Source organism: Heterodontus francisci, chromosome 3, assembly GCF_036365525.1.
Source record: "Heterodontus francisci isolate sHetFra1 chromosome 3, sHetFra1.hap1, whole genome shotgun sequence".
NCBI classification, from domain to species: domain Eukaryota; kingdom Metazoa; phylum Chordata; class Chondrichthyes; order Heterodontiformes; family Heterodontidae; genus Heterodontus; species Heterodontus francisci.
Genome location: NC_090373.1, coordinates 1,161,418 through 1,295,614, shown reverse-complemented (window position 1 = coordinate 1,295,614; position 134,197 = coordinate 1,161,418).

Below are 134,197 nucleotides of genomic sequence, written 5' to 3'. Positions count from 1 at the left end.
GTGTCAGTGAGTGTCAGAGAGTGATAGAGAGTGATAGAGAGTGTCAGAGTGTGTCAGAGAGTGTCAGAGAGTGACACTGAGTGTCAAAGAGTGTCTGAGAGTGATAGTGAGTGTCAGAGAGTGTCTGAGAGTGAGAGGAAGTGTCAGAGAGTATCTGATAGTGATGGTGAGTGCCTGAGAGTGTCAGAGAATGTCAACGAGTGTCAGGGAGTGATAGTGAGTGTCAGAGAGCGTCAGAGAGTGTCAGAGAGTGTCTGAGAGTGTCAGAGATTGATAGAGAGTGATAGAGAGTGTCAGAGAGAGTCAGAGAGTGACACTGAGTGTCAAAGAGTGTCAGAGAGTGATAGTGAGTGTCAGAGAGTGATAGAGAGTGTCAGAGAGTGTCAGAGAGTGATAGAGAGTGTCAGAGAGTGTCAGAGAGTGACACTGAGTGTCAAAGAGTGTCAGAGAGTGACACTGAGTGTCTGAGAGTGATAGTGAGTGTCAGAGAGTGTCTGAGAGTGATAGTGAGTGTCAAAGAGTGTCGGAGAGAGATAGTGAGTGTCTGAGAGAGTCAGAGTGTGTCAGAGAGTGATTGAGAGTGTCAGAGAGCGTCAGAGAGTGATAGTGTGTGTCAGAGAGCGTCAGAGAGTGATAGTGAGTGTCAGAGAGTGTCAGAGAGTGATAGTGAGTGTCTGAGAGTGTCTGAGAGTGATAGTGAGTGTCAAAGAGTGTCAGAGAGTGATAGTGAGTGTCTGAGAGTGTCAGAGTGTGTCAGAGAGTGATTGAGAGTGTCAGAGAGCGTCAGAGAGTGATAGTGAGTGTCAGAGTGTGTCAGAGAGTGATAGTGAGTGTCTGAGAGTGTCAGAGTGTGTCAGAGAGTGATAGTGAATGTCTGAGAGTGTCAGAGTGTGTCAGAGAGTGATAGAGAGTGTCAGAGAGTGTCAGAGAGTGTCAGAGAGTGATAGAGAGTGATAGAGAGTGTCAGAGAGAGTGAGAGAGTGATAGAGAGTGACAGAGAGTGTCGGAGAGTGTCAGAGAGTGATAGTGAGTGTCAGAGAATGTCAGAGAGTGATAGTGAGTGTCAGCGAGTGTCAGAGAGTGATAGTGAGTGTCAGAGAGTGTCAGAGTGTGATAGTGAGTGTCTGTGAGTGTCTGAGAGTGATAGTGAGTGTCTGTGAGTGCCAGAGAGTGATAGAGAGTGTCAGAGAGTGACACTGAGTGTCAGAGAGTGATAGAGAGTGTCAGAGAGTGATTGAGAGTGACAGAGAGTGTCAGAGAGTGATAGAGAGTGTCAGAGAGTGATAGAGAGTGTCAGAGAGTGTCAGAGCGTGATAGTGAGTGTCAGAGAGTGTCTGAGAGTCATAGTGAGTGTCAGAGAGTGTCTGAGAGTGATAGTGAGTCTCTGTGAGTGCCAGAGAGTGATAGAGAGTGTCAGAGAGTGTCAGAGAGTGACACTGAGTGTCAGAGAGTGATAGAGAGTGTCAGAGAGTGATAGAGAGTCAAAGAGAGTGTCAGAGAGTGATAGAGAGTGTCAGAGAGTGATAGTGTCAGAGAGTGTCAGAGAGTGACACTGAGTGTCAGAGAGTGATAGAGAGTGTCAGAGAGTGTCAGAGAGTGTCAGAGAGTGACACTGATTGTCAAAGAGTGTCAGAGAGTGATAGTGAGTGTCTGAGAGTGTCAGAGTGTGTCAGAGAGTGATTGAGAGTGTCAGAGAGCGTCAGAGATTGTCAGAGAGTGTCAGAGAGTGTCAGAGAGCGTCAGAGAGTGATAGTGTGTGTCAGAGAGCGTCAGAGAGTGATAGTGAGTGTCTGAGAGTGTCAGAGTGTGTCAGAGAGTGATAGTGAATGTCTGAGAGTGTCAGAGTGTGTCAGAGAGTGATAGAGAGCGTCAGAGAGTGTCAGAGAGTGCAAAGAGTGATACAGAGTGATAGAGAGTGTCAGAGAGAGTCAGAGAGTGTCTGAGAGTGTCAGAGAGTGATAGAGAGAGATAGAGAGTGATAGAGAGAGTCAGAGAGTGTCAGAGAATGTCAGAGAGTGTCAGAGATTGTCAGAGATTGTCAGAGAGTGATAGTGAGTGTCAGAGAGTGTCTGAGAGTGATAGTGAGTGTCAGAGAGTGTCTGAGAGTGATGGTGAGTGTCTGAGAGTGTCAGAGAATGTCAGAGTGTGTCTGAGAGTGTCAGAGTGTGTCAGAGAGTGATAGTGTGTGTCAGAGAGCGTCAGAGAGTGATAGTGAGTGTCAGAGAGTGTCAGAGAGTGATAGTGAGTGTCTGAGAGTGTCAGAGTGTGTCAGAGAGTGATAGTGAATGTCAGAGAATGTCAAAGAGTGTCAGGGAGTGATAGTGAGTGTCAGAGAGTGTCTGAGAGTGTCAGAGAGTGTCAGAGAGTGTCAGAGAGTGTCAGAGAGTGACACTGAGTGTCAAAGAGTGTCAGAGAGTGATAGTGAGTGTCAGAGAGTGTCTGATAGTGATAGAGAGTGTCAGAGAGTGTCAGAGAGTGACACTGAGTGTCAAAGAGTGTCAAAGAGTGTCAGAGAGTGATTGTGAGTGTCTGAGAGTGTCAGAGTGTGTCAGAGAGTGATTGAGAATGTCAGAGAGCTTCAGAGAGTGTGAGTGTGTGTCAGAGAGCGTCAGAGAGTGATAGTGAGTGTCAGAGAGTGTCAGAGAGTGATAGTGAGTGTCTGAGAGTGTCAGAGTGTGTCAGAGAGTGATAGTGAATGTCTGAGAGTGTCAGAGTGTGTCAGAGAGTGATAGAGAGTGTCAGAGAGTGTCAGAGAGTGTCAGAGAGTGTCAGAGAGTGATAGAGAGTGATAGAGAGTGTCAGAGAGAGTCAGAGAGTGATAGAGAGGGTAAGAGAGTGTCAGAGAGTGATGGTGAATGTCAGAGAGTGATAGTGAATGTCAGAGAGTGTCAGAGAGTGTCAGAGAGTGATAGTGAGTGTCAGAGAGTGTCAGAGAGTGTCAGAGAGTGTCTGAGAGTGTCAGAGAGTGATTTAGAGTGTCAGAGAGTGTCAGAGAGTGACACTGAGTGTCAGAGAGTGTCCGAGAGTGATAGTGATTGTCAGAGAGTGTCTGAGAGTGATAGTGAGTGTCAGAGAGTGTCTGAGAATGATGGTGAGTGTCAGAGAATGTCAAAGAGTGTCAGGGCGTGATAGTGAGTGTCAGAGAGTGTCAGAGAGTGATAGTGTGGGTCAGAGAGCGTCAGAGAGTGATAGTGAGTGTCAGAGAGTGTCAGAGAGTGATAGTGAGTGTCTGAGAGTGTCTGAGAGTGATAGTGAGTGTCAAAGAGTGTCAGAGAGTGATAGTGAGTGTCTGAGAGTGTCAGAGTGTGTCAGAGAGTGAATGAGAGTGTCAGAGAGCGTCAGAGAGTGATAGTGAGTGTCAGAGAGTGTCAGAGAGTGATAGTGAGTGTCTGAGAGTGTCAGAGTGTGTCAGAGAGTGATAGTGAATGTCTGAGAGTGTCAGAGTGTGTCAGAGAGTGATAGAGAGTGTCAGAGAGTGTCAGAGAGTGTCAGAGAGTGATAGAGAGTGATAGAGAGTGTCAGAGAGAGTCAGAGAGTGATAGAGAGTGACAGAGAGTGTCAGAGAGTGTCAGAGAGTGATAGTGAGTGTCAGAGAATGTCAGAGAGTGATAGTGAGTGTCAGCGAGTGTCAGAGAGTGATAGTGAGTGTCAGAGAGTGTCAGAGTGTGATAGTGAGTGTCTGTGAGTGTCTGAGAGTGATAGTGAGTGTCTGTGAGTGCCAGAGAGTGATAGAGAGTGTCAGAGAGTGTCAGAGAGTGACACTGAGTGTCAGAGAGTGATAGAGAGTGTCAGAGAGTGATTGAGAGTGACAGAGAGTGTCAGAGAGTGATAGAGAGTGTCAGAGAGTGATAGAGAGTGTCAGAGAGTGTCAGAGCGTGACAGTGAGTGTCAGAGAGTGTCTGAGAGTCATAGTGAGTGTCAGAGAGTGTCTGAGAGTGATAGTGAGTCTCTGTGAGTGCCAGAGAGTGATAGAGAGTGTCAGAGAGTGTCAGAGAGTGTCAGAGAGTGACACTGAGTGTCAGAGAGTGATAGAGATTGTCAGAGAGTGATAGAGAGTCAAAGAGAGTGTCAGAGAGTGATAGAGAGTGTCAGAGAGTGATAGTGTCAGAGAGTGTCAGAGAGTGTCAGAGAGTGACACTGAGTGTCAGAGAGTGATAGAGAGTGTCAGAGAGTGTCAGAGAGTGTCAGAGAGTGACACTGATTGTCAAAGAGTGTCAGAGAGTGATAGTGAGTGTCTGAGAGTGTCAGAGTGTGTCAGAGAGTGATTGAGAGTGTCAGAGAGCGTCAGAGATTGTCAGAGAGTGTCAGAGAGTGTCAGAGAGCGTCAGAGAGTGATAGTGTGTGTCAGAGAGCGTCAGAGATTGATAGTGAGTGTCTGAGAGTGTCAGAGTGTGTCAGAGAGTGATAGTGAATGTCTGAGAGTGTCAGAGTGTGTCAGAGAGTGATAGAGAGCGTCAGAGAGTGTCAGAGAGTGCAAAGAGTGATAGAGAGTGATAGAGAGTGTCAGAGAGAGTCAGAGAGTGTCTGAGAGTGTCAGAGAGTGATAGAGAGAGATAGAGAGTGATAGAGAGAGTCAGAGAGTGTCAGAGAATGTCAGAGAGTGTCAGAGATTGTCAGAGATTGTCAGAGAGTGATAGTGAGTGTCAGAGAGTGTCTGAGAGTGATAGTGAGTGTCAGAGAGTGTCTGAGAGTGATGGTGAGTGTCTGAGAGTGTCAGAGAATGTCAGAGTGTGTCTGAGAGTGTCAGAGTGTGTCAGAGAGTGACAGTGTGTGTCAGAGAGCGTCAGAGAGTGATAGTGAGTGTCAGAGAGTGATAGTGAGTGTCTGAGAGTGTCAGAGTGTGTCAGAGAGTGATAGTGAATGTCAGAGAATGTCAAAGAGTGTCAGGGAGTGATAGTGAGTGTCAGAGAGTGTCTGAGAGTGTCAGAGAGTGTCAGAGAGTGTCAGAGAGTGACACTGAGTGTCAAAGAGTGTCAGAGAGTGATAGTGAGTGTCAGAGAGTGTCAGAGAGTGATAGTGAGTGTCTGAGAGTGTCTGAGAGTGATAGTGAGTGTCAAAGAGTGTCAGAGAGTGATAGTGAGTGTCTGAGAGTGTCAGAGTGTGTCAGAGAGTGAATGAGAGTGTCAGAGAGCGTCAGAGAGTGATAGTGAGTGTCAGAGAGTGTCAGAGAGTGATAGTGAGTGTCTGAGAGTGTCAGAGTGTGTCAGAGAGTGATAGTGAATGTCTGAGAGTGTCAGAGTGTGTCAGAGAGTGATAGAGAGTGTCAGAGAGTGTCAGAGAGTGTCAGAGAGTGATAGAGAGTGATAGAGAGTGTCAGAGAGAGTCAGAGAGTGATAGAGAGTGACAGAGAGTGTCAGAGAGTGTCAGAGAGTGATAGTGAGTGTCAGAGAATGTCAGAGAGTGATAGTGAGTGTCAGCGAGTGTCAGAGAGTGATAGTGAGTGTCAGAGAGTGTCAGAGTGTGATAGTGAGTGTCTGTGAGTGTCTGAGAGTGATAGTGAGTGTCTGTGAGTGCCAGAGAGTGATAGAGAGTGTCAGAGAGTGTCAGAGAGTGACACTGAGTGTCAGAGAGTGATAGAGAGTGTCAGAGAGTGATTGAGAGTGACAGAGAGTGTCAGAGAGTGATAGAGAGTGTCAGAGAGTGATAGAGAGTGTCAGAGAGTGTCAGAGCGTGATAGTGAGTGTCAGAGAGTGTCTGAGAGTCATAGTGAGTGTCAGAGAGTGTCTGAGAGTGATAGTGAGTCTCTGTGAGTGCCAGAGAGTGATAGAGAGTGTCAGAGAGTGTCAGAGAGTGTCAGAGAGTGACACTGAGTGTCAGAGAGTGATAGAGATTGTCAGAGAGTGATAGAGAGTCAAAGAGAGTGTCAGAGAGTGATAGAGAGTGTCAGAGAGTGATAGTGTCAGAGAGTGTCAGAGAGTGTCAGAGAGTGACACTGAGTGTCAGAGAGTGATAGAGAGTGTCAGAGAGTGTCAGAGAGTGTCAGAGAGTGACACTGATTGTCAAAGAGTGTCAGAGAGTGATAGTGAGTGTCTGAGAGTGTCAGAGTGTGTCAGAGAGTGATTGAGAGTGTCAGAGAGCGTCAGAGATTGTCAGAGAGTGTCAGAGAGTGTCAGAGAGCGTCAGAGAGTGATAGTGTGTGTCAGAGAGCGTCAGAGAGTGATAGTGAGTGTCTGAGAGTGTCAGAGTGTGTCAGAGAGTGATAGTGAATGTCTGAGAGTGTCAGAGTGTGTCAGAGAGTGATAGAGAGCGTCAGAGAGTGTCAGAGAGTGCAAAGAGTGATAGAGAGTGATAGAGAGTGTCAGAGAGAGTCAGAGAGTGTCTGAGAGTGTCAGAGAGTGATAGAGAGAGATAGAGAGTGATAGAGAGAGTCAGAGAGTGTCAGAGAATGTCAGAGAGTGTCAGAGATTGTCAGAGATTGTCAGAGAGTGATAGTGAGTGTCAGAGAGTGTCTGAGAGTGATAGTGAGTGTCAGAGAGTGTCTGAGAGTGATGGTGAGTGTCTGAGAGTGTCAGAGAATGTCAGAGTGTGTCTGAGAGTGTCAGAGTGTGTCAGAGAGTGACAGTGTGTGTCAGAGAGCGTCAGAGAGTGATAGTGAGTGTCAGAGAGTGATAGTGAGTGTCTGAGAGTGTCAGAGTGTGTCAGAGAGTGATAGTGAATGTCAGAGAATGTCAAAGAGTGTCAGGGAGTGATAGTGAGTGTCAGAGAGTGTCTGAGAGTGTCAGAGAGTGTCAGAGAGTGTCAGAGAGTGACACTGAGTGTCAAAGAGTGTCAGAGAGTGATAGTGAGTGTCAGAGAGTGTCTGATAGTGATAGAGAGTGTCAGAGAGTGTCAGAGAGTGTCAGAGAGTGACACTGAATGTCAAAGAGTGTCAAAGAGTGTCAGAGAGTGATAGTGAGTGTCTGAGAGTGTCAGAGTGTGTCAGAGAGTGATTGAGAATGTCAGAGAGCGTCAGAGAGTGATAGTGTGTGTCAGAGAGCGTCAGAGAGTGATAGTGAGTGTCAGAGAGTGTCAGAGAGTGATAGTGAGTGTCTGAGAGTGTCAGAGTGTGTCAGAGAGTGATAGTGAATGTCTGAGAGTGTCAGAGTGTGTCAGAGAGTGATAGAGAGTGTCAGAGAGTGTCAGAGAGTGTCAGAGAGTGATAGAGAGTGATAGAGAGTGTCAGAGAGAGTCAGAGAGTGATAGAGAGTGTCAGAGAGTGATGGTGAATGTCAGAGAGTGATAGTGAATGTCTGAGAGTGTCAGAGTGTGTCAGAGAGTGATAGAGAGTGTCAGAGAGTGTCAGAGAGTGTCAGAGAGTGATAGAGAGTGATAGAGAGTGTCAGAGAGAGTCAGAGAGTGATAGAGAGTGTCAGAGAGTGATGGTGAAAGTCAGAGAGTGATAGTAAATGTCTGAGTGTGTCAGAGTGTGTCAGAGAGTGATAGAGAGTGTCAGAGAGTGTCAGAGAGTGATAGAGAGTGATAGAGAGTGTCAGAGAGAGTCAGAGTGTGATAGAGAGTGTCAGAGAGTGTCAGATAGTGATGGTGAATGTCAGAGAGTGATAGTGAATGTCAGAGAGTGTCAGAGAGTGTCAGAGAGTGTCAGAGAGTGATAGTGAGTGTCAGAGAGTGTCAGAGACTGTCAGAGAGTGTATGAGAGTGTCAGAGAGTGATTTAGAGTGTCAGAGAGTGTCAGAGAGTGACACTGAGTGTCAGAGAGTGTCCGAGAGTGATAGTGATTGTCAGAGAGTGTCTGAGAGTGATAGTGAGTGTCAGAGAGTGTCTGAGAATGATGGTGAGTGTCAGAGAATGTCAAAGAGTGTCAGGGAGTGATAGTGAGTGTCAGAGAGTGTCAGAGAGTGTCTGAGAGTGATAGAGAGTGTCAGAGAGTGACAGAGAGTGATAGTGAGTGTCTGAGAGTGTCTGAGAGTGTTAGTGAGTGTCAGAGAGTATCTGATAGTGATGTTGAGTGTCTGAGAGTGGCAGAGAATGTCAAAGAGTGTCAGGGAGAGATAGTGAGTGTCAGAGAGTGTCAGAGAGTGTCAGAGAGTGTCTGAGAGTGTCAGAGAGTGATATAGAGTGTCAGAGAGTGTCTGAGAGTGATGGTGAGTGTCTGAGAGTGTCAGGTTGTGTCAGAGAGTGATAGTGAATGTCAGAGAATGTCAAAGAGTGTCAGGGAGTGATAGTGAGTGTCAGAGAATGTCAAAGAGTGTCAGAGAGTGTCTGAGAGTGATAGTGAGTCTCTGTGAGTGCCAGAGAGTGATAGAGAGTGTCAGAGAGTGTCAGAGAGTGTCAGAGAGTGACACTGAGTGTCAGAGAGTGATAGAGATTGTCAGAGAGTGATAGAGAGTCAAAGAGAGTGTCAGAGAGTGATAGAGAGTGTCAGAGAGTGATAGTGTCAGAGAGTGTCAGAGAGTGTCAGAGAGTGACACTGAGTGTCAGAGAGTGATAGAGAGTGTCAGAGAGTGTCAGAGAGTGTCAGAGAGTGACACTGATTGTCAAAGAGTGTCAGAGAGTGATAGTGAGTGTCTGAGAGTGTCAGAGTGTGTCAGAGAGTGATTGAGAGTGTCAGAGAGCGTCAGAGATTGTCAGAGAGTGTCAGAGAGTGTCAGAGAGCGTCAGAGAGTGATAGTGTGTGTCAGAGAGCGTCAGAGAGTGATAGTGAGTGTCTGAGAGTGTCAGAGTGTGTCAGAGAGTGATAGTGAATGTCTGAGAGTGTCAGAGTGTGTCAGAGAGTGATAGAGAGCGTCAGAGAGTGTCAGAGAGTGCAAAGAGTGATAGAGAGTGATAGAGAGTGTCAGAGAGAGTCAGAGAGTGTCTGAGAGTGTCAGAGAGTGATAGAGAGAGATAGAGAGTGATAGAGAGAGTCAGAGAGTGTCAGAGAATGTCAGAGAGTGTCAGAGATTGTCAGAGATTGTCAGAGAGTGATAGTGAGTGTCAGAGAGTGTCTGAGAGTGATAGTGAGTGTCAGAGAGTGTCTGAGAGTGATGGTGAGTGTCTGAGAGTGTCAGAGAATGTCAGAGTGTGTCTGAGAGTGTCAGAGTGTGTCAGAGAGTGACAGTGTGTGTCAGAGAGCGTCAGAGAGTGATAGTGAGTGTCAGAGAGTGATAGTGAGTGTCTGAGAGTGTCAGAGTGTGTCAGAGAGTGATAGTGAATGTCAGAGAATGTCAAAGAGTGTCAGGGAGTGATAGTGAGTGTCAGAGAGTGTCTGAGAGTGTCAGAGAGTGTCAGAGAGTGTCAGAGAGTGACACTGAGTGTCAAAGAGTGTCAGAGAGTGATAGTGAGTGTCAGAGAGTGTCTGATAGTGATAGAGAGTGTCAGAGAGTGTCAGAGAGTGTCAGAGAGTGACACTGAATGTCAAAGAGTGTCAAAGAGTGTCAGAGAGTGATAGTGAGTGTCTGAGAGTGTCAGAGTGTGTCAGAGAGTGATTGAGAATGTCAGAGAGCGTCAGAGAGTGATAGTGTGTGTCAGAGAGCGTCAGAGAGTGATAGTGAGTGTCAGAGAGTGTCAGAGAGTGATAGTGAGTGTCTGAGAGTGTCAGAGTGTGTCAGAGAGTGATAGTGAATGTCTGAGAGTGTCAGAGTGTGTCAGAGAGTGATAGAGAGTGTCAGAGAGTGTCAGAGAGTGTCAGAGAGTGATAGAGAGTGATAGAGAGTGTCAGAGAGAGTCAGAGAGTGATAGAGAGTGTCAGAGAGTGATGGTGAATGTCAGAGAGTGATAGTGAATGTCTGAGAGTGTCAGAGTGTGTCAGAGAGTGATAGAGAGTGTCAGAGAGTGTCAGAGAGTGTCAGAGAGTGATAGAGAGTGATAGAGAGTGTCAGAGAGAGTCAGAGAGTGATAGAGAGTGTCAGAGAGTGATGGTGAATGTCAGAGAGTGATAGTGAATGTCTGAGTGTGTCAGAGTGTGTCAGAGAGTGATAGAGAGTGTCAGAGAGTGTCAGAGAGTGATAGAGAGTGATAGAGAGTGTCAGAGAGAGTCAGAGTGTGATAGAGAGTGTCAGAGAGTGTCAGAGAGTGATGGTGAATGTCAGAGAGTGATAGTGAATGTCAGAGAGTGTCAGAGAGTGTCAGAGAGTGTCAGAGAGTGATAGTGAGTGTCAGAGAGTGTCAGAGACTGTCAGAGAGTGTATGAGAGTGTCAGAGAGTGATTTAGAGTGTCAGAGAGTGTCAGAGAGTGACACTGAGTGTCAGAGAGTGTCCGAGAGTGATAGTGATTGTCAGAGAGTGTCTGAGAGTGATAGTGAGTGTCAGAGAGTGTCTGAGAATGATGGTGAGTGTCAGAGAATGTCAAAGAGTGTCAGGGAGTGATAGTGAGTGTCAGAGAGTGTCAGAGAGTGTCTGAGAGTGATAGAGAGTGTCAGAGAGTGACAGAGAGTGATAGTGAGTGTCTGAGAGTGTCTGAGAGTGTTAGTGAGTGTCAGAGAGTATCTGATAGTGATGTTGAGTGTCTGAGAGTGGCAGAGAATGTCAAAGAGTGTCAGGGAGAGATAGTGAGTGTCAGAGAGTGTCAGAGAGTGTCAGAGAGTGTCTGAGAGTGTCAGAGAGTGATATAGAGTGTCAGAGAGTGTCTGAGAGTGATGGTGAGTGTCTGAGAGTGTCAGGTTGTGTCAGAGAGTGATAGTGAATGTCAGAGAATGTCAAAGAGTGTCAGGGAGTGATAGTGAGTGTCAGAGAATGTCAAAGAGTGTCAGGGAGTGATAGTGAGTGTCAGAGAATGTCAAAGTGTGTCTGAGAGTGTCAGAGTGTGTCAGAGAGTGATAGTGTGTGTCAGAGAGCGTCAGAGAGTGATAGTGAGTGTCAGAGAGTGTCAGAGAGTGATAGTGAGTGTCTGAGAGTGTCAGAGTGTGTCAGAGAGTGATAGTGAATGTCAGAGAATGTCAAAGAGTGTCAGGGAGTGATAGTGAGTGTCAGAGAGTGTCTGAGAGTGTCAGAGAGTGTCAGAGAGTGTCAGAGAATGTCAGAGAGTGACACTGAGTGTCAAAGAGTGTCAGAGAGTGATAGAGGGTGTCAGAGAGTGTCTGATAGTGATAGAGAGTGTCAGAGAGTGTCAGAGAGTGTCAGAGAGTGACACTGAGTGTCAAAGAGTGTCAGAGAGTGATAGTGAGTGTCTGAGAGTGTCAGAGTGTGTCAGAGAGTGATTGAGAATGTCAGTGAGCGTCAGAGAGTGATAGTGTGTGTCAGAGAGCGTCAGAGAGTGATAGTGAGTGTCAGAGAGTGTCAGAGAGTGATAGTGAGTGTCTGAGAGTGTCAGAGTGTGTCAGAGAGTGATAGTGAATGTCTGAGAGTGTCAGAGTGTGTCAGAGAGTGATAGAGAGTGTCAGAGAGTGTCAGAGAGTGTCAGAGAGTGATAGAGAGTGATAGAGAGTGTCAGAGAGAGTCAGAGAGTGATAGAGAGTGACAGAGAGTGTCAGAGAGTGATAGTGAGTGTCAGAGAATGTCAGAGAGTGGTAGTGAGTGTCAGTGAGTGTCAGAGAGTGATAGTGAGCGTCAGAGAGTGTCAGAGTGTGATAGTGAGTGTCTGTGAGTGTCTGTGAGTGCCAGAGAGTGATAGAGAGTGTCAGAGAGTGTCAGAGAGTGTCAGAGAGTGACACTGAGTGTCAGAGAGTGATAGAGAGTGTCAGAGAGTGATTGAGAGTGACAGAGAGTGTCAGAGAGTGATAGAGAGTGTCAGAGAGTGTCAGAGCGTGATAGTGAGTGTCAGAGAGTGTCTGAGAGTCATAGTGAGTGTCAGAGAGTGTCTGAGAGTGATAGTGAGTCTCTGTGAGTGCCAGAGAGTGATAGAGAGTGTCAGAGAGTGTCAGAGAGTGACACTGAGTGTCAGAGAGTGATAGAGAGTGTCAGAGAGTGATAGAGAGTCACAGAGAGTGTCAGAGAGTGATAGAGAGTGTCAGAGAGTGATAGTGTCAGAGAGTGTCAGAGAATGTCAGAGAGTGATAGTGAGTGTCAGAGAGCGTCTGAGAGTGATAGTGAGTGTCAGAGAGTGTCTGAGAGTGATGGTGAGTGTCTGAGAGTGTCAGAGAATGTCAAAGAGTGTCAGAGAGTGATAGTGAGTGTCAGAGAGTGTCAGAGAGTGTCTGAGAGTGTCAGAGAGTGGTAGAGAGTGTCAGAGAGTGTCAGAGAGTGTCAGAGAGTGACACTGAGTGTCAGAGAGTGATAGAGAGTGTCAGAGAGTGTCAGAGAGTGTCAGAGAGTGACACTGATTGTCAAAGAGTGTCAGAGAGTGATAGTGAGTGTCTGAGAGTGTTAGAGTGTGTCAGAGAGTGATTGAGAGTGTCAGAGAGCGTCAGAGATTGTCAGAGAGTGTCAGAGAGTGTCAGAGAGCGTCAGAGAGTGATAGTGTGTGTCAGAGAGCGTCAGAGAGTGATAGTGAGTGTCTGAGAGTGTCAGAGTGTGTCAGAGAGTGATAGTGAATGTCTGAGAGTGTCAGAGTGTGTCAGAGAGTGATAGAGAGCGTCAGAGAGTGTCAGAGAGTGCAAAGAGTGATACAGAGTGATAGAGAGTGTCAGAGAGAGTCAGAGAGTGTCTGACAGTGTCAGAGAGTGATAGAGAGAGATAGAGAGTGATAGAGAGAGTCAGAGAGTGTCAGAGAATGTCAGAGAGTGTCAGAGATTGTCAGAGATTGTCAGAGAGTGATAGTGAGTGTCAGAGAGTGTCTGAGAGTGATAGTGAGTGTCAGAGAGTGTCTGAGAGTGATGGTGAGTGTCTGAGAGTGTCAGAGAATGTCAAAGTGTGTCTGAGAGTGTCAGATTGTGTCAGAGAGTGATAGTGTGTGTCAGAGAGCGTCAGAGAGTGATAGTGAGTGTCAGAGAGTGTCAGAGAGTGATAGTGAGTGTCTGAGAGTGTCAGAGTGTGTCAGAGAGTGATAGTGAATGTCAGAGAATGTCAAAGAGTGTCAGGGAGTGACAGTGACTGTCAGAGAGTGTCAGAGAGTGTCAGAGAATGTCAGAGAGTGACACTGAGTGTCAAAGAGTGTCAGAGAGTGATAGTGTCAGAGAGTGTCAGAGAGTGTCAGAGAGTGACACTGAGTGTCAGAGAGTGATAGAGAGTGTCAGAGAGTGTCAGAGAGTGTCAGAGAGTGACACTGATTGTCAAAGAGTGTCAGAGAGTGATAGTGAGTGTCTGAGAGTGTCAGAGTGTGTCAGAGAGTGATTGAGAGTGTCAGAGAGCGTCAGAGATTGTCAGAGAGTGTCAGAGAGTGTCAGAGAGCGTCAGAGAGTGATAGTGTGTGTCAGAGAGCGTCAGAGAGTGATAGTGAGTGTCTGAGAGTGTCAGAGTGTGTCAGAGAGTGATAGTGAATGTCTGAGAGTGTCAGAGTGTGTCAGAGAGTGATAGAGAGCGTCAGAGAGTGTCAGAGAGTGCAAAGAGTGATAGAGAGTGATAGAGAGTGTCAGAGAGAGTCAGAGAGTGTCTGAGAGTGTCAGAGAGTGATAGAGAGAGATAGAGAGTGATAGAGAGAGTCAGAGAGTGTCAGAGAATGTCAGAGAGTGTCAGAGATTGTCAGAGATTGTCAGAGAGTGATAGTGAGTGTCAGAGAGTGTCTGAGAGTGATAGTGAGTGTCAGAGAGTGTCTGAGAGTGATGGTGAGTGTCTGAGAGTGTCAGAGAATGTCAGAGTGTGTCTGAGAGTGTCAGAGTGTGCCAGAGAGTGACAGTGTGTGTCAGAGAGCGTCAGAGAGTGATAGTGAGTGTCAGAGAGTGATAGTGAGTGTCTGAGAGTGTCAGAGTGTGTCAGAGAGTGATAGTGAATGTCAGAGAATGTCAAAGAGTGTCAGGGAGTGATCGTGAGTGTCAGAGAGTGTCTGAGAGTGTCAGAGAGTGTCAGAGAGTGACACTGAGTGTCAAAGAGTGTCAGAGAGTGATAGTGAGTGTCAGAGAGTGTCTGATAGTGATAGAGAGTGTCAGAGAGTGTCAGAGAGTGTCAGAGAGTGACACTGAATGTCAAAGAGTGTCAAAGAGTGTCAGAGAGTGATAGTGAGTGTCTGAGAGTGTCAGAGTGTGTCAGAGAGTGATTGAGAATGTCAGAGAGCGTCAGAGAGTGATAGTGTGTGTCAGAGAGCGTCAGAGAGTGATAGTGAGTGTCAGAGAGTGTCAGAGAGTGATAGTGAGTGTCTGAGAGTGTCAGAGTGTGTCAGAGAGTGATAGTGAATGTCTGAGTGTGTCAGAGTGTGTCAGAGAGTGATAGAGAGTGTCAGAGAGTGTCAGAGAGTGTCAGAGAGTGATAGAGAGTGATAGAGAGTGTCAGAGAGAGTCAGAGTGTGATAGAGAGTGTCAGAGAGTGTCAGAGAGTGATGGTGAATGTCAGAGAGTGATAGTGAATGTCAGAGAGTGTCAGAGAGTGTCAGAGAGTGTCAGAGAGTGATAGTGAGTGTCAGAGAGTGTCAGAGACTGTCAGAGAGTGTATGAGAGTGTCAGAGAGTGATTTAGAGTGTCAGAGAGTGTCAGAGAGTGACACTGAGTGTCAGAGAGTGTCCGAGAGTGATAGTGATTGTCAGAGAGTGTCTGAGAGTGATAGTGAGTGTCAGAGAGTGTCTGAGAATGATGGTGAGTGTCAGAGAATGTCAAAGAGTGTCAGGGAGTGATAGTGAGTGTCAGAGAGTGTCAGAGAGTGTCTGAGAGTGATAGAGAGTGTCAGAGAGTGACAGAGAGTGATAGTGAGTGTCAGAGAGTGTCTGAGAGTGTTAGTGAGTGTCAGAGAGTATCTGATAGTGATGTTGAGTGTCTGAGAGTGGCAGAGAATGTCAAAGAGTGTCAGGGAGTGATAGTGAGTGTCAGAGAGTGTCAGAGAGTGTCAGAGAGTGTCTGAGAGTGTCAGAGATTGATATAGAGTGTCAGAGAGTGTCTGAGAGTGATGGTGAGTGTCTGAGAGTGTCAGAGAATGTCAAAGTGTGTCTGAGAGTGTCAGAGTGTGTCAGAGAGTGATAGTGTGTGTCAGAGAGCGTCAGAGAGTGATAGTGAGTGTCAGAGAGTGTCAGAGAGTGATAGTGAGTGTCTGAGAGTGTCAGAGTGTGTCAGAGAGTGATAGTGAATGTCAGAGAATGTCAAAGAGTGTCAGGGAGTGATAGTGAGTGTCAGAGAGTGTCTGAGAGTGTCAGAGAGTGTCAGAGAGTGTCAGAGAATGTCAGAGAGTGACACTGAGTGTCAAAGAGTGTCAGAGAGTGATAGAGGGTGTCAGAGAGTGTCTGATAGTGATAGAGAGTGTCAGAGAGTGTCAGAGAGTGTCAGAGAGTGACACTGAGTGTCAAAGAGTGTCAGAGAGTGATAGTGAGTGTCTGAGAGTGTCAGAGTGTGTCAGAGAGTGATTGAGAATGTCAGTGAGCGTCAGAGAGTGATAGTGTGTGTCAGAGAGCGTCAGAGAGTGATAGTGAGTGTCAGAGAGTGTCAGAGAGTGATAGTGAGTGTCTGAGAGTGTCAGAGTGTGTCAGAGAGTGATAGTGAATGTCTGAGAGTGTCAGAGTGTGTCAGAGAGTGATAGAGAGTGTCAGAGAGTGTCAGAGAGTGTCAGAGAGTGATAGAGAGTGATAGAGAGTGTCAGAGAGAGTCAGAGAGTGATAGAGAGTGACAGAGAGTGTCAGAGAGTGTCAGAGAGTGATAGTGAGTGTCAGAGAATGTCAGAGAGTGGTAGTGAGTGTCAGTGAGTGTCAGAGAGTGATAGTGAGCGTCAGAGAGTGTCAGAGTGTGATAGTGAGTGTCTGTGAGTGTCTGTGAGTGCCAGAGAGTGATAGAGAGTGTCAGAGAGTGTCAGAGAGTGTCAGAGAGTGACACTGAGTGTCAGAGAGTGATAGAGAGTGTCAGAGAGTGATTGAGAGTGACAGAGAGTGTCAGAGAGTGATAGAGAGTGTCAGAGAGTGTCAGAGCGTGATAGTGAGTGTCAGAGAGTGTCTGAGAGTCATAGTGAGTGTCAGAGAGTGTCTGAGAGTGATAGTGAGTCTCTGTGAGTGCCAGAGAGTGATAGAGAGTGTCAGAGAGTGTCAGAGAGTGACACTGAGTGTCAGAGAGTGATAGAGAGTGTCAGAGAGTGATAGAGAGTCACAGAGAGTGTCAGAGAGTGATAGAGAGTGTCAGTGAGTGATAGTGTCACAGAGTGTCAGAGAATGTCAGAGAGTGATAGTGAGTGTCAGAGAGTGTCTGAGAGTGATAGTGAGTGTCAGAGAGTGTCTGAGAGTGATGGTGAGTGTCTGAGAGTGTCAGAGAATGTCAAAGAGTGTCAGAGAGTGATAGTGAGTGTCAGAGAGTGTCAGAGAGTGTCTGAGAGTGTCAGAGAGTGGTAGAGAGTGTCAGAGAGTGTCAGAGAGTGTCAGAGAGTGACACTGAGTGTCAGAGAGTGATAGAGAGTGTCAGAGAGTGTCAGAGAGTGTCAGAGAGTGACACTGATTGTCAAAGAGTGTCAGAGAGTGATAGTGAGTGTCTGAGAGTGTTAGTGTGTGTCAGAGAGTGATTGAGAGTGTCAGAGAGCGTCAGAGATTGTCAGAGAGTGTCAGAGAGTGTCAGAGAGCGTCAGAGAGTGATAGTGTTTGTCAGAGAGCGTCAGAGAGTGATAGTGAGTGTCTGAGAGTGTCAGAGTGTGTCAGAGAGTGATAGTGAATGTCTGAGAGTGTCAGAGTGTGTCAGAGAGTGATAGAGAGCGTCAGAGAGTGTCAGAGAGTGCAAAGAGTGATACAGAGTGATAGAGAGTGTCAGAGAGAGTCAGAGAGTGTCTGAGAGTGTCAGAGAGTGATAGAGAGAGATAGAGAGTGATAGAGAGAGTCAGAGAGTGTCAGAGAATGTCAGAGAGTGTCAGAGATTGTCAGAGATTGTCAGAGAGTGATAGTGAGTGTCAGAGAGTGTCTGAGAGTGATAGTGAGTGTCAGAGAGTGTCTGAGAGTGATGGTGAGTGTCTGAGAGTGTCAGAGAATGTCAAAGTGTGTCTGAGAGTGTCAGATTGTGTCAGAGAGTGATAGTGTGTGTCAGAGAGCGTCAGAGAGTGATAGTGAGTGTCAGAGAGTGTCAGAGAGTGATAGTGAGTGTCTGAGAGTGTCAGAGTGTGTCAGAGAGTGATAGTGAATGTCAGAGAATGTCAAAGAGTGTCAGGGAGTGACAGTGACTGTCAGAGAGTGTCAGAGAGTGTCAGAGAATGTCAGAGAGTGACACTAGGTGTCAAAGAGTGTCAGAGAGTGATAGTGAGTGTCAGAGAGTGTCTGATAGTGATAGAGAGTGTCAGAGAGTGTCAGAGAGTGTCAGAGAGTGACACTGAGTGTCAAAGAGTGTCAGAGAGTGATAGTGAGTGTCTGAGAGTGTCAGAGTGTGTCAGAGAGTGATTGAGAATGTCAGAGAGCGTCAGAGAGTGATAGTGTGTGTCAGAGAGCGTCAGAGAGTGATAGTGAGTGTCAGAGAGTGTCAGAGAGTGATAGTGAGTGTCTGAGAGTGTCAGAGTGTGTCAGAGAGTGATAGTGAATGTCTGAGAGTGTCAGAGTGTGTCAGAGAGTGATAGAGAGTGTCAGAGAGTGTCAGAGAGTGTCAGAGAGTGATAGAGAGTGACAGAGAGTGTCAGAGAGAGTCAGAGAGTGATAGAGAGTATCAGAGAGTGTCAGAGAGTGATGGTGAATGTCAGAGAGTGATAGTGAGTGTCAGAGAGTGTCAGAGAGTGTCAGAGAGTGTCAGAGAGTGATAGTGAGTGTCAGAGAGTGTCAGAGAGTGTCAGAGAGTGTCTGAGAGTGTCAGAGAGTGATATAGAGTGTCAGAGAGTGTCAGAGAGTGACACTGAGTGTCAGAGAGTGTCCGAGAGTGATAGTGATTGTCAGAGAGTGTCTGAGAGTGATAGTGAGTGTCAGAGAGTGTCTGAGAGTGATGGTGAGTGTCTGAGAGTAATAGTGTGTGTCAGAGAGTGTCTGAGAATGATGGTGAGTGTCAGAGATTGTCAAAGAGTGTCAGGGAGTGATAGTGAGTGTCAGAGAGTGTCAGAGAGTGTCTGAGAGTGATAGAGAGTGTCAGAGAGTGACAGAGAGTGATAGTGAGTGTCAGAGAGTGTCTGAGAGTGATAGTGAGTGTCAGAGAGTATCTGATAGTGATGGTGAGTGTCTGAGAGTGGCAGAGAATGTCAAAGAGTGTCAGGGAGTGATAGTGAGTGTCAGAGAGTGTCAGAGAGTGTCAGAGAGTGTCTGAGAGTGTCAGAGAGTGATATAGAGTGTCAGAGAGTGTCAGAGAGTGACACTGAGTGTCAAAGAGTGTCAGAGAGTGATAGTGAGTGTCAGAGAGTGATAGAGAGTGTCAGAGAGTGTCAGAGAGTGTCAGAGAGTGATTGAGAGTGTCAGAGAGCGTCAGAGAGTGATAGTGTGTGTCAAAGAGCGTCAGAGAGTGATATTGAGTGTCAGAGCGTGTCAGAGAGTGATAGTGAGTGTCTGAGAGTGTCAAAGAGTGTCAGAGAGTGATAGTGAGTGTTTGAGAGTGTCAGAGTGTGTCAGAGAGTGATTGAGAGTGTCAGAGAGCGTCAGAGAGTGATAGTGTGTGTCAGAGAGCGTCAGAGAGTGATATTGAGTGTCAGAGCGTGTCAGAGAGTGATAGTGGGTGTCTGAGAGTGTCAGAGTGTGTCAGAGAGTGATAGTGAATGTCTGAGAGTGTCAGAGTGTGTCAGAGAGTGATAGAGAGTGAGAGAGAGTGAGAGAGAGAGTCAGAGAGTGTCAGAGAGTGACACTGAGTGTCTGAGAGTGTCAGAGTGTGTCAGAGAGTGATTGAGAGTGTCAGAGAGCGTCAGAGAGTGTCAGAGAGTGATAGTGTGTGTCAGAGAGCGTCAGAGAGTGATAGTGAGTGTCAGAGAGTCTCAGAGAGTGATAGTGAGTGTCTGAGAGTGTCAGAGTGTGTCAGAGAGTGATAGTGAGTGTCTGTGAGTGTCTGAGAGTGTCAGAGAGTGTCAGAGAGTGTCAAAGAGTGATAGAGAGTGTCAGAGTGTGTCAGAGAGTTTCAGAGAGTGAATGAGTGGTAGAGAGTGTCAGAGAGTGATAGTGAGTGTCAGAGAGTGATAGTGAGTGTCAGAGAGTGATAGTGAGTGTCTGTGAGAGTCTGAGAGTGATAGAGAGTGTCAGAGTGTGTCAGAGAGTTTCAGAGTGAGATAGAGTGATAGAGAGTGTCAGACAGTGTCAGAGAGTGATAGAGAGTGTCAGAGAGTGATAGAGAGTGTCAGAGAGTGTCAGAGAGTGATAGTGAGTGTCAGAGAGTGTCTGAGAGTGATAGTGAGTGTCAGAGAGTGTCTAAGAGTGATAGTGAGTGTCAGAGAGTGTCTGATAGTGATGGTGAGTGTCTGAGAGTGTCAGAGAATGTCAAAGAGTGTCAGGGAGTGATAGTGAGTGTCAGAGAGTGTCTGAGAGTGTCAGAGAGTGTCAGAGAGTGACAGAGAGTGTCAGAGAGTGACACTGAGTGTCAAAGAGTGTCAGAGAGTGATAGCGAGTGTCAGAGAGTGTCTGATAGTGATAGAGAGTGTCAGAGAGTGTCAGAGAGTGTCAGAGAGTGACACTGAGTGTCAAAGAGTGTCAGAGTGTGATAGTGAGTGTCTAAGAGTGTCAGAGTGTGTCAGAGAGTGATTGAGAATGTCAGAGAGCGTCAGAGAGTGATAGTGTGTGTCAGAGAGCGTCAGAGAGTGATAGTGAGTGTCAGAGAGTGTCAGAGAGTGATAGTGAGTGTCAGAGAGTGTCAGAGAGTGATAGTGAGTGTCTGAGAGTGTCAGAGTGTGTCAGAGAGTGATAGTGAATGTCTGAGAGTGTCAGAGTGTGTCAGAGAGTGATAGAGAGTGATAGAGAGTGTCAGAGAGTGTCAGAGAGTGTCAGAGAGTGATAGAGAGTGATCGAGAGTGTCTGAGAGTGTCAGAGAGTGATAGAGAGTGTCAGAGAGTGATAGCGAGTGATAGAGAGAGTCAGAGAGTGTCAGAGAATGTCAGAGAGTGACACTGTGTGTCAGAGAGTGACACTGATTGTCAGAGAGTGTCAGAGAGTGATCGTGAGTGTCTGAGAGTGTCAGAGAGTGTCAGAGAGTGATTGAGAGTGTCAGAGAGTGTCAGAGAGTGTCAGAGAGTGATAGAGAGTGACAGAGAGTGTCAGAGAGAGTCAGAGAGTGATAGAGAGTGTCAGAGAGTGTCAGAGAGTGATGGTGAATGTCAGAGAGTGATAGTGAGTGTCAGAGAGTGTCAGAGAGTGTCAGAGAGTGATAGTGAGTGTCAGAGAGTGTCAGAGATTGTCAGAGAGTGTCTGAGAGTGTCAGAGAGTGATATAGAGTGTCAGAGAGTGTCAGAGAGTGACACTGAGTGTCAGAGAGTGTCCGAGAGTGATAGTGATTGTCAGAGAGTGTCTGAGAGTGATAGTGAGTGTCAGAGAGTGTCTGAGAGTGATGGTGAGTGTCTGAGAGTAATAGTGTGTGTCAGAGAGTGTCTGAGAATGATGGTGAGTGTCAGAGAATGTCAAAGAGTGTCAGGGAGTGATAGTGAGTGTCAGAGAGTGTCAGAGAGTGTCTGAGAGTGATAGAGAGTGTCAGAGAGTGACAGAGAGATATAGTGAGTGTCAGAGAGTGTCTGAGAGTGATAGTGAGTGTCAGAGAGTATCTGATAGTGATGGTGAGTGTCTGAGAGTGGCAGAGAATGTCAAAGAGTGTCAGGGAGTGATAGTGAGTGTCAGAGAGTGTCAGAGAGTGTCAGAGAGTGTCTGAGAGTGTCAGAGAGTGATATAGAGTGTCAGAGAGTGTCAGAGAGTGACACTGAGTGTCAAAGAGTGTCAGAGAGTGATAGTGAGTGTCAGAGAGTGATAGAGAGTGTCAGAGAGTGTCAGAGAGTGTCAGAGAGTGATATAGAGTGTCAGAGAGTGTCAGAGAGTATCAGAGAGTGACACTGAGTGTCAGAGTGTGTCAGAGAGTGATTGAGAGTGTCAGAGAGCGTCAGAGAGTGATAGTGTGTGTCAAAGAGCGTCAGAGAGTGATATTGAGTGTCAGAGCTTGTCAGAGAGTGATAGTGAGTGTCTGAGAGTGTCAAAGAGTGTCAGAGAGTGATAGTGAGTGTTTGAGAGTGTCAGAGTGTGTCAGAGTGTGATTGAGAGTGTCAGAGAGCGTCAGAGAGTGATAGTGTGTGTCAGAGAGCGTCAGAGAGTGATATTGAGTGTCAGAGCGTGTCAGAGAGTGATAGTGGGTGTCTGAGAGTGTCAGAGTGTGTCAGAGAGTGATAGTGAATGTCTGAGAGTGTCAGAGTGTGTCAGAGAGTGATAGAGAGTGAGAGAGAGTGAGAGAGAGAGTCAGAGAGTGTCAGAGAGTGACACTGAGTGTCAGAGAGTGTCAGCGAGTGACACTGATTGTCAGAGAGTGTCCGAGAGTGATAGTGAGTGTCTGAGAGTGTCAGAGTGTGTCAGAGAGTGATTGAGAGTGTCAGAGAGCGTCAGAGAGTGTCAGAGAGTGATAGTGTGTGTCAGAGAGCGTCAGAGAGTGATTGTGAGTGTCAGAGAGTCTCAGAGAGTGATAGTGAGTGTCTGAGAGTGTCAGAGTGTGTCAGAGAGTGATAGTGAATGTCTGAGTGTGTCAGAGTGTGTCAGAGAGTGATAGTGAGTGTCTGTGAGTGTCTGAGAGTGTCAGAGAGTGTCAGAGAGTGTCAAAGAGTGATAGAGAGTGTCAGAGTGTGTCAGAGAGTTTCAGAGAGTGAAAGTGTGATAGAGAGTGTCAGAGAGTGATAGTGAGTGTCAGAGAGTGATAGTGAGTGTCAGAGAGTGATAGTGAGTGTCAGAGAGTGTCAAAGAGTGATAGAGAGTGTCAGAGTGTGTCAGACAGTGTCAGAGAGTGATAGAGAGTGTCAGAGAGTGATAGAGAGTGTCAGAGAGTGTCAGAGAGTGATAGTGAGTGTCAGAGAGTGTCTGAGAGTGATAGTGAGTGTCAGAGAGTGTCTAAGAGTGATAGTGAGTGTCAGAGAGTGTCTGATAGTGATGGTGAGTGTCTGAGAGTGTCAGAGAATGTCAAAGAGTGTCAGGGAGTGATAGTGAGTGTCAGAGAGTGTCTGAGAGTGTCAGAGAGTGTCAGAGAGTGACACTGAGTGTCAAAGAGTGTCAGAGAGTGATAGCGAGTGTCAGAGAGTGTCTGATAGTGATAGAGAGTGTCAGAGAGTGTCAGAGAGTGTCAGAGAGTGACACTGAGTGTCAAAGAGTGTCAGAGAGTGATAGTGAGTGTCTGAGAGTGTCAGAGTGTGTTAGAGAGTGATTGAGAATGTCAGAGAGCGTCAGAGAGTGATAGTGTGTGTCAGAGAGCGTCAGAGAGTGATAGTGAGTGTCAGAGAGTGTCAGAGAGTGATAGTGAGTGTCAGAGAGTGTCAGAGAGTGATAGTGAGTGTCTGAGAGTGTCAGAGTGTGTCAGAGAGTGATAGTGAATGTCTGAGAGTGTCAGAGTGTGTCAGAGAGTGATAGAGAGTGTCAGAGAGTGTCAGAGAGTGTCAGAGAGTGATAGAGAGTGATCGAGAGTGTCAGAGAGAGTCAGAGAGTGTCTGAGAGTGTCAGAGAGTGATAGAGAGTGTCAGAGAGTGATAGAGAGTGATAGAGAGAGTCAGAGAGTGTCAGAGAGTGTCAGAGAGTGATAGAGAGTGATCGTGAGTGTCTGAGAGTGTCAGAGAGTGTCAGAGAGTGATTGAGAGTGTCTGAGAGTGTCAGAGTGTGTCAGAGGGTGATAGAGAGTGTCTGTGAGTGTCTGTGAGTGTCTGAGAGTGTCAGAGAGTGTCCGAGAGTGTCAAAGAGTGACAGAGAGTGTCAGAGTGTGTCAGAGAGTTTCAGAGAGTGAAAGAGTGATAGAGAGTGTCAGAGAGTGATAGTGAGTGTCAGAGAGTGATAGTGAGTGTCTGTGAGTGTCTGAGAGTGTCAGTGAGTGTCAGAGAGTGATAGAGAGTGATAGAGAGTGTCAGAGTGTGTCAGAGAGTTTCCGAGAGAGATAGAGTGGTAGAGTGTATCAGAGAATGTCTGAGAGTGATAGTGAGTGTCAGAGAGTGTCTGAGAGTGATAGTAAGTGTCAGAGAGTATTTGATCGTGATGGTGAGTGTCTGAGAGTGTCAGAGACTGTCAACGAGTGTCAGGGAGTGTCAGGGAGTGATAGTGAGTGTCAGAGAGTGTCTGAGAGTGTCAGACAGTGTCAGAGAGTGACAGAGAGTGTCAGAGAGTGTCAGAGAGTGTCAGAGAGTGACACAGAGTGTCAAAGAGTGTCAGAGAGTGATAGTGAGTGTCTGAGAGTGTCAGAGTGTGTCAGAGAGTGATTGAGAATGTAAGAGAGCGTCAGAGAGTGATAGTGTGTGTCAGAGAGCGTCAGAGAGTGATAGTGAGTGTCAGAGAGTGTCAGAGAGTGATAGTGAGTGTCTGAGAGTGTCAGAGTGTGTCAGAGAGTGATAGTGAATGTCTGAGAGTGTCAGAGTGTGTCAGAGAGTGATAGAGAGTGTCAGAGAGTGTCAGAGAGTGTCAGAGAGTGTCAGAGAGTGATAGAGAATGATAGAGAGTGTCAGAGAGAGTCAGAGAGTGTCTGTGAGTGTCAGAGAGTGATAGAGAGTTTCAGAGAGTGATAGAGAGAGTCAGAGAGTGTCAGAGAATGTCAGAGAGTGACACTGTGTGTCAGAGAGTGACACTGATTGTCAGAGAGTGTCAGAGAGTGATAGTGAGTGTCTGAGAGTGTCAGAGAGTGTCAGAGAGTGATTGAGAGTGTCTGAGAGTGTCAGAGTGTGTCAGAGAGTGATAGTGAGTGTCTGTGAGTGTCTGAGAGTGTCAGAGAGTGTCCGAGAGTGTCAAAGAGTGACAGAGAGTGTCAGAGTGTGTCAGAGAGTTTCAGAGAGTGAAAGAGTGATAGAGAGTGTCAGAGAGTGATAGTGAGTGTCAGAGAGTGATAGTGAGTGTCTGTGAGTGTCTGAGAGTGTCAGAGAGTGATAGAGAGTGATAGAGAGTGATAGAGAGAGTCAGAGAGTGTCAGAGAATGTCAGAGAGTGACACTGAGCGTCAGAGAGTGTCAGAGAGTGACACTGATTGTCAGAGAGTGTCAGAGAGTGATAGTGAGTGTCTGAGAGTGTCAGAGTGTGTCAGAGAGTGATTGAGAGTGTCAGAGAGCGTCAGAGAGTGTCAGAGAGTGATAGTGTGTGTCAGAGAGTGATGGTGAGTATCAGAGAGTCTCAGAGAGTGATAGAGAGTGTCAGAGAGTGTCAGAGAGTGATAGTGAGTGTCTGTGAGTGTCTGAGAGTGTCAGAGAGTGTAAGAGAGTGTCAAAGAGTGATAGAGAGTGTCAGAGTGTGTCAGAGAGTTTCAGAGAGTGATCGAGTGTTAGAGAGTGTCAGTGAGTGATAGTGAGTGTCAGAGAGTGATAGTGAGTGTCTGTGAGTGTCTGAGAGTGTCAGAGAGTGTCAGAGAGTGTCAGAGAGTGATGGAGAGTGTCAGAGTGTGTCAGAGAGTGATAGAGAGTGTCAGAGAGTGTCAGAGAGTGATGGTGAATGTCAGAGAGTGATAGTGAGTGTCAGAGAGTGTCAGAGAGTGTCAGAGAGTGTCAGAGAGTGATAGAGAGTGTCAGAGTGTGTCAGAGATTTTCAGAGAGTGATAGAGAGTGTCAGAGAGTGTCAGAGAGTGACACTGAGTGTCAAAGATTGTCAGAGAGTGATAGTGAGTGTCTGAGAGTGTCAGAGTGTGTCAGAGAGTGATTGAGAGTGTCAGAGAGCGTCAGAGAGTGATAGTGAGTGTCTGAGAGTGTCAGAGAGTGATAGTGAGTGTCAGAGACTGTCTGAGAGTGATAGTGAGTGTCAGAGAGTGTCTGAGAGTGATAGTGAGTGTCAGAGAGTGTCTGAGAGTGTCTGAGAGTGATGGTGAGTGTCTGAGAGTGTCAGAGAATGTCAAAGAGTGTCAGAGAGTGATATTGAGTGTCAGAGAGTGTCTGAGAGTGTCAGAGAGTGATAGAGAGTGTCAGAGATTGTCAGAGAGTGACACTGAGTGTCAAAGATTGTCAGAGAGTGATAGTGAGTGTCTGAGAGTGTCAGAGTGTGTCAGAGAGTGATTGAGAGTGTCAGAGAGCGTCAGAGAGTGATAGTGTGTGTCAGAGAGTGTCAGAGAGTGATAGTGAGTGTCAGAGAGTGTCTGAGAGTGATAGTGAATGTCAGAGAGTATCTGAGAGTGATAGTGAGTGTCAGAGAGTGTCTGAGAGTGTCTGAGAGTGATGGTGAGTGTCTGAGAGTGTCAGAGAATGTCAAAGAGTGTCAGAGAGTGATAGTGAGTGTCAGAGAGTGTCTGAGAGTGTCAGAGAGTGATAGAGAGTGTCAGAGATTGTCAGAGAGTGACACTGAGTGTCAAAGATTGTCAGAGAGTGATAGTGAGTGTCTGAGAGTGTCAGAGTGTGTCAGAGAGCGATTGAGAGTGTCAGAGAGCGTCAGAGAGTGATAGTGTGTGTCAGAGAGCGTCAGAGAGTGATAGTGAGTGTCAGAGAGTGTCAGAGATTGATAGTGAGTGTCTGAGAGTGTCAGAGTGTTTCAGAGAGTGATAGTGAATGTCTGAGAGTGTCAGAGTGTGTCAGAGAGTGACAGAGAGTGTCAGAGAATGTCAGAGAGTGATAGAGAGTGATAGAGAGTGTCAGAGAGAGTCAGAGAGTGTCCAGGACTGTCAGAGAGTGATAGAGAGTGTCAGAGAGTGTCAGAGAGTGATCGAGAGTGATGGAGAGTGGTAGAGAAAGTCAGAGAGTGTCAGAGAATGTCAGAGAGTGACATTGTGTGTCAGAGAGTGTCAGAGAGTGACACTGATTGTCAGAGAGTGTCAGAGAGTGACACTGATTGTCAGAGAGTGTCAGAGGGTGATAGTGAGTGTCTGAGAGTGTCAGATTGTGTCAGAGAGTGATTGAGAGTGTCAGAGAGTGTCAGAGTGTGATAGCGAGTTTCAGGCAGTGTCAGAGATTGATAGTGTGTGTCAGAGAGTGTCAGAGAGTGATAGTGAGTGTCAGAGAGTGTCAGAGAGTGATAGTGAATGTCAGAGTGTCAGAATGTGTCAAAGAGTGATAGAAAGTGTCTGAGAGTGTCAGAGTGTGTCAGATAGTGATGGTGAGAGTCTGAGAGTGTCAGAGTGTGTCAGAGAGTGATAGTGTGTGTCAGACAGTGTCAGAGAGTGATAGTGAGTGTCAGAGAGTGTCAGAGAGTGCTAGAAAGTGTCTGAGAGTGCCAGAGTTTGTCAGAGAGTGATAGTTAGTGTCTGAGAGTGTCAGAGACTGATAGAGAGTGATAGAGAGCGACTGAGAGTGTCAGAGTGTGTCAGAGAGTGATAGAGAGTGATAGTGAGTGTCAGAGAGTGCCAGAGAGTGATAGTGAGTGTCTGTGAGTGTCTGAGAGTGATAGTGAGTGTCTGTGAGTGTCTGAGAGTGTGAGAGAGTGTCAGAGAGTGTCAGAGAATGATAGTGATTGTCTGAGAGTGTCAGAGAGTGTCAGAGAGTGTCAGAGAGGGTCAGAGAGTGATAGTGATTGTCAGAGAGTGTCAGAGAGTGATAGAGAGTGATAGAGAGTGCCAGAGAGTGATAGTGAGTGTGTGTGAGTGTCTGAGAGTGATAGTGAGTGTCTGTGAGTGTCTGAGAGTGTGAGAGAGTGTCAGAGAGTGTCAGACAATGATAGTGATTGTCTGAGAGTGTCAGAGAGTGTCAGAGAGTATCAGAGAGTGTCAGACAGCGTGAGAGAGCGTCAGAGAGTGATAGTGAGTGTCAGAGAGTGTCAGAGAGTGATAGAGAGTCATAGAGAGTGTCAGAGAGAGTCAGAGAGTGTCAGAGAGTGATAGTGTGTGTCAGAGAGTGATGGTGAGTATCAGAGAGTCTCAGAGAGTGATAGAGAGTGTCAGAGAGTGTCAGAGAGTGATAGTGAGTGTCTGTGAGTGTCTGAGAGTGTCAGAGAGTGTAAGAGAGTGTCAAAGAGTGATAGAGAGTGTCAGAGTGTGTCAGAGAGTTTCAGAGAGTGATCGAGTGTTAGAGAGTGTCAGTGAGTGATAGTGAGTGTCAGAGAGTGATAGTGAGTGTCTGTGAGTGTCTGAGAGTGTCAGAGAGTGTCAGAGAGTGTCAGAGAGTGATGGAGAGTGTCAGAGTGTGTCAGAGAGTGATAGAGAGTGTCAGAGAGTGTCAGAGAGTGATGGTGAATGTCAGAGAGTGATAGTGAGTGTCAGAGAGTGTCAGAGAGTGTCAGAGAGTGTCAGAGAGTGATAGAGAGTGTCAGAGTGTGTCAGAGATTTTCAGAGAGTGATAGAGAGTGTCAGAGAGTGTCAGAGAGTGACACTGAGTGTCAAAGATTGTCAGAGAGTGATAGTGAGTGTCTGAGAGTGTCAGAGTGTGTCAGAGAGTGATTGAGAGTGTCAGAGAGCGTCAGAGAGTGATAGTGAGTGTCTGAGAGTGTCAGAGAGTGATAGTGAGTGTCAGAGACTGTCTGAGAGTGATAGTGAGTGTCAGAGAGTGTCTGAGAGTGATAGTGAGTGTCAGAGAGTGTCTGAGAGTGTCTGAGAGTGATGGTGAGTGTCTGAGAGTGTCAGAGAATGTCAAAGAGTGTCAGAGAGTGATAGTGAGTGTCAGAGAGTGTCTGAGAGTGTCAGAGAGTGATAGAGAGTGTCAGAGATTGTCAGAGAGTGACACTGAGTGTCAAAGATTGTCAGAGAGTGATAGTGAGTGTCTGAGAGTGTCAGAGTGTGTCAGAGAGTGATTGAGAGTGTCAGAGAGCGTCAGAGAGTGATAGTGTGTGTCAGAGAGTGTCAGAGAGTGATAGTGAGTGTCAGAGAGTGTCTGAGAGTGATAGTGAATGTCAGAGAGTATCTGAGAGTGATAGTGAGTGTCAGAGAGTGTCTGAGAGTGTCTGAGAGTGATGGTGAGTGTCTGAGAGTGTCAGAGAATGTCAAAGAGTGTCAGAGAGTGATAGTGAGTGTCAGAGAGTGTCTGAGAGTGTCAGAGAGTGATAGAGAGTGTCAGAGATTGTCAGAGAGTGACACTGAGTGTCAAAGATTGTCAGAGAGTGATAGTGAGTGTCTGAGAGTGTCAGAGTGTGTCAGAGAGCGATTGAGAGTGTCAGAGAGCGTCAGAGAGTGATAGTGTGTGTCAGAGAGCGTCAGAGAGTGATAGTGAGTGTCAGAGAGTGTCAGAGATTGATAGTGAGTGTCTGAGAGTGTCAGAGTGTTTCAGAGAGTGATAGTGAATGTCTGAGAGTGTCAGAGTGTGTCAGAGAGTGACAGAGAGTGTCAGAGAATGTCAGAGAGTGATAGAGAGTGATAGAGAGTGTCAGAGAGAGTCAGAGAGTGTCCAGGACTGTCAGAGAGTGATAGAGAGTGTCAGAGAGTGTCAGAGAGTGATCGAGAGTGATGGAGAGTGGTAGAGAAAGTCAGAGAGTGTCAGAGAATGTCAGAGAGTGACATTGTGTGTCAGAGAGTGTCAGAGAGTGACACTGATTGTCAGAGAGTGTCAGAGAGTGACACTGATTGTCAGAGAGTGTCAGAGGGTGATAGTGAGTGTCTGAGAGTGTCAGATTGTGTCAGAGAGTGATTGAGAGTGTCAGAGAGTGTCAGAGTGTGATAGCGAGTTTCAGGCAGTGTCAGAGATTGATAGTGTGTGTCAGAGAGTGTCAGAGAGTGATAGTGAGTGTCAGAGAGTGTCAGAGAGTGATAGTGAATGTCAGAGTGTCAGAATGTGTCAAAGAGTGATAGAAAGTGTCTGAGAGTGTCAGAGTGTGTCAGATAGTGATGGTGAGAGTCTGAGAGTGTCAGAGTGTGTCAGAGAGTGATAGTGTGTGTCAGACAGTGTCAGAGAGTGATAGTGAGTGTCAGAGAGTGTCAGAGAGTGCTAGAAAGTGTCTGAGAGTGCCAGTGTTTGTCAGAGAGTGATAGTTAGTGTCTGAGAGTGTCAGAGACTGATAGAGAGTGATAGAGAGCGACTGAGAGTGTCAGAGTGTGTCAGAGAGTGATAGAGAGTGATAGTGAGTGTCAGAGAGTGCCAGAGAGTGATAGTGAGTGTCTGTGAGTGTCTGAGAGTGATAGTGAGTGTCTGTGAGTGTCTGAGAGTGTGAGAGAGTGTCAGAGAGTGTCAGAGAATGATAGTGATTGTCTGAGAGTGTCAGAGAGTGTCAGAGAGTGTCAGAGAGGGTCAGAGAGTGATAGTGATTGTCAGAGAGTGTCAGAGAGTGATAGAGAGTGATAGAGAGTGCCAGAGAGTGATAGTGAGTGTGTGTGAGTGTCTGAGAGTGATAGTGAGTGTCTGTGAGTGTCTGAGAGTGTGAGAGAGTGTCAGAGAGTGTCAGACAATGATAGTGATTGTCTGAGAGTGTCAGAGAGTGTCAGAGAGTATCAGAGAGTGTCAGACAGCGTGAGAGAGCGTCAGAGAGTGATAGTGAGTGTCAGAGAGTGTCAGAGAGTGATAGAGAGTCATAGAGAGTGTCAGAGAGAGTCAGAGAGTGTCAGAGAGTGATAGTGTGTGTCAGAGAGTGATGGTGAGTATCAGAGAGTCTCAGAGAGTGATAGAGAGTGTCAGAGAGTGTCAGAGAGTGATAGTGAGTGTCTGTGAGTGTCTGAGAGTGTCAGAGAGTGTAAGAGAGTGTCAAAGAGTGATAGAGAGTGTCAGAGTGTGTCAGAGAGTTTCAGAGAGTGATCGAGTGTTAGAGAGTGTCAGTGAGTGATAGTGAGTGTCAGAGAGTGATAGTGAGTGTCTGTGAGTGTCTGAGAGTGTCAGAGAGTGTCAGAGAGTGATAGAGAGTGTCAGAGAGTGATAGAGAGTGATAGAGAGAGTCAGAGAGTGTCAGAGAATGTCAGAGAGTGACACTGTGTGTCAGAGAGTGTCAGAGAGTGACACTGATTGTCAGAGAGTGTCAGAGGGTGATAGTGAGTGTCTGAGAGTGTCAGACAGTGTCAGAGAGTGATAGTGTGTTTCAGAGAGTGTCAGAGAGTGATAGTGAGTGTCAGAGAGTGTCAGAGAGTGATAGTGAATGTCAGAGTGTCAGAATGTGTCAAAGAGTGATAGAAAGTGTCTGAGAGTGTCAGAGTGTGTCAGAGAGTGATGGTGAGAGTCTGAGAGTGTCAGAGTGTGTCAGAGAGTGATAGTGTGTGTCAGACAGTGTCAGAGAGTGATAGTGAGTGTCAGAGAGTGTCAGAGTTTGTCAGAGAGTGATAGTTAGCGTCTGAGAGTGTCAGAGAGTGATAGAGAGTGATAGTGAGTGTCAGAGAGTGCCAGAGAGTGATAGTGAGTGTCTGTGAGTGTCTGAGAGTGATAGTGAGTGTCTGTGAGTGTCTGAGAGTGTGAGAGAGTGTCAGGGAGTGTCAGAGAATGATAGTGATTGTCTGAGAGTGTCAGAGAGTGTCACACAGCGTGAGAGAGCGTCAGAGAGTGATAGTGAGTGTCAGAGAGTATCAGAGAGTGATAGAGAGTGATAGAGAGTGTCAGAGAGAGTCAGAGAGAGTCAGAGAGTGTCTGAGAGTGTCAGAGAGTGATAGAGAGTGTCAGAGAGTGATAGAGAGTGAGAGAGAGTGATAGAGAGAGTCAGAGAGTGTCAGAGAATGTTAGAGAGTGACACTGTGTGTCAGAGAGTGTCAGAGAGTGACACTGATTGTCAGAGAGTGTCAGAGAGTGATGGTGAGAGTCTGAGAGTGTCAGAGCGTGTCAGAGAGTGATCGTGTGTGTCAGAGAGTGTCAGAGAGTGATAGTGAGTGTCAGAGTGTCAGAGAGTGATAGAAAGTGTCTGAGAGTGCCAGAGTGTGTCAGAGAGTGATAGTTAGTGTCTGAGAGTGTCAGAGAGTGTCAGAGAGTGATAGAGAGTGATAGAGAGCGACTGAGAGTGTCAGAGAGTGTCAGAGAGTGATAGAGAGTGATAGTGAGTGTCAGAGAGTGCCAGAGAGTGATAGTGAGTGTCTGTGTGTGTCTGAGAGTGATAGTGAGTGTCTGTGAGTGTCTGAGTGTGTGAGAGAGTGTCAGAGAGTGTCAGAGAATGATAGTGATTGTCTGAGAGTGTCAGAGAGAGTCAGAGAGTGTCAGAGAGTGTCAGAGAGTTTCAGAGAGTGATAGTGAGTGTCAGAGAGTGTCAGAGAGTGTCAGACAGCGTGAGAGAGCGTCAGAGAGTGATAGTGAGTGTCAGAGAGTGTCAGAGAGAGTCAGAGAGCGTCAGAGAGCGGCAGAGAGTGATAGTGAGTGTCAGAGAGTGTCAGAGAGTGATAGTGGTTGTCTGAGAGTGTCAGAGAGTGTCAGAGAGTGTCAGAGAGAGTCAGAGAGTGTCAGAGAGAGTCAGACAGTGTCAGAGAGTGTCAGAGAGAGTCAGAGAGTGTCAGAGAGTGATAGTGAGTGTCAGAGAGTGTCAGAGAGTGTCAGAGAGCGTCAGAGAGCGGCAGAGAGTGATAGTGTGTGTCAGAGAGTGTCAGAGAGTGATAGTGAGTGTCAGAGAGTGCAGAGAGTGTCAGAGAGTGTCAGAGAGAGTCAGAGAGTGTCAGAGAGAGTCAGAGAGTGTCAGAGAGTGATAGTGAGTGTCAGAGAGTGATAGTGAGTGTCAGAGAGTGTTAGTGAGTGTCAGAGAGTGATAGTGAGTGTCAGAGAGTGTCAGAGAGTGTCAGAGAGCGTCAGAGAGCGTCAGAGAGTGATAGTGAGTGTCAGAGAGTGTCAGAGAGTGTCAGAGAGAGTCAGAGAGTGTCAGAGAGAGTCAGAGAGAGTCAGAGAGTGTCAGAGAGTGATAGTGAGTGTCAGAGAGTGTCAGAGAGTGATAGTGAGTGTCAGAGAGTGTCAGAGAGTGATAGTGAGTGTCAGAGAGTGTCAGAGAGTGTCAGAGAGCGTCAGAGAGCGTCAGAGAGTGATAGTGAGTGTCAGAGAGTGATAGTGAGTGTCAGAGAGTGTCAGAGAGTGATAGTGAGTGTCAGAGAGTGTCAGAGAGTGTCAGAGAGCGTCAGAGAGCGTCAGAGAGTGATAGTGAGTGTCAGAGAGTGTCAGAGAGTGATAGTGAGTGTCAGAGAGTGTCAGAGAGTGTCAGAGAGCGTCAGAGAGCGTCAGAGAGTGATAGTGAGTGTCAGAGAGTGTCAGAAAGTGATAGTGTGTGTCAGAGAGCGTCAGAGAGCGTCAGAGAGTGATAGTGAGTGTCAGAGAGTGTCAGAGAGTGATAGTGAGTGTCAGAGAGTGTCAGAGAGTGTCAGAGAGTGTCAGAGAGCGTCAGAGAGCGTCAGAGAGTGATAGTGAGTGTCAGAGAGTGTCAGAGAGTGATAGTGAGTGTCAGAGAGTGTCAGAGAGTGTCAGAGAGCGTCAGAGAGCGTCAGAGAGTGATAGTGAGTGTCAGAGAGTGTCAGAGAGTGATAGTGAGTGTCTGAGAGTGTCAGAGAGTGATAGTGAGTGTCAGAGATTGATAGTGAGTGTCAGAGAGTGTCAGAGAGTGTCAGAGAGCGTCAGAGAGCGTCAGAGAGTGATAGTGAGTGTCAGAGAGTGTCAGAGATTGATAGTGAGTGTCAGAGAGTGTCAGAGAGTGTCAGAGAGTGTCAGAGAGAGTCAGAGAGAGTCAGAGAGTGTCAGAGAGTGTCAGAGAGTGATAGTGAGTGTCAGAGAGTGTCAGAGAGCGTCAGAGAGCGTCAGAGAGTGATAGTGAGTATCAGAGAGTGTCAGAGAGTGATAGTGAGTGTCAGAGAGTGTCTGAGAGAGTCAGAGAGTGATAGAGATGTCAGAAAGTGATAGTGAGCGTCAGAGAGAGATAGAGAGTGATACAGAGTATCAGAGAGTGTCAGAGAGTGTCAGAGATTGATAGAGAGTGTCAGAGAGTGTCAGAGAGTGATAGAGAGTGTCAGAGAGTGTCAGAGAGTGTCAGAGAGTGATAGAGTGTCAGAGAGTGTCAGAGAGAGTAAGCGAGTGATAGAGAGTGTCAGAGAGTGTCAGAGAGTGTCCGAGAGTGATAATGTGTGTCTGAGAGCGTCTGAGAGTGTCTGAGAGTGCCAGAGAGAGTCAGAGAGTGTCAGAGAGTGTCAGAGAGAGTCAGAGAGTGTCAGAGAGAGTCAGAGAGTGTCAGAGAGTGATAGTGAGTGTCAGAGATTGTCAGAGAGTGTCAGAGAGCGTCAGCGAGCGTCAGAGAGTGATAGTGAGTGTCAGAGAGTGTCAGAGAGTGATAGTGAGTGTCAGAGAGTGTCAGAGAGTGTCAGAGAGCGTCAGAGAGCGTCAGAGAGTGATAGTGAGTGTCAGAGAGTGTCAGAGAGTGATAGTGAGTGTCAGAGAGTGTCAGAGAGTGATAGTGAGTGTCAGAGAGTGTCAGAGAGTGTCAGAGAGCGTCAGAGAGCGTCAGAGAGTGATAGTGAGTGTCAGAGAGTGTCAGAGAGTGATAGTGAGTGTCAGAGAGTGTCAGAGAGTGATAGTGAGTGTCAGAGAGTGATAGTGAGTGTCAGAGAGTGTCAGAGAGTGTCAGAGAGCGTCAGAGAGCGTCAGAGAGTGATAGTGAGTGTCAGAGAGTGTCAGAGAGTGATAGTGAGTGTCAGAGAGTGTCAGAGAGTGTCAGAGAGTGTCAGAGAGAGTCAGAGAGAGTCAGAGAGTGTCAGAAAGTGTCAGAGAGTGATAGTGAGTGTCAGAGAGTGTCAGAGAGTGTCAGAGAGCGTCAGAGAGCGTCAGAGAGTGATAGTGAGTGTCAGAGAGTGTCAGAGAGTGATAGTGAGTGTCAGAGAGTGTCAGAGAGTGTCAGAGAGTGTCAGAGAGAGTCAGAGAGAGTCAGAGAGTGTCAGAGAGTGTCAGAGAGTGATAGTGAGTGTCAGAGAGTGTCAGAGAGCGTCAGAGAGCGTCAGAGAGTGATAGTGAGTGTCAGAGAGTGTCAGAGAGTGATAGTGAGTGTCAGAGAGTGTCTGAGAGAGTCAGAGAGTGATAGAGATGTGAGAAAGTGATAGTGAGCGTCAGAGAGAGATAGAGAGTGATACAGAGTATCAGAGAGTGTCAGAGAGTGTCAGAGATTGATAGAGAGTGTCAGAGAGTGTCAGAGAGTTTCAGAGAGTGTCAGAGAGTGATAGAGAGTGTCAGAGAGTGTCAGAGAGTGTCAGAGAGTGTCAGAGAGTGATAGAGTGTCAGAGAGTGTCAGAGAGAGTAAGCGAGTGATAGAGAGTGTCAGAGAGTGTCAGAGAGTGTCCGAGAGTGATAGTGTGTGTCTGAGAGTGTCTGAGAATGTCTGAGAGTGCCAGAGAGAGTCAGAGAGTGTCAGAGAGTGTCAGAGAGTGATAGAGAGTGATAGAGAGTGACAGAGAGTGACAGAGAGTGATAGAGAGTGACAGAGAGTGACAGAGAGTGACAGAGAGTGTTGGGAGTGTCAGAGAGTGTCAGAGAATGTCAGAGAGTGATCGTGAGTGTCTGAGAGTGTCAGAGAGTGTCAGAGAGTGATTGAGAGTGTCAGAGAGTGTCAGAGAGTGATAGTGAGTGTCAGAGAGTGTCAGAGCGTGTCAGAGAGCGTCAGAGAGTGATAGTGAGTGTCAGAGAGTGATAGTGTGTGTCTGAGAGTGTCTGAGAGTGTCTGAGAGTGCCAAGAGAGTCAGAGTGTGTCAGAGAATGTCAGAGAGTGATGGAGAGTGATAAAGAGTGTCAGAAGGTGTCTGAGAGTGTCAGAGAGTGATAGAGAGTGTCAGAGAGTGTCAGAGAGTGTCAGAGAGTGATAGTGTGTGTCTGAGAGTGTCTGAGAGTGTCTGAGAGTGCCAGCGAGAGTCAGAGAGTGTCAGAGAGTGTCAGAGATTGATAGAGAGTGATAGAGAGTGTCAGAAGGTGTCAGAGAGTGTCAGAGAGTGATAGAGAGTGACAGAGAGTGATAGAGAGTGTCAGAAGGTGTCAGAGTGTCAGAGAGTGATAGAGAGTGACAGAGAGTGATAGAGAGTGTCAGAGACTGTCAGAGAGAGTCAGAGAGTGTCAGAGAGTGATAGTGTGTGTCTGAGAGTGTCTGAGAGTGTCTGAGAGTGCCAGAGAGAGTCAGAGAGTGTCAGAGAGTGTCAGAGATTGACAGAGAGTGATAGAGAGTGTCAGAAGGTGTCAGAGAGTGTCAGAGAGTGATAGAGAGTGACAGAGAGTGATAGAGAGTGTCAGAGAGTGTCTGAGAGTGTCAGAGAGTGATAGAGAATGTCAGAGAGTGATTGAGAGTGTCAGAGAGTGTCAGAGAGTGATAGAGAGTGTCAGAGAGTGTCAGAGAGTGATAGTGAGTGTCAGAGAGTGTCAGAGCGCGTCAGAGAGCGTCAGAGAGCGTCAGAGAGTGATAGTGTGTGTCAGAGAGCGTCAGAGAGTAATAGTGAGTGTCAGAGAGTGTCAGAGAGTGATAGTGAGTGTCTGAGAGTGTCAGATTGTGTCAGAGAGTGATTGAGAGTGTCAGAGAGTGTCAGAGTGTGATAGCGAGTTTCAGGCTGTGTCAGAGAGTGTCAGAGAGTGATAGTGAGTGTCAGAGAGTGTCAGAGAGTGATAGTGAATGTTAGAGTGTCAGAATGTGTCAAAGAGTGATAGAAAGTGTCTGAGAGTGTCAGAGTGTGTCAGATAGTGATGGTGAGAGTCTGAGAGTGTCAGAGTGTGTCAGAGAATGATAGTGTGTGTCAGACAGTGTCAGAGAGTGATAGTGAGTGTCAGAGAGTGTCAGAGAGTGATAGAAAGTGTCTGAGAGTGCCAGAGTTTGTCAGAGAGTGAAAGTTAGTGTCTGAGAGTGTCAGAGAGTGATAGAGAGTGATAGAGAGCGACTGAGAGTGTCAGAGTGTGTCAGAGAGTGATAGAGAGTGATAGTGAGTGTCAGAGAGTGCCAGAGAGTGATAGTGAGTGTCTGTGAGAGTCTGGGACTGATAGTGAGTGTCTGTGAGTGTCTGAGAGTGTGAGAGAGTGTCAGAGAGTGTCAGAGAATGATAGTGATTGTCTGAGAGTGTCAGAGAGTGTCAGAGAGTGTCAGAGAGTGTCAGAGAGGGTCAGAGAGTGATAGTGAGTGTCAGAGAGTGTCAGAGAGTGATAGAGAGTGATAGAGAGTGCCAGAGAGTGATAGTGAGTGTCTGTGAGTGTCTGAGAGTGATAGTGAGTGTCTGTGAGTGTCTGAGAGTGTGAGAGAGTGTCAGAGAGTGTCAGAGAATGATAGTGATTGTCTGAGAGTGTCAGAGAGTGTGAGAGAGTGTCAGAGAGTGTCAGACAGCGTGAGAGAGCGTCAGAGAGTGATAGTGAGTGTCAGAGAGTGTCGGAGAGTGATAGAGAGTGATAGAGAGTGTCAGAGAGAGTCAGAGAGTGTCTGAGAGTGTCAGAGAGTGATAGAGAGTGTCAGAGAGTGATAGAGAGTGATAGAGAGTGATAGAGAGAGCAGAGAGTGTCAGAGAATGTCAGAGAGTGACACTGTGTGTCAGAGAGTGTCAGAGAGTGACACTGATTGTCAGAGAGTGTCAGAGGGTGATAGTGAGTGTCTGAGAGTGTCAGACAGTGTCAGAGAGTGATAGTGTGTTTCAGAGAGTGTCAGAGAGTGATAGTGAGTGTCAGAGAGTGTCAGAGAGTGATAGTGAATGTCAGAGTGTCAGAATGTGTCAAAGAGTGATAGAAAGTGTCTGAGAGTGTCAGAGTGTGTCAGAGAGTGATGGTGAGAGTCTGAGAGTGTCAGAGTGTGTCAGAGAGTGATAGTGTGTGTCAGACAGTGTCAGAGAGTGATAGTGAGTGTCAGAGAGTGTCAGAGTGTGTCAGAGAGTGATAGTTAGCGTCTGAGAGTGTCAGAGAGTGATAGAGAGTGATAGTGAGTGTCAGAGAGTGCCAGAGAGTGATAGTGAGTGTCTGTGAGTGTCTGAGAGTGATAGCGAGTGTCTGTGAGTGTCTGAGAGTGTGAGAGAGTGTGAGAGAGTGTCAGAGAATGATAGTGATTGTCTGAGAGTGTCAGAGAGTGTCACACAGCGTGAGAGAGCGTCAGAGAGTGATAGTGAGTGTCAGAGAGTATCAGAGAGTGATAGAGAGTGATAGAGAGTGTCAGAGAGAGTCAGAGAGAGTCAGAGAGTGTCTGAGAGTGTCAGAGAGTGATAGAGAGTGTCAGAGAGTGATAGAGAGTGATAGAGAGAGTCAGAGAGTGTCAGAGAATGTCAGAGAGTGACACTGTGTGTCAGAGAGTGTCAGAGAGTGACACTGATTGTCAGAGAGTGTCAGAGAGTGATGGTGAGAGTCTGAGAGTGTCAGAGCGTGTCAGAGAGTGATCGTGTGTGTCAGAGAGTGTCAGAGATTGATAGTGAGTGTCAGAGAGTGTCAGAGAGTGATAGAAAGTGTCTGAGAGTGCCAGAGTGTGTCAGAGAGTGATAGTTAGTGTCTGAGAGTGTCAGAGAGTGTCAGAGAGTGATAGAGAGTGATAGAGAGCGACTGAGAGGGTCAGAGAGTGTCAGAGAGTGATAGAGAGTGATAGTGAGTGTCAGAGAGTGCCAGAGAGTGATAGTGAGTGTCTGTGTGTGTCTGAGAGTGATAGTGAGTGTCTGTGAGTGTCTGAGTGTGTGATAGAGTGTCAGAGAGTGTCAGAGAATGATAGTGATTGTCTGAGAGTGTCAGAGAGAGTCAGAGAGTGTCAGAGAGTGTCAGAGAGATTCAGAGAGTGATAGTGAATGTCAGAGAGTGTCAGAGAGTGTCAGACAGCGTGAGCGAGCGTCAGAGAGTGATAGTGAGTGTCAGAGAGTGTCAGAGAGTGATAGTGGTTGTCTGAGAGTGTCAGAGAGTGTCAGAGAGTGTCAGAGAGAGTCAGAGAGTGTCAGAGAGAGTCAGACAGTGTCAGAGAGTGTCAGAGAGAGTCAGAGAGCGTCAGAGAGCGACAGAGAGTGATAGTGAGTGTCAGAAAGTGTCAGAGAGTGATAGTGAGTGTCAGAGAGTGCAGAGAGTGTCAGAGAGTGTCAGAGAGAGTCAGAGAGTGTCAGAGAGAGTCAGAGAGTGTCAGAGAGTGATAGTGAGTGTCAGAGAGTGATAGTGAGTGTCAGAGAGTGTTAGTGAGTGTCAGAGAGTGATAGTGAGTGTCAGAGAGTGTCAGAGAGTGTCAGAGAGCGTCAGAGAGCGTCAGAGAGTGATAGTGAGTGTCAGAGAGTGTCAGAGAGTGTCAGAGAGTGTCAGAGAGAGTCAGAGAGTGTCAGAGAGAGTCAGAGAGTGTCAGAGAGTGATAGTGAGTGTCAGAGAGTGTCAGAGAGTGTCAGAGAGCGTCAGAGAGCGTCATAGAGTGATAGTGAGTGTCAGAGAGTGTCAGAGAGTGATAGTGAGTGTCAGAGAGTGTCAGAGAGTCTCAGAGAGCGTCAGAGAGCGTCAGAGAGTGATAGTGAGTGTCAGAGAGTGTCAGAGAGTGATAGTGAGTGTCAGAGAGTGTCAGAGAGTCTCAGAGAGTGTCAGAGAGCGTCAGAGAGCGTCAGAGAGTGATAGTGAGTGTCAGAGAGTGTCAGAGAGTGATAGTGAGTGTCTGAGAGTGTCAGAGAGTGATAGTGAGTGTCTGTGAGTGTCTGAGAGTGTGAGAGAGTGTCAGAGAGTGTCAGAGAATGATAGTGATTGTCTGAGAGTGTCAGAGAGTGTCAGAGAGTGTCAGAGAGTGTCAGAGAGGGTCAGAGAGTGATAGTGAGTGTCAGAGAGTGTCAGAGAGTGATAGAGAGTGATAGAGAGTGCCAGAGAGTGATAGTGAGTGTCTGTGAGTGTCTGAGAGTGATAGTGAGTGTCTGTGAGTGTCTGAGAGTGTGAGAGAGTGTCAGAGAGTGTCAGAGAATGATAGTGATTGTCTGAGAGTGTCAGAGAGTGTGAGAGAGTGTCAGAGAGTGTCAGACAGCGTGAGAGAGCGTCAGAGAGTGATAGTGAGTGTCAGAGAGTGTCAGAGAGTGATAGAGAGTGATAGAGAGTGTCAGAGAGAGTCAGAGAGTGTCTGAGAGTGTCAGAGAGTGATAGAGAGTGTCAGAGAGTGATAGAGAGTGATAGAGAGTGATAGAGAGAGTCAGAGAGTGTCAGAGAATGTCAGAGAGTGACACTGTGTGTCAGAGAGTGTCAGAGAGTGACACTGATTGTCAGAGAGTGTCAGAGGGTGATAGTGAGTGTCTGAGAGTGTCAGACAGTGTCAGAGAGTGATAGTGTGTTTCAGAGAGTGTCAGAGAGTGATAGTGAGTGTCAGAGAGTGTCAGAGAGTGATAGTGAATGTCAGAGTGTCAGAATGTGTCAAAGAGTGATAGAAAGTGTCTGAGAGTGTCAGAGTGTGTCAGAGAGTGATGGTGAGAGTCTGAGAGTGTCAGAGAGTGATAGAGAGTGATAGTGAGTGTCAGAGAGTGCCAGAGAGTGATAGTGAGTGTCTGTGAGTGTCTGAGAGTGATAGCGAGTGTCTGTGAGTGTCTGAGAGTGTGAGAGAGTGTGAGAGAGTGTCAGAGAATGATAGTGATTGCCTGAGAGTGTCAGAGAGTGTCACACAGCGTGAGAGAGCGTCAGAGAGTGATAGTGAGTGTCAGAGAGTATCAGAGAGTGATAGAGAGTGATAGAGAGTGTCAGAGAGAGTCAGAGAGTGTCTGAGAGTGTCAGAGAGTGATAGAGAGTGTCAGAGAGTGATAGAGAGTGATAGAGAGTGATAGAGAGAGTCAGAGAGTGTCAGAGAATGTCAGAGAGTGACACTGTGTGTCAGAGAGTGTCAGAGAGTGACACTGATTGTCAGAGAGTGTCAGAGAGTGATGGTGAGAGTCTGAGAGTGTCAGAACGTGTCAGAGAGTGATCGTGTGTGTCAGAGAGTGTCAGAGAGTGATAGTGAGTGTCAGAGAGTGTCAGAGAGTGTCAGAGAGATTCAGAGAGTGATAGTGAATGTCAGAGAGTGTCAGAGAGTGTCAGACAGCGTGAGAGAGCGTCAGAGAGTGATAGTGAGTGATAGTGAGTGTCAGAGAGTGTCAGAGAGTGTCAGAGAGTGTCAGAGAGAGTCAGAGAGTGTCAGAGAGAGACAGAGAGTGTCAGAGAGTGATAGTGAGTGTCAGAGAGTGTCAGAGAGTGTCAGAGAGCGTCAGAGAGCGTCAGAGAGTGATAGTGAGTGTCAGAGAGTGTCAGAGAGTGATACTGAGTGTCAGAGAGTGTCAGAGAGTCTCAGAGAGCGTCAGAGAGCGTCAGAGAGTGATAGTGAGTGTCAGAGAGTGTCAGACAGTGATAGTGAGTGTCAGAGAGTGTCAGAGAGTCTCAGAGAGTGTCAGAGAGCGTCAGAGAGCGTCAGAGAGTGATAGTGAGTGTCAGAGAGTGTCAGAGAGTGATAGTGAGTGTCAGAGAGTGCAGAGAGTGTCAGAGAGTGTCAGAGAGAGTCAGAGAGTGTCAGAGAGAGTCAGAGAGTGTCAGAGAGTGATAGTGAGTGTCAGAGAGTGATAGTGAGTGTCAGAGAGTGTTAGTGAGTGTCAGAGATTGATAGTGAGTGTCAGAGAGTGTCAGAGAGTGTCAGAGAGCGTCAGAGAGCGTCAGAGAGTGATAGTGAGTGTCAGAGAGTGTCAGAGAGTGTCAGAGAGTGTCAGAGAGAGTCAGAGAGTGTCAGAGAGAGTCAGAGAGTGTCAGAGAGTGATAGTGAGTGTCAGAGAGTGTCAGAGAGCGTCAGAGAGCGTCAGAGAGTGATAGTGAGTGTCAGAGAGTGTCAGAGAGTGATAGTGAGTGTCAGAGAGTGTCAGAGAGTCTCAGAGAGCGTCAGAGAGCGTCAGAGAGTGATAGTGAGTGTCAGAGAGTGTCAGAGAGTGATAGTGAGTGTCAGAGAGTGTCAGAGAGTCTCAGAGAGTGTCAGAGAGCGTCAGAGAGCGTCAGAGAGTGATAGTGAGTGTCAGAGAGTGTCAGAGAGTGATAGTGAGTGTCTGAGAGTGTCAGAGAGTGATAGTGAGTGTCTGTGAGTGTCTGAGAGTGTGAGAGAGTGTCAGAGAGTGTCAGAGAATGATAGTGATTGTCTGAGAGTGTCAGAGAGTGTCAGAGAGTGTCAGAGAGTGTCAGAGAGGGTCAGAGAGTGATAGTGAGTGTCAGAGAGTGTCAGAGAGTGATAGAGAGTGATAGAGAGTGCCAGAGAGTGATAGTGAGTGTCTGTGAGTGTCTGAGAGTGATAGTGAGTGTCTGTGAGTGTCTGAGAGTGTGAGAGAGTGTCAGAGAGTGTCAGAGAATGATAGTGATTGTCTGAGAGTGTCAGAGAGTGTGAGAGAGTGTCAGAGAGTGTCAGACAGCGTGAGAGAGCGTCAGAGAGTGATAGTGAGTGTCAGAGAGTGTCAGAGAGTGATAGAGAGTGATAGAGAGTGTCAGAGAGAGTCAGAGAGTGTCTGAGAGTGTCAGAGAGTGATAGAGAGTGTCAGAGAGTGATAGAGAGTGATAGAGAGTGATAGAGAGAGTCAGAGAGTGTCAGAGAATGTCAGAGAGTGACACTGTGTGTCAGAGAGTGTCAGAGAGTGACACTGATTGTCAGAGAGTGTCAGAGGGTGATAGTGAGTGTCTGAGAGTGTCAGACAGTGTCAGAGAGTGATAGTGTGTTTCAGAGAGTGTCAGAGAGTGATAGTGAGTGTCAGAGAGTGTCAGAGAGTGATAGTGAATGTCAGAGTGTCAGAATGTGTCAAAGAGTGATAGAAAGTGTCTGAGAGTGTCAGAGTGTGTCAGAGAGTGATGGTGAGAGTCTGAGAGTGTCAGATTGTGTCAGAGAGTGATAGTGTGTGTCAGACAGTGTCAGAGAGTGATAGTGAGTGTCAGAGAGTGTCAGAGTGTGTCAGAGAGTGATAGTTAGCGTCTGAGAGTGTCAGAGAGTGATAGAGAGTGATAGTGAGTGTCAGAGAGTGCCAGAGAGTGATAGTGAGTGTCTGTGAGTGTCTGAGAGTGATAGCGAGTGTCTGTGAGTGTCTGAGAGTGTGAGAGAGTGTGAGAGAGTGTCAGAGAATGATAGTGATTGTCTGAGAGTGTCAGAGAGTGTCACACAGCGTGAGAGAGCGTCAGAGAGTGATAGTGAGTGTCAGAGAGTATCAGAGAGTGTCTGAGAGTGTCAGAGAGTGATAGAGAGTGTCAGAGAGTGATAGAGAGTGATAGAGAGTGATAGAGAGAGTCAGAGAGTGTCAGAGAATGTCAGAGAGTGACACTGTGTGTCAGAGAGTGTCAGAGAGTGACACTGATTGTCAGAGAGTGTCAGAGAGTGATGGTGAGATGCTGAGAGTGTCAGAACGTGTCAGAGAGTGATCGTGTGTGTCAGAGAGTGTCAGAGAGTGATAGTGAGTGTCAGAGAGTGTCAGAGAGTGATAGAAAGTGTCTGAGAGTGCCAGAGTGTGTCAGAGAGTGATAGTTAGTGTCTGAGAGTGTCAGAGAGTGTCAGAGAGTGTCAGAGAGTGATAGAGAGTGATAGAGAGCGACTGAGAGGGTCAGAGAGTGTCAGAGAGTGATAGAGAGTGATAGTGAGTGTCAGAGAGTGCCAGAGAGTGATAGTGAGTGTCTGTGTGTGTCTGAGAGTGATAGTGAGTGTCTGTGAGTGTCTGAGTGTGTGATAGAGTGTCAGAGAGTGTCAGAGAATGATAGTGATTGTCAGAGAGTATCAGAGAGTTTCAGAGAGTGATAGTGAGTGTCAGAGAGTGTCAGAGAGTGTCAGACAGCGTGAGAGAGCGTCAGAGAGTGATAGTGAGTGTCAGAGAGTGTCAGAGAGTGATAGTGGTTGTCTGAGAGTGTCAGAGTGTGTCAGAGAGTGTCAGAGAGAGTCAGAGAGTGTCAGAGAGAGTCAGACAGTGTCAGAGAGTGTCAGAGAGAGTCAGAGAGCGTCAGAGAGCGCCAGAGAGTGATAGTGAGTGTCAGAGAGTGTCAGAGAGTGATAGTGAGTGTCAGAGAGTGCAGAGAGTGTCAGAGAGTGTCAGAGAGAGTCAGAGAGTGTCAGAGAGAGTCAGAGAGTGTCAGAGAGTGATAGTGAGTGTCAGAGAGTGATAGTGAGTGTCAGAGAGTGTTAGTGAGTGTCAGAGAGTGATAGTGAGTGTCAGAGAGTGTCAGAGAGTGTTAGAGAGCGTCAGAGAGCGTCAGAGAGTGATGGTGATTGTCAGAGAGTGTCAGAGAGTGTCAGAGAGAGTCAGAGAGTGTCAGAGAGAGTGAGAGAGTGTCAGAGAGTGATAGTGAGTGTCAGAGAGTGTCAGAGAGTGTCAGAGAGCGTCAGAGAGCGTCAGAGAGTGATAGTGAGTGTCAGAGAGTGTCAGAGAGTGATAGTGAGTGTCAGAGAGTGTCAGAGAGTCTCAGAGAGCGTCAGAGAGCGTCAGAGAGTGATAGTGAGTGTCAGAGAGTGTCAGAGAGTGATAGTGAGTGTCAGAGAGTGTCAGAGAGTGTCAGAGAGTGTCAGAGAGCGTCAGAGAGCGTCAGAGAGTGATAGAGAGTGTCAGAGAGTGTCAGAGAGTGATAGTGAGTGTCTGAGAGTGTCAGAGAGTGATAGTGAGTGTCAGAGAGTGATAGTGAGTGTCAGTGATTGTCAGAGAGTGTCAGAGAGCGTCAGAGAGCGTCAGAGAGTGATAGTGAGTGTCAGAGAGTGTCAGAGAGTGATAGTGAGTGTCAGAGAGTGTCAGAGAGTGTCAGAGAGAGTCAGAGAGAGTCAGAGAGTGTCAGAGAGTGTCAGAGAGTGATAGTGAGTGTCAGAGAGTGTCAGAGAGTGTCAGATAGAGTCAGAGAGTGTCAGAGAGAGTCAGAGAGTGTCAGAGAGTGATAGTGAGTGTCAGAGAGTGTCAGAGAGTGTCAGAGAGCGTCAGAGAGCGTCAGAGAGTGATAGTGAGTGTCAGAGAGTGTCAGAGAGTGTCAGAGAGAGTCAGAGAGAGTCAGAGAGTGTCAGAGAGTGTCAGAGAGTGATAGTGAGTGTCAGAGAGTGTCAGAGAGTGTCAGAGAGCGTCAGAGAGCGTCAGAGAGTGATAGTGAGTGTCAGAGAGCGTCAGAGAGTGATAGTGAGTGTCAGAGAGTGTCAGAGAGTGATAGTGAGTGTCAGAGAGTGTCTGAGAGAGTCAGAGAGTGATAGAGATGTCAGAAAGTGATAGTGAGCGTCAGAGAGAGATAGAGAGTGATACAGAGTATCAGAGAGTGTCAGAGAGTGTCAGAGATTGATAGAGAGTGTCAGAGAGTGTCAGAGAGTTTCAGAGAGAGTCAGAGAGAGTCAGAGAGTGATAGTGAGTGTCAGAGAGTGTCAGAGAGTGATAGTGAGTGTCAGAGAGTGTCAGAGAGTGTCAGAGAGAGTCAGAGAGAGTCAGAGAGTGTCAGAGAGTGTCAGAGAGTGATAGTGAGTGTCAGAGTGTGTCAGAGAGTGTCAGAGAGCGTCAGAGAGCGTCAGAGAGTGATAGTGAGTGTCAGAGAGCGTCAGAGAGTGATAGTGAGTGTCAGAGAGTGATAGTGAGTGTCAGAGAGTGTCTGAGAGAGTCAGAGAGTGATAGAGATGTCAGAAAGTGATAGTGAGCGTCAGAGAGAGATAGAGAGTGATACAGAGTATCAGAGAGTGTCAGAGAGTGTCAGAGATTGATAGAGAGTGTCAGAGAGTGTCAGAGAGTTTCAGAGAGTGTCAGAGAGTGATAGAGTGTCAGAGAGTGTCAGAGAGAGTAAGCGATTGATAGAGAGTGTCAGAGAGTGTCAGAGAGTGTCCAAGAGTGATAGTGTGTGTCTGAGAGTGTCTGAGAGTGTCTGAGAGTGCCAGAGAGAGTCAGAGAGTGTCAGAGAGTGATAGAGAGTGATAGAGAGTAACAGAGAGTGACAGAGAGTGTTGGGAGTGTCAGAGAGTGTCAGAGAATGTCAGAGAGTGATCGTGAGTGTCTGAGAGTGTCAGAGAGTGTCAGAGAGTGATTGAGAGTGTCAGAGAGTGTCAGAGAGTGATAGTGAGTGTCAGAGAGTGTCAGAGCGTGTCAGAGAGCGTCAGAGAGTGATAGTGAGTGTCAGAGAGTGATAGTGTGTGTCTGAGAGTGTCTGAGAGTTCCAAGAGAGTCAGAGTGTGTCAGAGAATGTCAGAGAGTGATGGAGAGTGATAGAGAGTGTCAGAAGGTGTCAGAGAGTGTCAGAGAGTGATAGAGAGTGTCAGAGAGTGTCAGAGAGTGATAGTGTGTGTCTGAGAGTGTCTGAGAGTGTCTGAGAGTGCCAGAGAGAGTCAGAGAGTGTCAGAGAGTGTCAGAGATTGATAGAGAGTGATAGAGAGTGTCAGAAGGTGTCAGAGAGTGTCAGAGAGTGATAGAGAGTGACAGAGAGTGATAGAGAGTGTCAGAAGTTGTCAGAGAGTGTCAGAGAGTGATAGAGAGTGACAGAGAGTGATAGAGAGTGTCAGAGAGTGTCAGAGAGAGTCAGAGAGTGTCAGAGAGTGATAGTGTGTGTCTGAGAGTGTCTGAGAGTGTCTGAGAGTGCCAGAGAGAGTCAGAGAGTGTCAGAGAGTGTCAGAGATTGATAGAGAGTGATAGAGAGTGTCAGAAGGTGTCAGAGAGTGTCAGAGAGTGATAGAGAGTGACAGAGAGTGATAGAGAGTGTCAGAGAGTGTCAGAGAATGTCAGAGAGTGATAGTGAGTGTCTGAGAGTGTCAGAGAGTGATAGAGAGTGTCAGAGAGTGATTGAGAGTGCCAGAGAGTGTCAGAGAGTGATAGAGAGTGTCAGAGAGCGTCAGAGAGTGTCAGAGAGTGATAGTGAGTGTCAGAGAGTGTCAGAGCGCGTCAGAGAGCGTCAGAGAGTGTCAGAGAGTGATAGTGTGTGTCAGAGAGCGTCAGAGAGTGATAGTGAGTGTCAGAGAGAGTCAGAGAGTGATAGTGAGTGTCAGAGAGTGTCAGAGAGTGTCAGAGAGCGTCAGAGAGCGTCAGAGAGTGATAGTGAGTGTCAGAGAGTGTCAGAGAGTGATAGTGAGTGTCAGAGAGTGTCAGAGAGTCTCAGAGAGCGTCAGAGAGCGTCAGAGAGTGATAGTGAGTGTCAGAGAGTGTCAGAGAGTGATAGTGAGTGTCAGAGAGTGTCAGAGAGTGTCAGAGAGTGTCAGAGAGCGTCAGAGAGCGTCAGAGAGTGATAGAGAGTGTCAGAGAGTGTCAGAGAGTGATAGTGAGTGTCTGAGAGTGTCAGAGAGTGATAGTGAGTGTCAGAGAGTGATAGTGAGTGTCAGTGATTGTCAGAGAGTGTCAGAGAGCGTCAGAGAGCGTCAGAGAGTGATAGTGAGTGTCAGAGAGTGTCAGAGAGTGATAGTGAGTGTCAGAGAGTGTCAGAGAGTGTCAGAGAGAGTCAGAGAGAGTCAGAGAGTGTCAGAGAGTGTCAGAGAGTGATAGTGAGTGTCAGAGAGTGTCAGAGAGTGTCAGATAGAGTCAGAGAGTGTCAGAGAGAGTCAGAGAGTGTCAGAGAGTGATAGTGAGTGTCAGAGAGTGTCAGAGAGTGTCAGAGAGCGTCAGAGAGCGTCAGAGAGTGATAGTGAGTGTCAGAGAGTGTCAGAGAGTGTCAGAGAGAGTCAGAGAGAGTCAGAGAGTGTCAGAGAGTGTCAGAGAGTGATAGTGAGTGTCAGAGAGTGTCAGAGAGTGTCAGAGAGCGTCAGAGAGCGTCAGAGAGTGATAGTGAGTGTCAGAGAGCGTCAGAGAGTGATAGTGAGTGTCAGAGAGTGTCAGAGAGTGATAGTGAGTGTCAGAGAGTGTCTGAGAGAGTCAGAGAGTGATAGAGATGTCAGAAAGTGATAGTGAGCGTCAGAGAGAGATAGAGAGTGATACAGAGTATCAGAGAGTGTCAGAGAGTGTCAGAGATTGATAGAGAGTGTCAGAGAGTGTCAGAGAGTTTCAGAGAGAGTCAGAGAGAGTCAGAGAGTGATAGTGAGTGTCAGAGAGTGTCAGAGAGTGATAGTGAGTGTCAGAGAGTGTCAGAGAGTGTCAGAGAGAGTCAGAGAGAGTCAGAGAGTGTCAGAGAGTGTCAGAGAGTGATAGTGAGTGTCAGAGTGTGTCAGAGAGTGTCAGAGAGCGTCAGAGAGCGTCAGAGAGTGATAGTGAGTGTCAGAGAGCGTCAGAGAGTGATAGTGAGTGTCAGAGAGTGATAGTGAGTGTCAGAGAGTGTCTGAGAGAGTCAGAGAGTGATAGAGATGTCAGAAAGTGATAGTGAGCGTCAGAGAGAGATAGAGAGTGATACAGAGTATCAGAGAGTGTCAGAGAGTGTCAGAGATTGATAGAGAGTGTCAGAGAGTGTCAGAGAGTTTCAGAGAGTGTCAGAGAGTGATAGAGTGTCAGAGAGTGTCAGAGAGAGTAAGCGATTGATAGAGAGTGTCAGAGAGTGTCAGAGAGTGTCCAAGAGTGATAGTGTGTGTCTGAGAGTGTCTGAGAGTGTCTGAGAGTGCCAGAGAGAGTCAGAGAGTGTCAGAGAGTGATAGAGAGTGATAGAGAGTAACAGAGAGTGACAGAGAGTGTTGGGAGTGTCAGAGAGTGTCAGAGAATGTCAGAGAGTGATCGTGAGTGTCTGAGAGTGTCAGAGAGTGTCAGAGAGTGATTGAGAGTGTCAGAGAGTGTCAGAGAGTGATAGTGAGTGTCAGAGAGTGTCAGAGCGTGTCAGAGAGCGTCAGAGAGTGATAGTGAGTGTCAGAGAGTGATAGTGTGTGTCTGAGAGTGTCTGAGAGTTCCAAGAGAGTCAGAGTGTGTCAGAGAATGTCAGAGAGTGATGGAGAGTGATAGAGAGTGTCAGAAGGTGTCAGAGAGTGTCAGAGAGTGATAGAGAGTGTCAGAGAGTGTCAGAGAGTGATAGTGTGTGTCTGAGAGTGTCTGAGAGTGTCTGAGAGTGCCAGAGAGAGTCAGAGAGTGTCAGAGAGTGTCAGAGATTGATAGAGAGTGATAGAGAGTGTCAGAAGGTGTCAGAGAGTGTCAGAGAGTGATAGAGAGTGACAGAGAGTGATAGAGAGTGTCAGAAGTTGTCAGAGAGTGTCAGAGAGTGATAGAGAGTGACAGAGAGTGATAGAGAGTGTCAGAGAGTGTCAGAGAGAGTCAGAGAGTGTCAGAGAGTGATAGTGTGTGTCTGAGAGTGTCTGAGAGTGTCTGAGAGTGCCAGAGAGAGTCAGAGAGTGTCAGAGAGTGTCAGAGATTGATAGAGAGTGATAGAGAGTGTCAGAAGGTGTCAGAGAGTGTCAGAGAGTGATAGAGAGTGACAGAGAGTGATAGAGAGTGTCAGAGAGTGTCAGAGAATGTCAGAGAGTGATAGTGAGTGTCTGAGAGTGTCAGAGAGTGATAGAGAGTGTCAGAGAGTGATTGAGAGTGCCAGAGAGTGTCAGAGAGTGATAGAGAGTGTCAGAGAGCGTCAGAGAGTGTCAGAGAGTGATAGTGAGTGTCAGAGAGTGTCAGAGCGCGTCAGAGAGCGTCAGAGAGTGTCAGAGAGTGATAGTGTGTGTCAGAGAGCGTCAGAGAGTGATAGTGAGTGTCAGAGAGAGTCAGAGAGTGATAGTGAGTGTCAGCGAGTGTCAGAGAGTGATAGTGAGTGTCAGAGAGTGTCAGAGTGTGTCAGAGCGTGATAGTGAATGTCTGAGAGTGTCAGAGTGTGTCAGAGAGTGATAGAGAGTGTCAGAGAGTGTCGGAGAGTGTCAGAGAGTGTCAGAGAGTGATAGAGAGTGATAGAGAGTGTCAGAGAGAGTCAGAGAGTTTCTGAGAGTGTCAGAGAGTGTCAGAGAGTGATAGAGAGTGTCAGAGAGTGATAGAGAGTGATAGAGAGTGATAGAGAGAGTCAGAGAGTGTCAGAGAATGTCAGAGAGTGACACTGTGTGTCAGAGAGTGTCAGAGAGTGACACTGATTGTCAGAGAGTGTCAGAGAGTGATAGTGAGTGTCCGAGAGTGTCAGAGTGTGTCAGAGAGTGATGGAGAGTGTCAGAGAGTGTCAGAGAGTGACACTGAGTGTCAAAGAGTCTCCGAGAGTGATAGTGAGTGTCTGAGAGTGTCAGAGTGTGTCAGAGAGTGATAGAGAGCGTCAGAGAGTGTCAGAGTGTGATAGCGAGTTTCAGACAGTGTCAGAGAGTGAAAGTGTGTGTCAGAGAGTGTCAGAGAGTGATAGTGTGTGTCAGAGAGTGTCAGAGAGTGATAGTGAATGCAGAGTGTCAGAATGTGTCAAAGAGTGATAGAAAGTGTCAGAGTCTGTCAGAGAGTGATGGTGAGAGTCTGTGAGTGTCAGAGTGTGTCAGAGAGTGATAGTGTGTGTCTGAGAGTGTCAGAGAGTGTCAGAGAGTGATAGAGAGTGATAGAGAGCGACTGAGAGTGTCAGAGAGTGTCAGAGAGCGTCAGAGAGTGATAGTGAGTGTCAGAGAGTGTCAGAGAGTGATAGTGAGTGTCAGAGCGTGTCAGAGAGTGTCAGAGAGCGTCAGAGAGTGATAGTGAGTGTCAGAGAGTGTCAGAGAGTGATAGTGAGTGTCAGAGAGTGATAGTGAGTGTCAGAGAGTGTCAGAGAGCGTCAGAGAGCGTCAGAGAGTGATAGTGAGTGTCAGAGAGTGTCAGAGAGTGATAGTGAGTGTCTGAGAGTGTCAGAGAGTGATAGTGAGTGTCAGAGAGTGATAGTGAGTGTCAGAGAGTGTCAGAGAGCGTCAGAGAGCGTCAGAGAGTGATAGTGAGTGTCAGAGAGTGTCAGAGAGTGATAGTGAGTGTCAGAGAGTGTCAGAGAGTGTCAGAGAGAGTCAGAGAGTGTCAGAGAGTGTCAGAGAGTGTCAGAGAGTGATAGTGAGTGTCAGAGAGTGTCAGAGAGTGTCAGAGAGCGTCAGAGAGCGTCAGAGAGTGATAGTGAGTGTCAGAGAGTGTCAGAGAGTGATAGTGAGTGTCAGAGAGTGTCTGAGGAGTCAGAGAGTGATAGAGATGTCAGAAAGTGATAGTGAGCGTCAGAGAGAGATAGAGAGTGATACAGAGTATCAGAGAGTGTCAGAGAGTGTCAGAGATTGATAGAGAGTGTCAGAGAGTGTCAGAGCGTTTCAGAGAGTGTCAGAGAGTGATAGAGAGTGATAGAGAGTGTCAGAGAGTGTCAGAGAGTGTCAGAGAGTGATAGAGTGTCAGAGAGTGATTGTGAGTGTCTGAGAATGTCAGAGAGAGTCAGAGTGTGTCAGAGAGCGTCAGAGAGTGATTGTGTGTGTCTGAGAGTGTCTGAGAGTGCCAGAGAGAGTCAGAGAGTGTCAGAGAGTGTCAGAGAGTGATAGAGAGTGATAGAGAGTGTCAGAACGTGTCAGAGAGTGTCAGAGAGTGATAGAGAGTGACAGAGAGTGTCAGAGAGTGTCAGAGAGAGTAAGCGAGTGATAGAGAGTGTCAGAGAGTGTCAGAGAGTGTCCGAGAGTGATTGTGTGTGTCTGAGAGTTTCTGAGAGTGTCTGAGAGTGCCAGAGAGAGTCAGAGAGTGTCAGAGAGTGTCAGAGAGTGATAGAGAGTGATAGAGACTGTCAGAAGGTGTCAGAGAGTGTCAGAGAGAGATAGAGAGTGACAGAGAGTGACAGAGAGTGACAGAGAGTGATAGAGAGTGTCAGAGAGTGTCAGAGAATGTCAGAGAGTGATCGTGAGTGTCTGAGAGTGTCTGAGAGTGGCAGAGAGTGATTGAGAGTGTCAGAGAGTGTCAGAGAGTGATAGTGAGTGTCAGAGAATGTCAGAGCGTGTCAGAGAGCGTCAGAGAGTGATAGTGAGTGTCAGAGAGTGATAGTGTGTGTCTGAGAGTGTCTGAGAGTGCCAGAGAGTGTCAGAGAGTGTCAGAGAATGTCAGAGAGTGATGGAGAGTGATAGAGAGTGTCAGAAGGTGTCAGAGAGTGTCAGAGAGTGACAGAGAGTGATAGAGAGTGTCAGAGAGTGTCAGAGAGTGTCAGAGAGTGTCAGAGAGTGATAGTGTGTGTCTGAGAGTGTCTGAGCGTATCTGAGAGTGCCAGAGAGAGTCAGAGAGTGTCAGAGAAAGTCAGAGATTGATAGAGAGTGATAGAGAGCGTCAGAAGGTGTCAGAGAGTGTCAGAGAGTGACAGAGAGTGATAGAGAGTGTCAGAAGGTGTCAGAGAGTGTCAGAGAGTGATAGAGAGTGAAAGTGAGTGTCTGAGAGTGTCTGAGAGTGCCAGAGAGAGTCAGAGAGTGTCAGAGAGTGTCAGAGATTGATAGAGAGTGATAGAGAGTGTCAGAAGGTGTCAGAGAGTGTCAGAGAGTGATAGAGCGTGACAGAGAGTGATAGAGAGTGACAGAGAGTGATAGAGAGTGATAGAGAGTGTCAGAGAGTGTCAGAGAATGTCAGAGAGTGATAGTGAGTGTCTGAGAGTGTCAGAGAGTGATAGAGAGTGTCAGAGAGTGATTGAGAGTGTCAGAGAGTGTCAGAGAGTGATAGAGATTGTCAGAGAGTGTCAGAGAGTGTCAGAGAGTGATAGTGAGTGTCAGAGAGTGTCAGAGCGCGACAGAGAGCGTCAGAGAGCGTCAGAGAGTGATAGTGTGTGTCAGAGAGCGTCAGAGAGTGATAGTGAGTGTCTGAGAGTGTCAGAGTGTGTCAGAGAGTGATAGTGAATGTCTGAGAGTGTCAGAGTGTGTCAGAGAGTGTCAGAGAGTGTCAGAGAGTGTCAGAGAGTGTCAGAGAGTGATAGAGAGTGATAGAGAGTGTCAGAGAGAGTCAGAGAGTGTCTGAGAGTGTCAGAGAGTGATAGAGAGTGATAGAGAGTGATAGAGAGTGTCAGAGAGTGTCAGAGAATGTCAGAGAGTGACACTGTGTGTCAGAGAGTGTCAGAGAGTGACACTGATTGTCAGAGAGTGTCAGAGAGTGATAGTGAGTGTCTGAGAGTGTCAGAGTGTGTCAGAGAGTGATGGAGAGTGTCAGAGAGTGTCAGAGAGTGACACTGAGTGTCAAAGAGTCTCAGAGAGTGATAGTGAGTGTCTGAGAGTGTCAGAGTGTGTCAGAGAGTGATAGAGAGCGTCAGAGAGTGTCAGAGTGTGATAGCGAGTTTCAGACAGTGTCAGAGAGTGAAAGTGTGTGTCAGAGAGTGTCAGAGTGTGATAGTGCGTGTCAGAGAATTTCAGAGAGTGATAGTGAATGTCAGAGTGTCAGAATGTGTCAAAGAGTGATAGAAAGTGTCAGAGTGTGTCAGAGAGTGATGTTGAGAGTCTGTGAGTGTCAGAGTGTGTCAGAGAGTGATAGTGTGTGTCAGAATGTGTCAGAGAGTGATAGTGAGTGTCAGAGAGTGTCAGAGAGTGATAGAAAGTGTGTGAGAGTGCCAGAGTGTGTCAGAGAGTGATAGTTAGTGTCTGAGAGTGTCAGAGAGTGTCAGAGAGTGATAGAGAGTGATAGAGAGCGACTGAGAGTGTCAGAGAGTGTCAGAGAGTGTCAGAGAGGGATAGAGAGTGATAGTGAGTGTCAGAAAGTGCCAGAGAGTGATAGTGAGTGCCTGTGAGTGTCTGAGAGTGATAGTGAGTGTCTGTGAGTGTCTGAGAGTGTGAGAGAGTGTCAGAGAGTGTCAGAGAATGATAGTGATTGTCTGAGAGTGTCAGAGAGTGGCAGAGCGAGTCAGAGAGTGTCAGAGAGTGTCAGAGAGGGTCAGAGAGTGATAGTGAGTGTCAGAGAGTGTCAGACAGCGTGAGAGAGCATCAGAGAGCGTCAGAGAGAGTCAGAGAGTGTCAGAGAGTGTCAGATAGTGTCAGAGAGTGATAGTGAGTGTCAGAGAGTGTCAGAGAGTGTCAGAGAGAGTCAGAGAGCGATAGAGAGTGTCAGAGAGAGTCAGAGAGTGTCAGAGAGTGTCAGAGAGCGATAGTGAGTGTCAGAGAGTGCCAGCGAGTGATAGAGAGTGTCAGAGAGAGATAGAGAGTGTCAGAGAGTGTCAGAGAGTGATAGTGAGTGTCAGAGAGTGTCAGAGCGTGTCAGAGAGTGATAGTGAGTGTCAGAGAGTGATAGTGTGTGTCTGAGAGTGTCTGAGAGTGTCTGAGAGTGCCAGAGAGAGTCAGAGATTGTCAGAGAATGTCAGAGAGTGATGGAGAGTGATAGAGAGTGTCAGAAGGTGTCAGAGAGTGTCAGAGAGTGACAGAGAGTGATAGAGAGTGTCAGAGAGTGTCAGAGAGTGTCTGAGAGTGCCAGAGAGAGTCAGAGACTGTCAGAGAGTGTCAGAGATTGATAGAGAGTGATAGAGAGTGTCGGAAGGTGTCAGAGAGTGTCAGAGAGTGACAGAGAGTGATAGAGAGTGTCAGAAGGTGTCAGAGAGTGATAGAGAGTGACAGAGAGTGATAGAGAGTGTCAGAGAGTGTCAGAGAGAGTCAGAGAGTGTCAGAGAGTGATAGTGTGTGTCTGAGAGTGTCTGAGAGTGTCTGAGAGCGCCAGAGAGAGTCAGAGAGTGTCAGAGAGTGTCAGAGATTGATAGAGAGTGATAGAGAGTGTCAGAAGGTGTCAGAGAGTGTCAGAGAGAGATAGAGAGTGACAGAGAGTGATAGAGAGTGTCAGAGAGTGTCAGAGAATGTCAGAGAGTGATAGTGAGTGTCTGAGAGTGTCAGAGAGTGATAGAGAGTGTCAGAGAGTGATTGAGTGTGTCAGAGAGTGATAGAGAGTGTCAGAAAGTGATTGAGAGTGTCAGAGAGTGTCAGAGAGTGTGAGAGAGTGTCAGAGAGTGTCAGAGAGTGTCAGAGAGTGATAGTGAGTGTCAGAGAGTGTCAGAGCGCGACAGAGAGCGTCAGAGAGCGTCAGAGAGTGATAGTGTGTGTCAGAGAGCGTCAGAGAGTGATAGTGAGTGTCTGAGAGTGTCAGAGTGTGTCAGAGAGTGATAGTGAATGTCTGAGAGTGTCAGAGTGTGTCAGAGAGTGATAGAGAGTGTCAGAGAGTGACGGAGAGTGTCGGAGAGTGTCAGAGAGTGATAGAGAGTGATAGAGAGTGTCAGAGAGAGTCAGAGAGTGTCTGAGAGTGTCAGAGAGTGATAGAGAGTGTCAGAGAGTGATAGAGAGTGATAGAGAGTGATAAAGAGAGTCAGAGAGTGTCAGAGAATGTCAGAGAGTGACACTGTGTGTCAGAGAGTGTCAGAGAGTGACACTGATTGTCAGAGAGTGTCAGAGAGTGATAGTGAGTGTCTGAGAGTGTCAGAGTGTGTCAGAGAGTGATGGAGAGTGTCAGAGAGTGTCAGAGAGTGACACTGAGTGTCAAAGAGTCTCAGAGAGTGATAGTGAGTGTCTGAGAGTGTCAGAGTGTGTCAGAGAGTGATAGAGAGCGTCAGAGAGTGTCAGAGTGTGATAGCGAGTTTCAGGCAGTGTCAGAGAGTGAAAGTGTGTGTCAGAGAGTGTCCGAGTGTGATAGTGTGTGTCAGAGAATGTCAGAGAGTGATAGTGAATGTCAGAGTGTCAGAATGTGTCAAAGAGTGATAGAAAGTGTCAGAGTGTGTCAGAGAGTGATGTTGAGAGTCTGTGAGTGTCAGAGTGTGTCAGAGAGTGATAGTGTGTGTCAGAATGTGTCAGAGAGTGATAGTGAGTGTCAGAGAGTGTCAGAGAGTGATAGAAAGTGTGTGAGAGTGCCAGAGTGTGTCAGAGAGTGATAGCTACTGTCTGAGAGTGTCAGAGAGTGATAGAGAGTGATAGAGAGCGACTGAGAGTGTCAGAGAGTGTCAGAGAGTGTCAGAGAGTGATAGAGAGTGATAGTGAGTGTCAGAAAGTGCCAGAGAGTGATAGTGAGTGCCTGTGAGTGTCTGAGAGTGATAGTGAGTGTCTGTGAGTGTCTGAGAGTGTGAGAGAGTGTCAGAGAGTGTCAGAGAATGATAGTGATTGTCTGAGAGTGTCAGAGAGTGGCAGAGAGAGTCAGAGAGTGTCAGAGAGGGTCAGAGAGTGATAGTGAGTGTCAGAGAGTGTCAGAGAGTGTCAGACAGCGTGAGAGAGCATCAGAGAGTGTCAGAGAGTGTCAGAGAGTGTCAGAGAGTGTCAGATAGTGTCAGAGAGTGATAGTGAGTGTCAGAGAGTGTCAGAGAGAGTCAGAGAGTGATAGAGAGTGTCAGAGAGAGTCAGAGAGTGTCAGAGAGTGTCAGAGAGCGATAGTGAGTGTCAGAGAGTGCCAGCGAGTGATAGAGAGTGTCAGAGAGAGATAGAGAGTGTCAGAGAGTGTCAGAGAGTGATAGTGAGTGTCAGAGAGTGTCAGAGCGTGTCAGAGAGCGTCAGAGAGTGATAGTGAGTGTCAGAGAGTGATAGTGTGTGTCTGAGAGTGTCTGAGAGTGTCTGAGAGTGCCAGAGAGTGTCAGAGATTGTCAGAGAATGTCAGAGAGTGATGGAGAGTGATATAGAGTGTCAGAAGGTGTCAGAGAGTGTCAGAGAGTGACAGAGAGTGATAGAGAGTGTCAGAGAGTGTCAGAGAGTGTCTGAGAGTGCCAGAGAGAGTCAGAGAGTGTCAGAGAGTGATAGTGTGTGTCTGAGAGTGTCTGAAAGTGTCTGAGAGTGCCAGAGAGAGTCAGAGAGTGTCAGAGATTGATAGAGAGTGATAGAGAGTGTCAGAAGGTGTCAGAGAGTGTCAGAGAGAGATAGAGAGTGACAGAGAGTGATAGAGAGTGTCAGAGATTGTCAGAGAATGTCAGAGAGTGATAGTGAGTGTCTGAGAGTGTCAGAGAGTGATAGAGAGTGTCAGAGAGTGATTGAGAGTGTCAGAGAGTGTCAGAGAGCGACAGAGAGTGTCAGAGAGTGTCAGAGAGTGTCAGAGAGTGATAGTGAGTGTCAGAGAGTGTCAGAGCGCGTCAGAGAGCGTCAGTGAGCGTCAGAGAGTGATAGTGTGTGTCAGAGAGCGTCAGAGAGTGATAGTGAGTGTCAGAGAGTGTCAGAGTGTGTCAGAGAGTGATAGTGAATGTCTGAGAGTGTCAGAGTGTGTCAGAGAGCGATAGAGAGTGTCAGAGAGTGTCGGAGAGTGTCAGAGAGTGATAGAGAGTGATAGAGAGTGTCAGAGAGAGTCAGAGAATGTCAGAGAGTGATAGTGAGTGTCTGAGAGTGTCCGAGAGTGATAGAGAGTGTCAGAGAGTGATTGAGAGTGTCAGAGAGTGATAGAGAGTGTCAGAGAGTGATTGAGATTGTCAGAGAGTGTCAGAGAGTGATAGAGAGTGTCAGAGAGTGATAGTGAGTGTCAGAGAGTGTCAGATAGTGTCAGAGAGTGATAGAGAGTGTCAGAGAGAGTCAGAGAGTGTCAGAGAGTGATAGAGAGTGTCAGAGAGTGTCAGAGAGTGATAGTGAGTGTCAGAGAGTGTCAGAGCGCGACAGAGAGCGTCAGAGAGTGATAGTGTGTGTCAGAGAGCGTCAGAGAGTGATAGTGAGTGTCTGAGAGTGTCAGAGTGTGTCAGAGAGTGATAGTGAATGTCTGAGAGTGTCAGAGTGTGTCAGAGAGTGATAGAGAGTGTCAGAGAGTGTCGGAGAGTGTCAGAGAGTGATAGAGAGTGATAGAGAGTGTCAGAGAGAGTCAGAGAGTGTCTGAGTGTGTCAGAGAGTGATAGAGAGTTTCAGAGAGTGTCAGAGAGTGACACTGATTATCAGAGAGTGTCAGGGAGTGATAGTGAGTGTCTGAGAGTGTCAGAGTGTGTCAGAGAGTGATAGTGAATGTCTGAGAGTGTCAGAGTGTGTCAGAGAGCGATAGAGAGTGTCAGAGAGTGTCGGAGAGTGTCAGAGAGTGATAGAGAGTGATAGAGAGTGTCAGAGAGAGTCAGAGAATGTCAGAGAGTGATAGTGAGTGTCTGAGAGTGTCAGAGAGTGATAGAGAGTGTCAGAGAGTGATTGAGAGTGTCAGAGAGTGATAGAGAGTGTCAGAGAGTGATTGAGAGTGTCAGAGAGTGTCAGAGAGTGATAGAGAGTGTCAGAGAGTGTCAGAGAGTGATAGTGAGTGTCAGAGAGTGTCAGAGCGCGACAGAGAGCGTCAGAGAGTGATAGTGTGTGTCAGAGAGCGTCAGAGAGTGATAGTGAGTGTCTGAGAGTGTCAGAGTGTGTCAGAGAGTGATAGTGAATGTCTGAGAGTGTCAGAGTGTGTCAGAGAGTGATAGAGAGTGTCAGAGAGTGTCGGAGATTGTCAGAGAGTGATAGAGAGTGATAGAGAGTGTCAGAGAGAGTCAGAGAGTGTCTGAGTGTGTCAGAGAGTGATAGAGAGTGTCAGAGAGTGATAGAGAGTAATAGAGAGTGATAGAGAGAGTCAGAGAGTGTCAGAGAATGTCAGAGAGTGACACTGTGTGTCAGAGAGTGTCAGAGAGTGACACTGATTATCAGAGAGTGTCAGAGAGTGATAGTGAGTGTCTGAGAGTGTCAGAGTGTGTCAGAGAGTGATGGAGAGTGTCAGAGAGTGTCAGAGAGTGACACTGAGTGTCAAAGAGTCTCAGAGAGTGATAGTGAGTGTCTGAGAGTGTCTGAGAGTGTCAGAGAGTGATAGAGAGCGTCAGAGAGTGTCAGAGTGTGATAGCGAGTTTCAGACAGTGTCAGAGAGTGAAAGTGTGTGTCAGAGAGTGTCCGAGTGTGATAGTGTGTGTCAGAGAATGTCAGAGAGTGATAGTGAATGTCAGAGTGTCAGAATGTGTCAAAGAGTGATAGAAAGTGTCAGAGTGTGTCAGAGAGTGATGTTGAGAGTCTGTGAGTGTCAGAGTGTGTCAGAGAGTGATTGTGTGTGTCAGAATGTGTCAGAGAGTGATAGTGAGTGTCAGAGAGTGTCAGAGAGTGATAGAAAGTGTGTGAGAGTGCCAGAGTGTGTCAGAGAGTGATAGTTAGTGTCTGAGAGTGTCAGAGAGTGTCAGAGAGTGATAGAGAGTGATAGAGAGCGACTGAGAGTGTCAGAGAGTGTCAGAGTGTCAGAGAGTGATAGAGAGTGATAGTGAGTGTCAGAAAGTGCCAGAGAGTGATAGTGAGTGCCTGTGAGTGTCTGAGAGTGATAGTGAGTGTCTGTGAGTGTCTGAGAGTGTGAGAGAGTGTCAGAGAGTGTCAGAGAATGATAGTGATTGTCTGAGAGTGTCAGAGAGTGGCAGAGAGAGTCAGAGAGTGTCAGAGAGTGTCAGAGAGGGTCAGAGAGTGATAGTGAGTGTCAGAGAGTGTCAGAGAGTGTCAGACAGCGTGAGAGAGCATCAGAGAGTGTCAGAGAGAGTCAGAGAGTGTCAGAGAGTGTCAGATAGTGTCAGAGAGTGATAGTGAGTGTCAGAGAGTGTCAGAGAGTGTCAGAGAGAGTCAGAGAGTGATAGAGAGTGTCAGAGAGAGTCAGAGAGTGTCAGAGAGTGTCAGAGAGCGATAGTGAGTGTCAGAGAGTGCCAGCGAGTGATAGAGAGTGTCAGAGAGAGATAGAGAGTGTCAGAGAGTGTCAGAGAGTGATAGTGAGTGTCAGAGAGTGTCAGAGCGTGTCAGAGAGCGTCAGAGAGTGATAGTGAGTGTCAGAGAGTGATAGTGTGTGTCTGAGAGTGTCTGAGAGTGTCTGAGAGTGCCAGAGAGAGTCAGAGATTGTCAGAGAATGTCAGAGAGTGATGGAGAGTGATAGAGAGTGTCAGAAGGTGTCAGAGAGTGTCAGAGAGTGACAGAGAGTGATAGAGAGTGTCAGAGATTGTCAGAGAGTGTCTGAGAGTGCCAGAGAGAGTCAGAGAGTGTCAGAGATTGATAGAGAGTGATAGAGAGTGTCAGAAGGTGTCAGAGAGTGTCAGAGAGTGACAGAGAGTGATAGAGAGTGTCAGAAGGTGTCAGAGAGTGTCAGAGAGTGATAGAGAGTGACAGAGAGTGATAGAGAGTGTCAGAGAGTGTCAGAGAGAGTCAGAGAGTGTCAGAGAGTGATAGTGTTTGTCTGAGAGTGTCTGAGAGTGTCAGCGAGTGTCAGAGATTGATAGAGAGTGATAGAGAGTGATAGAGAGTGTCAGAGAGTGTCAGAGAATGTCAGAGAGTGATAGTGAGTGTCTGAGAGTGTCAGAGAGTGATAGAGAGTGTCAGAGAGTGATTGAGAGTGTCAGAGAGTGTCAGAGAGTGATAGAGAGTGTCAGAGAGTGTCAGAGAGTGATAGTGAGTGTCAGAGAGTGTCAGAGCGCGTCAGAGAGCGTCAGTGAGCGTCAGAGAGTGATAGTGTGTGTCAGAGAGCGTCAGAGAGTGATAGTGAGTGTCAGAGAGTGTCAGAGAGTGATAGTGAGTGTCTGAGAGTGTCAGAGTGTGCCAGAGAGTGATAGTGAATGTCTGAGAGTGTCAGAGTGTGTCAGAGAGCGATAGAGAGTGTCAGAGAGTGTCGGAGAGTGTCAGAGAGTGTCAGAGAGTGATAGAGAGTGATCGAGAGTGATCGAGAGTGTCAGAGAGAGTCAGAGAGTGTCTGAGAGTGTCAGAGAGTTATAGAGAGTGTCAGAGAGTGATAGAGAGTGATAGAGAGAGTCAGAGAGTGTCAGAGAATGTCAGAGAGTGACACTGTGTGTCAGAGAGTGTCAGAGAGTGACACTGATTGTCAGAGAGTGTCAGAGAGTGATAGTGAGTGTCTGAGAGTGTCAGAGAGTGTCAGAGAGTGATGGAGAGTGTCAGAGAGTGTCAGAGAGTGACACTGAGTGTCAAAGAGTCTCAGAGAGTGATAGTGAGTGTCTGAGAGTGTCAGAGTGTGTCAGAGAGTGATAGAGAGCGTCAGAGAGTGTCAGAGTGTGATAGCGAGTTTCAGACAGTGTCAGAGAGTGAAAGTGTGTGTCAGAGAGTGTCAGAGAGTGATAGTGTGTGTCAGAGAGTGTCAGAGAGTGATAGTGAATGTCAGAGTGTCAGAATGTGTCAAAGAGTGATAGAAAGTGTCAGAGTGTGTCAGAGAGTGATGGTGAGAGTCTGTGAGTGTCAGAGTGTGTCAGAGAGTGATAGTGTGTGTCAGAGAGTGTCAGAGAGTGATAGAAAGTGTCTGAGAGTGCCAGAGTGTGTCAGAGAGTGATAGTTAGTGTCTGAGAGTGTCAGAGAGTGTCAGAGAGTGATAGAGAGTGATAGAGAGCGACTGAGAGTGTCAGAAAGTGCCAGAGAGTGATAGTGAGTGTCTGTGAGTGTCAGAGAGTGATAGTGAGTGTCTGTGAGTGTCTGAGAGTGTGAGAGAGTGTCAGAGAGTGTCAGAGAATGATAGTGATTGTCTGTGAGTGTCAGAGAGTGGCAGAGAGTGTCAGACAGCGTGAGAGAGCATCAGAGAGTGTCAGAGAGAGTCAGAGAGTGTCTGAAAGTGTCAGAGAGTGATAGGGAGTGTCAGAGAGTGATAGAGAGTGGTAGAGAGTGATAGAGAGAGTCAGAGAGTGTCAGAGAATGTCAGAGAGTGACACTGTGTGTCAGAGAGTGTCAGAGAGTGACACTGATTGTCAGAGAGTGTCAGAGGGTGATAGTGAATGTCTGAGAGTGTCAGAGTGTGTCAGAGAGTGATTGAGAGTGTCAGAGAGTGTCAGAGTGTGATAGAGAGTTTCAGACAGTGTCAGAGAGTGATAGTGTGTGTCAGAGAGTGTCAGAGAGTGATAGTGAGTGTCAGAGAGTGTCAGAGATGATAGTGAATGTCAGAGTGTCAGAATGTGTCAAAGTGTGATAGAAAGTGTCTGAGAGTGTCATAGTGCGTCAGAGAGTGATGGTGAGAGTCTGAGAGTGTCAGAGTGTGTCAGAGAGTGATAGTGTGTGTCAGAGAGTGTCAGAGAGTGATAGTGAGTGTCAGAGAGTGATAGTGAGTGTCAGAGAGTGTCAGAGAGTGATAGAAAGTGTCTGAGAGTGCCAGAGTGTGTCAGAGAGTGATAGTTTGTGTCTGAGAGTGCCAGAGAGTGTCAGAGAGTGATAGAGAGTGATAGAGAGCGACTGAGAGTGTCAGAGAGTGATAGAGAGTGATAGTGAGTGTCAGAGAGTGCCAGAGATTGATAGTGAGTGTCTGTGAGTGTCTGAGAGTGATAGTGAGTGTCTGTGAGTGTCTGAGAGTGTGAGAGAGTGTCAGAGAGTGTCAGAGAATGATAGTGATTGTCTGAGAGTGTCAGAGAGTGTCAGACAGAGTCAGAGCGTGTCAGAGAGTGTCAGAGAGGGTCAGAGAGTGATAGTGAGTGTCAGAGAGTGTCAGAGAGTGTCAGACAGCGTGAGAGAGTGTCAGAGAGTGATAGTGGATGTCTGAGAGTGTCAGAGAGTGTCACAGAGTGTCAGAGACTGATGGAGAGTGTCAGAGAGTGTCAGAGAATGTCAGAGAGTGACACTGTGTGTCAGAGAGTGTCAGAGAGTGACACTGATTGTTAGTGAGTGTCAGAGAGTGATAGTGAGTGTCTGAGAGTGTCAGAGAGTGTCAGAGAGTGATGGAGAGTGTCAGAGAGTGTCAGAGAGTGACACTGAGTGTCAAAGAGTCTCAGAGAGTGATAGTGAGTGTCTGAGAGTGTCAGAGTGTGTCAGAGAGTGATAGAGAGTGTCAGAGAGTGTCAGAGAGTGTCAGAGAGTGATAGAGAGTGATAGAGAGTGTCAGAGAGAGTCAGAGAGTGTCTGAGAGTGTCAGAGAGTGTCAGAGAGTGATAGAGAGTGTCAGAGAGTGATAGAGAATGTCAGAGAGTGACACTGTGTGTCAGAGAGTGTCAGAGAGTGACACTGATTGTCAGAGAGTGTCAGAGGGTGATAGTGAGTGTCGGAGAGTGTCAGAGTGTGTCAGAGAGTGATTGAGAGTGTCAGAGAGTGTCAGAGTGTGATAGCGAGTTTCAGACTGTGTCAGAGAGTGAAAGTGTGTGTCAGAGAGTGTCAGAGAGTGATAGTGAGTGTCAGAGAGTGTCAGAGAGTGATAGTGAATGTCAGAGTGTCAGAATGTGTCAAAGAGTGATAGAACGTGTCAGAGTGTGTCAGAGAGTGATGGTGAGAGTTTGTGAGTGTCAGAGTGTGTCAGAGAGTGATAGTGTGTGTCAGACAGTGTCAGAGAGTGATAGTGAGTGGCAGAGAGTGTCAGAGAGTGATAGAAAGTGTCTGAGAGTGCCAGAGTGTGTCAGAGAGTGATAGTTAGTGTCTGAGAGTGTCAGAGAGTGTCAGAGAGTGATAGAGAGTGATAGAGAGCGACTGAGAGTGTCAGAGAGTGTCAGAGAGTGTCAGAGAGTGATAGTGTGTGTCAGAAAGTGCCAGAGAGTGATAGTGAGTGTCTGTGAGTGTCTGAGAGTGATAGTGAGTGTCTGTGAGTGTCTGAGAGTGTGAGAGAGTGGCAGAGAGAGTCAGAGAGAGTCAGAGAGTGTCAGAGAGTGTCAGAGAGGGTCAGAGAGTGATAGTGAGTGTCAGAGAGTGTCAGAGAGTGTCAGACAGCGTGAGAGAGCGTCAGAGAGTGTCAGAGAGAGTCAGAGAGTGTCTGAGAGTGTCAGAGAGTGATAGGGAGTGTCAGAGAGTGATAGAGAGTGATAGAGAGTGATAGAGAGAGTCAGAGAGTGTCAGAGAATGTCAGAGAGTGATAGTGAATGTCAGAGTGTCAGAATGTGTCAAAGAGTGATAGAACGTGTCAGAGTGTGTCAGAGAGTGATGGTGAGAGTTTGTGAGTGTCAGAGTGTGTCAGAGAGTGATAGTGTGTGTCAGACAGTGTCAGAGAGTGATAGTGAGTGTCAGAGAGTGTCAGAGAGTGATAGAAAGTGTCTGAGAGTGCCAGAGTGTGTCAGAGAGTGATAGTTAGTGTCTGAGAGTGTCAGAGAGTGTCAGAGAGTGATAGAGAGTGATAGAGAGCGACTGAGAGTGTCAGAAAGTGCCAGAGAGTGATAGTGAGTGTCTGTGAGTGTCAGAGAGTGATAGTGAGTGTCTGTGAGTGTCTGAGAGTGTGAGAGAGTGTCAGAGAGTGTCAGAGAATGATAGTGATTGTCTGTGAGTGTCAGAGAGTGGCAGAGAGTGTCAGAAAGCGTGAGAGAGCATCAGAGAGTGTCAGAGAGAGTCAGAGAGTGTCTGAAAGTGTCAGAGAGTGATAGGGAGTGTCAGAGAGTGATAGAGAGTGATAGAGAGTGATAGAGAGAGTCAGAGAGTGTCAGAGAATGTCAGAGAGTGACACTGTGTGTCAGAGAGTGTCAGAGAGTGACACTGATTGTCAGAGAGTGTCAGAGGGTGATAGTGAGTGTCTGAGAGTGTCAGAGTGTGTCAGAGAGTGATTGAGAGTGTCAGAGAGTGTCAGAGTGTGATAGAGAGTTTCAGACAGTGTCAGAGAGTGATAGTGTGTGTCAGAGAGTGTCAGAGAGTGATAGTGAGTGTCAGAGAGTGTCAGAGATGATAGTGAATGTCAGAGTGTCAGAATGTGTCAAAGTGTGATAGAAAGTGTCTGAGAGTGTCATAGTGCGTCAGAGAGTGATGGTGAGAGTCTGAGAGTGTCAGAGTGTGTCAGAGAGTGATAGTGTGTGTCAGAGAGTGTCAGAGAGTGATAGTGAGTGTCAGAGAGTGATAGTGAGTGTCAGAGAGTGTCAGAGAGTGATAGAAAGTGTCTGAGAGTGCCAGAGTGTGTCAGAGAGTGATAGTTTGTGTCTGAGAGTGCCAGAGAGTGTCAGAGAGTGATAGAGAGTGATAGAGAGCGACTGAGAGTGTCAGAGAGTGATAGAGAGTGATAGTGAGTGTCAGAGAGTGCCAGAGATTGATAGTGAGTGTCTGTGAGTGTCTGAGAGTGATAGTGAGTGTCTGTGAGTGTCTGAGAGTGTGAGAGAGTGTCAGAGAGTGTCAGAGAATGATAGTGATTGTCTGAGAGTGTCAGAGAGTGTCAGACAGAGTCAGAGAGTGTCAGAGAGTGTCAGAGAGGGTCAGAGAGTGTTAGTGAGTGTCAGAGAGTGTCAGAGAGTGATAGTGGATGTCTGAGAGTGTCAGAGAGTGTCACAGAGTGTCAGAGAGTGATGGAGAGTGTCAGAGAGTGTCAGAGAATGTCAGAGAGTGACACTGTGTGTCAGAGAGTGTCAGAGAGTGACACTGATTGTCAGTGAGTGTCAGAGAGTGATAGTGAGTGTCTGAGAGTGTCAGAGAGTGTCAGAGAGTGATGGAGAGTGTCAGAGAGTGTCAGAGAGTGACACTGAGTGTCAAAGAGTCTCAGAGAGTGATAGTGAGTGTCTGAGAGTGTGAGAGTGTGTCAGAGAGTGATAGAGAGTGTCAGAGAGTGTCAGAGAGTGTCAGAGTGTGATAGAGAGTGATAGAGAGTGTCAGAGAGAGTCAGAGAGTGTCTGAGAGTGTCAGAGAGTGTCAGAGAGTGATAGAGAGTGTCAGAGAGTGATAGAGAGTGATAGAGAGAGTCAGAGAGTGTCAGAGAATGTCAGAGAGTGACACTGTGTGTCAGAGAGTGTCAGAGAGTGACACTGATTGTCAGAGAGTGTCAGAGGGTGATAGTGAGTGTCGGAGAGTGTCAGAGTGTGTCAGAGAGTGATTGAGAGTGTCAGAGAGTGTTAGAGTGTGATAGCGAGTTTCAGACTGTGTCAGAGAGTGAAAGTGTGTGTCAGAGAGTGTCAGAGAGTGATAGTGAGTGTCAGAGAGTGTCAGAGAGTGATAGTGAATGTCAGAGTGTCAGAATGTGTCAAAGAGTGATAGAACGTGTCAGAGTGTGTCAGAGAGTGATGGTGAGAGTTTGTGAGTGTCAGAGTGTGTCAGAGAGTGATAGTGTGTGTCAGACAGTGTCAGAGAGTGATAGTGAGTGTCAGAGAGTGTCAGAGAGTGATAGAAAGTGTCTGAGAGTGCCAGAGTGTGTCAGAGAGTGATAGTTAGTGTCTGAGAGTGTCAGAGAGTGTCAGAGAGTGATAGAGAGTGATAGAGAGCGACTGAGAGTGTCAGAGAGTGTCAGAGAGTGATAGTGTGTGTCAGAAAGTGCCAGAGAGTGATAGTGAGTGTCTGTGAGTGTCTGAGAGTGATAGTGAGTGTCTGTGAGTGTCTGAGAGTGTGAGAGAGTGTCAGAGAGTGTCAGAGAATGATAGTGATTGTCTGAGAGAGTCAGAGAGTGTCAGAGAGTGTCAGAGAGGGTCAGAGAGTGATAGTGAGTGTCAGAGAGTGTCAGAGAGTGTCAGACAGCGTGAGAGAGCGTCAGAGAGTGTCAGAGAGAGTCAGAGAGTGTCTGAGAGTGTCAGAGAGTGATAGGGAGTGTCAGAGAGTGATAGAGAGTGATAGAGAGTGATAGAGAGAGTCAGAGAGTGTCAGAGAATGTCAGAGAGTGACACTGTGTGTCAGAGAGTGTCAGAGAGTGACACTGATTGTCAGAGAGTGTCAGAGGGTGATTGTGAGTGTCTGAGAGTGTCAGAGTGTGTCAGAGAGTGATTGAGAGTGTCAGAGAGCGTCAGAGTGTGATAGAGAGTTTCAGACAGAGTCAGAGAGTGATAGTGTGTCAGAGAGTGTCAGAGAGTGATAGTGAGTGTCAGAGAGTGTCAGAGAGTGATAGTGAATGTCAGAGTGTCAGAATGTGTCAAAGTGTGATAGAAAGTGTCTGAGAGTGTCAGAGTGTGTCAGAGAGTGATAGTGTGTGTCAGAGAGTGTCAGAGAGTGATAGTGAGTGTCAGAGAGTGTCAGAGAGTGATAGAAAGTGTCTGAGAGTGCCAGAGTGTGTCAGAGAGTGATAGTTTGTGTCTGAGAGTGCCAGAGAGTGTCAGAGAGTGATAGAGAGTGATAGGGAGCGACTGAGAGTGTCAGAGAGTGATAGAGAGTAATAGTGAGTGTCAGAGAGTGCCAGAGATTGATAGTGAGTGTCTGTGAGTGTCTGAGAGTGATAGTGAGTGTCTGTGAGTGTCTGAGAGTGTGAGAGAGTGTCAGAGAGTGTCAGAGAATGATAGTGATTGTCTGAGAGTGTCAGAGAGTGTCAGACAGAGTCAGAGAGTGTCAGAGAGTGTCAGAGAGGGTCAGAGAGTGATAGTGAGTGTCAGAGAGTGTCAGAGAGTGTCAGACAGCGTGAGAGAGCGTCAGAGAGTGATAGTGAGTGTCAGAGAGTGTCAGAGAGTGATAGTGGATGTCTGAGAGTGTCAGAGAGTGTCAGATAGTGATTGAGAGTGTCAGAGAGTGTCAGAGAGTGTCAGAGAGTGATAGTGAGTGTCAGAGAGTGTCAGAGAGCGTCAGAGAGTGATAGTGAGTGTCAGAGGGTGATAGTGTGTGTCTGAGAGTGTCTGAGAGTGCCAGAGAGAGTCAGAGAGTGTCAGAGAGTGTCAGAGAGTGATGGAGAGTGATAGAGAGTGTCAGAGAGTGTCATTGAGTGATTGAGAGAGTCAGAGAGTGTCAGAGAGTGATGGAGAGTGTCAGAGAGTGTCAGAGAGTGTCAGAGAGTGATAGTGAGTGTCAGAGAGTGTCAGAGCGTGTCAGAGAGCGTCAGAGAGTGATAGTGTGTGTCAGAGAGTGATAGTGAGTGTCAGAGAGCGTCAGAGAGTGATAGTGAGTGTCAGAGAGTGTCAGAGAGTGATAGTGAGTGTCTGAGAGTGTCAGAGTGTGTCAGAGAGTGATAGTGAATGTCTGAGAGTGTCAGAGTGTGTCAGAGAGTGATGGAGAGTGTCAGAGAGTGTCAGAGAGTGTCAGAGAGTGATAGAGAGTGATAGAGAGTGTCAGAGAGAGTCAGAGAGTGTCTGAGAGTGTCAGAGAGTGATAGAGAGTGTCAGAGAGTGATAGAGAGTGATAGAGAGTGATAGAGAGTGATAGAGAGAGTCAGAGAGTGTCAGAGAATGTCAGAGAGTGACACTGTGTGTCAGAGAGTGTCAGAGAGTGACACTGATTGTCAGAGAGTTTCAGAGAGTGATAGTGAGTGTCTGAGAGTGTCGGAGAGTGTCAGAGAGTGATCGAGAGTGTCAGAGAGTGTCAGAGAGTGACACTGAGTGTCAAAGAGTCTCAGAGAGTGATAGTGAGTGTCTGAGAGTGTCAGAGTGTGTCAGAGAGTGATAGAGAGTGTCAGAGAGTGTCAGAGAGTGTCAGAGAGTGATAGAGAGTGACAGAGAGTGTCAGAGAGAGTCAGAGAGTGTCTGAGAGTGTCTGAGAGTTTCAGATAGTGAGAGAGAGTGTCAGAGAGTGATAGTGAGTGTCAGAGAGTGTCAGAGAGTGATAGTGAATGTCAGAGTGTCAGAATGTGTCAAAGAGTGATAGAAAGTGTCTGAGAGTGTCAGAGAGTGTCAGAGAGTGATAGAGAGTGATAGAGAGCGACTGAGAGTGTCAGAGAGTGTCAGAGAGTGATAGAGAGTGATAGTGAGTGTCAGAATGTGCCAGAGAGTGATGGTGAGAGTCTGTGAGTGTCAGAGTGTGTCAGAGAGTGATAGTGTGTGTCAGACAGTGTCAGAGAGTGATAGTGAGTGTCAGAGAGTGTCAGAGAGTGATAGAAAGTGTCTGAGAGTGCCAGAGTGTGTCAGAGAGTGATAGAGAGTGATAGAGAGCGACTGAGAGTGTCAGAGAGTGATAGAGAGTGATAGTGAGTGTCTGTGAATGTCTGAGAGTGATAGTGAGTGTCTGTGAGTGTCTGAGAGTGTGAGAGAGTGTCAGAGAGTGTCAGAGAATGATAGTGATTGTCTGAGAGTGTCAGAGAGTGGCAGAGAGAGTCAGAGAGTGTCAGAGAGTGTCAGAGAGAGTCAGAGAGTGATAGTGAGTGTCAGAGAGTGTCAGACAGCGTGAGAGATCGTCAGAGAGTGATAGTGAGTGTCAGAGAGTGTCAGAGAGTGATAGAGAGTGATAGAGAGTGTCAGAGAGAGTCAGAGAGTGTCTGAGAGTGTCAGAGAGTGATAGAGAGTGTCAGAGGGTGATAGTGAGTGTCTGAGAGTGTCAGAGTGTGTCAGAGAGTGATTGAGAGTGCAGAGAGTGTCAGAGTGTGATAGTGAGTGTCAGAGAGTGTCAGAGAGTGATAGAAAGTGTCTGAGAGTGCCAGAGAGTGTCAGAGAGTGATAGAGAGTGTCAGAGAGTGATAGAGAGTGATAGAGAGTGATAGAGAGTGATAGAGAGAGTCAGAGAGTGTCAGAGAATATCAGAGAGTGACACTGTGTGTCAGAGAGTGTCAGAGAGTGACACTGATTGTCAGAGAGTTTCAGAGAGTGATAGTGAGTGTCTGAGAGTGTCAGAGAGTGTCAGAGAGTGATGGAGAGTCTCAGAGAGTGTCAGAGAGTGACACTGAGTGCCAAAGAGTCTCAGAGAGTGATAGTGAGTGTCTGAGAGTGTCAGAGAGAGTCAGAGAGTGTCTGAGAGTGTCTGAGAGTTTCAGAGAGTGATAGAGAGTGATAGTGAGTGTCAGAATGTGCCAGAGAGTGATGGTGAGAGTCTGTGAGTGTCAGAGTGTGTCAGAGAGTGATAGTGAGTGTCAGAGAGTGTCAGAGAGTGATAGTGAATGTCAGAGTGTCAGAATGTGTCAAAGAGTGATAGAAAGTGTCTGAGAGTGTGAGAGAGTGTCAGAGAGTGATAGAGAGTGATAGAGAGCGACTGAGAGTGTCAGAGAGTGTCAGAGAGTGATAGAGAGTGATAGTGAGTGTCAGAATGTGCCAGAGAGTGATGGTGAGAGTCTGTGAGTGTCAGAGTGTGTCAGAGAGTGATAGTGTGTGTCAGACAGTGTCAGAGAGTGATAGTGAGTGTCAGAGAGTGTCAGAGAGTGATAGAAAGTGTCTGAGAGTGCCAGAGTGTGTCAGAGAGTGATAGAGAGTGATAGAGAGCGACTGAGAGTGTCAGAGAGTGATAGAGAGTGATAGTGAGTGTCAGAAAGTGCCAGAGAGTGATAGTGAGTGTCTGTGAGTGTCTGAGAGTGATAGTGAGTGTCTGTGAGTGTCTGAGAGTGTGAGAGAGTGTCAGAGAATGATAGTGATTGTCTGAGAGTGTCAGAGAGTGGCAGAGAGAGTCAGAGAGTGTCAGAGAGTGTCAGAGAGGGTCAGAGAGTGATAGTGAGTGTCAGAGAGTGTCAGAGAGTGTCAGACAGCGTGAGAGAGCGTCAGAGAGTGATAGTGAGTGTCAGAGAGTGTCAGAGAGTGATAGAGAGTGATAGAGAGTGTCAGAGAGAGTCAGAGAGTGTCTGAGAGTGTCAGAGAGTGATAGAGAGTGTCAGAGGGTGATAGTGAGTGTCTGAGAGTGTCAGAGTGTGTCAGAGAGTGATTGAGAGTGTCAGAGAGTGTCAGAGAGTGATAGTGAGTGTCAGAGAGTGTCAGAGAGTGATAGAAAGTGTCTGAGAGTGCCAGAGAGTGTCAGAGAGTGATAGAGAGTGTCAGAGAGTGATAGAGAGTGATAGAGAGTGATAGAGAGTGATAGAGAGAGTCAGAGAGTGTCAGAGAATGTCAGAGAGTGACACTGTGTGTCAGAGAGTGTCAGAGAGTGACACTGATTGTCAGAGAGTTTCAGAGAGTGATAGTGAGTGTCTGAGAGTGTCAGAGAGTGTCAGAGAGTGATGGAGAGTGTCAGAGAGTGTCAGAGAGTGACACTGAGTGTCAAAGAGTCTCAGAGAGTAATAGTGAGTGTCTGAGAGTGTCAGAGTGTGTCAGAGAGTGATAGAGAGTGTCAGAGAGTGATAGAGAGTGACAGAGAGTGTCAGAGAGAGTCAGAGAGTGTCTGAGAGTGTCTGAGAGTTTCAGATAGTGATAGAGAGTGTCAGAGAGTGATAGTGAGTGTCAGAGAGTGTCAGAGAGTGATAGTGAATGTCAGAGTGTCAGAATGTGTCAAAGAGCGACAGAAAGTGTCTGAGAGTGTCAGAGAGTGTCAGAGAGTGATAGAGAGTGATAGAGAGCGACTGGGAATTTCAGAGAGTGTCAGAGAGTGATAGAGAGTGATAGTGAGTGTCAGAATGTGCCAGAGAGTGATGGTGAGAGTCTGTGAGTGTCAGAGTGTGTCAGAGAGTGATAGTGTGTGTCAGACAGTGTCAGCGAGTGATAGTGAGTGTCAGAGAGTGATAGAAAGTGTCTGAGAGTGCCAGAGCGTGTCAGAGAGTGATAGTTAGTGTCTGAGAGTGTCAGAGAGTGTCAGAGAGTGATAGAGAGTGATAGAGAGCGACTGAGAGTGTCAGAGAGTGATAGAGAGTGATAGTGAGTGTCAGAAAGTGCCAGAGAGTGATAGTGAGTGTCTGTGAGTGTCTGAGAGTGATAGTGAGTGTCAGAGAGTGTCAGACAGCGTGAGAGAGCGTCAGAGAGTGATAGTGAGTGTCAGAGAGTGTCAGAGAGTGTCTGAGAGTGTCAGAGAGTGATAGGGAGTGTCAGAGAGTGATAGAGAGTGATAGAGAGTGATAGAGAGAGTCAGAGAGTGTCAGAGAATGTCAGAGAGTGACACTGTGTGTCAGAGAGTGTCAGAGAGTGACACTGATTGTCAGAGAGTTTCAGAGGGTGATAGTGAGTGTCTGAGAGTGTCAGAGTGTGTCAGAGAGTGATTGAGAGTGTCAGAGAGTTTCAGAGTGTGATAGAGAGTTTCAGACAGTGTCAGAGAGTGATAGTGTGTGTCAGAGAGTGTCAGAGAGTGATAGTGAGTGTCAGAGAGTGATAGTGGATGTCAGAGTGTCAGAATGTGTCAAAGTGTGATAGAAAGTGTCTGAGAGTGTCAGAGTGTGTCAGAGAGTGATGGTGAGAGTCTGAGAGTGTCAGAGTGTGTCAGAGAGTGATAGTGTGTGTCAGAGAGTGTCAGAGAGTGATAGTGAGTGTCAGAGAGTGTCAGAGAGTGATAGAAAGTGTCTGAGAGTGCCAGAGTGTGTCAGAGAGTGATAGTTAGTGTCTGAGAGTGTCAGAGAGTGCCAGAGAGTGATAGAGAGTGATAGAGAGCGACTGAGAGTGTCAGAGAGTGATAGAGAGTGATAGTGAGTGTCAGAGAGTGCCAGAGATTGATAGTGAGTGTCTGTGAGTGTCTGAGAGTGACAGTGAGTGTCTGTGAGTGTCTGAGAGTGTGAGAGAGTGTCAGAGAGTGTCAGAGAATGATAGTGATTGTCTGAGAGTGTCAGAGAGTGTCAGACAGAGTCAGAGAGTGTCAGAGAGTGTAAGAGAGGGTCAGAGAGTGATAGTGAGTGTCAGAGAGTGTCAGAGAGTGTCAGACAGCGTGAGAGAGCGTCAGAGAGTGATAGTGAGTGTCAGAGAGTGTCAGAGAGTGATAGTGGATGTCTGAGAGTGTCAGAGAGTGTCAGAGAGTGATTGAGAGTGTCAGAGAGTGTCAGAGAGTGATAGAGAGTGTCAGAGAGTGTCAGAGAGTGATAGTGAGTCTCAGAGAGTGTCAGAGAGCGTCAGAGAGTGATAGTGAGTGTCAGAGAGTGATAGTGTGTGTCTGAGAGTGTCTGAGAGTGCCAGAGAGAGTCAGAGAGTGTCAGAGAGTGTCAGAGAGTGATGGAGAGTGATAGAGAGTGTCAGAAGGTGTCAGAGAGTGTCAGAGAGTGATAGAGAGTGACAGAGAGTGATAGAGAGTGTCAGAGAGTGTCAGAGAGTGTCAGAGAGTGATAGTGTGTGTCTGAGAGTGTCTGAGAGTGTCTGAGAGTGCCAGAGAGAGTCAGAGAGTGTCAGAGAGTGTCTGAGATTGATAGAGAGTGATAGAGAGTGTCAGAAGGTGTCAGAGAGTGTCAGAGAGTGATAGAGAGTGACAGAGAGTGATAGAGAGTGTCAGAGAGTGTCAGAGAATGTCAGAGAGTGATAGTGAGTGTCTGAGAGTGTCAGAGAGTGATAGAGAGTGTCAGAGAGTGTCAGAGAGTGATAGAGAGTGTCAGAGAGTGTCAGAGAGTGATAGTGAGTGTCAGAGAGTGTCAGAGCGTGTCAGAGAGCGTCAGAGAGTGATAGTGAGTGTCAGAGAGTGTCAGAGAGTGATAGTGAGTGCCTGAGAGTGTCTGAGAGTGTCAGAGAGTTTCAGAGAGTGTCAGAGAGTGTCAGAGAGTGTCTGAGAGTGTCAGAGCGTGTCAGAGAGCGTCAGAGAGCGTCAGAGAGTGATAGTGAGTGTCAGAGAGTTTCAGAGTGTGATAGAGAGTTTCAGACAGTGTCAGAGAGTGATAGTGTGTGTCAGAGAGTGTCAGAGAGTGATAGTGAGTGTCAGAGAGTGATAGTGGATGTCAGAGTGTCAGAATGTGTCAAAGTGTGATAGAAAGTGTCTGAGAGTGTCAGAGTGTGTCAGAGAGTGATGGTGAGAGTCTGAGAGTGTCAGAGTGTGTCAGAGAGTGATAGTGTGTGTCAGAGAGTGTCAGAGAGTGATAGTGAGTGTCAGAGAGTGTCAGAGAGTGATAGAAAGTGTCTGAGAGTGCCAGAGTGTGTCAGAGAGTGATAGTTAGTGTCTGAGAGTGTCAGAGAGTGCCAGAGAGTGATAGAGAGTGATAGAGAGCGACTGAGAGTGTCAGAGAGTGATAGAGAGTGATAGTGAGTGTCAGAGAGTGCCAGAGATTGATAGTGAGTGTCTGTGAGTGTCTGAGAGTGACAGTGAGTGTCTGTGAGTGTCTGAGAGTGTGAGAGAGTGTCAGAGAGTGTCAGAGAATGATAGTGATTGTCTGAGAGTGTCAGAGAGTGTCAGACAGAGTCAGAGAGTGTCAGAGAGTGTAAGAGAGGGTCAGAGAGTGATAGTGAGTGTCAGAGAGTGTCAGAGAGTGTCAGACAGCGTGAGAGAGCGTCAGAGAGTGATAGTGAGTGTCAGAGAGTGTCAGAGAGTGATAGTGGATGTCTGAGAGTGTCAGAGAGTGTCAGAGAGTGATTGAGAGTGTCAGAGAGTGTCAGAGAGTGATAGAGAGTGTCAGAGAGTGTCAGAGAGTGATAGTGAGTCTCAGAGAGTGTCAGAGAGCGTCAGAGAGTGATAGTGAGTGTCAGAGAGTGATAGTGTGTGTCTGAGAGTGTCTGAGAGTGCCAGAGAGAGTCAGAGAGTGTCAGAGAGTGTCAGAGAGTGATGGAGAGTGATAGAGAGTGTCAGAAGGTGTCAGAGAGTGTCAGAGAGTGATAGAGAGTGACAGAGAGTGATAGAGAGTGTCAGAGAGTGTCAGAGAGTGTCAGAGAGTGATAGTGTGTGTCTGAGAGTGTCTGAGAGTGTCTGAGAGTGCCAGAGAGAGTCAGAGAGTGTCAGAGAGTGTCTGAGATTGATAGAGAGTGATAGAGAGTGTCAGAAGGTGTCAGAGAGTGTCAGAGAGTGATAGAGAGTGACAGAGAGTGATAGAGAGTGTCAGAGAGTGTCAGAGAATGTCAGAGAGTGATAGTGAGTGTCTGAGAGTGTCAGAGAGTGATAGAGAGTGTCAGAGAGTGTCAGAGAGTGATAGAGAGTGTCAGAGAGTGTCAGAGAGTGATAGTGAGTGTCAGAGAGTGTCAGAGCGTGTCAGAGAGCGTCAGAGAGCGTCAGAGAGTGATAGTGAGTGTCAGAGAGTGTCAGAGAGTGTCAGAGAGTGATAGTGAGTGCCTGAGAGTGTCTGAGAGTGTCAGAGAGTGTCAGAGAGTGTCAGAGAGTGTCAGAGAGTGTCTGAGAGTGTCAGAGCGTGTCAGAGAGCGTCAGAGAGCGTCAGAGAGTGATAGTGAGTGTCAGAGAGTGTCAGAGAGTGCCAGAGAGTGATAGTGAGGGTCTGAGAGTGTCAGAGCGTGTCAGAGAGCGTCAGAGAGTGTCAGAGAGTGTCAGAGAGTGTCAGAGAGTGTCAGAGAGTGATAGTGAGTGTCTGAGAGTGTCAGAGCGTGTCAGAGAGCGTCAGAGAGCGTCAGAGAGCGTCAGAGAGCGTCAGAGAGTGCTAGTGAGTGTCAGAGAGTGTCAGAGAGTGTCAGAGAGTGATAGTGAGTGTCTGCAAGTGTCAGAGCGTGTCAGAGAGCGTCAGAGAGCGTCAGAGAGTGATAGTGAGTGTCAGAGAGTGTCAGAGAGTGTCAGAGAGTGATAGTGAGTGATAGTGAGTGTCAGAAAGTGCCAGAGAGTGATAGTGAGTGTCTGTGAGTGTCTGAGAGTGATAGTGAGTGTCTGTGAGTGTCTGAGAGTGTGAGAGTGTCAGAGAGTGTCAGAGAATTATAGTGATTGTCTGAGAGTGTCAGAGAGTGGCAGAGAGAGTCAGAGAGTGTCAGAGAGGGTCAGAGAGTGATAGTGAGTGTCAGAGAGTGTCAGAGAGTGCCAGAGAGTGATAGTGAGGGTCTGAGAGTGTCAGAGCGTGTCAGAGAGCGTCAGAGAGCGTCAGAGAGTGATAGTGAGTGTCAGAGAGTGTCAGAGAGTGCCAGAGAGTGATAGTGAGGGTCTGAGAGTGTCAGAGCGTGTCAGAGAGCGTCAGAGAGTGTCAGAGCGTGTCAGAGAGCGTCAGAGAGCGTCAGAGAGTGCTAGTGAGTGTCAGAGAGTGTCAGAGAGTGTCAGAGAGTGATAGTGAGTGTCTGCAAGTGTCAGAGCGTGTCAGAGAGCGTCAGAGAGCGTCAGAGAGTGATAGTGAGTGTCAGAGAGTGTCAGAGAGTGCCAGAGAGTGATAGTGAGGGTCAGAAAGCGTCAGAGAGTGATAGTGAGTGTCAGAGAGTGTCAGAGAGTGCCAGAGAGTGATAGTGAGGGTCAGAGAGCGTCAGAGAGTGATAGTGAGTGTCAGAGAGTGTCAGAGAGTGTCAGAGAGTGATAGAGAGTGATAGAGAGTGTGAGAGAGTGATAGAGAGTGTCAGAGAGTGTCAGAGAGTGACAGAGAGTGGCTGAGAGTGGCAGAGAGAGGCAGAGAGTGTCAGAGAGTGTCAGAGAGTGTCAGAGAGTGATAGAGTGCGATCGAGAGTGTCCGAGAGTGTCAGAGAGTGATCGAGAGTGTCAGAGAGCGTCAGAGAGTGTCAGAGAGTGCCAGAGAGTGATAGTGAGGGTCTAAGAGTGTCAGAGCGTGTCAGAGAGCGTCAGAGAGCGTCAGAGAGTGATAGTGAGTGTCAGAGAGTGTCAGAGAGTGTCAGAGAGTGATAGTGAGTGTCTGAGAGTGTACGAGAGTGTCAGAGAGTGATAGAGAGTGATAGAGAGTGTGAGAGAGTGTCAGAGTGTGATAGAGAGTGTCAGAGAGTGTCAGAGAGTGATAGTGAGTGTCAGAGAGTGTGAGAGAGTGTCAGAGATTGATAGAGATTGTCAGAGAGTGTCAGAGAGTGTCAGAGAGTATCATAGAGTGTAAGAGAGTGACAGAGAGTGATAGAGAGTGTCAGAGAGTGTCAGAGAGTGTCAGAGAGTGATAGAGAGTGATAGAGAGTGTCAGAGAGTGTCAGAGAGTGTCAGAGAGTGTAAGCGAGTGACAGAGAGTGTCAGAGAGTGTCAGAGAGTGTCAGAGAGTGTCAGAGTGTGATAGTGAGTGTCAGACTGTGTCAGAGCGTGTCAGAGAGTGTCAGAGAGTGATAGTGTGTGTCTGAGAGTGTCTGAGAGTGTCTGAGAGTGCCAGAGAAAGTCAGAGAGTGTCTGAGATTGATAGAGAGTGATAGAGAGTGTCAGAAGGTGTCAGAGTGTCAGAGAGTGTCAGAGAGTGATAGAGAGTGACAGAGAGTGATAGAGAGTGTCAGAGAGTGTCAGAGAATGTCAGAGAGTGACAGTGAGTGTCTGAGAGTGTCAGAGAGTGATAGAGAGTGTCAGAGAGTGTCAGAGAGTGATTGAGAGTGTCAGAGAGTGTCAGAGAGTGATAGAGAGTGTCAGAGAGTGTCAGAGAGTGATAGTGAGTGTCAGAGAGTGTCAGAGCGTGTCAGAGAGCGTCAGAGAGCGTCAGAGAGTGATAGTGTGTGTCAGAGAGCGTCAGAGAGTGATAGTGAGTGTCAGAGAGTGTCAGAGAGTGTCAGAGAGTGATAGTGAGTGTCTGAGAGTGTCAGAGTGTGTCAGAGAGTGATAGTGAATGTCTGAGAGTGTCAGAGAGTGTCAGAGAGTGATAGAGAGTGATAGAGAGTGTCAGAGAGAGTCAGAGAGTGTCTGAGAGTGTCAGAGAGTAATAGAGAGTGTCAGAGAGTGATAGAGAGTGATAGAGAGTGATAGAGAGAGTCAGAGAGTGTCAGAGAATGTCAGAGGTAGTGACACTGTGTGTCAGAGAGTGTCAGAGAGTGACACTGATTGTCAGAGAGTTTCAGAGAGTGATAGTGAGTGTCTGAGAGTGTCAGAGAGTGTCAGAGAGTGATGGTGAGCGTCAGAGAGCGTCAGAGAGTGATAGTGAGTGTCAGAGAGTGTCAGAGAGTGTCAGAGAGTGTCAGAGAGTGATAGTGAGTGTCAGAGAGTGTCTGAGAGTGATAGTGAGTGTCAGAGATTGATAGAGAGTGTCAGAGAGAGTCAGAGTGTGTCAGAGTGTCAGAGAGTGACAGAGAGTGACAGAGAGTGTCAGAGAGTGTCAGAGAGTGTAAGCGAGTGACAGAGAGTGTCAGAGAGTGTCAGAGTGTGTCAGAGTGTGATAGTGAGTGTCCGACTGTGTCAGAGCGTGTCAGAGAGTGATAGTGTGTGTCTGAGAGTGTCTGAGAGTGTCTGAGAGTGCCAGAGAGAGTCAGAGAGTGTCAGAGAGTGTCTGAGATTGATAGAGAGTGATAGAGAGTGTCAGAAGGTGTCAGAGAGTGTCAGAGAGTGTCAGAGAGTGATAGAGAGTGACAGAGAGTGATAGAGAGTGTCAGAGAATGTCAGAGAATGTCAGAGAGTGATAGTGAGTGTCTGAGAGTGTCAGAGAGTGATAGAGAGTGTCAGAGAGTGTCAGAGAGTGATTGAGAGTGTCAGAGAGTGTCAGAGAGTGATAGAGAGTGTCAGAGAGTGTCAGAGAGTGATAGTGAGTGTCAGAGAGTGTCAGAGCGTGTCAGAGAGCGTCAGAGAGCGTCAGAGAGTGATAGTGTGTGTCAGAGAGCGTCAGAGAGTGATAGTGAGTGTCAGAGAGTGTCAGAGAGTGATAGTGAGTGTCTGAGAGTGTCAGAGTGTGTCAGAGAGTGATAGTGAATGTCTGAGAGTGTCAGAGAGTGTCAGAGAGCGATAGAGAGTGATAGAGAGTGTCAGAGAGAGTCAGAGAGTGTCTGAGAGTGTCAGAGAGTGATAGAGAGTGTCAGAGAGTGTCAGAGAGTGATAGTGAGTGTCAGAGAGTGTCAGAGAGTGATAGAAAGTGTCTGAGAGTGCCAGAGTGTGTCAGAGAGTGATAGTTAGTGTCTGAGAGTGTCAGAGAGTGTCAGAGAGTGTCAGAGAGTGATAGAGAGTGATAGAGAGCGACTGAGAGGGTCAGAGAGTGTCAGAGTGTGTCAGAGAGTGATTGAGAGTGCAGAGAGTGTCAGAGTGTGATAGTGAGTGTCAGAGAGTGTCAGAGAGTGATAGAAAGTGTCTGAGAGTGCCAGAGAGTGTCAGAGAGTGATAGAGAGTGTCAGAGAGTGATAGAGAGTGATAGAGAGTGATAGAGAGTGATAGAAAGAGTCAGAGAGTGTCAGAGAATGTCAGAGAGTGACACTGTGTGTCAGAGAGTGTCAGAGAGTGACACTGATTGTCAGAGAGTTTCAGAGAGTGATAGTGAGTGTCTGAGAGTGTCAGAGAGTGTCAGAGAGTGATGGAGAGTCTCAGAGAGTGTCAGAGAGTGACACTGAGTGCCAAAGAGTCTCAGAGAGTGATAGTGAGTGTCTGAGAGTGTCAGAGAGAGTCAGAGAGTGTCTGAGAGTGTCTGAGAGTTTCAGATAGTGAGAGAGAGTGTCAGAGAGTGATAGTGAGTGTCAGAGAGTGTCAGAGAGTGATAGTGAATGTCAGAGTGTCAGAATGTGTCAAAGAGTGATAGAAAGTGTCTGAGAGTGTGAGAGAGTGTCAGAGAGTGATAGAGAGTGATAGAGAGCGACTGAGAGTGTCAGAGAGTGTCAGAGAGTGATAGAGAGTGATAGTGAGTGTCAGAATGTGCCAGAGAGTGATGGTGAGAGTCTGTGAGTGTCAGAGTGTGTCAGAGAGTGATAGTGTGTGTCAGACAGTGTCAGAGAGTGATAGTGAGTGTCAGAGAGTGTCAGAGAGTGATAGAAAGTGTCTGAGAGTGCCAGAGTGTGTCAGAGAGTGATAGAGAGTGATAGAGAGCGACTGAGAGTGTCAGAGAGTGATAGAGAGTGATAGTGAGTGTCAGAAAGTGCCAGAGAGTGATAGTGAGTGTCTGTGAGTGTCTGAGAGTGATAGTGAGTGTCTGTGAGTGTCTGAGAGTGTGAGAGAGTGTCAGAGAATGATAGTGATTGTCTGAGAGTGTCAGAGAGTGGCAGAGAGAGTCAGAGAGTGTCAGAGAGTGTCAGAGAGGGTCAGAGAGTGATAGTGAGTGTCAGAGAGTGTCAGAGAGTGTCAGACAGCGTGAGAGAGCGTCAGAGAGTGATAGTGAGTGTCAGAGAGTGTCAGAGAGTGATAGAGAGTGATAGAGAGTGTCAGAGAGAGTCAGAGAGTGTCTGAGAGTGTCAGAGAGTGATAGAGAGTGTCAGAGGGTGATAGTGAGTGTCTGAGAGTGTCAGAGTGTGTCAGAGAGTGATTGAGAGTGTCAGAGAGTGTCAGAGAGTGATAGTGAGTGTCAGAGAGTGTCAGAGAGTGATAGAAAGTGTCTGAGAGTGCCAGAGAGTGTCAGAGAGTGATAGAGAGTGTCAGAGAGTGATAGAGAGTGATAGAGAGAGTCAGAGAGTGTCAGAGAATGTCAGAGAGTGACACTGTGTGTCAGAGAGTGTCTGAGAGTGACACTGATTGTCAGAGAGTTTCAGAGAGTGATAGTGAGTGTCTGAGAGTGTCAGAGAGTGCCAGAGAGTGATGGAGAGTGTCAGAGAGTGTCAGAGAGTGACACTGAGTGTCAAAGAGTCTCAGAGAGTAATAGTGAGTGTCTGAGAGTGTCAGAGTGTGTCAGAGAGTGATAGAGAGTGTCAGAGAGTGTCAGAGAGTGATAGAGAGTGACAGAGAGTGTCAGAGAGAGTCAGAGAGTGTCTGAGAGTGTCTGAGAGTTTCAGATAGTGATAGAGAGTGTCAGAGAGTGATAGTGAATGTCAGAGTGTCAGAATGTGTCAAAGAGCGACAGAAAGTGTCTGAGAGTGTCAGAGAGTGTCAGAGAGTGATAGAGAGTGATAGAGAGCGACTGGGAATTTCAGAGAGTGTCAGAGAGTGATAGAGAGTGATAGTGAGTGTCAGAATGTGCCAGAGAGTGATGGTGAGAGTCTGTGAGTGTCAGAGTGTGTCAGAGAGTGATAGTGTGTGTCAGACAGTGTCAGCGAGTGATAGTGAGTGTCAGAGAGTGATAGAAAGTGTCTGAGAGTGCCAGAGCGTGTCAGAGAGTGATAGTTAGTGTCTGAGAGTGTCAGAGAGTGTCAGAGAGTGATAGAGAGTGATAGAGAGCGACTGAGAGTGTCAGAGAGTGATAGAGAGTGATAGTGAGTGTCAGAAAGTGCCAGAGAGTGATAGTGAGTGTCTGTGAGTGTCTGAGAGTGATAGTGAGTGTCTGTGAGTGTCTGAGAGTGTGAGAGTGTCAGAGAGTGTCAGAGAATTATAGTGATTGTCTGAGAGTGTCAGAGAGTGGTAGAGAGAGTCAGAGAGTGTCAGAGAGGGTCAGAGAGTGATAGTGAGTGTCAGAGAGTGTCAGACAGCGTGAGAGAGCGTCAGAGAGTGATAGTGAGTGTCAGAGAGTGTCAGAGAGTGTCTGAGAGTGTCAGAGAGTGATAGGGAGTGTCAGAGAGTGATAGAGAGAGTCAGAGAGTGTCAGAGAATGTCAGAGAGTGACACTGTGTGTCAGAGAGTGTCAGAGAGTGACACTGATTGTCAGAGAGTTTCAGAGGGTGATAGTGAGTGTCTGAGAGTGTCAGAGTGTGTCAGAGAGTGATTGAGAGTGTCAGAGAGTTTCAGAGTGTGATAGAGAGTTTCAGACAGTGTCAGAGAGTGATAGTGTGTGTCAGAGAGTGTCAGAGAGTGATAGTGAGTGTCAGAGAGTGTCAGAGAGTGATAGTGGATGTCAGAGTGTCAGAATGTGTCAAAGTGTGATAGAAAGTGTCTGAGAGTGTCAGAGTGTGTCAGAGAGTGATGGTGAGAGTCTGAGAGTGTCAGAGTGTGTCAGAGAGTGATAGTGTGTGTCAGAGAGTGTCAGAGAGTGATAGTGAGTGTCAGAGAGTGTCAGAGAGTGATAGAAAGTGTCTGAGAGTGCCAGAGTGTGTCAGAGAGTGATAGTTAGTGTCTGAGAGTGTCAGAGAGTGCCAGAGAGTGATAGAGAGTGATAGAGAGCGACTGAGAGTGTCAGAGAGTGATAGAGAGTGATAGTGAGTGTCAGAGAGTGCCAGAGATTGATAGTGAGTGTCTGTGAGTGTCTGAGAGTGACAGTGAGTGTCTGTGAGTGTCTGAGAGTGTGAGAGAGTGTCAGAGAGTGTCAGAGAATGATAGTGATTGTCTGAGAGTGTCAGAGAGTGTCAGACAGAGTCAGAGAGTGTCAGAGAGTGTAAGAGAGGGTCAGAGAGTGATAGTGAGTGTCAGAGAGTGTCAGAGAGTGTCAGACAGCGTGAGAGAGCGTCAGAGAGTGATAGTGAGTGTCAGAGAGTGTCAGAGAGTGTCTGAGAGTGTCAGAGAGTGATAGGGAGTGTCAGAGAGTGATAGAGAGAGTCAGAGAGTGTCAGAGAATGTCAGAGAGTGACACTGTGTGTCAGAGAGTGTCAGAGAGTGACACTGATTGTCAGAGAGTTTCAGAGGGTGATAGTGAGTGTCTGAGAGTGTCAGAGTGTGTCAGAGAGTGATTGAGAGTGTCAGAGAGTTTCAGAGTGTGATAGAGAGTTTCAGACAGTGTCAGAGAGTGATAGTGTGTGTCAGAGAGTGTCAGAGAGTGATAGTGAGTGTCAGAGAGTGTCAGAGAGTGATAGTGGATGTCAGAGTGTCAGAATGTGTCAAAGTGTGATAGAAAGTGTCTGAGAGTGTCAGAGTGTGTCAGAGAGTGATGGTGAGAGTCTGAGAGTGTCAGAGTGTGTCAGAGAGTGATAGTGTGTGTCAGAGAGTGTCAGAGAGTGATAGTGAGTGTCAGAGAGTGTCAGAGAGTGATAGAAAGTGTCTGAGAGTGCCAGAGTGTGTCAGAGAGTGATAGTTAGTGTCTGAGAGTGTCAGAGAGTGCCAGAGAGTGATAGAGAGTGATAGAGAGCGACTGAGAGTGTCAGAGAGTGATAGAGAGTGATAGTGAGTGTCAGAGAGTGCCAGAGATTGATAGTGAGTGTCTGTGAGTGTCTGAGAGTGACAGTGAGTGTCTGTGAGTGTCTGAGAGTGTGAGAGAGTGTCAGAGAGTGTCAGAGAATGATAGTGATTGTCTGAGAGTGTCAGAGAGTGTCAGACAGAGTCAGAGAGTGTCAGAGAGTGTAAGAGAGGGTCAGAGAGTGATAGTGAGTGTCAGAGAGTGTCAGAGAGTGTCAGACAGCGTGAGAGAGCGTCAGAGAGTGATAGTGAGTGTCAGAGAGTGTCAGAGAGTGATAGTGGATGTCTGAGAGTGTCAGAGAGAGTCAGAGAGTGTCTGAGAGTGTCAGAGAGTGATAGAGAGTGTCAGAGGGTGATAGTGAGTGTCTGAGAGTGTCAGAGTGTGTCAGAGAGTGATTGAGAGTGTCAGAGAGTGTCAGAGAGTGATAGTGAGTGTCAGAGAGTGTCAGAGAGTGATAGAAAGTGTCTGAGAGTGCCAGAGAGTGTCAGAGAGTGATAGAGAGTGTCAGAGAGTGATAGAGAGTGATAGAGAGAGTCAGAGAGTGTCAGAGAATGTCAGAGAGTGACACTGTGTGTCAGAGAGTGTCTGAGAGTGACACTGATTGTCAGAGAGTTTCAGAGAGTGATAGTGAGTGTCTGAGAGTGTCAGAGAGTGCCAGAGAGTGATGGAGAGTGTCAGAGAGTGTCAGAGAGTGACACTGAGTGTCAAAGAGTCTCAGAGAGTAATAGTGAGTGTCTGAGAGTGTCAGAGTGTGTCAGAGAGTGATAGAGAGTGTCAGAGAGTGTCAGAGAGTGATAGAGAGTGACAGAGAGTGTCAGAGAGAGTCAGAGAGTGTCTGAGAGTGTCTGAGAGTTTCAGATAGTGATAGAGAGTGTCAGAGAGTGATAGTGAATGTCAGAGTGTCAGAATGTGTCAAAGAGCGACAGAAAGTGTCTGAGAGTGTCAGAGAGTGTCAGAGAGTGATAGAGAGTGATAGAGAGCGACTGGGAATTTCAGAGAGTGTCAGAGAGTGATAGAGAGTGATAGTGAGTGTCAGAATGTGCCAGAGAGTGATGGTGAGAGTCTGTGAGTGTCAGAGTGTGTCAGAGAGTGATAGTGTGTGTCAGACAGTGTCAGCGAGTGATAGTGAGTGTCAGAGAGTGATAGAAAGTGTCTGAGAGTGCCAGAGCGTGTCAGAGAGTGATAGTTAGTGTCTGAGAGTGTCAGAGAGTGTCAGAGAGTGATAGAGAGTGATAGAGAGCGACTGAGAGTGTCAGAGAGTGATAGAGAGTGATAGTGAGTGTCAGAAAGTGCCAGAGAGTGATAGTGAGTGTCTGTGAGTGTCTGAGAGTGATAGTGAGTGTCTGTGAGTGTCTGAGAGTGTGAGAGTGTCAGAGAGTGTCAGAGAATTATAGTGATTGTCTGAGAGTGTCAGAGAGTGGTAGAGAGAGTCAGAGAGTGTCAGAGAGGGTCAGAGAGTGATAGTGAGTGTCAGAGAGTGTCAGACAGCGTGAGAGAGCGTCAGAGAGTGATAGTGAGTGTCAGAGAGTGTCAGAGAGTGTCTGAGAGTGTCAGAGAGTGATAGGGAGTGTCAGAGAGTGATAGAGAGAGTCAGAGAGTGTCAGAGAATGTCAGAGAGTGACACTGTGTGTCAGAGAGTGTCAGAGAGTGACACTGATTGTCAGAGAGTTTCAGAGGGTGATAGTGAGTGTCTGAGAGTGTCAGAGTGTGTCAGAGAGTGATTGAGAGTGTCAGAGAGTTTCAGAGTGTGATAGAGAGTTTCAGACAGTGTCAGAGAGTGATAGTGTGTGTCAGAGAGTGTCAGAGAGTGATAGTGAGTGTCAGAGAGTGTCAGAGAGTGATAGTGGATGTCAGAGTGTCAGAATGTGTCAAAGTGTGATAGAAAGTGTCTGAGAGTGTCAGAGTGTGTCAGAGAGTGATGGTGAGAGTCTGAGAGTGTCAGAGTGTGTCAGAGAGTGATAGTGTGTGTCAGAGAGTGTCAGAGAGTGATAGTGAGTGTCAGAGAGTGTCAGAGAGTGATAGAAAGTGTCTGAGAGTGCCAGAGTGTGTCAGAGAGTGATAGTTAGTGTCTGAGAGTGTCAGAGAGTGCCAGAGAGTGATAGAGAGTGATAGAGAGCGACTGAGAGTGTCAGAGAGTGATAGAGAGTGATAGTGAGTGTCAGAGAGTGCCAGAGATTGATAGTGAGTGTCTGTGAGTGTCTGAGAGTGACAGTGAGTGTCTGTGAGTGTCTGAGAGTGTGAGAGAGTGTCAGAGAGTGTCAGAGAATGATAGTGATTGTCTGAGAGTGTCAGAGAGTGTCAGACAGAGTCAGAGAGTGTCAGAGAGTGTAAGAGAGGGTCAGAGAGTGATAGTGAGTGTCAGAGAGTGTCAGAGAGTGTCAGACAGCGTGAGAGAGCGTCAGAGAGTGATAGTGAGTGTCAGAGAGTGTCAGAGAGTGATAGTGGATGTCTGAGAGTGTCAGAGAGTGTCAGAGAGTGATTGAGAGTGTCAGAGAGTGTCAGAGAGTGATAGAGAGTGTCAGAGAGTGTCAGAGAGTGATAGTGAGTCTCAGAGAGTGTCAGAGAGCGTCAGAGAGTGATAGTGAGTGTCAGAGAGTGATAGTGTGTGTCTGAGAGTGTCTGAGAGTGCCAGAGAGAGTCAGAGAGTGTCAGAGAGTGTCAGAGAGTGATGGAGAGTGATAGAGAGTGTCAGAAGGTGTCAGAGAGTGTCAGAGAGTGATAGAGAGTGACAGAGAGTGATAGAGAGTGTCAGAGAGTGTCAGAGAGTGTCAGAGAGTGATAGTGTGTGTCTGAGAGTGTCTGAGAGTGTCTGAGAGTGCCAGAGAGAGTCAGAGAGTGTCAGAGAGTGTCTGAGATTGATAGAGAGTGATAGAGAGTGTCAGAAGGTGTCAGAGAGTGTCAGAGAGTGATAGAGAGTGACAGAGAGTGATAGAGAGTGTCAGAGAGTGTCAGAGAATGTCAGAGAGTGATAGTGAGTGTCTGAGAGTGTCAGAGAGTGATAGAGAGTGTCAGAGAGTGTCAGAGAGTGATAGAGAGTGTCAGAGAGTGTCAGAGAGTGATAGTGAGTGTCAGAGAGTGTCAGAGCGTGTCAGAGAGCGTCAGAGAGCGTCAGAGAGTGATAGTGAGTGTCAGAGAGTGTCAGAGAGTGTCAGAGAGTGATAGTGAGTGCCTGAGAGTGTCTGAGAGTGCCAGAGAGTGTCAGAGAGTGTCAGAGAGTGTCAGAGAGTGTCTGAGAGTGTCAGAGCGTGTCAGAGAGCGTCAGAGAGCGTCAGAGAGTGATAGTGAGTGTCAGAGAGTGTCAGACAGTGCCAGAGAGTGATAGTGAGGGTCTGAGAGTGTCAGAGCGTGTCAGAGAGCGTCAGAGAGTGTCAGAGAGTGTCAGAGAGTGTCAGAGAGTGTCAGAGAGTGATAGTGAGTGTCTGAGAGTGTCAGAGCGTGTCAGAGAGCGTCAGAGAGCGTCAGAGAGCGTCAGAGAGTGCTAGTGAGTGTCAGAGAGTGTCAGAGAGTGTCAGAGAGTGATAGTGAGTGTCTGCAAGTGTCAGAGCGTGTCAGAGAGCGTCAGAGACCGTCAGATAGTGATAGTGAGTGTCAGAGAGTGTCAGAGAGTGTCAGAGAGTGATAGTGAGTGCCTGAGAGTGTCTGAGAGTGTCAGAGAGTGTCAGAGAGTGTCAGAGAGTGTCAGAGAGTGTCTGAGAGTGTCAGAGCGTGTCAGAGAGCGTCAGAGAGCGTCAGAGAGTGATAGTGAGTGTCAGAGAGTGTCAGAGAGTGCAAGAGAGTGATAGTGAGGGTCTGAGAGTGTCAGAGCGTGTCAGAGAGCGTCAGAGAGTGTCAGAGCGTGTCAGAGAGCGTCAGAGAGCGTCAGAGAGTGCTAGTGAGTGTCAGAGAGTGTCAGAGAGTGTCAGAGAGTGATAGTGAGTGTCTGCAAGTGTCAGAGCGTGTCAGAGAGCGTCAGAGAGCGTCAGAGAGTGATAGTGAGTGTCAGAGAGTGTCAGAGAGTGCCAGAGAGTGATAGTGAGGGTCAGAAAGCGTCAGAGAGTGATAGTGAGTGTCAGAGAGTGTCAGAGAGTGCCAGAGAGTGATAGTGAGGGTCAGAGAGCGTCAGAGAGTGATAGTGAGTGTCAGAGAGTGTCAGAGAGTGTCAGAGAGTGATAGAGAGTGATAGAGAGTGTGAGAGAGTGATAGAGAGTGTCAGAGAGTGTCAGAGAGTGACAGAGAGTGGCTGAGAGTGGCAGAGAGTGGCAGAGAGTGTCAGAGAGTGTCAGAGAGTGTCAGAGAGAGTGTCAGAGAGTGTCAGAGAGTGTCAGAGAGTGTCAGAGAGTGATAGAGTGCGATCGAGAGTGTCCGAGAGTGTCAGAGAGTGATCGAGAGTGTCAGAGAGCGTCAGAGAGTGTCAGAGAGTGTCAGAGAGTGCCAGAGAGTGATAGTGAGGGTCTGAGAGTGTCAGAGCGTGTCAGAGAGCGTCAGAGAGCGTCAGAGAGAGATAGTGAGTGTCAGAGAGTGTCAGAGAGTGTCAGAGAGTTTCAGAGAGTGATAGTGAGTGTCTGAGAGTGTACGAGAGTGTCAGAGAGTGATAGAGAGTGATAGAGAGTGTGAGAGAGTGTCAGAGTGTGATAGAGAGTGTCAGAGAGTGTCAGAGAGTGATAGTGAGTGTCAGAGAGTGTGAGAGAGTGTCAGAGATTGATAGAGATTGTCAGAGAGTGTCAGAGAGTGTCAGAGAGTATCATAGAGTGTAAGAGAGTGACAGAGAGTGATAGAGAGTGTCAGAGAGTGTCAGAGAGTGTCAGAGAGTGATAGAGAGTGATAGAGAGTGTCAGAGAGTGTCAGAGAGTGTCAGAGATTGATAGAGAGTGTCAGAGATTGATAGAGAGTGTCAGAGAGAGTCAGAGTGTGTCAGAGAGTGTCAGAGAGTGACAGAGAGTGACAGAGAGTGTCAGAGAGTGTCAGAGAGTGTAAGCGAGTGACAGAGAGTGTCAGAGAGTGTCAGAGAGTGTCAGAGAGTGTCAGAGTGTGATAGTGAGTGTCAGACTGTGTCAGAGCGTGTCAGAGAGTGTCAGAGAGTGATAGTGTGTGTCTGAGAGTGTCTGAGAGTGCCAGAGAAAGTCAGAGAGTGTCTGAGATTGATAGAGAGTGATAGAGAGTGTCAGAAGGTGTCAGAGAGTGTCAGAGAGTGTCAGAGAGTGATAGAGAGTGACAGAGAGTGATAGAGAGTGTCAGAGAGTGTCAGAGAATGTCAGAGAGTGACAGTGAGTGTCTGAGAGTGTCAGAGAGTGATAGAGAGTGTCAGAGAGTGTCAGAGAGTGATTGAGAGTGTCAGAGAGTGTCAGAGAGTGATAGAGAGTGTCAGAGAGTGTCAGAGAGTGATAGTGAGTGTCAGAGAGTGTCAGAGCGTGTCAGAGAGCGTCAGAGAGCGTCAGAGAGTGATAGTGTGTGTCAGAGAGCGTCAGAGAGTGATAGTGAGTGTCAGAGAGTGTCAGAGAGTGTCAGAGAGTGATAGTGAGTGTCTGAGAGTGTCAGAGTGTGTCAGAGAGTGATAGTGAATGTCTGAGAGTGTCAGAGAGTGTCAGAGAGTGATAGAGAGTGATAGAGAGTGTCAGAGAGAGTCAGAGAGTGTCTGAGAGTGTCAGAGAGTAATAGAGAGTGTCAGAGAGTGATAGAGAGTGATAGATAGTGATAGAGAGAGTCAGAGAGTGTCAGAGAATGTCAGAGGTAGTGACACTGTGTGTCAGAGAGTGTCAGAGAGTGACACTGATTGTCAGAGAGTTTCAGAGAGTGATAGTGAGTGTCTGAGAGTGTCAGAGAGTGTCAGAGAGTGATGGTGAGCGTCAGAGAGCGTCAGAGAGTGATAGTGAGTGTCAGAGAGTGTCAGAGAGTGTCAGAGAGTGTCAGAGAGTGATAGTGAGTGTCAGAGAGTGTCTGAGAGTGATAGTGAGTGTCAGAGATTGATAGAGAGTGTCAGAGAGAGTCAGAGTGTGTCAGAGTGTCAGAGAGTGACAGAGAGTGACAGAGAGTGTCAGAGAGTGTCAGAGAGTGTAAGCGAGTGACAGAGAGTGTCAGAGAGTGTCAGAGAGTGTCAGAGTGTGATAGTGAGTGTCAGACTGTGTCAGAGCGTGTCAGAGAGTGATAGTGTGTGCCTGAGAGTGTCTGAGAGTGTCTGAGAGTGCCAGAGAGAGTCAGAGAGTGTCAGAGAGTTTCTGAGATTGATAGAGAGTGATAGAGAGTGTCAGAAGGTGTCAGAGAGTGTCAGAGAGTGATAGAGAGTGACAGAGAGTGATAGAGAGTGTCAGAGAGTGTCAGAGAATGTCAGAGAGTGATAGTGAGTGTCTGAGAGTGTCAGAGAGTGATAGAGAGTGTCAGAGAGTGTCAGAGAGTGATTGAGAGTGTCAGAGAGTGTCAGAGAGTGATAGAGAGTGTCAGAGAGTGTCAGAGAGTGATAGTGAGTGTCAGAGAGTGTCAGAGCGTGTCAGAGAGCGTCAGAGAGCGTCAGAGAGTGATAGTGTGTGTCAGAGAGCGTCAGAGAGTGATAGTGAGTGTCAGAGAGTGTCAGAGAGTGATAGTGAGTGTCTGAGAGTGTCAGAGTGTGTCAGAGAGTGATAGTGAATGTCTGAGAGTGTCAGAGAGTGTCAGAGAGCGATAGAGAGTGATAGAGAGTGTCAGAGAGAGTCAGAGAGTGTCTGAGAGTGTCAGAGAGTGATAGAGAGTGTCAGAGAGCGATAGAGAGTGATAGAGAGTGATAGAGAGAGTCAGAGAGTGTCAGAGAATGTCAGAGAGTGACACTGTGTGTCAGAGAGTGTCAGAGAGTGACACTGATTGTCAGAGAGTTTCAGAGAGTGATAGTGAGTGTCTGAGAGTGTCAGAGAGTGTCAGAGAGTGATGGTGAGCGTCAGAGAGCGTCAGAGAGTGATAGTGAGTGTCAGAGAGTGTCAGAGAGTGTCAGAGAGTGTCAGAGAGTGTCAGAGAGTGTCAGAGAGTGATAGTGAGTGTCAGAGAGTGACACTGATTATCAGAGAGTGTCAGAGTGTGATAGAGAGTGTCAGAGAGTGTCAGAGAGTGATAGTGAGTGTCAGAGAGTGTGAGAGAGTGTCAGAGATTGATAGAGATTGTCAGAGAGTGTCAGAGAGTGTCAGAGAGTATCATAGAGTGTAAGAGAGTGACAGAGAGTGATAGAGAGTGTCAGAGAGTGTCAGAGAGTGTCAGAGAGTGATAGAGAGTGATAGAGAGTGTCAGAGAGTGTCAGAGAGTGTCAGAGATTGATAGAGAGTGTCAGAGATTGATAGAGAGTGTCAGAGAGAGTCAGAGTGTGTCAGAGAGTGTCAGAGAGTGACAGAGAGTGACAGAGAGTGTCAGAGAGTGTCAGAGAGTGTAAGCGAGTGACAGAGAGTGTCAGAGAGTGTCAGAGAGTGTCAGAGAGTGTCAGAGTGTGATAGTGAGTGTCAGACTGTGTCAGAGCGTGTCAGAGAGTGTCAGAGAGTGATAGTGTGTGTCTGAGAGTGTCTGAGAGTGCCAGAGAAAGTCAGAGAGTGTCTGAGATTGATAGAGAGTGATAGAGAGTGTCAGAAGGTGTCAGAGAGTGTCAGAGAGTGTCAGAGAGTGATAGAGAGTGACAGAGAGTGATAGAGAGTGTCAGAGAGTGTCAGAGAATGTCAGAGAGTGACAGTGAGTGTCTGAGAGTGTCAGAGAGTGATAGAGAGTGTCAGAGAGTGTCAGAGAGTGATTGAGAGTGTCAGAGAGTGTCAGAGAGTGATAGAGAGTGTCAGAGAGTGTCAGAGAGTGATAGTGAGTGTCAGAGAGTGTCAGAGCGTGTCAGAGAGCGTCAGAGAGCGTCAGAGAGTGATAGTGTGTGTCAGAGAGCGTCAGAGAGTGATAGTGAGTGTCAGAGAGTGTCAGAGAGTGTCAGAGAGTGATAGTGAGTGTCTGAGAGTGTCAGAGTGTGTCAGAGAGTGATAGTGAATGTCTGAGAGTGTCAGAGAGTGTCAGAGAGTGATAGAGAGTGATAGAGAGTGTCAGAGAGAGTCAGAGAGTGTCTGAGAGTGTCAGAGAGTAATAGAGAGTGTCAGAGAGTGATAGAGAGTGATAGAGAGTGATAGAGAGAGTCAGAGAGTGTCAGAGAATGTCAGAGGTAGTGACACTGTGTGTCAGAGAGTGTCAGAGAGTGACACTGATTGTCAGAGAGTTTCAGAGAGTGATAGTGAGTGTCTGAGAGTGTCAGAGAGTGTCAGAGAGTGATGGTGAGCGTCAGAGAGCGTCAGAGAGTGATAGTGAGTGTCAGAGAGTGTCAGAGAGTGTCAGAGAGTGTCAGAGAGTGATAGTGAGTGTCAGAGAGTGTCTGAGAGTGATAGTGAGTGTCAGAGATTGATAGAGAGTGTCAGAGAGAGTCAGAGTGTGTCAGAGTGTCAGAGAGTGACAGAGAGTGACAGAGAGTGTCAGAGAGTGTCAGAGAGTGTAAGCGAGTGACAGAGAGTGTCAGAGAGTGTCAGAGAGTGTCAGAGTGTGATAGTGAGTGTCAGACTGTGTCAGAGCGTGTCAGAGAGTGATAGTGTGTGCCTGAGAGTGTCTGAGAGTGTCTGAGAGTGCCAGAGAGAGTCAGAGAGTGTCAGAGAGTTTCTGAGATTGATAGAGAGTGATAGAGAGTGTCAGAAGGTGTCAGAGAGTGTCAGAGAGTGATAGAGAGTGACAGAGAGTGATAGAGAGTGTCAGAGAGTGTCAGAGAATGTCAGAGAGTGATAGTGAGTGTCTGAGAGTGTCAGAGAGTGATAGAGAGTGTCAGAGAGTGTCAGAGAGTGATTGAGAGTGTCAGAGAGTGTCAGAGAGTGATAGAGAGTGTCAGAGAGTGTCAGAGAGTGATAGTGAGTGTCAGAGAGTGTCAGAGCGTGTCAGAGAGCGTCAGAGAGCGTCAGAGAGTGATAGTGTGTGTCAGAGAGCGTCAGAGAGTGATAGTGAGTGTCAGAGAGTGTCAGAGAGTGATAGTGAGTGTCTGAGAGTGTCAGAGTGTGTCAGAGAGTGATAGTGAATGTCTGAGAGTGTCAGAGAGTGTCAGAGAGCGATAGAGAGTGATAGAGAGTGTCAGAGAGAGTCAGAGAGTGTCTGAGAGTGTCAGAGAGTGATAGAGAGTGTCAGAGAGCGATAGAGAGTGATAGAGAGTGATAGAGAGAGTCAGAGAGTGTCAGAGAATGTCAGAGAGTGACACTGTGTGTCAGAGAGTGTCAGAGAGTGACACTGATTGTCAGAGAGTTTCAGAGAGTGATAGTGAGTGTCTGAGAGTGTCAGAGAGTGTCAGAGAGTGATGGTGAGCGTCAGAGAGCGTCAGAGAGTGATAGTGAGTGTCAGAGAGTGTCAGAGAGTGTCAGAGAGTGTCAGAGAGTGTCAGAGAGTGTCAGAGAGTGATAGTGAGTGTCAGAGAGTGACACTGATTATCAGAGAGTTTCAGAGAGTGATAGTGAGTGTCTGAGAGTGTCAGAGAGTGTCAGAGAGTGATGGTGAGCGTCAGAGAGCGTCAGAGAGTGATAGTGAGTGTCAGAGAGCGTCAGAGAGCGTCAGAGAGTGATAGTGAGGGTCTGAGAGTGTCAGAGCGTGTCAGAGAGTGTCAGAGAGTGTCAGAGAGTGTCAGAGAGTGATAGTGAGTGTCTGAGAGTGTCAGAGCGTGTCAGAGAGCGTCAGAGAGCGTCAGAGAGCGTCAGAGAGTGCTAGTGAGTGTCAGAGAGTGTCAGAGAGTGTCAGAGAGTGATAGTGAGTGTCTGCGAGTGTCAGAGCGTGTCAGAGAGCGTCAGAGAGCGTCAGAGAGTGATAGTGAGTGTCAGAGAGTGTCAGAGAGTGCCAGAGAGTGATAGTGAGGGTCAGAGAGCGTCAGAGAGTGATAGTGAGTGTCAGAGAGTGTCAGAGAGTGTCAGAGAGTGTCAGAGAGTGATAGTGAGTGTCTGAGAGTGTCCGAGAGTGTCAGAGAGTGATAGAGAGCGATAGAGAGTGTGAGAGAGTGATAGAGAGTGTCAGAGAGTGTCAGAGAGTGACAGAGAGTGACTGAGAGTGGCAGAGAGTGTCAGAGAGTGTCAGAGAGAGTGTCAGAGAGTGTCAGAGAGTGTCAGAGAGTGTCAGAGAGTGATAGAGTACGATCGAGAGTGTCCAAGAGTGTCAGAGAGTGATCGAGAGTGTCAGAGAGCGTCAGAGAGTGTCAGAGAGTGCCAGAGAGGGATAGTGAGGTTCTGAGAGTGTCAGAGCGTGTCAGAGAGCGTCAGAGAGCGTCAGAGAGCGTCAGAGAGTGTCAGAGAGCGTCAGAGAGCGTCAGAGAGTGTCAGAGAGTGTCAGAGAGTGTCAGAGAGTGATAGTGAGTGTCTGAGAGTGTCCAAGAGTGTCAGAGAGTGATAGAGAGTGATAGAGAGTGTGATAGAGTGTGTCAGAGAGTGTCAGAGAGTGATAGTGAGTGTCAGAGAGTGTGAGAGAGTGTCAGAGATCGATAGAGATTGTCAGAGAGTGTCAGAGTGTGTCAGAGAGTATCAGAGAGCGTAAGAGAGTGACAGAGAGTGATAGAGAGTGTCAGAGAGTGTCAGAGAGAGTCAGAGTGTGTCAGAGAGTGTCAGAGAGTGACAGAGAGTGACAGAGAGTGTCAGAGAGTGTCAGAGAGTGTAAGCGAGTGACAGAGAGTGTCAGAGAGTGTCAGAGAGTGTCAGAGTGTGATAGTGAGTGTCAGACTGTGTCAGAGCGTGTCAGAGAGTGTCAGAGAGTGATAGTGTGTGTCTGAGAGTGTCTGAAAGTGTCTGAGAGTGCCAGAGATTGTCAGAGAGAGTCAGAGAATGTCAGAGAGTGATAGAGAGTGATAGAGAGTGTCAGAAGGTGTCAGAGAGTGTCAGAGAGTGATACAGAGTGACAGAGAGTGATATAGAGTGTCAGAGAGTGTCAGAGAATGTCAGAGAGTGATAGTGAGTGTCTGTGAGTGATAGAGAGTGTCAGAGAGTGTCAGAGAGTGATTGAGAGTGTCAGAGAGTGTCAGAGAGTGATAGAGAGTGTCAGAGAGTGTCAGAGAGTGATAGTGAGTGTCAGAGAGTGTCAGAGAGTGATAGAGAGTGTCAGAGAGTGTCAGAGAGTGATTGTGAGTGTCAGAGAGTGTCAGAGAGTGATAGTGAGTGTCTGAGAGTGTCAGAGAGTGATAGAGAGTGCCAGAGAGTTTCAGAGAGTGTCAGACAGCGTGAGAGAGCGTCAGAGAGTGATAGTGAGTGTCAGAGAGTGATTGTGAGTGTCAGAGAGTGTCAGAGAGTGATAGTGAGTGTCTGAGAGTGTCTGAGAGTGTCAGAGAGTGACAGAGACTGATAGTGAGTGTCAGAGAGTGTCAGACAGCGTGAGAGAGCGTCAGAGAGTGATAGTGAGTGTCAGAGAGTGATGGAGAGTGATAGAGAGTGTCAGAAGGTGTCAGAGAGTGTCAGAGAGTGATAGAGAGTGACAGAGAGTGATAGAGAGTGTCAGAGAGTGTCAGAGAGTGATAGTGTGTGTCTGAGAGTGTCTGAGAGTGTCTGAGAGTGCCAGAGAGAGTCAGAGAGTGTCAGAGAGTGTCAGAGATTGATAGAGAGTGATAGAGAGTGTCAGAAGGTTTCAGAGAGTGTCAGAGAGTGATAGAGAGTGACAGAGAGTGATAGAGAGTGTCAGAGAATGTCAGAGAGTGATAGTGAGTGTCTGAGAGTGTCAGAGAGTGATAGAGAGTGTCAGAGAGTGTCAGAGAGTGATTGAGAGGGTCAGAGAGTGTCAGAGAGTGATAGAGAGTGTCAGAGAGTGTCAGAGAGTGTCAGAGAGTGTCAGAGAGTGATAGTGAGTGTCAGAGAGTGTCAGAGCGTGTCAGAGAGTGTCAGAGAGTGATAGTGAGTGTCTGAGCGTGTCAGAGAGTGATAGAGAGTGTCAGAGTGTGTCAGAGTGTGTCAGAGAGTGTCAGAGAGTGTCAGAGAGTGTCAGAGAGTGATAGTGAGTGTCTGAGCGTGTCAGAGTGTGTCAGAGAGTGATAGAGAGTGTCAGAGTGTGTCAGAGAGTGTCAGAGAGTGATAGAGAGTGATAGAGAGTGCGAGAGAGAGTCAGAGAGTGTCAGAGAGTGATAGAGAGTGTCAGAGAGTGATAGTGAGTGTCTGAGAGTGTCAGAGAGTGTCAGAGAGTGATGGAGAGTGTCAGAGAGTGTCAGAGATTGACACTGAGTGTCAAAGAGTCTCAGAGAGTGATAGTGGGTGTCTGAGAGTGTCAGAGTGTGTCAGAGATTGATAGAGAGTGTCAGAGAGTGTCAGAGAGTGTCAGACAGTGATAGAGAGTGACAGAGAGTGTCAGAGAGAGTCAGAGAGTGTCTGAGAGTGTCAGATAGTGATAGAGAGTGTCAGAGAGTGATAGAGAGTGATAGAGAGAGTCAGAGAGTGTCAGAGAATGTCAGAGAGTGACACTGTGTGTCAGAGAGTGTCAGAGAGTGACACTGATTGTCAGAGAGTGTCAGAGGGTGATAGTGAGTGTCTGAGAGTGTCAGAGAGTGTCAGAGTGTGATAGCGAGTTTCAGACAGTGTCAGAGAGTGATAGTGTGCGTCAGAGAGTGTCAGAGAGTGATAGTGAGTGTCAGAGAGTGTCAGAGAGTGATAGTGAATGTCAGAGTGTCAGAATGTGTCAAAGACTGATAGAAAGTGTCAGAATGTGTCAGAGAGTGATGGTGAGAGCCTGTGAGTGTCAGAGTGTGTCAGAGAGTGATAGTGTGAATCAGACAGTGTCAGAGAGTGATAGTGAGTGTCAGAGAGTGTCAGAGAGTGTCAGAGAGTGTCAGAGATTGATAGAGATGGTCACAGAGTGTCAGAGAGTGTCAGAGAGTATCAGAGAGTGTAAGAGAGTGACAGAGAGTGATAGAGAGTGTCAGAGAGTGTCAGAGAGTGACAGAGAGTGATAGAGAGTGTCAGAGAGTGTCAGAGAGTGTCAGAGATTGATAGAGAGTGTCAGAGATTGATAGAGAGTGTCAGAGAGAGTCAGCGTGTGTCAGAGAGTGTCAGAGAGTGACAGAGAGTGACAGAGAGTGTCAGAGAGTGTCAGAGAGTGTAAGCGAGTGACAGAGAGTGTCAGAGAGTGATAGAGAGTGACAGAGAGTGATAGAGATTGTCAGAGAGTGTCAGAGAGTGTCAGAGAGTGATAGTGTGTGTCTGAGAGTGTCTGAGAGTGTCTGAGAGTGCCAGAGAGAGTCAGAGAGTGTCAGAGAGTGTCAGAGATTGATAGAGAGTGATAGAGAGTGTCAGAAGGTTTCAGAGAGTGTCAGAGAGTGATAGAGAGTGACAGAGAGTGATAGAGAGTGTCAGAGAATGTCAGAGAGTGATAGTGAGTGTCTGAGAGTGTCAGAGAGTGATAGAGAGTGTCAGAGAGTGTCAGAGAGTGATTGAGAGGGTCAGAGAGTGTCAGAGAGTGATAGAGAGTGTCAGAGAGTGTCAGAGAGTGTCAGAGAGTGTCAGAGAGTGATAGTGAGTGTCAGAGAGTGTCAGAGCGTGTCAGAGAGTGTCAGAGAGTGATAGTGAGTGTCTGAGCGTGTCAGAGAGTGATAGAGAGTGTCAGAGTGTGTCAGAGTGTGTCAGAGAGTATCAGAGAGTGTCAGAGAGTGTCAGAGAGTGATAGTGAGTGTCTGAGCGTGTCAGAGTGTGTCAGAGAGTGATAGAGAGTGTCAGAGTGTGTCAGAGAGTGTCAGAGAGTGATAGAGAGTGATAGAGAGTGCGAGAGAGAGTCAGAGAGTGTCAGAGAGTGATAGAGAGTGTCAGAGAGTGATAGTGAGTGTCTGAGAGTGTCAGAGAGTGTCAGAGAGTGATGGAGAGTGTCAGAGAGTGTCAGAGATTGACACTGAGTGTCAAAGAGTCTCAGAGAGTGATAGTGGGTGTCTGAGAGTGTCAGAGTGTGTCAGAGATTGATAGAGAGTGTCAGAGAGTGTCAGAGAGTGTCAGACAGTGATAGAGAGTGACAGAGAGTGTCAGAGAGAGTCAGAGAGTGTCTGAGAGTGTCAGATAGTAATAGAGAGTGTCAGAGAGTGAAAGAGAGTGATAGAGAGAGTCAGAGAGTGTCAAGAATGTCAGAGAGTGACACTGTGTGTCAGAGAGTGTCAGAGAGTGACACTGATTGTCAGAGAGTGTCAGAGGGTGATAGTGAGTGTCTGAGAGTGACAGAGAGTGTCAGAGAGTGTCAGAGAGTGTAAGCGAGTGACAGAGAGTGTCAGAGAGTGTCAGAGAGTGTCAGAGTGTGATAGTGAGTGTCAGACTGTGTCAGAGCGTGCCAGAGAGTGTCAGAGAGTGATAGTGTGTGTCTGAGAGTGTCTGAGAGTGTCTGAGAGTGCCAGAGAGAGTCAGAGAGTGTCAGAGAGTGTCAGAGATTGATAGAGAGTGATAGAGAGTGTCAGAAGGTTTCAGAGAGTGTCAGAGAGTGATAGAGAGTGACAGAGAGTGATAGAGAGTGTCAGAGAATGTCAGAGAGTGATAGTGAGTGTCTGAGAGTGTCAGAGAGTGATAGAGAGTGTCAGAGAGTGTCAGAGAGTGATTGAGAGGGTCAGAGAGTGTCAGAGAGTGATAGAGAGTGTCAGAGAGTGTCAGAGAGTGTCAGAGAGTGTCAGAGAGTGATAGTGAAGGTCAGAGAGTGTCAGAGCGTGTCAGAGAGTGTCAGAGAGTGATAGTGAGTGTCTGAGCGTGTCAGAGAGTGATAGAGAGTGTCAGAGTGTGTCAGAGTGTGTCAGAGAGTGTCAGAGAGTGTCAGAGAGTGTCAGAGAGTGATAGTGAGTGTCTGAGAGTGTCAGAGTGTGTCAGAGAGTGATAGAGAGTGTCAGAGTGTGTCAGAGTGTGTCAGAGAGTGATAGAGAGTGTCAGAGTGTGTCAGAGAGTGTCAGAGAGTGATAGAGAGTGATGGAGAGTGTCAGAGAGAGTCAGAGAGTGTCAGAGAGTGATAGAGAGTGTCAGAGAGTGATAGTGAGTGTCTGAGCGTGTCAGAGTGTGTCAGAGAGTGATAGAGAGTGTCAGAGTGTGTCAGAGAGTGTCAGAGAGTGATAGAGAGTGATAGAGAGTGTCAGAGAGAGTCAGAGAGTGTCAGAGAGTGATAGAGAGTGTCAGAGAGTGATAGTGAGTGTCTGAGAGTGTCAGAGAGTGTCAGAGAGTGATGGAGAGTGTCAGAGAGTGTCAGAGATTGACACTGAGTGTCAAAGAGTCTCAGAGAGTGATAGTGGGTGTCTGAGAGTGTCAGAGTGTGTCAGAGATTGATAGAGAGTGTCAGAGAGTGTCAGAGAGTGTCAGACAGTGATAGAGAGTGACAGAGAGTGTCAGAGAGAGTCAGAGAGTGTCTGAGAGTGTCAGATAGTGATAGAGAGTGTCAGAGAGTGATAGAGAGTGATAGAGAGAGTCAGAGAGTGTCAGAGAATGTCAGAGAGTGACACTGTGTGTCAGAGAGTGTCAGAGAGTGACACTGATTGTCAGAGAGTGTCAGAGGGTGATAGTGAGTGTCTGAGAGTGTCAGAGAGTGTCAGAGTGTGATAGCGAGTTTCAGACAGTGTCAGAGAGTGATAGTGTGCGTCAGAGAGTGTCAGAGAGTGATAGTGAGTGTCAGAGAGTGTCAGAGAGTGATAGTGAATGTCAGAGTGTCAGAATGTGTCAAAGACTGATAGAAAGTGTCAGAATGTGTCAGAGAGTGATGGTGAGAGCCTGTGAGTGTCAGAGTGTGTCAGAGAGTGATAGTGTGAATCAGACAGTGTCAGAGAGTGATAGTGAGTGTCAGAGAGTGTCAGAGAGTGTCAGAGAGTGTCAGAGATTGATAGAGATGGTCACAGAGTGTCAGAGAGTGTCAGAGAGTATCAGAGAGTGTAAGAGAGTGACAGAGAGTGATAGAGAGTGTCAGAGAGTGTCAGAGAGTGACAGAGAGTGATAGAGAGTGTCAGAGAGTGTCAGAGATTGATAGAGAGTGTCAGAGATTGATAGAGAGTGTCAGAGAGAGTCAGCGTGTGTCAGAGAGTGTCAGAGAGTGACAGAGAGTGACAGAGAGTGTCAGAGAGTGTAAGCGAGTGACAGAGAGTGTCAGAGAGTGTCAGAGAGTGTCAGAGTGTGATAGTGAGTGTCAGACTGTGTCAGAGCGTGCCAGAGAGTGTCAGAGAGTGATAGTGTGTGTCTGAGAGTGTCTGAAAGTGTCTGAGAGTGCCAGAGATTGTCAGAGAGAGTCAGAGAGTGTCAGAGAGTGATAGAGAGTGATAGAGAGTGTCAGAAGGTGTCAGAGAGTGTCAGAGAGTGATACAGAGTGACAGAGAGTGATATAGAGTGTCAGAGAGTGTCAGAGAATGTCAGAGAGTGATAGTGAGTGTCTGAGAGTGATAGAGATTGTCAGAGAGTGTCAGAGAGTGATTGAGAGTGTCAGAGAGTGTCAGAGAGTGATAGAGAGTGTCAGAGAGTGTCAGAGAGTGATAGTAAGTGTCAGAGAGTGTCAGAGAGTGATAGAGAGTGTCAGAGAGTGTCAGAGAGTGATAGTGAGTGTCAGAGAGTGTCAGAGAGTGATAGAGAGTGTCAGAGAGTGTCAGAGAGTGATTGTGAGTGTCAGAGAGTGTCAGAGAGTGATAGTGAGTGTCTGAGAGTGTCTGAGAGTGTCAGAGAGTTTCAGAGAATGTCAGAGAGTAATAGTGAGTGTCTGAGAGTGTCTGAGAGTGTCAGAGAGTGACAGAGAGTGATAGTGAGTGTCAGAGAGTGTCAGACAGCATGAGAGAGCGTCAGAGAGTGATAGTGAGTGTCAGAGAGTGATAGAGAGTGTCAGAAGGTGTCAGAGAGTGTCAGAGAGTGATAGAGAGTGACAGAGAGTGATAGAGAGTGTCAGAGAGTGTCAGAGAGTGATAGTGTGTGTCTGAGAGAGTCTGAGAGTGTCTGAGAGTGCCAGAGAGAGTCAGAGAGTGTCAGAGAGTGTCAGAGATTGATAGAGAGTGATAGAGAGTGTCAGAAGGTGTCAGAGAGTGTCAGAGAGTGATGGAGAGTGACAGAGAGTGATAGAGAGTGTCAGAGAGTGTCAGAGAGTGATTGAAAGTGTCAGAGAGTGTCAGAGTGTGATAGCGAGTTTCAGACAGTGTCAGAGAGTGATAGAGAGTGTCAGAGAGTGTCAGAGAGTTATTGAGACGGTCAGAGAGTGTCAGAGAGTGATAGAGAGTGTCAGAGAGTGTCAGAGAGTGTCAGAGAGTGATAGTGAGTGTCAGAGAGTGTCAGAGCGTGTCAGAGAGTGTCAGAGAGTGATAGTGAGTGTCTGAGCGTGTCAGAGAGTGATAGAGAGTGTCAGAGTGTGTCAGAGAGTGTCAGAGAGTGATAGAGAGTGATAGAGAGAGTCAGAGAGAGTCAGAGAGTGTCAGAGCGTGTCAGAGAGTGTCAGAGAGTGATAGTGAGTGTCTGAGCGTGTCAGAGTGTGTCAGAGAGTGATAGAGAGTGTCAGAGTGTGTCAGAGAGTGTCAGAGAGTGATAGAGAGTGATAGAGAGTGTCAGAGAGAGTCAGAGAGTGTCAGAGAGTGATAGAGAGTGTCAGAGAGTGATAGTGAGTGTCTGAGAGTGTCAGAGAGTGTCAGAGAGTGATGGAGAGTGTCAGAGATTGACACTGAGTGTCAAAGAGTCTCAGAGAGTGATAGTGGGTGTCTGAGAGTGTCAGAGTGTGTCAGAGATTGATAGAGAGTGTCAGAGAGTGTCAGAGAGTGATAGAGAGTGACAGAGAGTGTCAGAGAGAGTCAGAGAGTGTCTGAGAGTGTCAGATAGTGATAGAGAGTGTCAGAGAGTGATAGAGAGTGATAGAGAGAGTCAGAGAGTGTCAGAGAATGTCAGAGAGTGACACTGTGTGTCAGAGAGTGTCAGAGAGTGACACTGATTGTCAGAGAGTGTCAGAGGGTGATAGTGAGTGTCTGAGAGTGTCAGAGAGTGTCAGAGTGTGATAGCGAGTTTCAGACAGTGTCAGAGAGTGATAGTGTGCGTCAGAGAGTGTCAGAGAGTGATAGTGAGTGTCAGAGAGTGTCAGAGAGTGATCGTGAATGTCAGAGTGTCAGAATGTGTCAAAGAGTGATAGAAAGTGTCAGAGTGTGTCAGAGAGTGATGGTGAGAGCCTGTGAGTGTCAGAGTGTGTCAGAGAGTGATAGTGTGTATCAGACAGTGTCAGAGAGTGATAGTGAGTGTCAGAGAGTGTCAGAGAGTGATAGAGATTGTCAGAGAGTGTCAGAGAGTGTCAGAGAGTGTCAGAGAGTATCAGAGAGTGTAAGAGAGTGATAGAGAGTGTCAGAGAGTGTCAGAGATTGTCAGAGAGTGTCAGAGAGTGATAGAGAGTGTTCGAGAGTGTCAGAGAGTGTCAGAGATTGATAGAGAGTGTCAGAGAGAGTCAGAGTGTGTCAGAGAGTGTCAGAGCGTGTCAGAGAGTGTCAGAGAGTGTAAGCGAGTGACAGAGAGTGTCAGAGAGTGTCAGAGAGTGTCAGAGTGTGATAGTGAGTGTCAGACTGTGTCAGAGAGTGTCAGAGAGTGTCAGAGAGTGATAGTGTGTGTCTGAGAGTGTCTGAGAGTGTCTGAGAGTGCCAGAGAGAGTCAGAGAGTGTCAGAGAGTGTCAGAGAGTGATAGAGAGTGATAGAGAGTGTCAGAAGGTGTCAGAGAGTGATAGAGAGTGACAGAGAGTGATATAGAGTGTCAGAGAGTGTCAGAGAATGTCAGAGAGTGATAGTGAGTGTCTGAGAGTGTCAGAGAGTGATTGAGAGTGTCAGAGAGTGATAGAGAGTGTCAGAGAGTGTCAGAGAGTGATTGAGAGTGTCAGAGAGTGTCAGAGAGTGTCAGAGAGTGTCAGAGAGTGATTGTGAGTGTCAGAGAGTGTCAGAGAGTGGTAGTGAGTGTCTGAGAGTGTCTGAGAGTGTCAGAGAGTGATAGAGAGTGCCAGAGAGTTTCAGAGAATGTCAGAGAGTAATAGTGAGTGTCTGAGAGTGTCTGAGAGTGTCAGAGAGTGACAGAGAGTGATAGTGAGTGTCAGAGAGTGTCAGACAGCGTGAGAGAGCGTCAGAGAGTGATAGTGAGTGTCAGAGAGTGATGGAGAGTGATAGAGAGTGTCAGAAGGTGTCAGAGAGTGATGGAGAGTGACAGAGAGTGATAGAGAGTGTCAGAGAGTGTCAGAGAGTGATTGAAAATGTCAGAGAGTGTCAGAGTGTGATAGCGAGTTTCAGACAGTGTCAGAGAGTGATAGTGTGTGTCAGAGAGTGTCAGAGAGTGATAGTGAGTGTCAGAGAGTGTCAGAGAGTGATAGTGAATGTCAGAGTGTCAGAATGTGTCAAAGAGTGATAGAAAGTGTCAGAGTGTTTCAGAGAGTGATGGTGTGTATCAGACAGTGTCAGAGAGTGATAGTGAGTGTCAGAGAGTGTCAGAGAGTGATAGAAAGTGTCTGAGAGTGCCAGAGTGTGTCAGAGAGTGATAGACAGTGTCAGAGAGTGTCAGAGAGTGTCAGAGAGTGTCAGAGAGTGATAGTGAGTGTCAGAGAGTGTCAGAGCGTGTCAGAGAGCGTCAGAGAGTGATAGTGTGTGTCAGAGAGCGTCAGAGAGTGATAGTGAGTGTCAGAGAGTGTCAGAGAGTGATAGTGAGTGTCTGAGAGTGTCAGAGTGTGTCAGAGAGTGATAGTGAATGTCTGAGAGTGTCAGAGTGTGTCAGAGAGTGATAGAGAGTGTCAGAGAGTGTCAGAGAGTGTCAGAGAGTGATAGAGAGTGATAGAGAGTGTCAGAGAGAGTCAGAGAGTGTCTGAGAGTGTCAGAGAGTGATAGAGAGTGTCAGAGAGTGATAGAGAGTGATAGAGGGAGTCAGAGAGTGTCAGAGAATGTCAGAGAGTGACACTGTGTGTCAGAGAGTGTCAGAGAGTGACACTGATTGTCAGAGAGTGTCAGAGAGTGATAGTGAGTGTCTGAGAGTGTCAGAGAGTGTCAGAGAGTGACACTGATTGTCAGAGAGTGTCAGAGGGTGATAGTGAGTGTCTGAGAGTGTCAGAGTGTGTCAGAGAGTGATTGAGAGTGTCAGAGAGTGTCAGAGTGTGATAGCGAGTTTCAGACAGTGTCAGAGAGTGATAGTGTGTGTCAGAGAGTGTCAGAGAGTGATAGTGAGTTTCAGAGAGTGTCAGAGAGTGATAGTGAATGTCAGAGTGTCAGAATGTGTCAAAGAGTGATAGAAAGTGTCAGAGTGTGTCAGAGAGTGATGGTGAGATTCTGTGAGTGTCAGAGTGTGTCAGAGAGTGATAGTGTGTATCAGACAGTGTCAGAGAGTGATAGTGAGTATCAGAGAGTGTCAGAGAGTGATAGAAAGTGTCTGAGAGTGCCAGAGTGTGTCAGAGAGTGATAGTTAATGCCTGAGAGTGTCAGAGGGTGTCAGAGAGTGATAGAGAGAGACAGAGAGCGACTGAGAGTGTCAGAGAGTGTCAGAGAGTGTCAGAGAGTGATAGAGAGTGATAGTGAGTGTCAGAGAGTGCCAGAGAGTGATAGTGAGTGTCTGTGAGTGTCTGAGAGTGATAGTGAGTGTCTGTGAGTGTCTGAGAGTGATACCGAGTGTCAGAGAGTGTCAGACAGCGTGAGAGAGCGTCAGAGAGTGATAGTGAGTGTCAGAGAGTGTCAGAGAGTGATAGAGAGTGATAGAGAGTGTCAGAGAGAGTCAGAGAGTGTCTGAGAGTATCAGAGAGCGATAGGGAGTGTCAGAGAGTGATAGAGAGTGATAGAGAGTGATAGAGAGAGTCAGAGAGTGTCAGAGAATGTCAGAGAGTGACACTGTGTGTCAGAGAGTGTCAGAGAGTGACACTGATTGTCAGAGAGTCTCAGAGGGTGATAGTGAGTGTCTGAGAGTGTCAGAGTGTGTCAGAGAGTGATTGAGAGTGTCAGAGAGTGTCAGAGAGTGATAGTGAGTGTCAGAGAGTGTCAGAGAGTGATCGTGAATGTTAGAGTGTCAGAATGTGTCAAAGAGTGATAGAAAGTGTCTGAGAGTGTCAGAGAGTGATGGTGAGAGTCTGAGAGTGTCAGAGTGTGTCAGAGAGTGATAGTGTGTGTCAGAGAATGTCAGAGAGTGATAGTGAGTGTCAGAGAGTGTCAGAGAGTGATAGAAAGTGTCTGAGAGTGCCAGAGTGTGTCAGAGAGTGATAGTTAATGTCTGAGAGTGTCAGAGAGTGGCAGAGAGTGATAGAGAGTGATAGAGAGCGACTGAGAGTGTCAGAGAGTGATAGAGAGTGATAGTGAGTGTCAGAGTGTGCCAGAGAGTGATAGTGAGTGTCTGTGAGTGTCTGAGAGTGATAGTGAGTGTCTGTGAGTGTCTGAGAGTGTCAGAGAGTGTCAGACAGAGTCAGAGAGTGTCAGAGAGTGTCAGTGAGTGATAGAGAGTGTCAGAAGGTGTCAGAGTGTGTCAGAGAGTGATAGAGAGTGACAGAGAGTGATAGTGATTGTCTGAGAGTGTCAGAGAGTGTCAGACAGAGTCAGAGAGTGTCAGAGAGTGTCAGAGAGTGTCAGAGAGTGATAGAGAGTGTCAGAAGGTGTCAGAGTGTGTCAGAGAGTGATAGAGAGTGACAGAGAGTGATAGAGAGTCTCAGAGAGTGTCAGAGAGTGTCAGAGAGTGATAGTGTGTGTCTGAGAGTGTCTGAGAGTGTCTGAGAGTGCCAGAGAGAGTCAGAGAGTGTCAGAGAGTGTCAGAGATTGATTGAGAGTGATAGAGAGTCTCAGAAGGTGTCAGAGAGTGTCAGAGAGTGATAGAGAGTGACAGAGAGTGATAGAGAGTGTCAGAGAGTGTCAGAGAATGTCAGAGAGTGATAGTGAGTGTCTGAGAGTGTCTGAGAGTGTCAGAGAGTGATAGAGAGTGTCAGAGAGTGATTGAGAGTGTCAGAGAGTGTCTGAGAGTGCCAGAGAGAGTCAGAGTGACAGAGAGTGTCAGAGAGTGATAGAGAGTGACAGAGAGTGTCAGAAGGTGTCAGAGAGTGTCAGAGAGTGAAAGAGAGTGACAGAGAGTGATAGAGTGTGTCAGAGACTGTCAGAGAATGTCAGAGAGTGATAGTGAGTGTCAGAGAGTGCCAGAGAGTGATAGTGATTGTCTGTGAGTGTCTGAGAGTGATAGTGAGTGTCTGTGAGTGTCAGAGAGTGTGAGAGAATGATAGTGATTGTCTGAGAGTGTCAGAGAGTGTCAGACAGAGTCAGAGAGTGTCAGAGAGTGTCAGAGAGTGTCAGAGAGTGATAGAGAGTGTCAGAAGGTGACAGAGTGTGTCAGAGAGTGATAGAGAGTGACAGAGAGTGATAGAGAGTCTCAGAGAGTGTCAGAGAGTGTCAGAGAGTGATAGTGTGTGTCTGAAAGTGTCTGAGAGTGCCAGAGAGAGTCAGAGAGTGTCAGAGATTGATAGAGAGTGATAGAGAGTGTCAGAAGGTGTCAGAGAGTGTCAGAGAGTGATAGAGAGTGACAGAGAGTGATATAGAGTGTCAGAGAGTGTCAGAGAATGTCAGAGAGTGATAGTGAGTGTCTGAGAGTGTCTGAGAGTGTCAGAGAGTGATAGAGAGTGTCAGAGAGTGTCAGAGAGTGATTGAGAGTGTCAGAGAGTGTCAGAGAGTGATAGAGAGTGTCAGAGAGTGTCAGAGAGTGATAGTGAGTGTCAGAGAGTGTCAGAGCGTGTCAGAGAGCGTCAGAGAGTGATAGTGAGTGTCAGAGGGTGTCAGAGAGTGATAGTGTGTGTCTGAGAGTGTCAGAGAGTGATAGTGTGTGTCTGAGAGTGTCTGAGAGTGCCAGAGAGAGTCAGAGAGTGTCAGAGAGTGTCAGAGAGTGATAGAGAGTGACAGAGAGTGTCAGAAGGTGTCAGAGAGTGTCAGAGAGTGAAAGAGAGTGAAAGAGAGTGATAGAGAGTGTCAGAGACAGTCAGAGAATGTCAGAGAGTGTTAGTGAGTGTCTGAGAGTGTCAGAGAGTGATAGAGAGTGTCAGAGAGTGTCAGAGAGTGATAGAGTGTGTCAGAGAGCGTCAGAGAGTGATAGTGAGTGTAAGAGAGTGTCAGAGAGTGATAGTGAGTGTCTGAGAGTGTCAGAGCGTGTCAGAGCGTGTCAGAGCGTGTCAGAGAGCGTCAGAGAGCGTCAGAGAGTGATAGTGAGTGTCAGAGAGTGTCAGAGAGCGTCAGAGATTGATAGTGAGTGTCAGAGAGTGATAGTGAGTGTCAGAGAGTGATAGTGAGTGTCAGAGAGTGATAGTGAGTGTCTGAGAGTGTCAGAGAGTGTCAGAGAGTGATAGTGAGTGTCAGAGAGTGATAGAGAGTGTCAGTGACAGTCAGAGAATGTCAGAGAGTGTTAGTGAGTGTCTGAGAGTGTCAGAGAGTGATAGAGAGTGTCAGAGTGTCAGAGAGTGATTGAGAGTGTCAGAGAGTGTCAGAGAGTGATAGAGTGTGTCAGAGAGCGTCAGAGAGTGATAGTGAGTGTAAGAGAGTGTCAGAGAGTGATAGTGAGTGTCTGAGAGTGTCTGAGAGTGTCAGAGCGTGTCAGAGCGTGTCAGAGCGTGTCAGAGAGCGTCAGAGAGCGATAGTGAGTGTCAGAGAGTGTCAGAGAGCGTCAGAGAGTGATAGTGAGTGTCAGAGAGTGATAGTGAGTGTCAGAGAGTGAAAGTGAGTGTCAGAGAGTGATAGTGAGTGTCAGAGAGTGATAGTGAGTGTCTGAGAGTGTCAGAGAGTGTCAGAGAGTGATAGTGAGTGTCAGAGAGTGATAGTGAGTGTCTGAGAGTGTCAGAGCGTGTCAGAGCGTGTCAGAGAGCGTCAGAGAGCGTCAGAGAGTGATAGTGAGTGTCAGAGTGTCAGAGAGTGCCAGAGAGTGATAGTGAGTGTCTGAGAGTGTCAGAGCGTGTCAGCGAGCGTCAGAGAGCGTCAGAGAGTGATAGTGAGTGTCTGAGAGTGTCAGAGCGTGTCAGAGAGCATCAGAGAGCGTCAGAGAGTGATAGTGAGTGTCAGAGAGTGTCAGAGAGTGTCAGAGAGTGATAGTGAGTGTCTAAGAGTGGCCGAGAGTGTCAGAGAGTGATAGAGAGTGATAGAGAGTGTCAGAGAGTGTCAGAGAGTGATAGAGAGTGTCAGTGAGTGTCAGAGAGTGACAGAGAGTGACTGAGAGTGTCAGAGAGTGACAGAGTGTGTCAGAGAGTGTCAGAGAGTGTCAGAGAGAGTGTCAGAGAGTGTCAGAGAGTGTCAGAGAGTGATAGAGAGAGATAGAGAGTGTCAGAGAGTGATCGAGAGTGATCGAGAGTGTCAGAGAGAGTCAGAGAGTGTCAGAGAGCGTCAGAGTGTGTCAGAGAGTGTCAGAGAGTGATAGTGAGTGTCTGAGAGTGTCAGAGTGTGTCAGAGAGTGATAGTGAATGTCTGAGTGTGTCAGAGTGTGTCAGAGAGTGATAGAGAGCGTCAGAGAGTGTCAGAGAGTGTCAGAGAGTGTCAGAGAGTGATAGAGAGTGATAGAGTGTGTAAGAGAGAGTCAGAGAGTGTCTGAGAGTGTCAGAGAGTGATAGAGAGAGTCAGAGAGTGTCAGAGGGTGACACTGAGTGTCAGAGATTGTCAGAGAGTGATAGTGAGTGTCAGAGAGTGTCTGAGAGTGATGGTGAGTGTCTGAGAGTGTCAGAGAATGTCAAAGTGTGTCTGAGAGTGTCAGAGTGTGTCAGAGAGTGATAGTGTGTGTCAGAGAGCGTCAGAGAGTGATAGTGAGTGTCAGAGTGTGTCAGAGAGTGATAGTGAGTGTCTGAGAGTGTCAGAGTGCGTCAGAGAGTGATAGAGAGTGTCAGAGAGTGTCAGAGAGTGATAGAGAGAGATAGAGAGAGTCAGAGACTGTCTGAGAGTGTCAGAGAGTGATAGAGAGTGAGAGAGAGAGTCTGAGAGTGTCAGAGAATGTCAGAGAGTGACACTGAGTGTCAGAGTGTGTCAGAGAGTGACACTGATTGTCAGAGAGTGTCAGAGAGTGATAGCGAGTGTCTGAGAGTGTCAGAGTGTGTCAGAGAGTGATCGAGAGTGTCAGAGAGCGTCAGAGAGTGTCAGAGAGTGATAGTGTGTGTCAGAGAGCGTCAGAGAGTGATAGTGAGTGTCAGAGAGTCTCAGAGAGTGATAGTGAGTGTCTGAGAGTGTCAGAGTGTGTCAGAGAGTGATAGTGAATGTCTGAGAGTGTCAGAGTATGTCAGAGAGTGATAGAGAGTGTCAGAGAGTGTCAGAGAGTGTCAGAGAGTGAAAGTGAGTGTCTGTGAGTGTCTGTGAGTGTCTGAGAGTGTCAGAGAGTGTCAAAGAGTGATAGAGAGTGTCAGAGTGTGTCAGAGAGTTTCAGAGAGTGATAGAGTGATAGAGAGTGTCAGAGAGTGATAGTGAGAGTCAGAGAGTGATAGTGAGTGTCTGTGAGTGTCTGAGAGTGTCAGAGAGTGTCAAAGAGTGATAGAGAGTGTCAGAGTGTGTCAGAGAGTTTCAGAGAGTGATAGAGTGATAGAGAGTGTCAGAGAGTGATAGTGAGAGTCAGAGAGTGATAGTGAGTGTCTGTGAGTGTCTGAGAGTGTCAGAGAGTGTCAGAGAGTGATAGAGAGTGATAGAGAGTGTCAGAGTGTGTCAGAGAGTTTCAGAGAGTGATGGAGTGATTATAGAGTGTCAGAGAGTGTCAGAGAGTGATAGAGAGTGTCAGAGAGTGATGGTGAATGTCAGAGAGTGATAGAGGGTGTCAGAGTGTGTCAGAGATTTTCAGAGAGTGATAGAGTGATAGAGAGTGTCAGAGAGCGTCAGAGAGTGATAGAGAGTGTCAGAGAGTGATAGAGAGTGTCAGAGAGTGTCAGAGAGTGTCAGAGAGTGATAGTGAGTGTCAGAGAGTGTCTGAGCGTGATAGTGAGTGTCAGAGAGTGTCTTGGAGTGATAGTGAGTGTCAGAGAGTGTCTGAGAGTGATGGTGAGTGTCTGAGATTGTCAGAGAATGTCAAAGAGCGTCAGAGAGTGATAGTGAGTGTCAGAGTGTCAGAGAGTGTCTGAGAGTGTCAGAGAGTGATAGAGAGTGCCAGAGAGTGTCAGAGAGTGACACTGAGTGTCAAAGAGTGTCAGAGAGTGATAGAGAGTGCCAGAGAGTGTCAGAGAGTGATACTGAGTGTCAAAGAGTGTCAGAGAGTGATAGTGAGTGTCTGAGAGTGTCAGAGTGTGTCAGAGAGTGATTGAGAGTGTCAGAGAGCGTCAGAGAGTGATAGTGTGTGTCAGAGAGCGTCAGAGAGTGATAGTGAGTGTCAGAGAGTGATAGAGAGTGATAGAGAGTGATAGAGAGAGTCAGAGAGTGTCAGAGAATGTCAGAGAGTGACACTGTGTGTCAGAGAGTGTCCGAGAGTGACACTGATTGTCAGAGAGTGTCAGAGAGTGAAAGTGAGTGTCTGAGAGTGTCAGAGTGTGTCAGAGAGTGATTGAGAGTGTCAGAGACTGTCAGAGCGTGATAGAGAGTTTCAGACAGTGTCAGAGAGTGATAGTGTGTGTCAGAGAGTGTGAGAGAGTGATAGTGAGTGTCAGAGAGTGTCAGAGAGTGATAGTGAATGTCAGAGTGTCAGAATGTGTCAAAGAGTGATAGAATGTGTCTGAGAGTGTCAGAGCGTGTCAGAGAGTGATGGTGAGTGTCTGAGAGTGTCAGAGTGTGTCAGAGAGTGATCGAGAGTGTCAGAGAGCGTCAGAGAGTGTCAGAGAGTGATAGTGTGTGTCAGAGAGCGTCAGAGAGTGATAGTGAGTGTCAGAGAGTCTCAGAGAGTGATAGTGAGTGTCTGAGAGTGTCAGAGTGTGTCAGAGAGTGATAGTTAATGCCTGAGAGTGTCAGAGGGTGTCAGAGAGTGATAGAGAGAGACAGAGAGCGACTGAGAGTGTCAGAGAGTGTCAGAGAGTGTCAGAGAGTGATAGAGAGTGATAGTGAGTGTCAGAGAGTGCCAGAGAGTGATAGTGAGTGTCTGTGAGTGTCTGAGAGTGATAGTGAGTGTCTGTGAGTGTCTGAGAGTGATACCGAGTGTCAGAGAGTGTCAGACAGCGTGAGAGAGCGTCAGAGAGTGATAGTGAGTGTCAGAGAGTGTCAGAGAGTGATAGAGAGTGATAGAGAGTGTCAGAGAGAGTCAGAGAGTGTCTGAGAGTATCAGAGAGCGATAGGGAGTGTCAGAGAGTGATAGAGAGTGATAGAGAGTGATAGAGAGAGTCAGAGAGTGTCAGAGAATGTCAGAGAGTGACACTGTGTGTCAGAGAGTGTCAGAGAGTGACACTGATTGTCAGAGAGTCTCAGAGGGTGATAGTGAGTGTCTGAGAGTGTCAGAGTGTGTCAGAGAGTGATTGAGAGTGTCAGAGAGTGTCAGAGAGTGATAGTGAGTGTCAGAGAGTGTCAGAGAGTGATCGTGAATGTTAGAGTGTCAGAATGTGTCAAAGAGTGATAGAAAGTGTCTGAGAGTGTCAGAGAGTGATGGTGAGAGTCTGAGAGTGTCAGAGTGTGTCAGAGAGTGATAGTGTGTGTCAGAGAATGTCAGAGAGTGATAGTGAGTGTCAGAGAGTGTCAGAGAGTGATAGAAAGTGTCTGAGAGTGCCAGAGTGTGTCAGAGAGTGATAGTTAATGTCTGAGAGTGTCAGAGAGTGGCAGAGAGTGATAGAGAGTGATAGAGAGCGACTGAGAGTGTCAGAGAGTGATAGAGAGTGATAGTGAGTGTCAGAGTGTGCCAGAGAGTGATAGTGAGTGTCTGTGAGTGTCTGAGAGTGATAGTGAGTGTCTGTGAGTGTCTGAGAGTGTCAGAGAGTGTCAGACAGAGTCAGAGAGTGTCAGAGAGTGTCAGAGAGTGTCAGTGAGTGATAGAGAGTGTCAGAAGGTGTCAGAGTGTGTCAGAGAGTGATAGAGAGTGACAGAGAGTGATAGTGATTGTCTGAGAGTGTCAGAGAGTGTCAGACAGAGTCAGAGAGTGTCAGAGAGTGTCTGAGAGTGTCAGAGAGTGATTGAGAGTGTCAGAGAGTGATAGAGAGTGTCAGAGAGTGTCAGAGAGTGATTGAGAGTGTCAGAGAGTGTCAGAGAGTGTCAGAGAGTGTCAGAGAGTGATTGTGAGTGTCAGAGAGTGTCAGAGAGTGGTAGTGAGTGTCTGAGAGTGTCTGAGAGTGTCAGAGAGTGATAGAGAGTGCCAGAGAGTTTCAGAGAATGTCAGAGAGTAATAGTGAGTGTCTGAGAGTGTCTGAGAGTGTCAGAGAGTGACAGAGAGTGATAGTGAGTGTCAGAGAGTGTCAGACAGCGTGAGAGAGCGTCAGAGAGTGATAGTGAGTGTCAGAGAGTGATGGAGAGTGATAGAGAGTGTCAGAAGGTGTCAGAGAGTGATGGAGAGTGACAGAGAGTGATAGAGAGTGTCAGAGAGTGTCAGAGAGTGATTGAAAATGTCAGAGAGTGTCAGAGTGTGATAGCGAGTTTCAGACAGTGTCAGAGAGTGATAGTGTGTGTCAGAGAGTGTCAGAGAGTGATAGTGAGTGTCAGAGAGTGTCAGAGAGTGATAGTGAATGTCAGAGTGTCAGAATGTGTCAAAGAGTGATAGAAAGTGTCAGAGTGTTTCAGAGAGTGATGGTGTGTATCAGACAGTGTCAGAGAGTGATAGTGAGTGTCAGAGAGTGTCAGAGAGTGATAGAAAGTGTCTGAGAGTGCCAGAGTGTGTCAGAGAGTGATAGACAGTGTCAGAGAGTGTCAGAGAGTGTCAGAGAGTGTCAGAGAGTGATAGTGAGTGTCAGAGAGTGTCAGAGCGTGTCAGAGAGCGTCAGAGAGTGATAGTGTGTGTCAGAGAGCGTCAGAGAGTGATAGTGAGTGTCAGAGAGTGTCAGAGAGTGATAGTGAGTGTCTGAGAGTGTCAGAGTGTGTCAGAGAGTGATAGTGAATGTCTGAGAGTGTCAGAGTGTGTCAGAGAGTGATAGAGAGTGTCAGAGAGTGTCAGAGAGTGTCAGAGAGTGATAGAGAGTGATAGAGAGTGTCAGAGAGAGTCAGAGAGTGTCTGAGAGTGTCAGAGAGTGATAGAGAGTGTCAGAGAGTGATAGAGAGTGATAGAGGGAGTCAGAGAGTGTCAGAGAATGTCAGAGAGTGACACTGTGTGTCAGAGAGTGTCAGAGAGTGACACTGATTGTCAGAGAGTGTCAGAGAGTGATAGTGAGTGTCTGAGAGTGTCAGAGAGTGTCAGAGAGTGACACTGATTGTCAGAGAGTGTCAGAGGGTGATAGTGAGTGTCTGAGAGTGTCAGAGTGTGTCAGAGAGTGATTGAGAGTGTCAGAGAGTGTCAGAGTGTGATAGCGAGTTTCAGACAGTGTCAGAGAGTGATAGTGTGTGTCAGAGAGTGTCAGAGAGTGATAGTGAGTTTCAGAGAGTGTCAGAGAGTGATAGTGAATGTCAGAGTGTCAGAATGTGTCAAAGAGTGATAGAAAGTGTCAGAGTGTGTCAGAGAGTGATGGTGAGATTCTGTGAGTGTCAGAGTGTGTCAGAGAGTGATAGTGTGTATCAGACAGTGTCAGAGAGTGATAGTGAGTATCAGAGAGTGTCAGAGAGTGATAGAAAGTGTCTGAGAGTGCCAGAGTGTGTCAGAGAGTGATAGTTAATGCCTGAGAGTGTCAGAGGGTGTCAGAGAGTGATAGAGAGAGACAGAGAGCGACTGAGAGTGTCAGAGAGTGTCAGAGAGTGTCAGAGAGTGATAGAGAGTGATAGTGAGTGTCAGAGAGTGCCAGAGAGTGATAGTGAGTGTCTGTGAGTGTCTGAGAGTGATAGTGAGTGTCTGTGAGTGTCTGAGAGTGATACCGAGTGTCAGAGAGTGTCAGACAGCGTGAGAGAGCGTCAGAGAGTGATAGTGAGTGTCAGAGAGTGTCAGAGAGTGATAGAGAGTGATAGAGAGTGTCAGAGAGAGTCAGAGAGTGTCTGAGAGTATCAGAGAGCGATAGGGAGTGTCAGAGAGTGATAGAGAGTGATAGAGAGTGATAGAGAGAGTCAGAGAGTGTCAGAGAATGTCAGAGAGTGACACTGTGTGTCAGAGAGTGTCAGAGAGTGACACTGATTGTCAGAGAGTCTCAGAGGGTGATAGTGAGTGTCTGAGAGTGTCAGAGTGTGTCAGAGAGTGATTGAGAGTGTCAGAGAGTGTCAGAGAGTGATAGTGAGTGTCAGAGAGTGTCAGAGAGTGATCGTGAATGTTAGAGTGTCAGAATGTGTCAAAGAGTGATAGAAAGTGTCTGAGAGTGTCAGAGAGTGATGGTGAGAGTCTGAGAGTGTCAGAGTGTGTCAGAGAGTGATAGTGTGTGTCAGAGAATGTCAGAGAGTGATAGTGAGTGTCAGAGAGTGTCAGAGAGTGATAGAAAGTGTCTGAGAGTGCCAGAGTGTGTCAGAGAGTGATAGTTAATGTCTGAGAGTGTCAGAGAGTGGCAGAGAGTGATAGAGAGTGATAGAGAGCGACTGAGAGTGTCAGAGAGTGATAGAGAGTGATAGTGAGTGTCAGAGTGTGCCAGAGAGTGATAGTGAGTGTCTGTGAGTGTCTGAGAGTGATAGTGAGTGTCTGTGAGTGTCTGAGAGTGTCAGAGAGTGTCAGACAGAGTCAGAGAGTGTCAGAGAGTGTCAGTGAGTGATAGAGAGTGTCAGAAGGTGTCAGAGTGTGTCAGAGAGTGATAGAGAGTGACAGAGAGTGATAGTGATTGTCTGAGAGTGTCAGAGAGTGTCAGACAGAGTCAGAGAGTGTCAGAGAGTGTCAGAGAGTGTCAGAGAGTGATAGAGAGTGTCAGAAGGTGTCAGAGTGTGTCAGAGAGTGATAGAGAGTGACAGAGAGTGATAGAGAGTCTCAGAGAGTGTCAGAGAGTGTCAGAGAGTGATAGTGTGTGTCTGAGAGTGTCTGAGAGTGTCTGAGAGTGCCAGAGAGAGTCAGAGAGTGTCAGAGAGTGTCAGAGATTGATTGAGAGTGATAGAGAGTCTCAGAAGGTGTCAGAGAGTGTCAGAGAGTGATAGAGAGTGACAGAGAGTGATAGAGAGTGTCAGAGAGTGTCAGAGAATGTCAGAGAGTGATAGTGAGTGTCTGAGAGTGTCTGAGAGTGTCAGAGAGTGATAGAGAGTGTCAGAGAGTGATTGAGAGTGTCAGAGAGTGTCTGAGAGTGCCAGAGAGAGTCAGAGAGTGACAGAGAGTGTCAGAGAGTGATAGAGAGTGACAGAGAGTGTCAGAAGGTGTCAGAGAGTGTCAGAGAGTGAAAGAGAGTGACAGAGAGTGATAGAGAGTGTCAGAGACTGTCAGAGAATGTCAGAGAGTGATAGTGAGTGTCAGAGAGTGCCAGAGAGTGATAGTGATTGTCTGTGAGTGTCTGAGAGTGATAGTGAGTGTCTGTGAGTGTCTGAGAGTGTGAGAGAGTGTCAGAGAGTGTGAGAGAATGATAGTGATTGTCTGAGAGTGTCAGAGAGTGTCAGACAGAGTCAGAGAGTGTCAGAGAGTGTCAGAGAGTGTCAGAGAGTGATAGAGAGTGTCAGAAGGTGACAGAGTGTGTCAGAGAGTGATAGAGAGTGACAGAGAGTGATAGAGAGTCTCAGAGAGTGTCAGAGAGTGTCAGAGAGTGATAGTGTGTGTCTGAAAGTGTCTGAGAGTGCCAGAGAGAGTCAGAGAGTGTCAGAGATTGATAGAGAGTGATAGAGAGTGTCAGAAGGTGTCAGAGAGTGTCAGAGAGTGATAGAGAGTGACAGAGAGTGATATAGAGTGTCAGAGAGTGTCAGAGAATGTCAGAGAGTGATAGTGAGTGTCTGAGAGTGTCTGAGAGTGTCAGAGAGTGATAGAGAGTGTCAGAGAGTGTCAGAGAGTGATTGAGAGTGTCAGAGAGTGTCAGAGAGTGATAGAGAGTGTCAGAGAGTGTCAGAGAGTGATAGTGAGTGTCAGAGAGTGTCAGAGCGTGTCAGAGAGCGTCAGAGAGTGATAGTGAGTGTCAGAGGGTGTCAGAGAGTGATAGTGTGTGTCTGAGAGTGTCAGAGAGTGATAGTGTGTGTCTGAGAGTGTCTGAGAGTGCCAGAGAGAGTCAGAGAGTGTCAGAGAGTGTCAGAGAGTGATAGAGAGTGACAGAGAGTGTCAGAAGGTGTCAGAGAGTGTCAGAGAGTGAAAGAGAGTGAAAGAGAGTGATAGAGAGTGTCAGAGACAGTCAGAGAATGTCAGAGAGTGTTAGTGAGTGTCTGAGAGTGTCAGAGAGTGATAGAGAGTGTCAGAGAGTGTCAGAGAGTGATAGAGTGTGTCAGAGAGCGTCAGAGAGTGATAGTGAGTGTAAGAGAGTGTCAGAGAGTGATAGTGAGTGTCTGAGAGTGTCAGAGCGTGTCAGAGCGTGTCAGAGCGTGTCAGAGAGCGTCAGAGAGCGTCAGAGAGTGATAGTGAGTGTCAGAGAGTGTCAGAGAGCGTCAGAGATTGATAGTGAGTGTCAGAGAGTGATAGTGAGTGTCAGAGAGTGATAGTGAGTGTCAGAGAGTGATAGTGAGTGTCTGAGAGTGTCAGAGAGTGTCAGAGAGTGATAGTGAGTGTCAGAGAGTGATAGAGAGTGTCAGTGACAGTCAGAGAATGTCAGAGAGTGTTAGTGAGTGTCTGAGAGTGTCAGAGAGTGATAGAGAGTGTCAGAGTGTCAGAGAGTGATTGAGAGTGTCAGAGAGTGTCAGAGAGTGATAGAGTGTGTCAGAGAGCGTCAGAGAGTGATAGTGAGTGTAAGAGAGTGTCAGAGAGTGATAGTGAGTGTCTGAGAGTGTCAGAGCGTGTCAGAGCGTGTCAGAAAGTGTCAGAGAGCGTCAGAGAGCGTCAGAGAGTGATAGTGAGTGTCAGAGAGTGTCAGAGAGCGTCAGAGAGTGATAGTGAGTGTCAGAGAGTGATAGTGAGTGTCAGAGAGTGAAAGTGAGTGTCAGAGAGTGATAGTGAGTGTCAGAGAGTGATAGTGAGTGTCTGAGAGTGTCAGAGAGTGTCAGAGAGTGATAGTGAGTGTCAGAGAGTGATAGTGAGTGTCTGAGAGTGTCAGAGCGTGTCAGAGCGTGTCAGAGAGCGTCAGAGAGCGTCAGAGAGTGATAGTGAGTGTCAGAGTGTCAGAGAGTGCCAGAGAGTGATAGTGAGTGTCTGAGAGTGTCAGAGCGTGTCAGCGAGCGTCAGAGAGCGTCAGAGAGTGATAGTGAGTGTCTGAGAGTGTCAGAGCGTGTCAGAGAGCATCAGAGAGCGTCAGAGAGTGATAGTGAGTGTCAGAGAGTGTCAGAGAGTGTCAGAGAGTGATAGTGAGTGTCTAAGAGTGGCCGAGAGTGTCAGAGAGTGATAGAGAGTGATAGAGAGTGTCAGAGAGTGTCAGAGAGTGATAGAGAGTGTCAGTGAGTGTCAGAGAGTGACAGAGAGTGACTGAGAGTGTCAGAGAGTGACAGAGTGTGTCAGAGAGTGTCAGAGAGTGTCAGAGAGAGTGTCAGAGAGTGTCAGAGAGTGTCAGAGAGTGATAGAGAGAGATAGAGAGTGTCAGAGAGTGATCGAGAGTGATCGAGAGTGTCAGAGAGAGTCAGAGAGTGTCAGAGAGCGTCAGAGTGTGTCAGAGAGTGTCAGAGAGTGATAGTGAGTGTCTGAGAGTGTCAGAGTGTGTCAGAGAGTGATAGTGAATGTCTGAGTGTGTCAGAGTGTGTCAGAGAGTGATAGAGAGCGTCAGAGAGTGTCAGAGAGTGTCAGAGAGTGTCAGAGAGTGATAGAGAGTGATAGAGTGTGTAAGAGAGAGTCAGAGAGTGTCTGAGAGTGTCAGAGAGTGATAGAGAGAGTCAGAGAGTGTCAGAGGGTGACACTGAGTGTCTGAGATTGTCAGAGAGTGATAGTGAGTGTCAGAGAGTGTCTGAGAGTGATGGTGAGTGTCTGAGAGTGTCAGAGAATGTCAAAGTGTGTCTGAGAGTGTCAGAGTGTGTCAGAGAGTGATAGTGTGTGTCAGAGAGCGTCAGAGAGTGATAGTGAGTGTCAGAGTGTGTCAGAGAGTGATAGTGAGTGTCTGAGAGTGTCAGAGTGCGTCAGAGAGTGATAGAGAGTGTCAGAGAGTGTCAGAGAGTGATAGAGAGAGATAGAGAGAGTCAGAGACTGTCTGAGAGTGTCAGAGAGTGATAGAGAGTGAGAGAGAGAGTCTGAGAGTGTCAGAGAATGTCAGAGAGTGACACTGAGTGTCAGAGTGTGTCAGAGAGTGACACTGATTGTCAGAGAGTGTCAGAGAGTGATAGCGAGTGTCTGAGAGTGTCAGAGTGTGTCAGAGAGTGATCGAGAGTGTCAGAGAGCGTCAGAGAGTGTCAGAGAGTGATAGTGTGTGTCAGAGAGCGTCAGAGAGTGATAGTGAGTGTCAGAGAGTCTCAGAGAGTGATAGTGAGTGTCTGAGAGTGTCAGAGTGTGTCAGAGAGTGATAGTGAATGTCAGAGTATGTCAGAGTATGTCAGAGAGTGATAGAGAGTGTCAGAGAGTGTCAGAGAGTGTCAGAGAGTGAAAGTGAGTGTCTGTGAGTGTCTGTGAGTGTCTGAGAGTGTCAGAGAGTGTCAAAGAGTGATAGAGAGTGTCAGAGTGTGTCAGAGAGTTTCAGAGAGTGATAGAGTGATAGAGAGTGTCAGAGAGTGATAGTGAGAGTCAGAGAGTGATAGTGAGTGTCTGTGAGTGTCTGAGAGTGTCAGAGAGTGTCAAAGAGTGATAGAGAGTGTCAGAGTGTGTCAGAGAGTTTCAGAGAGTGATAGAGTGATAGAGAGTGTCAGAGAGTGATAGTGAGAGTCAGAGAGTGATAGTGAGTGTCTGTGAGTGTCTGAGAGTGTCAGAGAGTGTCAGAGAGTGATAGAGAGTGATAGAGAGTGTCAGAGTGTGTCAGAGAGTTTCAGAGAGTGATGGAGTGATTATAGAGTGTCAGAGAGTGTCAGAGAGTGATAGAGAGTGTCAGAGAGTGATGGTGAATGTCAGAGAGTGATAGAGGGTGTCAGAGTGTGTCAGAGATTTTCAGAGAGTGATAGAGTGATAGAGAGTGTCAGAGAGCGTCAGAGAGTGATAGAGAGTGTCAGAGAGTGATAGAGAGTGTCAGAGAGTGTCAGAGAGTGTCAGAGAGTGATAGTGAGTGTCAGAGAGTGTCTGAGCGTGATAGTGAGTGTCAGAGAGTGTCTTGGAGTGATAGTGAGTGTCAGAGAGTGTCTGAGAGTGATGGTGAGTGTCTGAGATTGTCAGAGAATGTCAAAGAGCGTCAGAGAGTGATAGTGAGTGTCAGAGTGTCAGAGAGTGTCTGAGAGTGTCAGAGAGTGATAGAGAGTGCCAGAGAGTGTCAGAGAGTGACACTGAGTGTCAAAGAGTGTCAGAGAGTGATAGAGAGTGCCAGAGAGTGTCAGAGAGTGATACTGAGTGTCAAAGAGTGTCAGAGAGTGATAGTGAGTGTCTGAGAGTGTCAGAGTGTGTCAGAGAGTGATTGAGAGTGTCAGAGAGCGTCAGAGAGTGATAGTGTGTGTCAGAGAGCGTCAGAGAGTGATAGTGAGTGTCAGAGAGTGATAGAGAGTGATAGAGAGTGATAGAGAGAGTCAGAGAGTGTCAGAGAATGTCAGAGAGTGACACTGTGTGTCAGAGAGTGTCCGAGAGTGACACTGATTGTCAGAGAGTGTCAGAGAGTGAAAGTGAGTGTCTGAGAGTGTCAGAGTGTGTCAGAGAGTGATTGAGAGTGTCAGAGACTGTCAGAGCGTGATAGAGAGTTTCAGACAGTGTCAGAGAGTGATAGTGTGTGTCAGAGAGTGTGAGAGAGTGATAGTGAGTGTCAGAGAGTGTCAGAGAGTGATAGTGAATGTCAGAGTGTCAGAATGTGTCAAAGAGTGATAGAATGTGTCTGAGAGTGTCAGAGCGTGTCAGAGAGTGATGGTGAGTGTCTGAGAGTGTCAGAGTGTGTCAGAGAGTGATCGAGAGTGTCAGAGAGCGTCAGAGAGTGTCAGAGAGTGATAGTGTGTGTCAGAGAGCGTCAGAGAGTGATAGTGAGTGTCAGAGAGTCTCAGAGAGTGATAGTGAGTGTCTGAGAGTGTCAGAGTGTGTCAGAGAGTGATAGTTAATGCCTGAGAGTGTCAGAGGGTGTCAGAGAGTGATAGAGAGAGACAGAGAGCGACTGAGAGTGTCAGAGAGTGTCAGAGAGTGTCAGAGAGTGATAGAGAGTGATAGTGAGTGTCAGAGAGTGCCAGAGAGTGATAGTGAGTGTCTGTGAGTGTCTGAGAGTGATAGTGAGTGTCTGTGAGTGTCTGAGAGTGATACCGAGTGTCAGAGAGTGTCAGACAGCGTGAGAGAGCGTCAGAGAGTGATAGTGAGTGTCAGAGAGTGTCAGAGAGTGATAGAGAGTGATAGAGAGTGTCAGAGAGAGTCAGAGAGTGTCTGAGAGTATCAGAGAGCGATAGGGAGTGTCAGAGAGTGATAGAGAGTGATAGAGAGTGATAGAGAGAGTCAGAGAGTGTCAGAGAATGTCAGAGAGTGACACTGTGTGTCAGAGAGTGTCAGAGAGTGACACTGATTGTCAGAGAGTCTCAGAGGGTGATAGTGAGTGTCTGAGAGTGTCAGAGTGTGTCAGAGAGTGATTGAGAGTGTAAGAGAGTGTCAGAGAGTGATAGTGAGTGTCAGAGAGTGTCAGAGAGTGATCGTGAATGTTAGAGTGTCAGAATGTGTCAAAGAGTGATAGAAAGTGTCTGAGAGTGTCAGAGAGTGATGGTGAGAGTCTGAGAGTGTCAGAGTGTGTCAGAGAGTGATAGTGTGTGTCAGAGAATGTCAGAGAGTGATAGTGAGTGTCAGAGAGTGTCAGAGAGTGATAGAAAGTGTCTGAGAGTGCCAGAGTGTGTCAGAGAGTGATAGTTAATGTCTGAGAGTGTCAGAGAGTGGCAGAGAGTGATAGAGAGTGATAGAGAGCGACTGAGAGTGTCAGAGAGTGATAGAGAGTGATAGTGAGTGTCAGAGTGTGCCAGAGAGTGATAGTGAGTGTCTGTGAGTGTCTGAGAGTGATAGTGAGTGTCTGTGAGTGTCTGAGAGTGTCAGAGAGTGTCAGACAGAGTCAGAGAGTGTCAGAGAGTGTCAGAGAGTGTCAGTGAGTGATAGAGAGTGTCAGAAGGTGTCAGAGTGTGTCAGAGAGTGATAGAGAGTGACAGAGAGTGATAGTGATTGTCTGAGAGTGTCAGAGAGTGTCAGACAGAGTCAGAGAGTGTCAGAGAGTGTCAGAGAGTGTCAGAGAGTGATAGAGAGTGTCAGAAGGTGTCAGAGTGTGTCAGAGAGTGATAGAGAGTGACAGAGAGTGATAGAGAGTCTCAGAGAGTGTCAGAGAGTGTCAGAGAGTGATAGTGTGTGTCTGAGAGTGTCTGAGAGTGTCTGAGAGTGCCAGAGAGAGTCAGAGAGTGTCAGAGAGTGTCAGAGATTGATTGAGAGTGATAGAGAGTCTCAGAAGGTGTCAGAGAGTGTCAGAGAGTGATAGAGAGTGACAGAGAGTGATAGAGAGTGTCAGAGAGTGTCAGAGAATGTCAGAGAGTGATAGTGAGTGTCTGAGAGTGTCTGAGAGTGTCAGAGAGTGATAGAGAGTGTCAGAGAGTGATTGAGAGTGTCAGAGAGTGTCTGAGAGTGCCAGAGAGAGTCAGAGAGTGACAGAGAGTGTCAGAGAGTGATAGAGAGTGACAGAGAGTGTCAGAAGGTGTCAGAGAGTGTCAGAGAGTGAAAGAGAGTGACAGAGAGTGATAGAGAGTGTCAGAGACTGTCAGAGAATGTCAGAGAGTGATAGTGAGTGTCAGAGAGTGCCAGAGAGTGATAGTGATTGTCTGTGAGTGTCTGAGAGTGATAGTGAGTGTCTGTGAGTGTCTGAGAGTGTGAGAGAGTGTCAGAGAGTGTGAGAGAATGATAGTGATTGTCTGAGAGTGTCAGAGAGTGTCAGACAGAGTCAGAGAGTGTCAGAGAGTGTCAGAGAGTGTCAGAGAGTGATAGAGAGTGTCAGAAGGTGACAGAGTGTGTCAGAGAGTGATAGAGAGTGACAGAGAGTGATAGAGAGTCTCAGAGAGTGTCAGAGAGTGTCAGAGAGTGATAGTGTGTGTCTGAAAGTGTCTGAGAGTGCCAGAGAGAGTCAGAGAGTGTCAGAGATTGATAGAGAGTGATAGAGAGTGTCAGAAGGTGTCAGAGAGTGTCAGAGAGTGATAGAGAGTGACAGAGAGTGATATAGAGTGTCAGAGAGTGTCAGAGAATGTCAGAGAGTGATAGTGAGTGTCTGAGAGTGTCAGAGAGTGATAGAGAGTGTCAGAGAGTGTCAGAGAGTGATTGAGAGTGTCAGAGAGTGTCAGAGAGTGATAGAGAGTGTCAGAGAGTGTCAGAGAGTGATAGTGAGTGTCAGAGAGTGTCAGAGCGTGTCAGAGAGCGTCAGAGAGTGATAGTGAGTGTCAGAGGGTGTCAGAGAGTGATAGTGTGTGTCTGAGAGTGTCAGAGAGTGATAGTGTGTGTCTGAGAGTGTCTGAGAGTGCCAGAGAGAGTCAGAGAGTGTCAGAGAGTGTCAGAGAGTGATAGAGAGTGACAGAGAGTGTCAGAAGGTGTCAGAGAGTGTCAGAGAGTGAAAGAGAGTGAAAGAGAGTGATAGAGAGTGTCAGAGACAGTCAGAGAATGTCAGAGAGTGTTAGTGAGTGTCTGAGAGTGTCAGAGAGTGATAGAGAGTGTCAGAGAGTGTCAGAGAGTGATAGAGTGTGTCAGAGAGCGTCAGAGAGTGATAGTGAGTGTAAGAGAGTGTCAGAGAGTGATAGTGAGTGTCTGAGAGTGTCAGAGCGTGTCAGAGCGTGTCAGAGCGTGTCAGAGAGCGTCAGAGAGCGTCAGAGAGTGATAGTGAGTGTCAGAGAGTGTCAGAGAGCGTCAGAGATTGATAGTGAGTGTCAGAGAGTGATAGTGAGTGTCAGAGAGTGATAGTGAGTGTCAGAGAGTGATAGTGAGTGTCTGAGAGTGTCAGAGAGTGTCAGAGAGTGATAGTGAGTGTCAGAGAGTGATAGAGAGTGTCAGTGACAGTCAGAGAATGTCAGAGAGTGTTAGTGAGTGTCTGAGAGTGTCAGAGAGTGATAGAGAGTGTCAGAGTGTCAGAGAGTGATTGAGAGTGTCAGAGAGTGTCAGAGAGTGATAGAGTGTGTCAGAGAGCGTCAGAGAGTGATAGTGAGTGTAAGAGAGTGTCAGAGAGTGATAGTGAGTGTCTGAGAGTGTCAGAGCGTGTCAGAGCGTGTCAGAGCGTGTCAGAGAGCGTCAGAGAGCGTCAGAGAGTGATAGTGAGTGTCAGAGAGTGTCAGAGAGCGTCAGAGAGTGATAGTGAGTGTCAGAGAGTGATAGTGAGTGTCAGAGAGTGAAAGTGAGTGTCAGAGAGTGATAGTGAGTGTCAGAGAGTGATAGTGAGTGTCTGAGAGTGTCAGAGAGTGTCAGAGAGTGATAGTGAGTGTCAGAGAGTGATAGTGAGTGTCTGAGAGTGTCAGAGCGTGTCAGAGCGTGTCAGAGAGCGTCAGAGAGCGTCAGAGAGTGATAGTGAGTGTCAGAGTGTCAGAGAGTGCCAGAGAGTGATAGTGAGTGTCTGAGAGTGTCAGAGCGTGTCAGCGAGCGTCAGAGAGCGTCAGAGAGTGATAGAGAGTGAGAGAGAGAGTCTGAGAGTGTCAGAGAATGTCAGAGAGTGACACTGAGTGTCAGAGTGTGTCAGAGAGTGACACTGATTGTCAGAGAGTGTCAGAGAGTGATAGCGAGTGTCTGAGAGTGTCAGAGTGTGTCAGAGAGTGATCGAGAGTGTCAGAGAGCGTCAGAGAGTGTCAGAGAGTGATAGTGTGTGTCAGAGAGCGTCAGAGAGTGATAGTGAGTGTCAGAGAGTCTCAGAGAGTGATAGTGAGTGTCTGAGAGTGTCAGAGTGTGTCAGAGAGTGATAGTGAATGTCTGAGAGTGTCAGAGTATGTCAGAGAGTGATAGAGAGTGTCAGAGAGTGTCAGAGAGTGTCAGAGAGTGAAAGTGAGTGTCTGTGAGTGTCTGTGAGTGTCTGAGAGTGTCAGAGAGTGTCAAAGAGTGATAGAGAGTGTCAGAGTGTGTCAGAGAGTTTCAGAGAGTGATAGAGTGATAGAGAGTGTCAGAGAGTGATAGTGAGAGTCAGAGAGTGATAGTGAGTGTCTGTGAGTGTCTGAGAGTGTCAGAGAGTGTCAAAGAGTGATAGAGAGTGTCAGAGTGTGTCTGAGAGTTTCAGAGAGTGATAGAGTGATAGAGAGTGTCAGAGAGTGATAGTGAGAGTCAGAGAGTGATAGTGAGTGTCTGTGAGTGTCTGAGAGTGTCAGAGAGTGTCAGAGAGTGATAGAGAGTGATAGAGAGTGTCAGAGTGTGTCAGAGAGTTTCAGAGAGTGATGGAGTGATTATAGAGTGTCAGAGAGTGTCAGAGAGTGATAGAGAGTGTCAGAGAGTGATGGTGAATGTCAGAGAGTGATAGAGGGTGTCAGAGTGTGTCAGAGATTTTCAGAGAGTGATAGAGTGATAGAGAGTGTCAGAGAGCGTCAGAGAGTGATAGAGAGTGTCAGAGAGTGATAGAGAGTGTCAGAGAGTGTCAGAGAGTGTCAGAGAGTGATAGTGAGTGTCAGAGAGTGTCTGAGCGTGATAGTGAGTGTCAGAGAGTGTCTTGGAGTGATAGTGAGTGTCAGAGAGTGTCTGAGAGTGATGGTGAGTGTCTGAGATTGTCAGAGAATGTCAAAGAGCGTCAGAGAGTGATAGTGAGTGTCAGAGTGTCAGAGAGTGTCTGAGAGTGTCAGAGAGTGATAGAGAGTGCCAGAGAGTGTCAGAGAGTGACACTGAGTGTCAAAGAGTGTCAGAGAGTGATAGAGAGTGCCAGAGAGTGTCAGAGAGTGATACTGAGTGTCAAAGAGTGTCAGAGAGTGATAGTGAGTGTCTGAGAGTGTCAGAGTGTGTCAGAGAGTGATTGAGAGTGTCAGAGAGCGTCAGAGAGTGATAGTGTGTGTCAGAGAGCGTCAGAGAGTGATAGTGAGTGTCAGAGAGTGATAGAGAGTGATAGAGAGTGATAGAGAGAGTCAGAGAGTGTCAGAGAATGTCAGAGAGTGACACTGTGTGTCCGAGAGTGACACTGATTGTCAGAGAGTGTCAGAGAGTGAAAGTGAGTGTCTGAGAGTGTCAGAGTGTGTCAGAGAGTGATTGAGAGTGTCAGAGACTGTCAGAGCGTGATAGAGAGTTTCAGACAGTGTCAGAGAGTGATAGTGTGTGTCAGAGAGTGTGAGAGAGTGATAGTGAGTGTCAGAGAGTGTCAGAGAGTGATAGTGAATGTCAGAGTGTCAGAATGTGTCAAAGAGTGATAGAATGTGTCTGAGAGTGTCAGAGCGTGTCAGAGAGTGATGGTGAGTGTCTGAGAGTGTCAGAGTGTGTCAGAGAGTGATCGAGAGTGTCAGAGAGCGTCAGAGAGTGTCAGAGAGTGATAGTGTGTGTCAGAGAGCGTCAGAGAGTGATAGTGAGTGTCAGAGAGTCTCAGAGAGTGATAGTGAGTGTCTGAGAGTGTCAGAGTGTGTCAGAGAGTGATAGTGAATGTCTGAGAGTGTCAGAGTATGTCAGAGAGTGATAGAGAGTGTCAGAGAGTGTCAGAGAGTGTCAGAGAGTGAAAGTGAGTGTCTGTGAGTGTCTGTGAGTGTCTGAGAGTGTCAGAGAGTGTCAAAGAGTGATAGAGAGTGTCAGAGTGTGTCAGAGAGTTTCAGAGAGTGATAGAGTGATAGAGAGTGTCAGAGAGTGATAGTGAGAGTCAGAGAGTGATAGTGAGTGTCTGTGAGTGTCTGAGAGTGTCAGAGAGTGTCAGAGAGTGTCAGAGAGTGATAGAGAGTGATAGAGAGTGTCAGAGTGTGTCAGAGAGTTTCAGAGAGTGATGGAGTGATTATAGAGTGTCAGAGAGTGTCAGAGAGTGATAGAGAGTGTCAGAGAGTGATGGTGAATGTCAGAGAGTGATAGAGGGTGTCAGAGTGTGTCAGAGATTTTCAGAGAGTGATAGAGTGATAGAGAGTGTCAGAGAGCGTCAGAGAGTGATAGAGAGTGTCAGAGAGTGATAGAGAGTGTCAGAGAGTGTCAGAGAGTGTCAGAGAGTGATAGTGAGTGTCAGAGAGTGTCTGAGCGTGATAGTGAGTGTCAGAGAGTGTCTTGGAGTGATAGTGAGTGTCAGAGAGTGTCTGAGAGTGATGGTGAGTGTCTGAGATTGTCAGAGAATGTCAAAGAGCGTCAGAGAGTGATAGTGAGTGTCAGAGTGTCAGAGAGTGTCTGAGAGTGTCAGAGAGTGATAGAGAGTGCCAGAGAGTGTCAGAGAGTGACACTGAGTGTCAAAGAGTGTCAGAGAGTGATAGAGAGTGCCAGAGAGTGTCAGAGAGTGATACTGAGTGTCAAAGAGTGTCAGAGAGTGATAGTGAGTGTCTGAGAGTGTCAGAGTGTGTCAGAGAGTGATTGAGAGTGTCAGAGAGCGTCAGAGAGTGATAGTGTGTGTCAGAGAGCGTCAGAGAGTGATAGTGAGTGTCAGAGAGTGATAGAGAGTGATAGAGAGTGATAGAGAGAGTCAGAGAGTGTCAGAGAATGTCAGAGAGTGACACTGTGTGTCAGAGAGTGTCCGAGAGTGACACTGATTGTCAGAGAGTGTCAGAGAGTGAAAGTGAGTGTCTGAGAGTGTCAGAGTGTGTCAGAGAGTGATTGAGAGTGTCAGAGACTGTCAGAGCGTGATAGAGAGTTTCAGACAGTGTCAGAGAGTGATAGTGTGTGTCAGAGAGTGTGAGAGAGTGATAGTGAGTGTCAGAGAGTGTCAGAGAGTGATAGTGAATGTCAGAGTGTCAGAATGTGTCAAAGAGTGATAGAATGTGTCTGAGAGTGTCAGAGCGTGTCAGAGAGTGATGGTGAGTGTCTGAGAGTGTCAGAGTGTGTCAGAGAGTGATAGTGTGTGTCAGAGAGTGTCAGAGAGTGATAGTGAGTGTCAGAGAGTGTCAGAGAGTGATAGAAAGTGTCTGAGAGTGTCAGAGAGTGTCAGAGAGTGATAGAGAGTGATAGAGAGCGATTGAGAGTGTCAGAGAGTGTCAGAGAGTGATAGAGAGTGATAATGAGTGTCAGAGAGTGTCAGAGAGTGATAGTGAGTGTCTGTGAGTGTCTGAGAGTGTTAGTGAGTGTCTGTGAGTGTCTGAGAGTGTCAGAGAGTGTCAGAGAGTGTCAGAGAATGATAGTGACTGTCTGAGAGTGTCAGAGAGTGTCAGAGAGTGTCAGAGAGAGTCAGAGAGTGTCAGAGAGTTTCAGAGAGTGATAGTGAGTGTCAGAGAGTGTCAGAGAGCGTGAGAGAGCGTCAGAGAGTGATAGTGAGTGTCAGAGAGTGTCAGAGAGTGATAGTGGTTGTCTGAGAGTGCCAGAGAGTGTCGGAGAGTGTCAGAGAGAGTCAGAGAGTGTCAGAGAGTGTCAGAGAGATTCAGAGAGTGTCAGAGAGAGACAGAGAGTGTCAGAGAGTGATAGTGAGTGTCAGAGAGTGTCAGAGAGTGACAGTGAGTGTCAGAGAGTGTCAGAGAGCGTCAGAGAGCGGCAGAGAGTGATAGTGAGTGTCAGAGAGTGTCAGAGAATGATAGTGATTGTCTGAGAGTGTCAGAGAGTGTCAGAGAGAGTCAGAGAGTGTCAGAGAGTGTCAGAGAGTGTCAGAGAGTTTCAGAGAGTGATAGTGAGTGTCAGAGAGTGTCAGAGAGCGTGAGAGAGCGTCAGAAAGTGATAGTGAGAGTCAGAGAGTGTCAGAGAGTGATAGTGGTTGTCTGAGAGTGTCAGAGAGAGTCAGAGAGTGTCAGAGCGTGTCAGAGAGAGTCAGAGAGTGTCAGAGAAAGTCAGAGAGTGTCAGAGAGTGATTTTGAGTGTCAGAGAGTGTCAGAGAGTGATAGTTAGTGTCAGAGAGTGTCAGAGAGCGTCAGAGAGCGGCAGAGAGTGATAGTGAGTGTCAGAGAGTGTCAGAGAGTGTCAGAGAGTGATAGTGAGTGTCAGAGAGTGTCAGAGAGTGATAGTGAGTGTCAGAGAGTTTCAGAGAGTGATAGTGAGTGTCAGAGAGTGTCAGAGAGCGTCAGAGAGCGGCAGAGAGTGATAGTGAGTGTCAGAGAGTGTCAGAGAGTGATAGTGAGTGTCTGAGAGTGTCCGAGTGTGTCAGAGATTGATAGAGACTGGTAGAGAGTGTCAGAGAGTGTCAGAGAGTGTCAGAGAGTGATAGAGAGTGTCAGAGAGTGTCAGAGTGTGTCAGAGAGTTTCAGAGAGAGATAGAGTGATTATAGAGTCTCAGAGAGTGTCAGAGAGTGATAGAGAGTGTCAGAGAGTGATGGTGAATGTCAGAGAGTGATAGTGAGTGTCAGACAGTGTCAGAGAGTGTCAGAGAGTGATAGAGAGTGTCAGAGTGTGTCAGAGATTTTCAGAGAGTGTCAGAGAGTGATAGTGAGTGTCAGAGAGTGTCTGAGCGTGATAGTGAGTGTCAGAGAGTGTCTGAGAGTGCCAGAGAGAGTCAGAGAGTGTCAGAGAGTGTCACAGAGTAATCGAGAGTGATCGAGAGTGTCAGAAGGTGTCAGAGAGTGTCAGAAGGTGTCAGAGAGTGTCAGAGAGTGACAAAGTGACAGAGAGTGATAGAGAGTGTCAGAGAGCGTCAGAGAGTGTCAGAGAATGTCAGAGAGTGATAGTGAGTGTCTGAGAGTGTCAGAGAGTGATAGAGAGAGTCAGAGAGTGTCAGAGAGTGTCAGAGAGTGATTGAGAGTGTCAGAGAGTGTCAGAGAGTGTCAGAGAGTGTCAGAGAGTGTCAGAGAGTGATAGTGAGTGTCAGAGAGTGTCAAAGCGTGTCAGAGAGCGTCAGAGAGCGTCAGAGCATGATAGTGAGAGTCTGAGAGTGTCAGAGAGTGATAGAGAGAGTCAGAGAGAGTCAGAGAGTGTCAGAGAGTGATTGAGAGTGTCAGAGAGTGTCAGAGAGTGATAGTGAGTGTCAGAGATTGTCAGAGCGTGTCAGAGAGCGTCAGAGAGCGTCAGAGAGTGATAGTGAGTGTCAGAGAGTGTCAGAGAGTGATAGTGAGTGTCAGAGAGTGATAGAGAGTGTCAGAGAGTGATAGAGAGAGTCAGAGAGAGTCAGAGAGTGTCAGAGAGTGATTGAGAGTGTCAGAGAGTGTCAGAGAGTGATAGTGAGTGTCAGAGAGTGTCAGAGCGTGTCAGAGAGCGTCAGAGAGCGTCAGAGAGTGATAGTGAGTGTCAGAGAGTGTCAGAGAGTGATAGTGAGTGTCAGAGAGTGATAGTGAGTGTCTGAGAGTGTCCGAGAGTGTCAGAGAGTGATAGAGAGTGATAGAGAGTGTCAGAGAGTGTCAGAGAGTGATAGAGAGTGTCAGAGAGTGTCAGAAACTGAAAGAGAGTGATAAAGAGTGTCAGAGATTGTCAGAGAGTGATCGAGAGTGTCAGAGAGTGATCGAGATAGTCAGAGAGTGCTAGAGAGTGTCAGAGAGTGATAGAGAGTGTCAGAAAGTGATAGTGAGTGTCAGAGAGTGTCTGAGAGAGTCAGAGAGTGAAAGAGAGAGTCAGAGAGTGATAGAGAGTGTCAGAAAGTGATAGTGTGCGTCAGAGAGAGATAGAGAGTGATAGAGAGTGTCAGAGAGTGTCAGAGAGTGTCAGAGATTGATAGAGAATGTCAGAGAGTGTCAGAGAGTGTCAGAGAGTGTCAGAGAGTATCAGAGAGTGGAAGAGAGAGACAGAGAGTGATAGCGAGTGTCAGAGAGTGTCAGAGAGTGATAGAGAGTGTCAGAGAGTGTCAGAAATTGATAGAGAGTGTCAGAGAGTGTCAGAGAGTGTAAGCGAGTGACAGAGAGTGTCAGAGTGTGATAGTGAGTGTCAGACTGTGTCAGAGAGTGTCAGAGAGTGTCAGAGAGTGATAGTGTGTGTCTGAGAGTGTCTGAGAGTGCCAGAGAGAGTCAGAGAGTGTCAGAGAGTGTCAGAGAATGATAGCGAGTGATAGAGAGTGTCAGAAGGTGTCAGAAAGTGTCAGAGAGTGATAGAGAGTGACAGAGAGTGATATAGAGTGATATAGAGTGTCAGAGAGTGTCAGAGAATGTCAGAGAGTGATAGTGAGTGTCTGAGAGTGTCAGAGAGTGATAGAGAGTGTCAGAGAGTGATTGTGAGTGTCAGAGAGTGTCAGAGAGTGTTAGAGAGTGATAGTGAGTGTCTGAGAGTGTCTGAGAGTGTCAGAAAGTGATAGAGAGTGCCAGAGAGTTTCAGAGAATGTCAGAGAGTAATAGTGAGTGTCTGAGAGTGTCTGAGAGTGTCAGAGAGTCAGTGAGTGATAGAGAGTGTCAGAGAGTGTCAGAGCGTGTCAAAGTGTTTCAGAGAGTGTCACAGTATGTCAGAGAGTGTTAGTGAGTGTCAGAGAGTGTCAGAGAGTGATAGTGAGTGTCAGAGAGAGTCAGAGAGTCTCAGAGAGTGTCAGAGAGAGATAGAGAGTGTCAGAGAGAAATAGATAGTGTCAGAGAGTGTCAGAGAGTGATAGAGAGTGTCAGAGAGAGTCAGAGAGTCTCAGAGAGTGTCAGAGAGAGATAGAGAGTGTCAGAGAGAAATAGAGAGTGTCAGAGAGTGTCAGAGAGTGATAGTGAGTGTCAGAGAGTGTCAGAGAGTGATAGTGAGAGTCAGAGAGTGATTGAGAGTGTCAGAGAGTGTCAGAGAGTTATAGAGATTGTCAGAGAGTTTCAGAGAGTGTCAGAGAGTGTCAGAGAGTGTCAGAGAGGGATAGAGAGTGTCAGAGAGTGTCAGAGATTGATAGAGAGTGTCAGAGAGAGTCACAGTGTTTCAGAGAGTGTCAGAGAGTTATAGAGATTGTCAGAGAGTTTCAGAGAGTGTCAGAGAGTGTCAGAGAGTGTCAGAGAGTGATAGAGATTGTCAGAGAGTGTCAGAGAGTGTCAGAGATTGATAGAGAGTTTCAGAGAGAGTCAGAGTGTGTCAGAGAGTGTCAGAGAGTGATAGAGAGTGTCAGAGAGTGTCAGAGAGTGATAGAGAGTGATAGAGAAGGTCAGAGAGTGTCAGAGAGTGCCACTGTGTGTCAGAGAGTGTCAGAGAGTGACACTGATTGTCAGAGAGTGTCATTGAGTCATAGTGAGTGTCTGAGAGTGTCAGAGAGTGTCAGAGAGTGATAGTGTGTGTCAGAGAGTGTCAGAGAGTTATATTGAGTGTCAGAGTGTGTCAGAGAGTGACAGAGAATGTCAGAGAGTGTCAGAGAGTGTCAGAGAGTGATGGTGAGTGTCTGTGAGTGTCTGAGAGCGTAAGAGATTGTCAGAGAGTGATGGAGAGTGTCAGAGACTGTCAGAGCGTGATAGTGACTGTCTGAGAGTGTCAGAGAGTGATAGAGAGTGTCAGAGAGAGTCAGAGAGTGTCAGAGAGTGTCAGAGAGTGACAGAGATTGTCAGAGAGTGACAGAGAGTGACTGAGAGTGTCAGGGAGTGACAGAGAGTGTCAGAGAGAGTGTCAGAGAGAGTGTCAGAGAGTGTCAGAGAGTGATACAGAGCGATAGAGAGTGTCAGAGAGTGTCAGAGAGTGATCGAGAGTGTCAGAGAGTGATAGTGAGTGTCTGTGAGTGTCTGAGAGTGTCAGAGAGTGTCAGAGAGTGTCAGAGAGTGATAGAGAGTGATAGAGAGTGTCAGAGTGTGTCAGAGAGTTTCAGAGAGTGATGGAGTGATTATAGAGTGTCAGAGAGTGTCAGAGAGTGATAGAGAGTGTCAGAGAGTGATGGTGAATGTCAGAGAGTGATAGAGGGTGTCAGAGTGTGTCAGAGATTTTCAGAGAGTGATAGAGTGATAGAGAGTGTCAGAGAGCGTCAGAGAGTGATAGAGAGTGTCAGAGAGTGATAGAGAGTGTCAGAGAGTGTCAGAGAGTGTCAGAGAGTGATAGTGAGTGTCAGAGAGTGTCTGAGCGTGATAGTGAGTGTCAGAGAGTGTCTTGGAGTGATAGTGAGTGTCAGAGAGTGTCTGAGAGTGATGGTGAGTGTCTGAGATTGTCAGAGAATGTCAAAGAGCGTCAGAGAGTGATAGTGAGTGTCAGAGTGTCAGAGAGTGTCTGAGAGTGTCAGAGAGTGATAGAGAGTGCCAGAGAGTGTCAGAGAGTGACACTGAGTGTCAAAGAGTGTCAGAGAGTGATAGAGAGTGCCAGAGAGTGTCAGAGAGTGATACTGAGTGTCAAAGAGTGTCAGAGAGTGATAGTGAGTGTCTGAGAGTGTCAGAGTGTGTCAGAGAGTGATTGAGAGTGTCAGAGAGCGTCAGAGAGTGATAGTGTGTGTCAGAGAGCGTCAGAGAGTGATAGTGAGTGTCAGAGAGTGATAGAGAGTGATAGAGAGTGATAGAGAGAGTCAGAGAGTGTCAGAGAATGTCAGAGAGTGACACTGTGTGTCAGAGAGTGTCCGAGAGTGACACTGATTGTCAGAGAGTGTCAGAGAGTGAAAGTGAGTGTCTGAGAGTGTCAGAGTGTGTCAGAGAGTGATTGAGAGTGTCAGAGACTGTCAGAGCGTGAGAGAGAGTTTCAGACAGTGTCAGAGAGTGATAGTGTGTGTCAGAGAGTGTGAGAGAGTGATAGTGAGTGTCAGAGAGTGTCAGAGAGTGATAGTGAATGTCAGAGTGTCAGAATGTGTCAAAGAGTGATAGAATGTGTCTGAGAGTGTCAGAGCGTGTCAGAGAGTGATGGTGAGTGTCTGAGAGTGTCAGAGTGTGTCAGAGAGTGATAGTGTGTGTCAGAGAGTGTCAGAGAGTGATAGTGAGTGTCAGAGAGTGTCAGAGAGTGATAGAAAGTGTCTGAGAGTGTCAGAGAGTGTCAGAGAGTGATAGAGAGTGATAGAGAGCGATTGAGAGTGTCAGAGAGTGTCAGAGAGTGATAGAGAGTGATAATGAGTGTCAGAGAGTGTCAGAGAGTGATAGTGAGTGTCTGTGAGTGTCTGAGAGTGTTAGTGAGTGTCTGTGAGTGTCTGAGAGTGTCAGAGAGTGTCAGAGAGTGTCAGAGAATGATAGTGACTGTCTGAGAGTGTCAGAGAGTGTCAGAGAGTGTCAGAGAGAGTCAGAGAGTGTCAGAGAGTTTCAGAGAGTGATAGTGAGTGTCAGAGAGTGTCAGAGAGCGTGAGAGAGCGTCAGAGAGTGATAGTGAGTGTCAGAGAGTGTCAGAGAGTGATAGTGGTTGTCTGAGAGTGCCAGAGAGTGTCGGAGAGTGTCAGAGAGAGTCAGAGAGTGTCAGAGAGTGTCAGAGAGATTCAGAGAGTGTCAGAGAGAGACAGAGAGTGTCAGAGAGTGATAGTGAGTGTCAGAGAGTGTCAGAGAGTGACAGTGAGTGTCAGAGAGTGTCAGAGAGCGTCAGAGAGCGGCAGAGAGTGATAGTGAGTGTCAGAGAGTGTCAGAGAATGATAGTGATTGTCTGAGAGTGTCAGAGAGTGTCAGAGAGAGTCAGAGAGTGTCAGAGATTGTCAGAGAGTTTCAGAGAGTGATAGTGAGTGTCAGAGAGTGTCAGAGAGCGTGAGAGAGCGTCAGAAAGTGATAGTGAGAGTCAGAGAGTGTCAGAGAGTGATAGTGGTTGTCTGAGAGTGTCAGAGAGAGTCAGAGAGTGTCAGAGCGTGTCAGAGAGAGTCAGAGAGTGTCAGAGAAAGTCAGAGAGTGTCAGAGAGTGATTTTGAGTGTCAGAGAGTGTCAGAGAGTGATAGTTAGTGTCAGAGAGTGTCAGAGAGCGTCAGAGAGCGGCAGAGAGTGATAGTGAGTGTCAGAGAGTGTCAGAGAGTGTCAGAGAGTGATAGTGAGTGTCAGAGAGTGTCAGAGAGTGATAGTGAGTGTCAGAGAGTTTCAGAGAGTGATAGTGAGTGTCAGAGAGTGTCAGAGAGCGTCAGAGAGCGGCAGAGAGTGATAGTGAGTGTCAGAGAGTGTCAGAGAGTGATAGTGAGTGTCTGAGAGTGTCCGAGTGTGTCAGAGATTGATAGAGACTGGTAGAGAGTGTCAGAGAGTGTCAGAGAGTGTCAGAGAGTGATAGAGAGTGTCAGAGAGTGTCAGAGTGTGTCAGAGAGTTTCAGAGAGAGATAGAGTGATTATAGAGTCTCAGAGAGTGTCAGAGAGTGATAGAGAGTGTCAGAGAGTGATGGTGAATGTCAGAGAGTGATAGTGAGTGTCAGACAGTGTCAGAGAGTGTCAGAGAGTGATAGAGAGTGTCAGAGTGTGTCAGAGATTTTCAGAGAGTGTCAGAGAGTGATAGTGAGTGTCAGAGAGTGTCTGAGCGTGATAGTGAGTGTCAGAGAGTGTCTGAGAGTGCCAGAGAGAGTCAGAGAGTGTCAGAGAGTGTCACAGAGTAATCGAGAGTGATCGAGAGTGTCAGAAGGTGTCAGAGAGTGTCAGAAGGTGTCAGAGAGTGTCAGAGAGTGACAAAGTGACAGAGAGTGATAGAGAGTGTCAGAGAGCGTCAGAGAGTGTCAGAGAATGTCAGAGAGTGATAGTGAGTGTCTGAGAGTGTCAGAGAGTGATAGAGAGAGTCAGAGAGTGTCAGAGAGTGTCAGAGAGTGATTGAGAGTGTCAGAGAGTGTCAGAGAGTGTCAGAGAGTGTCAGAGAGTGATAGTGAGTGTCAGAGAGTGTCAAAGCGTGTCAGAGAGCGTCAGAGAGCGTCAGAGCATGATAGTGAGAGTCTGAGAGTGTCAGAGAGTGATAGAGAGAGTCAGAGAGAGTCAGAGAGTGTCAGAGAGTGATTGAGAGTGTCAGAGTGTGTCAGAGAGTGATAGTGAGTGTCAGAGATTGTCAGAGCGTGTCAGAGAGCGTCAGAGAGCGTCAGAGAGTGATAGTGAGTGTCAGAGAGTGTCAGAGAGTGATAGTGAGTGTCAGAGAGTGATAGAGAGTGTCAGAGAGTGATAGAGAGAGTCAGAGAGAGTCAGAGAGTGTCAGAGAGTGATTGAGAGTGTCAGAGAGTGTCAGAGAGTGATAGTGAGTGTCAGAGAGTGTCAGAGCGTGTCAGAGAGCGTCAGAGAGCGTCAGAGAGTGATAGTGAGTGTCAGAGAGTGTCAGAGAGTGATAGTGAGTGTCAGAGAGTGATAGTGAGTGTCTGAGAGTGTCCGAGAGTGTCAGAGAGTGATAGAGAGTGATAGAGAGTGTCAGAGAGTGTCAGAGAGTGATAGAGAGTGTCAGAGAGTGTCAGAAACTGAAAGAGAGTGATAAAGAGTGTCAGAGATTGTCAGAGAGTGATCGAGAGTGTCAGAGAGTGATCGAGATAGTCAGAGAGTGCTAGAGAGTGTCAGAGAGTGATAGAGAGTGTCAGAAAGTGATAGTGAGTGTCAGAGAGTGTCTGAGAGAGTCAGAGAGTGAAAGAGAGAGTCAGAGAGTGATAGAGAGTGTCAGAAAGTGATAGTGTGCGTCAGAGAGAGATAGAGAGTGATAGAGAGTGTCAGAGAGTGTCAGAGAGTGTCAGAGATTGATAGAGAATGTCAGAGAGTGTCAGAGAGTGTCAGAGAGTGTCAGAGAGTATCAGAGAGTGGAAGAGAGAGACAGAGAGTGATAGAGAGTGTCAGAGAGTGTCAGAGAGTGATAGAGAGTGTCAGAGAGTGTCAGAAATTGATAGAGAGTGTCAGAGAGTGTCAGAGAGTGTAAGCGAGTGACAGAGAGTGTCAGAGAGTGTCAGAGTGTGATAGTGAGTGTCAGACTGTGTCAGAGAGTGTCAGAGAGTGTCAGAGAGTGATAGTGTGTGTCTGAGAGTGTCTGAGAGTGCCAGAGAGAGTCAGAGAGTGTCAGAGAGTGTCAGAGAATGATAGCGAGTGATAGAGAGTGTCAGAAGGTGTCAGAAAGTGTCAGAGAGTGATAGAGAGTGACAGAGAGTGATATAGAGTGATATAGAGTGTCAGAGAGTGTCAGAGAATGTCAGAGAGTGATAGTGAGTGTCTGAGAGTGTCAGAGAGTGATAGAGAGTGTCAGAGAGTGATTGTGAGTGTCAGAGAGTGTCAGAGAGTGTTAGAGAGTGATAGTGAGTGTCTGAGAGTGTCTGAGAGTGTCAGAAAGTGATAGAGAGTGCCAGAGAGTTTCAGAGAATGTCAGAGAGTAATAGTGAGTGTCTGAGAGTGTCTGAGAGTGTCAGAGCGAGCCAGAGAGTGATAGAGAGTGTCAGAGAGTCAGTGAGTGATAGAGAGTGTCAGAGAGTGTCAGAGCGTGTCAAAGTGTTTCAGAGAGTGTCACAGTATGTCAGAGAGTGTTAGTGAGTGTCAGAGAGTGTCAGAGAGTGATAGTGAGTGTCAGAGAGAGTCAGAGAGTCTCAGAGAGTGTCAGAGAGAGATAGAGAGTGTCAGAGAGAAATAGATAGTGTCAGAGAGTGTCAGAGAGTGATAGAGAGTGTCAGAGAGAGTCAGAGAGTCTCAGAGAGTGTCAGAGAGAGATAGAGAGTGTCAGAGAGAAATAGAGAGTGTCAGAGAGTGTCAGAGAGTGTCAGAGAGTGATAGTGAGAGTCAGAGAGTGATTGAGAGTGTCAGAGAGTGTCAGAGAGTTATAGAGATTGTCAGAGAGTTTCAGAGAGTGTCAGAGAGTGTCAGAGAGTGTCAGAGAGGGATAGAGAGTGTCAGAGAGTGTCAGAGATTGATAGAGAGTGTCAGAGAGAGTCACAGTGTTTCAGAGAGTGTCAGAGAGTTATAGAGATTGTCAGAGAGTTTCAGAGAGTGTCAGAGAGTGTCAGAGAGTGTCAGAGAGTGATAGAGATTGTCAGAGAGTGACTGAGAGTGTCAGGGAGTGACAGAGAGTGTCAGAGAGAGTGTCAGAGAGAGTGTCAGAGAGTGTCAGAGAGTGATACAGAGCGATAGAGAGTGTCAGAGAGTGTCAGAGAGTGATCGAGAGTGTCAGAGAGTGATAGTGAGTGTCAGAGTGTGTCTGAGAGTGAAAGTGAGTGTCTGAGAGTGTCAGAGTGTGTCAGAGAGTGATTGAGAGTGTCAGAGACTGTCAGAGCGTGATAGAGAGTTTCAGACAGTGTCAGAGAGTGATAGTGTGTGTCAGAGAGTGTGAGAGAGTGATAGTGAGTGTCAGAGAGTGTCAGAGAGTGATAGTGAATGTCAGAGTGTCAGAATGTGTCAAAGAGTGATAGAATGTGTCTGAGAGTGTCAGAGCGTGTCAGAGAGTGATGGTGAGTGTCTGAGAGTGTCAGAGTGTGTCAGAGAGTGATAGTGTGTGTCAGAGAGTGTCAGAGAGTGATAGTGAGTGTCAGAGAGTGTCAGAGAGTGATAGAAAGTGTCTGAGAGTGTCAGAGAGTGTCAGAGAGTGATAGAGAGTGATAGAGAGCGATTGAGAGTGTCAGAGAGTGTCAGAGAGTGATAGAGAGTGATAATGAGTGTCTGTGAGTGTCTGAGAGTGTTAGTGAGTGTCTGTGAGTGTCTGAGAGTGTCAGAGAGTGTCAGAGAGTGTCAGAGAATGATAGTGACTGTCTGAGAGTGTCAGAGAGTGTCAGAGAGTGTCAGAGAGAGTCAGAGAGTGTCAGAGAGTTTCAGAGAGTGATAGTGAGTGTCAGAGAGTGTCAGAGAGCGTGAGAGAGCGTCAGAGAGTGATAGTGAGTGTCAGAGAGTGTCAGAGAGTGATAGTGGTTGTCTGAGAGTGCCAGAGAGTGTCGGAGAGTGTCAGAGAGAGTCAGAGAGTGTCAGAGAGTGTCAGAGAGATTCAGAGAGTGTCAGAGAGAGACAGAGAGTGTCAGAGAGTGATAGTGAGTGTCAGAGAGTGTCAGAGAGTGACAGTGAGTGTCAGAGAGTGTCAGAGAGCGTCAGAGAGCGGCAGAGAGTGATAGTGAGTGTCAGAGAGTGTCAGAGAATGATAGTGATTGTCTGA